Raw genomic sequence first — 141,058 nt, forward strand, 5'->3', positions numbered from 1 at the left:
CCTAGCCTGCAAGCCATCTCCCCCGCAAAAGCCTCCCTTTCACTCCCTTCCCCCTCCTACAACCCCTCCGCCCTCTTCCGCCAGGGCCGCCGCCTCCCCCTCCTCTCCCACAACAGCCCCTCCCCCTTCCTCCACCACCATCTCCTCCCCCACCTCACCCCCCTTGCAGTTCAAGCCTGAGCCTTTCAGCCCCCCTCCAACTAATTTCCAGGAGCCTCCTCTGTCTTTGCCCCCATCACCTGTTTCTCCCCCACAGACTGAGCCTGAACCCTTCAGTCCTCCTCAGACTCGGTCCTGAGGGCCTCCCAAAATTATCGCCCCCCCCTCCGGGAAGTAGCAGGATCCGAAAGCATCGTGCGCATTCATGTCCCTTTCTCCTTAAGAGATTTAGCCCAACTTGAGAAACGCCTAAGTTCCTTTTCCACTGATCCCACAGCATATATCAGAGAGTTTCAATAGACCCTCCAGTCATACAGCCTCACACATCATGACATTTTCATGCTCCTGGCCAATACCCTCCCTCCTGAAGAGCATAGACGAGTTTGGGACTTCACCCAAATGCACGCCACCGAAACCCACAGGACTGACCCCACCTACCCCCCTGGCCCCACCGCTGTCCCCGAACAAGACCCACACTGGGTTTATAACACCGCCGTGGGTCTCCGCTCTCGAGATATTTTTGCCTCCTGCTTAATAGCAGGTCTGAAAAAGGCAGCTCGTAAAGTAGTCAATTTTCAAAAGCTCCAAGACATAATTCAAAGGAGGGAGGAGACACCCTCTGAGTTCTTAGACAGACTCACTCAAGCCCTATTACAGTATACCAGCCTAGACCCAGAAACGCCTGACGGGAGACATGTCCTTATGACATACTTCCTGGCTCAAAGCTACCCCACAGACTGAGATCCTAACAGTGGCCTTTAAAATCTTCCATAACCGGGAGGAGGAGTAAGAATGCCGTAAACAAAAGGCTGATCAGGCCAATTTCCAAATGTTGGCCCAGCTGATAAAACCACAACCTGGGTGCCCCTCTACAAACAAGACCCCCCAGGAGCTTTCTCCACAACCTTGCCAACATTTGTTGTTGTTTGTTTTTTGGATGGTGGTGATCCTTACTGGTGTGAGGTAATATCTCATTGTGGTTTTAATTTGCATGTCTCTGACGACTAGCGATGTGGAGCATCTTTTCATGTGTTTGATGGCCATCTGAATTTCTTCTTTGGAGAACTGTCTATTCAGCTCCTCTGCCCATTTTTTAATTGGCTTATTTGCTTTTTGTTTGTTGAGGTGCAGGAGCTCTTTATATATTTTGGATGTCAGGATGCTTTTTTGTTCTGCTGATGGTGTCCTTTGCTGTACAGAAGCTTTTCAGCTTGATATAGTCCCACTTGTTCATTTTTGCTTTTGTTTCCCTTGCCCAGGGAGACATGTTCATGAAGAGGTCGTGCATGTTTATTCCCAAGGGATTTTTGACTATGTTTTTTTCTAAAAGTTTTATGGTTTTATGACTTATATTCAGGTCTTTGATCCATTTCGAATTTACTTTTGTGTATGGGTTTAGACAGTGATCCAGTTTCATTCTCTTACATGTAGCTGTTCAGTTTTGCCAACACCAGCTGTTGAAGAGGCTGTCATTTCCCCATTGTATGTCCATGGCTCTTTTATCATATATTAATTGACCATATATGTTTGGGTTAATATCTGGACTCTCTATCCTGTTCCACTGGTCTGTAGGTCTGTTCTTGTGCCAGTACCAAATTGTCTGTGTGCTTTTTTTTTTTACTTTTTATTTTTTACACAATAATTACTGTGGCTTTGTAGTAGAGCTTGAAGTTGGGGAGTGAGATCTCCCCCCACTTTATTCTTCCTTCTCAGGATTGCTTTGGCTATTTAGGGTCTTTGGTGGTTCCTTGTGAATTTTAGAACTATTTGTTCCAGTTTATTGAAGAATACTGTTGGTATTTTAATATGCATTGGATTGAATCTGTAGATTGCTTTAGGCAGGATGGCCATTTTGACAATATTAATTCTTTCTTGCCAAGAGCATGAGACGAGTTTCCATTTGTTAATGTCTTCTTTAATTTCTCTTAAGAGCGTCTTGTAGTTTTCAGGGTATAGGTCTTTCACTTCCTTGGTTAGGTTTATTCCTAGGTATTTTATTCTTTTTGATGCAATTGTGAATGGAATTGTTTTCCTGATTTCTCTTTGTATTAGTTCATTGTTAGTGTATAGGAAAGCCACAGATTTCTGTGTGTTAATTTTGTATCCTGCAGCTTTGCTGAGTTCCGATATTAGTTCTAGTAGTTTTGGAGTGGAGTCTTAAGGGTTTTTTATGTACAATATCATGTCATCTGCAAATAGTGACAGTTTAACTTCTTCTTTACCAATCTGTATGCCTTGTATTTCTTTGTTTTGTCTGATTTCTGTGGCTAGGACCTCCAGTACTATGTTAAATAACAGTGGGGAGAGTGGGCATCCCTGTCTTGTTCCCCATCTTAAAGGAAATGCTTTCAGCTTCTCGCTGTTAAGTGTGATGTTGCCTGTAGGTTTGTCATGTATGGCCTTTATTATGTTGAGGTACTTGCCCTCTATACCCATTTTGTTGAGAGTTTTTATCATGAATGGATGTTGAATTTTGTCAAATGCTTTTTCAGCATCTATGGAGATGATCATGTGGTTTTTGTCCCTCTTTTTTTTATGTGGTGGATGATGTTAATGGAGTTTCGAATGTTGTACCATCCTTGTATCGCTGAGATGAATCCCACTTGCTCATGGTATAGGATCCTCTTGATGTATTTTTGAATTCATTTTGCAAATATGTTGTTGAGTATTTTTGCATCTATGTTCATCAGGGATATTGGTGTGTAATTTTCTTTCTTTTTGTGGTCTTTGCCTGTTTTTGGCATTAGAGTGATACTGTCTTCATAGAATGAGTTTGGAATTATTCCCTCCTCTTCTATTTTTTGGAAAACTTTAAGGAGAATGGGTATTATGTCTCTTCTGTATGTCTGATAAAATTCCGAGGTAAATCCATCTGGCCCAGGAATTTTGCTCTTGGGTAGTTGTTTGATTACCAATTCAATTTCATTGCTGGTAATTGGTCTGTTTAGATTTTCTGTTTCTTCCTTGGTCAGTCTTGGAAGGTTGTATTTTTCTAAGAAGTTGTCCATTTCTTATAGGTTTTCCAGCTTGTTGTCATATAGATTCTCATTCTCTAATGATTTTTTGTATTTCTGTGGAGTCCATCATGATTTTTCCTTTCTCTTTTATGATTCTGTTGATATGTGTAGATTCTCTTTTTCTCTTAATAAGTCTGGGTAGGGGCTTATCTATTTTGTTTATTTTCTCAAAGAACCAGCTCTTGGTTTCATTGAATTTTTTCTTTTGTTTTATTCTTCTCAATTTTATTTATTTATTTTCTGATCTTTATTATGTCCCACCTTCTCCCAACTTTGGGTCTCATTTGTTCTTTTTTTTCCAATATCAATAATTGTGACTTTACTCTATCCATTTGGGATTGTTCTTCCTTCTTTAAATATGCCTGGATTGCTATATATACTTTCGTCTTAGAACTGCCTTCACTGGGTCCCATAGAAGTTGGGGCTTTGTGCTGTTGTTGTCAATTTTCTCCATATATTGCTTGATCTCTATTTTAATTTGGTCATTGATCCATTGATTACTTAGGAGCATGTTGTTAAGCCTCTATGTGTTTGTGCACCTTTTTGTTTTCCTTGTATAATTTATTACTAGTTTTATACCTTTGTGGTCTGAGAAGTTGGTTGGTAGAATTTCAATCTTTTGAATTTACTGAGGCTCTTTTTGTGTCTAGTATGTGGTCTATTCTGGAAAATGTTCCATGTGCACTTGAGAAGAATATGTATCCTGCTGCTTTTTAGTGTAGAGTTCTGTAGATGTCTATTAGGTCCATCTGTTCTAGTGTGTTGTTCAGTGCCTCCGTGTCCTTACTTGTTTTTGGTCTGGTTAATCTGTCCTTTGGAGTGGTGTGTTGAAGTCTCCTAGAATGAATGCATTGCATTCTATTTTCCCCTTTAATTCTGTTAGTATTTATCTCACATATTTGTTGGTGCTCCTGTGTTGGGTGCATATATATTTAGAATGGTTATATCCTCTTGTTGGACTGAGCCCTTTATCATTATGTAATGCCCTTCTTTATCTCTTGTTACTTTCTTTGTTTTGACATCTATTTTGTCTGATACTAGTACTGCAACACTTGTTTTTTTCTCCCTACTGTTTGCATGAAATATCTTTTTCCATTCCTTGACTTTTAGTCTGTGTATGTCTTTGGGTTTGAGGTGAGTCTCTTGTAAGCAGCATATAGATGGGTCTTGCTTTTTTATCCATTCTTTTACTCTGTGTCTTTTGATTGATGCATTCAGTCAATTTGTATTTAGGGAGATTATTGAAAGATACGTACTTATTGCCATTGCAGACTTTAGATTCGTAATTACCAAAGGTGCAAGGGTAGCTTCTTTACTATCTAACTGTCTAACTTAACTCGTTTATTATGCTTTTATAAACACATTCTGATGATTATTTCTCTCCCTTCTTATTCCTCCTCTTCCATTCTTTATATGTTAGGTGTTTTATTCTGTACTCTTTTGTATTTCCTTTGATTGCTTTTGTGAGAGGTTGGTTTTATTTTTTGCCTTTAATTAGTATTTGGTTGGTCTGCTTTCTTTGATGTGATTTTATTTTCTCTGGGGACAATTATTTAGCCTTAGGAGTGCTTCGGTCTAGAGCAGTCCCTCTAAAATACCCTGTAGAGATGGTTTGTGGGAGGCAAATTACCTCAACTTTTGCTTGTCTGGAAATTGTTTAATCCCTCCTTCATATTTAAAGGATAGTTGTGCTGGATACAGTATTCTTGGTTCAAGGCCCTTCTGTTTCATTGCATTAAATATATCATGCCATTCTCTTCTGGCCTGTAAAGTTTCTGTTGAGAAGTCTGATGATAGACTGATGGGTTTTCCTTTGTAGGTGACCTTTTTTCTCTCTCTCTTGCTGCCTTTAATACTTTGTAGCTGTCCTTGATCATTGCCATTTTAATTATTATGTGTCTTGGTGTTATCCTCCTTGGGTCTCTTGTGTTGGGAGATACGTGAGCTTCCATGGTCTGAAAGATTATTTCCTCTCCCTGTTTGGGAAAGTTTTCAGCAATTATTTCTTCAAATACACTTTCTATCCCTTTTTCTCTCTCTTCTTTTTCTAGTACCGCTATAATGCGAATAGTGTTCTGTTTGGCTTGGTCACACAGTTCTCTTAATATTGTTTCATTCCTGGAGATCCTTTTATTTCTCTCTGCTTCAGCTTCTCTGTGTTCCTTTTCTCTGATTTCTAGTCCATTAACGGCCTCTTGCCTCATCCAATCTGCTCGTAAGTCCTTCCAGAGATTGTTTTATTTCTGTATTCTCCCTCCTAACTTGATCCTTTAGCTCTTGTATATTTCTCTGCAGATCCATCAACATGGTTATGACCTTTATTTTGAATTATTTTTCAGGAAGATTGGTTAAATCTATCTCCCCCAGCTCCCTCTTGGGGGTTGTCTGAGTAATTCTGGACTGGATCAAAATCTTCTGCCTTTTCATGGCTATAGAGGTAGTCATAGGCAGTTGGCACATGTGTCAGCTGGGGGAACAAAGTCCCGCACACGGCAAACAGCTTCCGGTTTTATTTCCTGAGCCACCATGGGCGGGGCAGCCCGGAGCCCTGCCGGGTGTGGCAGGTTCGCCCGGTGTGCTCTCCTGTGAGATCAGCGCCCCTTGGTACCCTGTCCCAGCTTCCTCTGTCTGTGTGTGCTTGTGGGGCCTCTGAGTCTGACCTGGGCAGCTGCCAAGGAGGCTCTGGGCAGCTGCTGTAGGCATAGCCACTCCCAGGCTGCTTTGCCAGGGCCGCGCAGGAGGGGGAGTCAACAGTAGGCTGTTTATCACCATGAGGGACTTTAGAGCTGCGCTGCCGCCTAGGGGTTTAGGGCGCCCAAAGTTCTCCGGGATTCCCAGCCTGCTGAGCTGCATGTGCCAGGATGGTTCTGTCCAGCTCTGAGGCTCCTGTTCCCTTAAGACTTTCAAAAATCACTCGCTTTTCTTTTGTCCCAGGGGTGCCGACTGTGGGGACCCACTCGCAGGTTTTACTGTTCCGTTTCCCTAATATCCAGCACACCATGCACTGTGTGTCTGCACTCCCAGTGTTGATGACTAGGGCTGGGTATTTAGCAGTCCTGGGCTCCCACTCCCTCTCTACTCTGACTCCTCCCTTCCCGCCCGTGGGCTGGGGTCAGGGGAGCACTCCGGTCCCACCAGGCCGTGGCTTGTATCTTACCCCCTTTTGTGAGGTGCTGAGTTCTCGCAGATGTAGATGTAGCCTGACTATTATACTGTATTTTCTGGTCTCTCTTTTAGGAATAGTTGTATTTGTTGTATTTTCGAAAATATATATGGTTTTGGGAGGAGATTTCCACTGCCCTACTCACGCCACCATCTTGGCTCCTCCCTCACAACTGTTACTTTTAAAAAGTAAAACATATTAAGATGCTTGGAGAATTTTTCTTAAAGTATAGAAATAAATACAAGTACTTCATTCATTCATTCATTCAACAAAGATTTCTGAGTGCCTCCTACCAAAGATCTGTCAGCTTGTGAGAGAGACAGACAAGTTAGGCAATGTCTGTACATCAAGTCACTGCTACAGTAAAGAGCACACAGGTTACTGAAGGGGAGCAAATGAGACCACCCCAAAATATTCTTCTTCGGCATATTTAGGCTGATTATTTTCAAGAAACAGTAGACACAGGAAAAGCTCTGAAAACAAGTAGAAGTTGCCCTTTTGTAAGAGGTATTTATGTTTATAAGGAAATATCTCCATTTTTAATGGTGTCTCTCCCTCTCTGTTCCAGGTAGAGGAGGATTACTACATCTTCAGAAACTCATCAGTGGAGAAGGGAACTGACTTAACTCTGCACAACAACCTGAGCTTTGCCTGGTAACCTCTCATAACAGGCTCTCCTCACCCCCAGAATCTTTTGGCTTTAGCTGGAGACGGTATTTAAGGTAGTGTCTTGAGCCATTTTGGAGAGTTACTCTGTTTTCCTGGGTATCTTCCATGCATATAGGAGGTGCATGTTGTTGTACTCCTGTTTGTTTTTCTTGTATTAATCTGTCTTTTATTATGGGGGGAGGAGTGGTGTCTCAGCCAGAAGCCTTGGAAGGAAAATTATTTATTTCTCCCCTATAGTATTATGGGAAATCAGTGGAGGAACATGAGAGTTCAAAATAAAGATTGCCAGAGGAGATGACCCTTGAGTTGAGTCTTGAGAAACTTAGGCAAATGGGGTGTGGAAAGGCAGGCATTCCAGATGGAGGAAATGTATTTAAAGATACAATTGTGGGAGAAATTATATATTCTGGACACTGCAAATCATTCCAAATGGGCACAGGCCTGGAGAGGTAGAAAAGGTTAGATTATGAAGGATCTTACAACCAGCTGAGATGTTTAACTTTGCCCTGAAGGCAATAGGGAGTCACTAAAGCGCGGTAAGCAGGGTCCTGGGAGATTAAACAGAGTTAGGTTTGTGTTTTAGAAAGGTTAGAGAGACTGGCAGTAAGTGTTTAAAGTTGTTCTATAAAAACTTTTTTTTTTTCCAGTCATAGCAAGGGGCCTGATTGTAGGAAGTCTACTTCTGAAGGGGTGGATGGAAATATGTGCATGAGACAATGCACATTCCTTCCCATGTCCCCAGTACTGTGTGGGGCCGTTCTGGGGACTGAAAGGAATGGCTTCACAGTGGGCTGTAATCACCTTTCTTCCGTGTGTAAAGAGAGTCCCACCTGAAGAAGGAGCTCATACATAGTGTCAGTCCCCAAGTTTTGTGATTGGACTGGGACTATGTTATATCCCTCTGACCAGAGGTAAAAATGAAACAGGAGTAAATACAAGTGAGGCTTTAACTTTGACTGTGATTGGGACAAGCTTGATGGCTCCCATATGAAACACAAAAATATGACCGTTTCATCTGAAGAAAGACAGGGAGCCAAGAGGCAAGGCAACAAGGCAGATTGGCTGTAGATTTATACCTGCCCTTTGGAGATGGAAGTTTGTTCCTGAAGAACGGAAACTGTGGAACCATAGCTGAACAAATGAATGGAGCCATGTGTGTTGCTTTTATTCCCATAATAATTTCATTTTTATTTTCCTTTAAACTATAGAAAGTTCATTTTGAAAATCCTAGATTGGTTTGGTTGTAATAAAGGAAGTCAAGGAAACTTTTGCAGGGAGGGGGTATTATTTGAACCAAGTTAAAGGAGACTGAATTACCTGGGGAACCAAGAGAAACTGGAAAGAATCTGAGGTGAACTTCAAGGGGACAAATTTTGAGTTGGGCTTACTTGGCCACTTGTGTCTCTCAGTCTGGAGAGTCTCCTTCCAGGAGTATGTATGATCTGCTCATACCTTTTAAAGCTCTATATTTTAATAGATTTTCTTTCACATCGAAACATGGATAGCAGCAGTATTGTTAAAAGAAACCCTGAATCCTCTAAAAGACATTCCATTCCTGGGATCCAGATTTTGGACACAGATACAGTATATAATGATATTCAAGCCTTTAAACCTCCCCACCCACACAAACTGGTAATCATAGCAGAAGACGAAAAGTCAGAGCAGAAAAGAAAAACATTTCTTTATTAAGAACATCTACACATTAGAATTAAGTTCTGTTTGCTGTCTATCAGGATTCACTTTAACCAGACTAAAACATTAATTGTTAACCTCACCATCATGATTATGATTAATGAAAATTATTTGAGCACTGACAAAGGAATATTAGCACAATCTATGAAGTTATCAGTAATCAAATTTCAGGTTCAGTTATTCCACTTATGATCACTGTGATATTGCTTCATCTCAGGGAAAAATATTAAGTCTTAGACAGCATTTCTAGATCCATCATCACTCTCTGATTCCGTGGATCCATTTATGGGCCAAGTTGTAAGATCTCAGCATTAATTCATAGCTGTGAAAGCCTCTTCAAATCCTGTTGCTTGGTATATGGCGAAATAAGAGATTAAAACAACAACTTCAAATTCTAATTTTGAATAGGGTAAAATTGGGCTGTACTTCAGACCTTATTAATTTGTCTAAGTCTCTTGACTTTGTTATAAGATAAATTGCATGGAAGCCTTTTGGCATTACAAAAAGGAATACTGTCTTTCCTATGTGAAGTCATTCATTCATTCAAAAATATTTGTTGAGTATCAACTTTGTGACAGGCACAGTAAGTAATAGACACTGGTGGTATAACTGAACTGAGCAGACAAGTTTCTCCTTTTGTGGAGTTTACATTTCTAGTGGGAGCAGAGAGACAGATATATGTCAGGTGGTGCCAAGTGCTGAGAAATGAGATGGAAGGGGGTGCAGTTTGCATAAGATAGAAAAAAAACGGCATGAAGATAAAAGGGGACAATCATGTGAATAGCTAAGAGCCTTCCAGGCAGAGGGACACGCAAAGGTTTCACTACGAGTTTTTGGCTTGTTGGCAGAAAGGGAATCAACCTGAGAAGCAAAGTAGGTGCTAAGGCAGCAGCATCAGGGTGTCAGATCAGGAGGGATGTTTTATTGGGTTTGCTTTTATTGGGGTGGTGGAGCAAGGAAGTGGAAAATACAGAGTAGTAAATCAATGAGAACAGATTTCAGGACAGAACAATACATTTAACATGGAAAAAAAAGGAGAGGGTGTATGGGATTGCCAATTTCCTAAATTAGAATTCATTTCTTTACTGAAATTGTGATCTGATTTGATTGCAGTGCTTTATAGTCTTTCTCACTCTAAACTCAAAAGACTGAATTAAAACTCCAAAATTGAACAGCAAATGATGGAGGGGGACTGAGAAGAAAGTCAGTTGCTGTTAATATGCACAAATGTTAACACCAGAAAAGCAAACGAGAGCTGAAAAATACCAAATTCCAAAGACTCAGGCTATGTGTTTACACAACTGTCTTTTGTATTTAAAGATAATGCTATAGTGTAGATGTGATAGATTCCGAGGGGTTGGGAAGAGCCTCTTCCACTGGCTCTGATAAAAATGTATCCAGTGCTTTGTGGATGGAGCCCTCAATGGTAGATTTTGTGATGTATCTCCTTCCTGATTGTAACAGTTTTTGATCTGCCCATCTGCTTCCCTTGGCACTAGCAGTCTATGTCAATGCTTCACTGTTTCACATTATGTTGCTTTTTCTTAACCACTTCCCCAAGTGGGAGTATACAAAATATATCCCTAAGTAGATCTTCAAGCCACCCCAGGCTGCTGCCATAATTCGGCTGTTAATTCAGTTAGTGATTTGATCCATCAGTCTCCTGGACCACCTGCTTGCACTGGATTTTCATTGTGAAGACATAGTGAAGATCTAGCAAAAGCATTGCAAGGGAAATGACCATATTCAACCCACACGGACAGTATACAGCTAGCTCAGAGTAGCAAACACAGAATCTGCAAATAACCTAAGAAGACCAAAAGCAGGTGGACATTTCATTTACACATCACTCTGAGACAAACTAAGGAAACCCCTTTCCTCCATATCCACCATGAGCTCCATGGGGACAGGGACCATAGCTGTTTTTCTCAAACTGATTATGAGTTAACATATGTTAAACGCTTAGATTTGTTTGGCGTGTAGGCGCTGAATAAATTGTTATTCTCAGCACCTAACATATAGTTGGAGTTGGCTACAAGAATGAAAAAGGCACCTACTTCTGTTGAAGTCCTATTATCCCACCATTGGAAAACAATGATATGGTCACAGAGTTGAGGATCATAATTACTATGGCACAAACCCGCCTCGGGACACAATAATTACCAAACTTTTGAACGGGAAAGGGTCGCAGGGGATGGAGAAGAGAGGCAACTCTTGGTGAGTTCCCCCAAAGCTCTAGGACAATATTGTCCTGTTCTCCAAGGAATCAAAAACCACAGGCCTTCTCTCCGATCGACTTCCATCCCTGGTGAGGGGCCTCTTCCTAAACTTCCACCCGTAGGAATTCCCTTGTCCCAGCTTCAAGGGGCGGGGAACAACCGCAATCCTTGTCGGCCGCCGCGCCCCGCCCTCTCCCCGAGCCCCGCCCATCCTGCCCCGCCCAGAGCTCCCCTCTCCTCAGCCCTCGCCCTCCACTCTCCTCTGCCTCCCCATCTCCCAGGCCCCGCCGTCGGCGCGCGCCGCGCTGCGTGGAGGAGAAACCGCCAACCCCGCGGCCGAGGGGGTTTCTCGCGGACGCGCAGCCCGCGAGGAGGGGGCGGGGCCTGGCTGGAGTGGGCGGGGCGGAGAGCTGCTCGCGCAGCGCCAGGGGTAACGGACGAGCCGGGTCCAACCGCCACCCGTCCGCCTGTCCGGCACTCCGTCAGGAGCGGCACCCCGTCAGGAGCGGCACCCCATCAGGAGCAACCCGCCGAGTTCGTCTCCGTCGCCCGCGCCCGGCTCGGCGCCGCCTGACTGAGGGGGAAGTGGTCCGCCCCGGGCCGGCCGGCTGCGGGGGTGAGGCTGCCGGGAAGGGGCTGGGGGCGCCGGCGGGGCCGAGCATCTCTCTCCGCGGCCCGCTGCCCCCCGCCCCCCGCCTCCTCCCCTCCCCGCGCCTGGCCGTCCCGCCCCGCTGAGACCCCTGGCCGCCGCCGGAGCCCAACGCGGTAAGTACGACTTCCTCCCCGGCGTCGGGGAGGGAGCCGCGGCGGCCGGCGGCGCAGCGAGGCCCGCTCCTGGCTCCCGGCCCCCCGCGCCACCCACCGCCGGGCCGCGGCGACCGGTCCCGCGGGGAAGGCGCCTCCGCACGTCCCTCCCGGAGGCTTGGTTCCGCCGGGACCTCCCCGACCGCTCCAGGGCTGGAACCCGACCCGGCCTCCCCGCCCTGCAGCCGCGAGCCCGGGAGCGGCGTCCGGGCCGCCCTCGAGTTGGGCAAAGTTGTGGACGCGGGGTGGACCACTGTCCAGAACCATTGCTTCTTCCCGGTGCTGTTATACTGATAAAACACAGTGGAAACCATTTCGGATTTTTTTTTTCATTATTGCTGGCAGGCTGTCATAATCTAAGTTTTCATTCTAAGTAATTGCCTCTTCCTCCGAGTGTGGAAGATCAGAAAGGGACTTTTTATCAACAAAAACTGGCGAGCCTGGTTGAAATTTTGATTTGGCTATTTCACTGCGTGCTCTGGGATCGAAAGCTCACGAAGAAAGTTTGCTGTATCAAAGAGTAAAGCTTCCTGCCATCTTTATTATCGTTCCATTTTGATTTTTTAAAAATATTTTTGAATAGCTGATGCATTCACCAAATTCAGAAGATACAGAAGGGGTACAAAGTCTCTCTCCCCACCCACTCCTGTACTCCCAGCCAACCAACATAACCAGTTTCTCATGCATACTTTCAGAGATTATGTATACACACATGCCCTTGCTTCTCTCTTTAAAAGAAAGTGAAACTCTTGTATATGAAGTAAAAGTGCCTAGCAGTTACTGGTACCCAATAAATGGTAATATTACTCTTCCGTTTAGAAAACAGTTTGGTAAATCTTTTTGGTTAGTAGACAACTGAAAAAAATTGACTTTTTTCCTGGTTTTAAGCATTTGCAGATTTGACTATATTGTAAATTTGTGTGGTCCATTGGCATGTTGTAACTATGTGAATACTTTTACACAAAGGTGAATACACTGATTTTTGGGTAATTGGGCAGGTTTGGAGAATAAAATTTTAAAAAGATAGGATTTAACGTACACACTATATAGTTCCAAAAATGATTTGAAACAACTTAGTGTCCATATAGTACGATAGGGTAAAACAAAACAATGAGAAAATTCAGACAGCGCAGGAAAAAGAATACAAAATCAAGAGAAAAGATAAATCCAAGTACATACTGTAAGATCCTGCACCTGGAGATGAGTCCCAGTTTTGACTCTGGGCTTCCCTAGCAGCCAGGAAAAAAGAGGGAGGGAGAGAGGAACAAAGTTAAGTTTCAGTGTGTTTCTAATTCTGAGGTAGAAAAGAACCAGTTCTGCTTAAGCAGGGCATTTTGTTGTAATGAGGCCTGAGAGGAACATTTTCTCACAGTCCTTAATAAAAGATTGTGTAATGCATTCGGCAGCATCTTTGAAATATCCCAACAGAAAATGATGAATTTGGAGAACAGTGTTCTTCAATATAGGGCAATAATAAAACAACTATGAAGGCTTAATTTGATGCACTCATAACATTTAAATACTTAGAACAGTATTTCTCAAACTGTGTTATAAGGAATGAGAAATCAGTGATTTAGTTCTTGAAATAAGATTCTAAGCTCGAAAAAGTTTGATAGCTGGGTTAGACAAATTCCAGTGGTTTTTTTTTTTTTTTTTACTCAATTTCTTGGCTGATGTTCAAGTTTACTCTTTTAAAGGGGGATATATTTTGTGACCCTTTCCAAGTTTGTTTGAGTATGGAACATAAACTGAGAACCACTGAACCTTAGAAATGAATGGATTGCCTATCCTTCAGGCAATTCTTCATGAGTATTTCTTACAAATAAGGTTTGATAAAGAGTTTGAGGAGAGCCAATTTGGCAAGAACCAAAGTGAAGAAAAAAGTCAAATTGTACTATAAAACTGTAGGTATCAGAGGAAAAAGTCTTTCCCCCTGAATTCTTTCATAGTTCTTCATTGTTCTGCAGGTACCTGTTGGACCACATGCTCTCTAGGACATTTTCCTGTTCGATGCTTCCAAGTACTCTATCTTGAGTTAGACTAAGGTGGAATTCCTTAAAGAATGACTTTAATTATTGTGTGTAAATATGTGAATAGCATGTTCTTTTTATCAGGCACGCTATTGATAATATTGTTACTATCAAATTTTAGAATTCTGTAGCTGTAGGAGACCGTAAAAAGTGTGCTTCATAGGGGAAAGAGCAAGGGATTTGAAGCTAGCAAGTCTGGGATTGTGCCACAAATGTGCCAGTTTGTTTCCAGCAAATTTATGAACCTCCCTGAATCTGTTTCTTTATTTGTTAAGATTTAAATGGTGACAGCACACAGTTCATTCAATAGATGTTGAGGATCTAGTAGGTACTGGGTATTAGAAAAACAGCTTTAAGGCATGAATGAAATAATTATCAAGAATCCTTACTGTCAGGTTTTTTTTTTTTTCTATTCCTGAGTGCAGATAGCAAGAGTTTGGAGGGCAAGGAGTATTATTTTATCCAAATGTGTTTGTTTTCAGAGTTTCAGATATCAAGTAGTAAGAGTTGAGAGAATGAGGGTTTGGTCCAAAAATGTATCTAGCTCCTTTCAGTTCCTATGTTTGTGTTTTGAGAGTTTGGATAACTAGAACACCTCCATAAGAAAGTATTCTACATATGATGCAGTGCTATACAAAATGTAACCATTTTGAAGACAAATTGAGGGCCAGAGGTATTGTTTCCACTCCATTTATAAGAGAGGAGTCTGCTGAGTATATTAGGTAGGATATATTGTGCTGTGGTAACAAAAGACCCTAATGTTCTCATGGTTTAAAACAAAAACAACAAAGGTTTGGTTGGTTCTAGTCACACTATGTGTCCAGTTAGGGTCAGCAGGAGAGCTGTTCCAGGAAGTTATTTGGAGCCCCACGTTGTCGGAGGGAACGCTTCCACAATTGTTAGGAAAGGGAAGAGGATGTGATGAATTGCATACTGGCTCTTAAAGGTTTCCACCTTTCTCTACTTCATTGGCCAAAACAAGTTATATGACTACACCCAATTTCCAGGAAGTAGGGCAATGCAATTCTATCTTGTGCCCAGAAGGAGGAGAACTGGAATAAGCTTTGGACAGTCTTAATGTCTGTGCTAAGCAAGCTTTATAATCCCATAATGTAACACAAAATATGAATAAGTCAAATTCAAATTATGTTTTTCAGTGTTCTATTTAGAAAATAGAAAACTGCATTTCTTTGTGTATGTATGTGTGTTTAATCAGAATTATGCTAATGAATGATAAACATCTTTTATTAATTGGAAATGAAATGCTTTTGAAAACTCTACAATTAGATATACTTTTTTGACCAAGTGGATTTCATTATTTTTGAATTATATGTCCATTCAATAAACATTTGTTAAGTATGATGCATATAAGGTTCTGTGTTAAATCCTGTGAGAATAAAAAGATGCATTGAAAGTTTACAACCCCAACAGAAAATAGCTATAATTGAGTTCTCTTTCTTTCCCTTTCTCTAAACAACATTAGCAGGCTCTTCAGTATGGTAAAACCTGATTATGAACCTGCAGATAGGTTTAATAACTAACCAATAAACATGGTTTTGCCAAAATCCTAAATAAGTAAGTAGATAGGTAGATAAATAAATAAGCAAATAAAACCTGATTGAGTATGTATACACTGTTTTATACTTTGCCCCTAATCACCTTTTCGATCTTAGGGATTTTTTTTGTGACAAATTACTTTAAACTAGTTTAAGCAAAAAGAGTGTTTTGTTTGAAAGGAGTAAAGCTTTATATCACAGAGACCGAGGGCAAGAAGTGCCCCTGAGTCTAGAAGCAACTGGCATCAGTAACAGAAAGTTAGGAGTTGGGGCTGCTATCCCTTTCCAGGTCTATGTGTATGATTTCTTGCCTCTCTTTCTCTCTGCATATATACTTCATTCTTTTTCCCTTTTTTCTCACATACACTGGTTTACTCTATTTCCCTGTTAAATGTTTTAATGTAAGGGTTGTCACACTTGAAACTAACTAGAGCCCTTTGCAGCTCCTGAAGAACTAAATATTTTCTAAGTGCCACATCTTAAATTTAGAATCAATAAGAGTTCAAAAATAATAAGAGTTGGCCTTAAAGCATAACAAGTTAGGGTAATTGGCAACTTTGTAATAGAGAAGGAAGCAGTTTTCTAATAGTTTGGTATTAAAGAAATCTGGGATGCCAGTTGAAATTCTACTCAGTTAACATCAACTTGCAAATTCTACTGGGACAATCTAGATTAAGATGATCAGGATAAGAAGGTAGAATCAGAGCTTGCTAGTAGCAACAATATCCCCTCCCCAAACACTGGTAAATGCCATCTCCATTGTAACCATGTCATCCATTCCTTCACCTTCTCCCAAGGTGCTAATAATACCTGAATTGTCTCTTACAAATCACTTTCTTTTGGTGCGGATACAGGGTTCCCTGGCTTCTCCCCACAGCTAATAATGCAAGAAAAAAGGAGCTTTGCTCCTTCTTATGTCTATTTTATATATATATAAATCTCCTTTAATATACTGTCTTGCTTTGCTCTTTTCTACCAGCCAAATTGGTCTAGACAGTCTGTCTGGACATTTGACACTTTAACATGCTATTGCCATATCTCTGCACCCACTTAACCTAATTTTATTCTCAATAAATTTGCATACTGTTTCTGTAAGCTATATATACTTATCTCCTCTTAGCAAAGTTCCCTTGAATTCTTTAACCATGCAGTTTCTCCTTTCTTTCTGGTTGAAAAATACCCATAGCTTCACCTCAGCAGATGGCTGAGAGAAGGAATTATAGGGAGGTATAGTACATGTTACATGGGAAAGGGGGTCCCCAGCAAAAGAACAACAGAGGAAGGTCAGTAAAAGCTGTATATTTGGATTGTCAGGGATGTATGTTAGGTTAAAAGAGCAAACAAAAGGGGGAAGAGGCTTAGGTACCATCTTGGGTACAGATTGTAGACCATCTGTAATGGCATTCTAAGACATTCTTATACTCTCATTGCTGTGCAAATGAACGGGCCTTCTTAGGTTCAACTAAACATTAAGACTCAGGAAACTACCGTAGGCTTGTTTAATCAGAAGAATATCAGAGGAATCACAGCCCACCAGCAGGGCAACATCAAATGTTCTCCTCAGTGCTTGTGATCCCTCCCAGCAGTTCATGTAAGCAGTTCACATAGCCATCTGGGAGACAGCATTCCAAGGGAAAGCTCAGGTGAAGGAGATCAACCTCACACCAGGTAGATGCAGGAGCTGCCTCGGCTTAAAAAATCTTATATCCCACAGGAGAGAGTAGCTCTTAACACAACTCCACACGCTTAGCTTCCAGGACCCTCCAAGGGCTATGCCAATTACAAGAGTCATCACCTTAGCGAAGTCAAAGCTATGGCTTCCTAATGAGGAATTTATAGTTCATTTATAGTTCTTCTGAGATGCAAATTTGCTAATAATCATTCTTACTATAAGTAACGTTGCCTAGTAACAGTCAACATACATACTTCTATCAGATTGCCAAGGGAACAGAACTAAGAGACTTAACTGAAGGTGAAATGAAGAGAAAAAAAGTTTGTTCACACTTGTATTATCCAGTGTCTTCCAAAGTCCTTTTCATTTGGGAAGTATTCGATAATATTTTGTTTCCTTTGATGTAGTGTTTTAACTCTTTAAAAAAATTGTGAAATAGGAAGACTGTTGAGAGGAAGGCAAGGCTAAATTCTATTCTAAAGACCTTGGTTTTTTTTTTATATTGCAGGTGATCAAAAGCAAAAGTTTGAAGTAAGAGTGATAGGGTCAAGAATTGCACTGTGGAAGGTACTTTGGCTGTACTGTGGAGAGTGGATTACAGGAGATTTAAGCTTGAGGTAGTTGACTCATTTCTACTTAGTATTTGCCTTTCTTTGGGGAGATATTTCTCTGAAAAGCAGAAAGAATATCCAATTCTGTGCTCTGTATGAGTTTAGAATTGATGGACAAATTCAGCATCCTTTGGAAGGGCCTGAACCAGTTTGTCTTTCTAAATTTGTCACCCCTCCCTTCCCCTTGGAGACTGGGAGTTGGGGAGGACTGCTCTGAGCTACCTCCTAAGAACATAGATTAACACTAAGAAATAGTTCTAGCCTCCCCTGGTCTCCACGGATCACCATTTGATTCACTAGCATTCCTCATTTTGCTTTTTGCTGAAGTTAAATTGTAGAACAGTCTTTTGGTGGTTTTTGTTTATTTATTTTTTTAGGTCTAGTTGTAGGGCAAGCGAGAGAGTTTCTTTAATGGTTAACATTTAATGGTTTAACATTTGTAATGATTAACTATTTCTAATTATGAGCAGCTGAGAAGCAGAATGCTTCACAGTTTTCTCCTCTCTATTGCTTACATTATTCTTTCCCTACTCAACTTTGACTCTTCTGATATAAATATATAATCTATCAAATCTGATTGGTCCTGCAGCAGAAATCAAATTCATCTGTGATTGGCTTGTTATTTGTACAGAGCATCCAGGCAATTTTGCTTGATTATATTTGTGTCTAGATGTACTGATTACTTATTTCGCCTCCATCACCATAAAGCTACATAGAAGACAAACAGTTGCCATTGTCCTTTCTGTAACCTTCATAGAGTTTCCAATCTAGGAGAAAAGGCAGACATTAAATAATTTCAGTGAGATTATTGAGTTATCTGAGCAGGTTGGGATGCTGTATGACCACAGAGCAAGGAGACATAATTTAGCTTAAAGGTTAAAATTTTTTTTTCACCTTGATCTTATATATCACAGTGCTTTTAGGGTACCCAAAGAAATAAAATCCCTATATTAGATGGCTTTTACCATGAAACTGCACTTCAGTTTTCAGTGTATATCAGAGTTCTTGACTGCTGAGTTGTTGATCATGTAGCTTACAAAGCTAAATCTCTTAGCCTGTTACAGCTGAATTTAAAATCAACATTTAAAAATTACATTTACTAATTAAATAATAAATATGTCCCAATTATTTTTAACAAAGTGAACGATTTAACTTTGTGATAGATACGTAATTTTGAATTTCAGAGTGTTATTCTAAGCTTTTGTATTTATTACAAAAGAAATTTTGATGCCATGTGTTTGTGGCAACTAGTGGAAAGAATGCAAAGATAATCAGTGCTGACAGCCCCGGATTCGTCTATCCACATGTTAAATTTCTGGCTTCTTTAATGGATTGATTTTTTTTTATTAAGGTATCATTGATATATACTCTTATGAAGCTTTCACATGAAAAACAATATGATTACTACATTCACCCATATTATCAAGTACCCCCCATACCCCATTGGAGTCACTGTCCATCAGTGTAGTGAGATGACACAGATTCACTACTTGTCTAATTTGTGCTACACTGTCTTCCCCATGATCCCCCTGACACCACATGTACCAATCATAATATCCCTCAATCCCCTTCTCCCACCTGCCCTCCCCCATTCCTTCCCTTTGGTAACTGCTAGTGCCTTCTTGGAGTTTGTGAGTCTGCTGCCATTTGTTCCTTCAGTTTTGCTTCATTGTTATACTCCACAAATGAGGAAAATCATTTGGTATTTGTCTTTCTCTACCTGACTTATTTCATTGAGCATAATACCCTCTAGCTCCATCCATATTGCAAATGGTAGGATTTGTTTCTTTCTTATGGCTGAATAATATTCCATTGTGTATATGTACCACGTCTTCTTTATCCATTCATCTACTGATGGACACTTAGGTTGCTTTCATATCTTGGCTATTGTAAATAGTGCTACAATAAACATAGGGGTGCATATGTCTTTTTGAATCTGAGAACTTCTTTTCTTTGGGTAAATACCTAGGAGTGGAAATCCTGGGTCAAATGGTATTTCTATTTTTAGTTTTTTGAGGAACTTCCATATTGCTTTCCACAGTGGTTGAACTAGTTTACATTCCCACCATCAGTGTAGGAGGGTTCCCCTTTTCCCTCATCCTTGCTAGCATTTGTTGTTCCTAGTCTTTTCTATGTTGGCCATCCTAAGTGGTGTGAGGTGATATCTCATTGTGGTTTTAATTTGCATTTCCCTGATAATTAGCAATGTGGAGCATCTCTTCATGTGCCTATTGGCTATCTGAATTTTTTCTTTGGAGAATTGTCTGTTCATATCCTCTGCCCATTTTTAATTTGGGTTATTTGCTTTTTGAGTGTTGAGGCATGTGAATCCTTTATATATTTTGGATGTTAACCCCTTGTCAGATATGTCATTTACAAATATATTCTCCCATACTGTAGGGTGCGTTTTTGTTCTGATGATGGTGTCCTTTGCTGTACAGAAGCTTTTTAGCTTGATGTAGTCCCATATGTTCATTTTTGCTTTTGTTTCCCTTGCCTGAGGAGATACATTCAGGAAAAAGTTGCTCATGTTTATATTCAAGAGATTTTTGCCTATGTTTTCTTCTAACAGTTTTATATTTTCATGACTTACATTCACTTGTTTGATCCATTTGAATTTGCTTTTGTTTATGGGGTTAGACAATAATCCAGATTCATTCTCTTGCATGTAGCTGTCTAGTTTGCCAACACCAGTTGTTGAAGAGACTGTCATTTCCCCATTGTATGTCCATGGCTCCTTTATCATATACTGAACATATATTCTGGGGTTTATGCCTGGGTTCTCTAGTTTGTTCCATTGGTCTATGGGTCTGTTCTTGTGCCAATACCAAATTGTCTTGATTTCTGTGGCTTTGTAGTAGAGCTTGAAGTCGGGGAGCATAATCCCCCCCTGCTTTATTCTTCCTTCTCAGGATTGCTTTGGCTATTCAGGGTCTTTTGTGGTTCCATGTGAATTTTAGAACTATTTGCTCTCGTTTGTTAGAAGAATGCTGTTGGTATTTTGATAGGGATTGCATTGAATCTGTAGATGGCTTCAGGCAGGATGGCCATTTTAACAATATTAATTCTTCCTATCCATGAGCATGGAATTTTATTTCCATTTATTGCATTTATTGGTATTTTCTTTAATTTCTCTCATGAGTGTCTTGTAGTTTTCAGGGTATAGGTCTTTCACATTCTTGGTTAGGTTCATTCCTAGATATTTTATTATTTTTGATGCAATTGTGAATGGAATTGTTTTCCTGATTTCTCTTTCTGTTAGTTCATCGTTAGTGTATAGGAATGCAACAGATTTGTGTGTATTAATTTTGTATCCTGAAACTTTGTTGAATTCAGATATTAGATCTAGTAGTTTTGTAGTGGATTCTTTAGGGTTTTTTATGTACAATGTCTTGTCATTTGCAAACAGTGGCAGTTTTAACTTATTCTTTACCAATCTTGAAGCTTGTGTTTTCTGATTGCCATGGCGAGGACCTCCAAAACTATGTTGAATAAAAGTGGAGAGAGTGGGCATCCGTGTCTTGTTCCCAATCTTAAAGGAAAAGCTTTCAGCTTCTTGCTGTTAAGTATGATGTTGATTGTGGGTTTGTCTTTATTTATAATAAAGGCTTGTCCCTTTATTATGTTGGAGTACTTGCCCTCTATACCCATTTTGTGGAGAGTTTTTGTCATGAATGGATGTTGAATTTTGTCGACTACTTTTTCAGCATCTATGCAGATGATCATCCTGGAATTAATCCTTCTTGATCATGACGGATGATCTTCTTGATGTGTTCTTCGGTTTGCTAATACTTTGTTGAGTATTTTTGCATCTGTATTCATCAGGGATATTGGTCTGTAATTTTCTTTTTTTGTGGTCTCTTTGCCTTGTTTTGGTATTAGAGTGATGATTCCTCATAGAATGAGTTTGGAAGTATTCCCTCCTCTTCTACTTTTTGGAAAACTTTAAGGAGGATGGTTATTACATCTTCACTAAATGTTTGATAAAATTCAGTGGTGGAGCCATCTGGTCCAAAGGTTTTGTTCTTAGGTAGTTTTTTGATTACCAGTTCAATTTCATTGCTAGAAATTGGTCTGTTCAGATTTTCTGTTTCTTCCTGGGTCAGCATTAGACAGTTGTATTTTTCTAGAAAGTTGTCCATTTCTTCTAGGTTATCCAGTTTGTTAGCATATAATTTTTCATAGTTTTATCTAATAATTCTTTGTATTTTTGTGGTATCTGTAGTGATTTTTTTCTTTCTCATTTCTGATTCTGTTTATATTTGTAGACTCTCTTTCTTGATAAGTCTGGTTAGGGGATTATCTATTTTGTTTATTTTCTCAAAGAACCAGCTCCTGCTTTCATTGATTCTTTTTATTGTTTTATTCGTCTCGATTTTATTTATTTTTCTGCTTTAATCTTTATTATGCCCCTCCTTCTGACTTTGGGCCTCATGTGTTCTTCTTTTTTTAGTTTTGTTAATTGTGATTTTATACTGTTCATATGGGTTTGTTCTTCTTTCCTGAGGTAGGCCTGTATTGCGATATATTTGCTTCTTAGCACAGCCTTCGCTGCGTCCCCCAGATTTTGCAGTGTTGAATTATTGTTGTCATTTGCTTCCATATATTGCCTGATCTCTGTTTTTATTTGGTCATTGATCCATTGATTATTTAGGAGCATGTTGTTAAGCCTCCATGTGTTTGTGGGCTTTTTCATTTTCTTTGCGTAATTTGTTTCTAGTTTCATACCTTTGTGGTCTGGGAAAGTGGTTGGTACAATTTCAATCTTTTTAAATTTACTCTTTTTGTGGCCTAGTATATGATCTACTCTTGAAAATGTTCCATGTGCACTTGAGAAGAATCTGTATCCTGCTGCTTTTGGGTGGAATGTTCTGTAGATGTCTGTTAGGTCCATCTGTTCTGTGTTGTTCAGTGCCTCTGTGTCCTTATTTTCTGTCTGGTTTATCTGTCCTTTGGAGTGAGTGGTGTGTTGAAGTCTCCTAAAATGAATGCATTGCATTCTATTTTCCCCTTTAATTCTGTCAGTATTTGTTTCACATATGTAGGTGCTCCTGTGTTGGGTGCATAGATATTTATAATGGTTATATCCTCTTATTGGACTGACCCCTTTATTATTATATCATGTCCTTCTTTGTCTCTTGTTATTTTCTTTATTTTGAAGACTATTTTGTTTGATACAAGTCTGCAACTCCTGCTTTTTTTCCCTGTTAGTTGCATGAAATATCTTTTTCCATCCCTTGACTTTTAATTTAGTCTGTGTATGTCTTTGGGTTTGAAGTGAGTCTCCTGTAGGCAGCATATAGATGGGTCTTGTTTTTTTATCCATTCAGTGACTCTATGTCTTTTGATTGGTGTATTCAGACCACTTACATTTAAGGTGATTATTGATAGTTATGTATTATTGCCATTGCTGGCTTTAGATTTGTGGTTACCACAGGTTCAAGGGGAGCTTCCTTACTATCTGACAGTCTAATTTAACTCACTTAGTATGCTATTCCAAACACAATCTAAAGGTCCTCTTTTTTTTTCCTCCTTTTTCTTCCTCCTCCATTCTTTATATATTAAGTATCATATTCTGTACTCTTTGTCTATCCCTTGACTGACTTTGGGGGTAGTTGATTTTATTTTACATCTGCTTAGTAATTAATTGTTCTACTTTGTTTACTGTGGTTTTATTTCTCCTGGTGACAGCTATTTAGCCTTCCATCTATAGCAGTCCCTCTAAAATACACTGTAGAGATGGTTTGTGGGAGGTAAATTCTCTCAGCTTTTGCTTATCTGGAAATTGTTTAATCCCTCCTTCAAATCTAAATGATAATCTTGCTGGGTAGATTATTCTTGGTTCAAGGCCCTTCTGCTTCATTGCATTAAATATATCATGCCACTCCCTTCTGGCCTGAAAGGCTTCTGCTGAGAAGTCTGATGTAGCCTGATGGGCTTTCCTTTGTATGTGATCTTTTTCTCTCTCTGCCTGCTTTTAATAGTCTGTCCTTATCCTTGATCTTTGCCATTTTAATTATTATATAATGAATTGATTTTTATCTATAAGTTAGATGTCTCTTAGACCCTGCCCCTCTATTTGTTAGATACATAATTAAAGCCAAATTTGTCTAAGACTACACTAAATCCTCCTGAAACTGGCCTCCTTCCTTATTTATGTTAATGTTACCATTCTTCCTCTAGTCACCCAGGTTTGAAGATGCCATAGACTTTGATTTTTCTTGTTCATTTGCCACAGACGTTCTATGATGTCTATCTTTGTAACATCTTTACCATCCATCCCCCTTTCAAATCTTGTTGCTTCTACTCAAAGTTGAGCTATACATCTCACCTTGTAAGAGTTTTCTGGCCGGTTTCACTACTGATGGTATCTTCCCTCACAAATCCGCTCTTCATTGTGATATTAACTTTTTGAAGCATACCTATAATCTCTACTCAGGATCTTCATCCTCTCCCAAATGAAGGACATACTATGCTTAGTCCTTGGTAATTTGATAAAGGTTTCATTCAAACCCTCTTTGGCTAGATTTTAAGATCTTTTAAATCAGGGTCTTTATTCATTTGTTCTTTGATTTAAATTCATTAAATATTTGAATGTCATACGCTATATAAGTTGTTGAGAATATAGTGGTCCCTGCCCTGATGGATTTCACTATCTGTTCTTTGTCTTTGAGTTCTTTCTGCATACAGCACAAATATTTATTGAATTTACATAAATACAGGATTTTATTTACGGTTGTAATTTTTTTATGAGGCTGGAGAAGTACAGAATATTTGATAAATGTCTGGAATTAAGTTAAAATTAAAACTCAAATCTTTCCTCGCTTGTGTAAATCATTAACTGATGCTTTCTGCCTTTACACATTTTTAAGTATTAGTGGAATTGTATTTGTTTCCACATTTTTTAAACATGCCAAATTCTAATAAAAGACCTAATTTGACAAAATTTTAAAAGTATCCCAGAATTACCAAAACTTCAGAGAGTTCTATGAAATCATGTGTTATGTGTATTCTTTTTTATAGTTGAGGGAATACTTGGGGAGGTGAAGTGCTGCTGAGTTAGTAGAGTAAACTGAATTCTTGATGTGTTTTATACAATATGTTACACTCTTAAAAATGTAGGAATAAGCTACATGTAAAACAATGAAACTGGATTATTGTCTAACCCCATACACAAAAGTAAATTCAAAATTGATCAAAGACCTGAATGTAAGTCATGAAACCATAAAACTCTTAGAAAAAAACATAGGCAAAAATCTCTTGGACATAAACATGAGCAACTTCTTCATGAACATATCTCCCTGGGCAAGGAAAACAAAAGCAAAAATGAACAAGTGGGACTATATCAAGCTGAAAAGCTTCTGTACAGCAAAGAACACCACCAATAGAACAAAAAGACATCCTACAGTATGGGAGAATATATTCAGAAATGGCATATCTGATAAAAGGTTGACATCCAAAGAAAAGATGCTCCACATCGTTAATCATCAGATAAATCTAAACTAAAACCACAATGAGATATCACCTCACACCAGTAAGGATCACCACCATCCAAAAGACAAACAACAATAAATGTTGGCAAGGTTGTGGAGAAAGGAGAACCCTCCTACACTGCTGGTGGGAATGTAAATTAGTTCAACCATTGTGGAAAGCAGTATGAAGGTTCCTCAAAAAGCTGAAAATAGAAATACCATTTGACCCAGGAATTCCACTTCTAGGAATTTACCCTAAGAATACAGCAGCCCAGTTTGAAAAAGACAGATGCACCCCTATGTTTATCTCTGCACTATTTACAATAACCAAGAAATGGAAGCAACCTAAGTGTCCATCAGGAGATGAATGGATAAAGAAAAGGTGGTACACATACACAATGGAATATTATTCAGCCATAAGAAGAAAACAAATCCTACCATTTGCAAGAACATGATGGAGCTAGAGGGTATTATGCTCAGTGAAATAAGCCATGCGGAGAAAGACAAGTACCAAATGATTTCACTCATCTGTGGAGTATAAGAACGAAGAAAAAACTGAAGGAACAAAACAGCAGCAGAATCACAGAACCCAAGAATGGACTAACAGTTACCAAAGGGAAAGGGACTGGGAAGGATGGGTGGGAAGGGAGGGATAAGGTGAGAGGAAAGCAAGGGGACATTACGATTAGCATGTATAATGTGGGGGGAGGCACAGGGAGGGCTGTGCAACACAGAGAAGGCAAGTAGTGATTCTACAACATCTTACTATGCTGATGGACAGTGACTGTAATGGGGGTTGTGGGGAGTACTTGGTGAAGGGGAGAACCTGGTAAACATAATGTTCCACATGTAATTTAGATTAATGATACCAAAAAAAAATGGAGTAGATTTATTAAAATTGATTACTCATAAAACAAATACTGTTGTCTTAAAAAACTATGTGAAGAGAAGTTTGTATAATAGATTACCCATATAAACCAGTAACTGAATAGTTGTGATTTAAATTGTTGAGCGAAGCCTTAGCTTTAAAAGCCACACTATTGAAGTGAGCTCATCTAGTCTAAATGACATTTCCGTGTTGCTATTATAATACTGAATAGCGTCATTTTTTAAATTGAAGTATCGTTAATATCGTCATTTAAATTCACAAACATTTGAACAGATTAGAAATTGCATGTGGATTCTTTAATTACATTTAAAAATACATATTCATAATGGACTCATCCATTTTAAATAGTGTGTGAGCTTTTGTATCGCAAGTTTAAGTGAAACTAAGTTATAAAAATAAGAGAGGTAGAAAATATAATTGATAACCATTTTGAAGAAAATGTGGCAGTCTGAAACGATATATGTTTAGCCATTAGATTTCAAAGTAATAAAAATCTTATGCCTAAAGAATGAAATAGAAAAAAGAAATTCACAGAGTGTAACATACTGTGATTTTTTTCTCATGTTGAAAAAGTACTGGAAAGGTTTTGCCATGAGAGGTAGATATTTTCTAATGTGTTCTTTAACATTAAATTCTTTATTTTATGACTTCAAAAGGTACAGTGTAAGTTTATGCCTTTTCTTATTGCTGTTATAGTTGTTGGATTCATGCATTCATTGGAGAAATATTTGTTGAGCATTTACTGACCACCAGCTACTGTTCTAAATGTTGAGCCCAGTTATGAACCAAAGCTCACTCCAGCTTATTTTGTCATGAGGAAAAAGACAATAAATAAAGGAATGGATGTCTAATTTGCAAAGTGGTGATTTAGTGCTATGTAAATAATTAAAGGATCACGGTAGAGAATGATGAGGGATCTAATTTGTATAGAGAAGTCAGGGTAGATCATTTTGGTAATTTAAAAATATGACTTCTAATATGTATTGATGTTTTATAAATAATTACCTTAGGAAGTACTTCTCACCTGACCTAGATAAATTTTTGAGTGAAACAATTTGATATTGTTTAGCAAAAGTTGATGAGACAGAAGAAAATATTATTTAAATAAATGCTGAATTTCATGCCATGAAAGTATTAATGATTAATGTTTAAGCTTGCTACATATTTTTCCTAAAGAAAGTACTTAGCCCGAGATTTCAGTTTAAAAAGCCGGGAAATATTTCTATAAACCCTTTTCTAACATGGGGACTATAGCAAATTTATTAATAGTTTTTGAACGTTTTTTTTTTTAGAGTGAAGATTTTTCCCTTAAAGTACCCATGTTTAGACAGACTTATCCTTAGGCAATATTATTTTGGCAGATTTAACTTTGTATGTAGAGTTTTCAAATTTGGTTATCTAAATTCTCTCTGTCAGCATTTATTTCCCTTATTCAATTTGAGATTTATACTTTTTGTAGTAGTAATGATCCACTCTATTTTATTATAACTTATACTCTTTTGAAGTTTCAATTTGTTTTTTTCTTTGATTTTATTTACTAGAAGTTAAGAGAATGTACTGGGACATTTTTAAAGAGCTAGAACTTTATTCTGTCACTTTATTTTTTTAATTGTTTAGTTTATCCTCTAATCTTTGTTATTTCATGATTCCTTTCAGAGGGCTGATTTGGTTTTCAACTTAAGTAGACTGTTCAGTGCATGTCTTTTCTTTCCTTTTTAAATAATCAATGTATTTAGAAAATTATAAATCTTACAATAGAGGAAGTATCCCCCTACTGTAACTATTAAAGCCATGCACTGTACTTAGATGCCATTCCTTTCCTTTTATCAGAGTCTTCACTTCTTTTTTTGCTCCAATGTTTCTCCCTATGATCACCAATTTCACCTTCCCACTCGATCTTTCTTAGCACTCTGATGTGTTCTATATTTTCAGAAATCAACAAGTAAAAAAGGTAGAGTCAGCAGAACAAATCCATTGCCTTGATCCCTCAACTCTTCCAGCTACAATCACATTCCACAAGCTCACTATTTAGAATTTTCTGAAGTAGTTGTCTGTACACACTCTTTTATTTCTCCTCTTCCATTAACTCTTCAACTCAACACATCTGGCTTTGGTCTCTGCTCCTTTACTGAAACTGCTCCTATATGATTGGACAGATTTTTTTTATGTTGCCAACTCCAGTGGACATTTTTATTTGCACATGATACCTGACCTCTTATTTGATATAGTGACCATGCCTTTTGCCTTAAAACACCTTTATCCCTTGATTTGCCTGACACCATACCCTGTTGATTTTCCTCAACTTCATTAGTTAATCCTTCTCAGTCTCCTTTGGTGCATTCTCCACTACTGGAATTCTCTCTGTTAGAGTTCCTTGGAGCTGGGTTCATTTATCTAACTATCTGACATCTCTGCATAGATGCCTCAAAGTTACCTCTAACTTAATGTAATGAGAAATGAACACTAATTTTTAAATAGTGTAACTGAGTATGATAAAATAGATACAAAATAAATGTACTCAATACTTTTATTATAATCACAATAACCATGTGGAAATGAAAATAGCAAAAAAATATTATACTCACAACAGTAACAAAAAAAGAAAGAAAAGAACTTGATAAAAATTTAATAAGAGGACTTAAAAATTTTTTAAATCTTAATGATGAAAATGAGACCTGAACACTGAAAAATGAATGTGCTTGGATATGAATGAAGCCTTAATATCAAAATGTCTACTATCTCAAAATTAATATAGAAATTTAATGAAACTCCAATTAGAATCTCAGTAGGGTTGGCTTTTTGTTAAGGAAAGGATTGGATAATATTTTTCTAAATTATATATAGAAGAGTAAATATCCAAAATTAAGTTTAAAATATATTTTTAATAGATACATGTGGAGATAGGAACTTGCCTTAACAAATATTAAACATGCTATGAATAAACTATAATTTAAACACTGTAATACTGGTATAAAATAGACAAATAGTGGAACAGATTAGCATTTTGAAATTGATCTCTGTATATATGGGAGCTAATTCATGACAAAAATGATGCCTCAATTCAGTGGGAAAAGTGTGGTTTATGTTAAAATAATGTTGATAATAGAGGGCTCATGATAAAAATATAAAGAGCTCCTACAAATCAAGGGGATACCATTTAATAGAAAAAAATGGAGACCTAAACAAGGGATCTTCACAAAGACAATATCCAAGTGATCAATAAAAGTTACTCAGCCATACTATTAATCAGAGAAATTATTTATTATTCAGAGAAAAGTAAAACCAAATAGATAACAGTGTACACTGATCAGCATGACTGAAGTAAAAGAATGACAGTAGCAGTGTTAGCTGCATGTGGAGTACTGGAATTCTCATAGGCTGCCTGTAGGAGCAATCAAAGTTGAATGTATGCATACCTTATGATCTGGGAATGCAAATACAAGTGCACCAGGCAACATGTACAAGAATGTTCATGGCAGCATTACTTGGCAAAAATCTAAAACTAGAAACAATTCAAATGTCTGTCAGCAATAAAATGGATTTTGATAATCGTTTATTTGTATAGTAGAATACTATATAGCTATAAAAACCAACTACCTGCTGCTATAGACAACAATACAGATTAATTTCAAAAAATGGTGAAAAGAGAATACACGTATATGAAGTTCAAAAGCAGATACAATTAACTTAATGCTAAGGTTGGCAGTTACCTTTGAGAAGGGCCATGAGGACTTCTTAAATGCTGGTAATCCTTTTTGTATCCTTGGTGGGGTTCATATTGTAGTTCTTGAGGCTTGCTCTCTCCACTTGTGATTTGCACACTTTTTTATTGCATGTCAAACTTTAATTTTAAAATGTCTTTAAAAATGCAGGCACTAGTTGCTATCCATTTGGAAGATAGATTGGAAAAAATATTTGTAAAACAAGACAGGTAAGGAGTTAATATGTGTAATATTCAAGGAGCTTGAATTTATAATTATGAAATATGCAACTGTTAAAAAGACCATTATTTATATTTCCATATATATATGGTGAGAAAAGCAAAATGCCAAAAATATGTATACAATATGGTCTCTTTTATAAAAACAATACAAACTCATATATGTGTATTTGAGTTTGTATATGATTTTCTAAACATGAAGAAAGATGTGAAAGGCTGTGTGCCAAGCAGTCAACACTGATGGGAGAATGAGTGGAGGATTGACAAGATGAAGGTTTCAGTGAAAAAAGCATTTAATGAGTCCCCTGATACAAAATGTTGGATTTTTGTTTTTTGTTTTTTTGTATATACATATGTATGCATGTAATGAAACCCATGATCATGACCACGGTGGCTAAGGGCTGGTGTTGGGAAGATAGGTCTGGTGAGAGAGTAAGTGTTGAGACCAGGGTTAATAATCCTGAATTGCTGCTTGGCCTTTGCCAACCCGAGAATCTAGTATCCCTTTAAAATCAGGGAGCCTGTTCAGTGTCTCCCACCTGCATCTCCAGCCTACTCCCAACAACTGCTATATAGAAGAGGTATATATTTAGTGTATATTTCAGTATCTTGGTGAAAGGGTCTTTGGGCACTCTTGGGAGTGCATGGTTTAACATTTTAACATTCACATCTGAAAGGGTATCTCTCCGCAACCCTCCTTACCCAGGAGGACTCAGGAGCCACGGGCCCACACAAGAGACTTTATTATCTGAAGGAGAAAGTGGCTGCCCCAGATGGGGGTGGGGAGAGAGAGAGAGGGAGCAGCAGAGAGAGCAGGGGGACTGAGAGAGCAGAGAGAGAGCAGGGAGAGAGGGAGCAGCAGAGAGAGCAGGGGGACAGAGACAGAGACAGAGAGAGGGCAGCAGAGAGATAGACAGAGAGACAGAGACAGAGACAGAACGGGCAGCAGCGTGGTACCTTTTATTGTGGTGGATCCGCTCCGCCTGTTGCTTTGGGGGAGGGTCAGGATGTTTAGAGATAAGGCGGGGTAAACCCAGTCAAGCCCCAGGCAAGCCCAGGCATAATTCTCACCGGCTTATGTGCTTGGGACCATGGGGTAAATGGAGGATAAATTACTATTTTCTTACATTCCTCCCTTTTCTGTTTTATAAGTGGTAGAGGATTTGGGAAGGGGTGAAGGTCAGTCTTCAGTAACTGCTTCCTGATGATTAGGGGCGATGAAGTTCATTTTTGTATTTATGGGGGGCAGTCCTCGGATGAGCCCTTGGTCTGCAGTGGCGATGGCATTTTCCAGGTTCAATAAGGGTCATCGTCTTTGGAGAGGAGTTGGTAATCCTGTAATATAAGCTGGTTAAAGGTTTGGTTAGAAATTTTTTACATTTGGGAGGGAGAAAAGCAACCTGTAGGACAAAGGGAATCTTTGATGGTGCAATCTTTTGGACAGTCTGAAAGAGAAGAAAGGGCTGGTGTTGGGAAGATAGGTCTGGTGAGAGAATAAGTGTTGAGACCAGGGTTAATAATCCTGAAGCATGACGCATGGCGGTTGTAAGGGAGGTCTTAGGACTCTGTGCTGGCAGAAACTTCTTCAGTGATGAGTGGAATTGGAGATGAGCAGCACAAAATGCGGAGAGTAAGAGGTCCCGTCAGGGTGGAGGAGTAGGAACCTGTGGGAAATTTGGTGGGAGGGGAATAAACTGAGACAAACGGCTTAAGGTGGGAGTTGTGTATCTAGTGGGGAAGACCCTGGAGTTTAACTGCAGTTGGCGTGGAAAGGATTACTGTGTATGGTCTTTGCTATTTGGGAGTTAGGGGTGGTGTTGCTTGGTGTTTGGAATGGGCATGGTTTGGAGAAGTTTTTTCCTGTCTATGGTAACGGCTTTGTAGCCTGGGGAGAGCTGAACTCCTAGGTATGTGACTTAAGTGGTAGACACTTGAACTTTGGAGGGTGAAACTCGATAGCTGTGTTCTGAGAGAAAGTTTAAAAGGAGAATAGTATCCTGTTGAGGTTTGTAGGGAGGGACTGCACAGGAGATCATCTACGTATTGCAGAAGGGTGGAGCTCGAGAGAGTAAGGGATTTGAGGTCTTGTGCTAGAGTCTGTCTAAAAAGGTGGGGACTATCTCTAAAGTCTTGGGGAAGGACTTGTTAAATGGTCTCTGAATATTAAAAATTAACTTAACATAAGGAATTTCCTGCCTTGATTTCTCTCTGGGATACCAGTGTCTTGGTCTGGGAGCATATCAAAAGGCTGCCTGCTCAGCTCCCAAGGTGGGCTGAGGTATTGTCTATTTGCTAAAGAATCCTGCCTTTTACTATGCCATCTACATCTGGGGCTGCATGCTAAGTTAGTTGCTCAGTTTGCAAAATTACCTCCTCAGATCTGAAAGGGGAAAGACAGCACAGAGGCTTGGGCCTTTTAGTATGCTAAAGTGAATCTTACACATGATTACAAATGATTAGCATAATAAAACATGTGCTACTCTTCTTTATCTGGGGAACATTAACTGATCTCACTGAAGAATGATTCTAGAGCTTAATGTTCAACATAGTTTTAGTAGGGGGTGGTTTCCTATCATGTAGTTACATTGCTCTGACTGCAAATATCCCGCCCTGCTTTCTCCAGAGGCTCTCACCTTATTCTAAAGCCTATGGTCCCTGTCTCATTCTCCCCTCTACAGATGGAGACTCTAGCTGCTACTAGGGAAAGGGGGTGATGACCGCTCTGGCTGCTTCATGCTAAAAGGGGGCGCAGTAAAGGGTGCAGCCAGGTCTCCATCACTGGTCAGTTGAGAGGGCGTCAGAAGGTTGGTGCTTCTATTCTGGGTTTCATTTCTATTACTATTTGCAGTTTTGTGGGTTTTAGGCCAGATAGAACAAATTGTTATTAGGTTAAGTAGCAACATTTGGAGTTGGATTTTCCATTCTGGAAGGACAAACTACAAGATTAAGAATGGATGGCTGAATATGAGAACTAGAAATATGAAAAGTCTAATTGAGAATTATAGCCAGGTAGCGTAGGGAAACTAGAATTCTGGATTGAGTTTACATCTCAATGACTAGTATTAGGATTTAGTACAGATAAGACTGCATTATTGAAACAATACTTTTCTCTAAAATCACCCTCATTTTTATTAGAAGTAGCCAGATTAAGAAAATAATTAACAGTTGGCTTGATTATTTGCATAAGTGCAGCAAGAAGAGTAATTGATTACATGGGATCTTTTAAATGTGCTTTGCTGGAACTAAGGAATTTCAGATTGAACTTTTAAGGGCTTCTTGAGGCCAGAAAGCCAAGCCAGACTTGCCATCAGCTTGTGCCTGCAGTACCTGTAGATTTGGGTGAATTCCTCTCTTCTTGAGGTTCCTGCACCTGCCAGGAAATGACCTTCCTTACTCACCTGGTAAGGCTGCTGGGAACTCTGTAAGCAAGGTACCAGGCCAGTTCTCCCAAGGGGCTTTGTTGGCTTTATAAAGTCAACCTTAGTTCCTTAAAGCTGTCTGTTCATATCTGAGTTTACACACGTGTCTCTCAGGTATGACGTTCCAGTCAAAGCCTTGATAATATAACCAGTGTTTTTAATTGGTCCTCTTACAAGGAAAGCAGATTCTTATTGAACTTGTGCAAATAAACATACTGCCATGAAATATAAAAATAGTCACTGAGAGTTTTTAAATTCTGGAGGGATCAGGTAGAGAGAAAGATAAAATTTCAATTCTGCTTATAAAGGCAGTTATTTACTAAACTGTTGTCAGCTTAAGAGAAAAAGCTTGAAACACTTTATCAACAACATTTGAAACAAAAAGCCACCAAATCATCTTCCTTAGTTTACTTAATCCTATGTAACTAATAGCTGTTCTGCTGGAATCTAGTTTTTACTAGTTTAGTAGTAATAAAACAGTGAGTATAGATGCCAAAGACTTACAAATAACAGTGGTTAAAGATCTGATGAGAGCTTTACTGTAAGACAGTTGTCAAGGAAATTTGGATATTTCTGTAACATAAAACATTCATTAACAAAGTTTAGCATCATTCTCTGCGATAGTGCCCTCCAGGTAATTAAGCAGGTAAATAAGCCAAATTAGCCAAATATTTTCTCCAATGAGAAAAAATTCCTCTGACATGTTCCAGATGCCCTCTGGAAAATATCAGAGTTAACTAGAGATAAAAGCACCTTTTTGCATTTGATTTTGGGAAGCTGTTAAAAGTTTTAAGGCACTTGCTTAAATAGTTACTCACATTAGACAAAGCTACACTTCACTTTAAGCATTTTTCTTTGAAAGATTTAACAGATACCATCAACTTAAATGACTTTAGGTAAACTTAGGCAGCTGATAACCATAAGGACATGTCTATTTCAGTTCAACTTAAATTAGCATTAATGCTTAATATCTTCTATTAGAATTTTCTGGAAGTTTTAGAATGCCCAATTTTTACAAGCGCTTGTCTTTAAATCAATTTTTATTAATACCATCTGGAGGTAGAAAAATATTTTTCATTTACACACTTAGACACAAACATACAGATTGAGATGTAATGATACAGTGAGAGGACAGAGCTCCTGGCATGAGCCAGGAGGGGACAAGAGAGCCTGTGGTGGTGCATTGTCTAGGAGTTTTATAGGCAGTTGAGGATATTTGGGAATGTGAAAAAAGCTTAGGGGTGTGGACTTTAAGGCAAGTAGTAGGTGTTTAGGATTGCAGGGGAGACAGAGAGCTTGGTTCGGAGGTAGGAGAAAGCCTGAATATATGGGATCTCTTTCCATTTGCCTGTATGCTCACAGAAGTTGTGTAAGTCGCAGAGAATTTTAGGATCTAAAGAGCCATTTGGAGGCCATTTAGACTGATTGTCTAAGGGATATTGTGGCCAGATCTCATTACAGTAGCGAAAAGGTTTGAGGTCTGGAGTGAGATAGAGGGACTTTAGATTATTGAGTGAACACCCTAGCGGTGAATCTGCGGGAATGGAGGGGCCAGATCCCATGGTGAGAATGAGACCATTCAGAAGTCGCTGAGGCGTCTGAGCGATTGAGAAGGTCACGGAGAAGACCAGGCACAGTTAGGGGGTCGTCACCACCTCTAACTGTGGGGTCGAGGCGAAAACGCCGGGGAGGCTCGGTACCTGGTACCAGGAGTTTTCGAGTTGAGTAGATATGTAGATAAAGGGAGACCGGGCCTCAGTGGATGAGGATTCTCACCATGGGGAGGCAGAGAAGGGTCGACTATGGGGATCAACCGTGACTCTGAAAGTCGTGGTTGGGGGTGCCCCTCTCCCAGAGGAGCCCTTGGGGGTGCTGGACACTCAATGGTCACTTCCCAGGTTCCAAAGGGACATTTAAGTTGACCATGAAGGGGAGACTCACCAAATCGAAGGCCGGTGTTGGGCGAGAAGACGAGCGACTGGGGAAATGGACGGTGAGCCCATGGAGGAGGATTGGGCAGTGAGGGTTCCCAAAGCAGCTCAGGTTCCCAGAGGAAGAGCAAAGTCAATGGGAGAGCCTCATCCGAGTCACGGTACCAATGAAAGGCTTTCTCGCTGCGACCCTCCGTACCCAGGACGACTCAGGAGCCACGGGCCCACACAAGAGACTTTATTATCTGAAGGAGAAAGTGGCTGCCCCAGACGGGGGTGGGGAGAGAGAGAAAGGGAGCAGCAGAGAGAGCAGTGGGACAGAGAGAGAGAGAGAGAGCAGGGAGAGAGGGAGCAGCAGAGAGAGCAGAGGGACAGAGACAGAGAGAGGGCAGCAGATAGACAGAGACAGAGAGAGAGAGGGCAGCAGCGTGGTGCCTTTTATTGTGGTGGTTCCGCTCGGCCTGTTGCTTTGGGGGAGGGTCAGATGTTTAGAGATAAGGCGGGGTAAGCCCAGGTAAGCCCAGGCAAGCCCAGGCAAGCCCAGGCATAATTCTCACCGGCTTATGTGCTTGGGACCATGGGGTAAATGGAGGATAAATTACTATTTTCTTACAACATCTCCTTTGAGACTTTGGATTTCTTCTCTGTATTATACTGATAAATGTTTGGCACCTCATCAACCTTTAATGAAGTCCATTCTTGAGTTCAGGCTTCAGTCAGTCAGCAAAACAACAAAACAATTAAAATCATTTCTAGTTATTGGATATAGTACATTGTAACTAGACTGTCTGGTAGGTGTTCTCACATTGATAGATTACATTCACTTTAAAATTGTATTTATTAAAATGTATTTTCATGTGTATTATTGGCTTAATCATCCTTTTCTCTGTTAGAAGAAAGATCTGTTTGTCACCCATCTTTCTATCTCTTGTGGTGCCTTGTGAATGTAAATGCTTGACAAATACTTATTTGAATGAAGACAATGATGGCAGACCGTGAACTACTGCTGTGACATTTCTTCATGTGAGTTTCTGTACCATGCATTGTAAGATGTTGACCATCCCTGCCCCTGCCCACTCAATGCCTGTAGCACTCTGGTCATTCCAACTGTTAAAAATCCATCCCCTACCCCAACTTCTAGAAGCAGAGGGTTGGTGCTACCCTTGCTGAGAACCACAGGCTGGAGTCATTGGAGAAGCCTTTCTTAGGGTAGTGCCTGTGTTAAACCTTGAAGGATGAGTAGGATTTTAAAACCAGAGAAACTGGAAACAAACAGCATATAAATGAGGGAGCAGTGTAATATAGACTGATGAAGCAGTGTGTCTATGTTGGAAATAGAAATGAAGTTGAGAGTAGAGTGCAGTTAGAAGAGTATTGCTGGGAATGAGTCTAACAGGTGAGCAGAAAAGGAAGAGTGTCATTTCACTGTCTAATGCATTCTGCCTACCACTGCCAAATTAATTTTCTGAAACATTGCCCTGTTCCACAGTCCACTTAATCTTGCCTGCTAGTCTTTAAACATTTGCTTTGTGCTGAAGGCATTTTATCTCACTGTATTCATCTAACTTCATCTCTTACTACTCCCTTAAAATTAATTAGGTTTTCTGGCTGGCTGATTAAACTAGTATTTTCCCTTCTTTCTTTGTCAGTAATATGCTCACTTCATGCTGTTATTAACATCTTTTTCCTATATAAAATCTATCCTCATTCTGCATATACAACTTCTTACTATTTTTAGAAGACTTTTCCCTAATGAAACTGGCCCATACCACTCCACACCATCGTGGCATCTCCTTTCTCTTTCTTAAAGTATTTATGATTTGTCCTAGAGTAGTTATCACAAAATTGTATATGGCTTTTTATGCCTCTTATTCTTATTTCTCTGAAATATTTTTATTCTGCTAAAGAGCTGTGTGAGGTTAAGATAACTGCCTCACAATATGTCTCTAGGCCTCCAAAGCAGCCTTTTATTTATTTATTTTTTTGGTCATTTGATAATAGCCACTGCCTTTTGAGTGAAATTATTTGATACAGCATCAGATATTGAGCACCCTGGAAATTCAAATTCTTTATTTGTAGATCGTAAAATGTCAGTATTGTAGCATTATAATGTTTCTTATGTTTAAATTCTCAAATATTTTTTATTTTAATAACTTGATTTAATTCTTCATAAGAGTAGGATTCAAGATGTATGTATCTGTGTCCCCCACAATACCTAGTAGAGAGTGTCTTGCTCTTAATAAATACTCAGTATTTTAAAACTTGATTGCATTCGATTGACTTTTATTTGTTTTATCAATTTGCCTTAACTGTAACCATGCTCAGACCATTGTTTTGTTTTGCTAACAACAGAAGACACCATTAGGGTACTGGTACACCCAAGAAATAACCCTATCCCAGACACTGGTAGCTTTCTTGAGCCATGATTCCCTTTTTCTAAGTAATGCCATAGAAATGTGGACATTAGACTAAAAAGGTCTAATCCTAATTATAGAGCAATACTGCCTTCAAGTTATTTATTTGAAAAAAGAGTAAGTACTATCATATTTTGATCCTTGTAGTTTTCAAACTTTTTCTTTTTCTTTATTCTCATTATTCTTTGCTCAAATGAAATGTTATCCAGGATCTTACTATATTAATTAAAAATATTCCCTTCCTGAGGGGAGAAGATAGAAGTGGAAAGCCACACCTTTGTATTCCTCCTCTTCTCTCATCCCCCATCCCAGATAACAGCTTGAAAATCACTATAGAGTCATCTAATTAGAAAATGTGTTTTAAAAAGCTATTGTTTTGTGATATCTCATTTAAAACTTAGTATAAATATAGAAACATTTTAGTTTTACAGTGGTTTTTAAGTACAAAGGAAAATGCCCTGGAATAAACATCTTGTTTCAGCAATAAAAGAGTTAATATGCTAAGCAGCAGAGACTGAGATACTGCAACGGGATAGTGCTTTCTGTCTCCGTCATTTGTGGTTTAAGAATAGAGGGTGGTGTTCTGCATTTGAAAGAACATTAATGAATGCTGTCAGTGCTTGTGAGAGCTAATGGTCAGTCTGGAAAAGGAGAGAGAGAGAAAGTGGTCTGGCTGTTTCAGGATAGGTGGATGAGAGTTTGCTCTGATTGAACGGAATGTTCCACTGTGTTTCATCTTTATTCATTATCCTTTGTTCTTTATAATCTGAAATAATGGTATAAAAGTAAATGTAGATATATATATGTGAATGTGATTATTTTCCTTTCAATCTGTTTATTGTGTACAGCAGGGCATATACTTCTCTTGTCTTGGTTGGATGCACAAATCTGTGTGCAGTGCTTTTTGCCCGTTGCCTAGACGATCGCTTGGTTTCTCTGAGGATGTCTGGTTCTCGTAAAGAGTTTGATGTGAAGCAGATATTGAAAATCAGATGGAGGTGGTTTAGCCATCAAGCATAATCTCCTAATTCTACAGTTGACAGCCAGCAGGGAGAATTTTGGAATCGAGGACAGACTGGAGCAAACGGTGGGAGAAAGTTTGTAGATCCATGTAGCCTGCAATTGCCTTTGGCTTCAATTGGTTACCGAAGGTCCAGCCAACTGGATTTTCAGAATTCACCTTCTTGGCCAATGGCATCCACCTCTGAAGTCCCTGCATTTGAGTTTACAGCAGAAGACTGTGGCGGTGCACAGTGGCCGGATAGACCAGAAGTGGATGATGACACTAGTGAAGAAGAAAATGAATCTGATTCCAGTTCATGCAGGTTGATTATTTTCTTACTGTTAGAAATCGGGTGTGGGGGTATAGTCTCTATAATGTTTAAAATAATTTAGTATCGTTAATTAAAATCTATGAATATATCTATACTTCCATATACATATCACTATATGACATATATGTATATATATATAGTATTTCTGCTAGGATTTTTTTAATGTTCTAACATTAATTTTAATTCTGTAACATTTTAAAGACAACAAGTAGCAGTCATTTTGAAATATCTTGTGTTTCATGTATAGATCTGGCTCTGCCTTGAAGGTAATATATAGTAGCAATTTTATGCATCATTGCTTGCAGTTTGCTTCATTCATTTACTTTCTATAGTCATAGCAAAACAGTAGAACATTTTTGTAGTGTCAATTTTTATGTCATTTCAGTTTGCAACAGATTATATAGTGATTTCTTAATTTTAAATGAAAATGAAAGGTTTTACAAGGAGGTGCACATTGCAGTTGTCAATAATATTTTACACCACTGTAGTTGTCAATAATATTGTTCTTCTGATTATTGCTTTGTCCTGTATTTGTTGCAGCTCTCCAGACTAATACAGAGACTACTGTTAACATGTCTGTTTGTAAGATGACAGCTACTAATTGCTATTAACCTTCACTTCACTGAAAATTGTTCTATTTAGGGAAATGAAGGACAATCCTTCAGGAGAGTATAGGGGGCTAAATGTGGTCAGCTGGTGAAAAGGGGGCAAGAAGAGGGGAAAGGAGTTTTGAGAAGAGAACATAAAGAAAAAGTATAATGACTTTGTCCATCTTCATTCTTGGAACCTGGCTTTTTCTTTGAAATGATTTTCTTACGAATCAGTTATAACTAGTATAGCATTTTATGTAACAAGTTAGAGTATGAAAGTCATCTTTCTGGTTTATCTTCACTTGAAAATATTTCTAAATATTTAAAGACATCATTTGTCTAGTTTGATAAGTGGAGCCTTTTTCTTTTAAAACTTCTTTGTAGGTTTTGACAACCAACTTTGTATGTTGGTTATTATCAATATAGCGTCATAAGAGGTTGAGACAAAATGAGTTCATAAATTCAAGTATCTCTTGGGGATATTTATAACCTTCTCCTCTTCTAACCTTTAGAACATGGAATTCTAAACTGTGGTGTTGGAATAATAACAAATATAAACCAGTCATCTATAATCGCTTGTGTAATGGAGAGAGGGGAATATTTTTACATAGGTAATTAGTATATTTAACTTAAGTTAAAAAAAATAGTTTATGACTGGTGTTAATCTTAAGTGGCAAGAGCCACTAATAATTTTAATATGGAGATTAACAGAGTTAATGTGGTTTCATTGCCTTGTATTTTCTCTGGAGACTTGTTGCCATAAAGAAAGTAATGTATGTAGTAAAAGGTTGCAGTTTTATCTTGGGAAACCGGAGTAACCATCTTTCCACTTGAAAATACAATGTATCAAGAATATTTTAATGAAATTAGAAAAACCAAAACTCATTTATTTACCAGCATAAATTATAAAAATCTTAACACTTATCTATTTCCTGGAGAGATTATACATATGTGAGTAAAAATTTATTTACATGTGTAATCTTGGAAAGATTATATGCACATTAATCGCTGTAATTTACTCCCTTACAACAAGGGTAGTTTGCATAGCTAATGATTACTGAAAATAAGCTAATCTATTCTTTAGTTTCCATATTGAAATATCCTCTTGGCAGGATACTCACTTTGAAAGAAAAAGATTTCCTTTTTTTTTGATGAGATTGCTATGTGCATACTTCAAGAATATATAATTTATGTTTTTATTTAAAAATAAAATATTTTATAAAATCCAAAATAGATGTAGTTGTTTAAAAAATTCTTATCAAGGAGATTGAGAAAGTGAATATTAAGATGGGAGAAAACCGTTCACATCTGTAGTGACCAAACTATTTCTAAAATATTATTTCAAAAATGTGCTTAAAGAAAATGTCTCTGATTTTTAGATATATGAGGGGAAGTGTGTCAAAGTGATTTAATATTCTCGATGGTTTGAAATTTTTATCCCAACATCTTACTGCAAAAAAGGAAAAAACATTTTAGATTTTGGAATTGTCATTAATGTGTATACTTTTACTTCCCCACTTTTTTCTAGATTAAATACATCTAATTATAACATCTTCCCTCAGTCCTCCAGCTCTTCATCTTTGATCTTTGTCATAAGGATACATGTATTTGCTGCCAGCTCTTTGGTTAAATGAGCAGTCTCTCTAGGTGGTTGCCCTTCTATTGTTAACAAATCAAAACCTATCACTAGTAATGTCATAAGAAGCTACTCTGACATTCATCAAATTTTTGTATATAAAAGGAGCAATTCCTTTTTTCTGTAATATATTAAATATGTGTAATTACAATATATAATATATATAATAAAATATACAGTAAACATTTTATTTGAATATGCTATAGATTGGTATCTTAAAATATTAAACACATAATGGGGAAATACATATGATATACAGAGAATTTCTTATTTAGGTCATCAACATAAAATGTTTACATAGATCTCAAAACTTAGATTGGAATTTTGAGTTACTAGGAAAGCGGAAGACAGCTGAGTGGTTTTACATACACAGAATCATAGCACCTACAGTGGGTCTGTACAGTTTGAAGCAGGGGATAAGAGGCATAGTTGCTGATATGGTTGAACAAATGTATTCTAATGAAGAGAAGTGTCTGCTTGAGCCTTAGACGTGTGCTAATTTCTGCTGCCATACATCTAAGTTATTTTTATTTTTAATCTTGGGTCTATAACCTAGCCACTTTTTCTCCATGGGCAGATCTAAGTCATTACTTTGGTATTAAATGTTTTTTACACTATGAAGGATTTCAGACCCTAAGTAACAAGAGTTGTCACCATTTATGGTTGGCAGTAGGTTCCTAAGACCTTAATTCAAGATGAATTCTTACCAGGGCCAGCAAGGTTTACATGGTAACCCACCCCCCATAGGATAAGCAGTTTACACTTGGCTTCATTTGCCGGCTTTGTATTGTATATTTTTGACATTTTGGGGAAAATTTCATTATTTCAAACTTTGTAGAGTTAGAGTTTAATATTTTGCATGTCAGTGTTTTTTGGTCAATATGTATAAAAGATTACTGTACTTTACAAATAGTAAAAAATAACAGTAACACTGACTGGGTTCTTAATATCTGTGAGACACTGTTCTAAGCATTTTAGCTTTTCTTTTTTTCAGGATGCCCAACACTTCATCTTTATAATCATTGTGGAACTGATTGAAGTCCAGAAAAAGTAATCTTTTTTTTTATTGAACTGTGGTTGTTATGGAATCTTATATTGGCTTCAAGTATACAACACAGTGGTTCAGCAGTTACCTAATTATTAAATCCTCACCCCTCTAGTACAGTTACTATCTGTCAACATAGAAAGATGTTACAGAATCATTAGCTATATACTCCATGCTGTAGTATCATCCCTGTGACCAACTTATGTTATGATTGAGAATTTTTGTGCCTTTTTATCTCTCTCCCCCCTCCTGACCCACCCTAACCCCTTCCCCAAGGTAACTACTGGTCTTTTCTCAGTGTCTGAGTCTACTGCTGTTTTGTTCATTTAGTTTAGTTTTGTTTTAATATTCCACAAGTAAGTGAGATTATGTGGTCTTTGTTTATTTCACTTAGCATAATACCTTCTAGGCCCGTCCATGTTATCACAAATGGCAGGATTTCTTTCTTTTTTATGTCTGAATAATACTCCATTGTGTATATGTACCACATCTTACCCATTCATCTATTGATGGACAGTTTGTTTTTTCTGTATGTTGGCTATCATAAATAATGAAGCAGTAAATGTAGAAGTGCATATATCTTTTTGAATCAGGGATTTTGTTTTCTTCGGGTAAATTCCTAGATGTGCGATTACTGGGTCGTATGGTATTTCTATTTTTAGTTTTTTGAGGTACCTCCACACTGCTTTCATTAATGGCTGCACCAGTGTACTTTCCCATCAACAGTGTAAGAAGGTTCCCGTTTTTCTGCATCCTCACAACACTTGATATTTCTTGTCTTTTGGATAGTGACCATTTAACTGGTGTGAGGCTATATCTCATTGTGGTTTTGATTTGCATTTTCCTGATGATTAGTGATGTGGAGCACTTTTCATGTGCCTGTTGGCCACCTGTATTTCTTCTTTGGAGAAATGTCTGTTCAGGTCCTCCACCCATTTTTTTAATAGGGTTATTAGGTTTTTTGGTGTTGAGGTATATGAGTTCTTTAAGCATTTTAGTATATTAATTCATTTAGTCTTTGCAACAAATTTCTGAGTTAGATTACTATCATCATTCTAATTTTATAGATGAGGCTAATGAGGCACAGAAAGGCTAAGTAACTTGCTCAAGGTAAGTAAAACTGCATTTAAGAAACCTTATATTTGTACAATAATCTTTAATTTACAGGAAAATTGTGATGATAGCAAAGTGAGTTTCTATATATCCCAGACCCAGTTTCCCCTATTTTAATATCTTACATTAGTGTGATACATCTCTTACTATTAATGAACCAACATGATACATTATTATTAACTAAAGTCCATTCTTTATTTAGATTTCCTTGATTCCTCCCTAACGTCCTTTTTCTGTAGTAGGGTCCTATCCAGGATACTATGTTACATTTAGTCATCATGTCTCCTTAGGCTCCCCTGGGCTGTGACAGTGACTTTCCTTGGTTTTAATGAACTTGGCAGTTTGGGAAGTACTGGTCAGGTGTTTTGCAGAGTGCCTTATTCAGTTAGGATTTGTCTGATTTTTTTCTTGTGATTAGACTAGAGTTAAAAGTTTAGGGGAGGAAAACCATAAAGGTCAAGTGACATTTTCACTACATCATATCCAGGATACATACTTACCAACCTAACCTACCACTGTTGATATTGACCTTGATACCTGTGGTATAATCTCTTGAGATGGCCACAGTCATCTGACCCACCTTATTGGGTACTTGCTACTCTGTTTCAGTGGCAGATACCCTTGAACTCTTCTCATCCTTGGGCATTAGTTGCTGTATAGTTTGGTTCATCTGAAAAGGCACATAGGTCCTCCTTGCCCAACATGGGGTTATCTTCATAATGCCACCTTTTCTTACTGTTTTCCCACTCAACATATATGCCTAATCATATCATGGATTCCCTTGACATAGCTATGGAGCCTCTCCCCAAAAAAAACACTCTGAGTGCATATGCAGGTGCATGCGTGTGTGTGTGTGTGTGTGTGTGTGTGTGTGTTAATAATTCCTGTACAGCTCAAGGAATTCATGAACCCCCTAAAACCTATCTGTATCTGTTATAAATCAGCATTCTTAGTTTTAAACAACTGAAATTTACTGGCTGATTTAAGCAGGATAGGAATTGATTGGAATCATATTAGTTCCCAGAATTGCTGGGAAAGCTGAACAGTCAGCTTAGGAAAAAGGATAGGCACAAGTGGCCTTTCTAATTGTAAGTTTTTAAGACAGAAGAACCTGTCTTTATACCATTTATTGCTTGTATTTTATTTTTATCCATTTGGAATTGGATAGTGAGGTTTTATGTTTTTAGAATTAGATATATTAGGCATGAAAACAATGGTGTACACACACTGCACATACATGCTCACATGCACATAGCCATACAATTTGGTCATTTAACTTTAGGGAGTATATTAGTAAAGGATAGGCCAAGGTGATATAACAAAAGATTCAGAAATACAATGGCTTAAATAATGTAGAATTTTATTTATCACCAAAAAGGTGGACAAGTGGCCCAGGGCAGATAGGTAGCTCTGCTTCACAAGTTTACTCAGAGACTCATATTTCTCCCATATTGTTCCTCCATCCTGTAGGGTCTTATCCTTTCTATATGGCCAAAGTTTACTCAATTCCCACTGCATTCTAACCTCTGTGTAAAGGACCAAAGAAAGAGAAGGGAGGACATTAAACAAATAATGCAAGTTGCATATATCAGTTTTGCTTACATTCCATTGTTGAAAACATAGTTACATGGCTACAACTAATAGCAAGGGAGGCTAAGAAATGTATTCTCTAACCTGAATAGCCATATGTCCAGCTAAAATTCATTCTGTGGTAGAAGTGAATAATGGTTTTCTCAATCAACAGAGTGCAAGGGGTGAAGACAGCTGAATAGAATTCTTCAGAATTTTTTGGATCTAATTTTTTAATTAGTTTTTCCATATTACATAATATTTTTTATCATAGAGGCATTGGAAAACAGATATAAGCAAAAAAGGAAAAATAAAAATCACTAATTACCCTGCCACCCCAAAATAACAATAGTTAACATTTTGGGAAAGTGTCCTTCCAATATATTTTCTATATATATGTAGTAAAACATTTTTAAATAAAATCTGAATCTAATTGTACATACTATTTTGTAACCTGCTATTTTTGCTCTAATAAAATTGTTAGGACTCTTTTAGTTACAAAAGACAGAAGCCCAATTCAAACTGACTTAAACAAAATCTATGATTTTTGCTTCACATAAATAAATTGAAAGTTCAAGGATAGAGCTTAGCTTTAGCATGGCTAAATCTAGATACTCAAATAATACCAGAAATATGTTTTTCTCCCTCTCCAGACTCTGTTTTCCATTGTGTTGGCATTGTCTCAGGCAGGCTGTCAGTGTTATAGCAAAAAAGCTACTAGCAACTCCAACTTTACTTTTTATCAAATTAGCAGCCTCAAAGGAAAGAGAATGATTTGCATGACTGCCAGCAAACATCCTGAAATTGGATCCTGTTTGGATCGTGTGTCTACCCAAGCCGATCATTATTGTCAGAAGACAGGATACTCTTATTGGCCAGGCCTCACTCCCTTATTCACCTCTGCCCAGGGTGAAGATCAAACTCTGCGTAAGTCACGTGAACTGAGGTGAAGAATGTGTGGTTTCCCAAAAGGAGATGGGTCTGTTAATGTAAGAAGGAATCCTGCATAGGCAAAAACAACTAATGTAGAATAAAACAGCTTTACATGTCTTTAAGTGTTCTCCTACTGCTTTATTTTTATTCAGGTACAGATATTAAAATGCACAACTCATAGTATACAGCTCAGTGAATTTTGATACACTTGTGTGTGTATACTCTCCTATATCTTTTAAAAAATTGGTTTCAAGTATATAACACAGTGGTTCAACAGGTACCCACATTATTAAATCCTTACCCCCTCTAGTGCAATTATTGTCAACATAAAAAGATATTACAGAATCATTTTCTGTATTCTCCATGCTGTAGTACTATCCCTGTGACAAACTTATGTTATGATTGAGATTTTTGTGTCCCTTTATCCCACTCACCCTCCCCACCCACCCACCCCAACCTCTCCCTTATGATAACCACCAGTTCCCTCTATGCCCATTTTGTTGAGAGTTTTTATCATGAATGGATGTTGAATTTTGCCAAATCCTTTTTTAGCATCTATTGATCATACGGTTTTTACCCTTTTGTTAATGTGGTGTATCACACTGATTGATTTATAGATATTGTACCATCCTTGCATCCTTGAAATAAATCTCACTTGGTTGTAATTGATGATCCTTTTGATGTAGTCCTATATCTTTTTAAATGGCTGCATCATTATTCCATGCACAGATATACCTTTTGTCTGTTTAACCAGTATTCTATTTTTTATAGAATTTAGATTGTTTCCAGTAGTTTTCTGTTTGAAACAACCTATCATAAGCCCTCCATGTAGTGAGATCTCTGTACGTGCAGATGATTTTTTCCTTTGGATGAAGTCCTGAGATTGGCATATTTTTAGGGTTTTTGGTTTTCATCTTCCAACTCATTTCAGGAACACTACTATATGTTAATTCTCAGCAACGTTGTGTGAGAGTGCTTGCTCTTCCCCTTCACACTGATTATTATTTAAGAAAATTGGATTCTTACAAACAACAGTTGACTCTCTTCAGCATAGATATTCTGTCCATAGTACCAGGAAAAAAAGACCTTGAATTCCACAATCAAGAAATTGTTGTCTTAAGAAGGGATGAGGTGAAGCTATTCTTTTTCCTTTTCCTCTTATCATTTCTCTTTACACAACTGCCTTGTCCTCTCCTTAAAGGATGCATGCCAGTTCCTTTGCCTCCTTACCCATTTAACTCTAAGACATATTTCAGATCTCACCTGCCACTTACTACTTTTCCAAACATTAGTCCATATTGGTCTTTCCCTTCCCTATATTCCAATAGCAATTACATTCCTATTGGGGATATATAAGATGATCCGCTGGAGAAAATCATTTAAATACATATGTATATTAGAACTATTTATATTTTATATTATCCTTTAAATCTCTTTTCTGTATTTTATAAATAATTGTGCAATGGTACCTGTATATCTTTTATAAGTAAACATCTATATATTTGGGCACATGCTTGAAAGTATACTGAAAGGTTATGCATAAAAAGAATTTAGAAACTGCTAGCCTATGTTCAGCAATTTACATCCTTATTTTACATTTGTTCTTTTGAATATTTGTAAAGGATGCCAAAAGATTCATAATACAGTAATTTGCACTCTTGCAATAGCATGAATTCTGAATGCCAGAAGCTATGAAGCAGGTGGCTTGGCGTAAATCACTTATACTGGGGAGTGAGCCAAAAGACCCTTTAGAGTTTCGGTGTAGTGTTGTTTTCTACTCAGAATCATATAATTCTTCCAAAGTGATTTTTGAAACTTTTGAAAAATACTCCATTAAGAGAATAGGATTAAAGACGGCTGCGTGAGAGGATAGACAGAGGCTTCCTCCTAGAACTGGATACAATTAGAAAATATAGTTGGCACAACTAATCCTGAGAGAGCAACAGGAAAGAGGACGGCGCCAGACTGCATACACCTGGAGAAAAGAGCAGACCTCACTGAACGGGGTAACATTCCAGAGCTGTGGCTCCGCAGGACCCGAGCCCCTCCCCCACCCCAACTCACCTGCGGGAGGAAGAGAAACTGAGCAGGGAGGGAGTGGAAGGCCTGGGACTGCTGAATACCTAGCTCCGGAGATCTGCACTGGGAGCACAAACATACATTTCATGGTGCTTTCATCATACTCTTCTGATTACGGGGTTGGAAAGCTGGGACAGGTGGAGTTTCTGGGGAGACTGGGATTCCGGCCACTTGGGGAAAGCAGGGATCCATATCTGGCTGCTCTGGGACAAAAGCTTATAACTGTGTGCTTGGCCCACTGGTCCAGGCAGTGGAGACAGGCACAGCAGCTGGGAATCAGGGAACAGCTCTTTCCTCCCCCCAGGCACCAATACCACTCCCCTGCAACCCCCGACATTGCTTTAGGGGCTGAGCAGCTCTAGAATAGAGCTTCTGGACACTAGAGGGTGCCATAAAATATGAAACGCCAAAGAAACCTGGTCCGGAATAAAATTATTAATACAACTCTCGAGAAAGATTTAAATGATATGGACCTCGTGACTCTTCCTGAAAGGGAGTTCAAAATAAAAATCATCAACATGCTAATGGAGGTACAGAAAGACATCCAAGAACTCAGGAATGAATGCAGGTCGGAGATCCAATCATTGAAGAGCACAATGGAGGGTATTAAAAGTAGGTTGGATATGGTGGAGGAGAAGATAAATGAAATAGAAACTAGAGAAGAGGAATACAAAGAAGCTGAGGCACAGAGAAAAAAGGATCTCTAAGAGTGAAAGAATATTGAGAGAACTGTGTGACCAATCAAAATGGAACAATATTCGCATTATAGGGATACCAGAAGAAGAAGAAGAGAGAGAAAGGGATAGAAAGTGTCTTTGAGGAGGCAGTTGCTGAAAACTTCCCCAATCCGGGGAAGGAGATAGTCTCTCAGGCCATGGAGATCCACAGATCTCTCAACACAAGGGACCCAAGGAAGACAACACCAAGACACATAGTAATTAAAATGGAAAAGATCAAGGATAAGGACAGACTGTTAAAAGCAGCCAGAGACAGAAATAAGATCACATACAAAGGAAAGCCCATCAGACTTCTCAGCAAAAACCTTACAGGCCAGAAGGGAGTGGCATGATGTATTTAATGCCATGAAGCAGAAGGGCCTGGAGCCAAGATTACTTTATCTGGCAAGATTATCATATAAATTTGAAGGAGGGATTAAACAATTTCCAGATAAGCAAAAGCTGAGAGAATTTACCTCCCACAGACCATCTCTACAGTCTATTTTGGAGGGACTGCTATAGATGGAAGTGTTCCTAAGGTTGAATAGCTGTCACCAGAGGTAATAAAACCACAGTAAAGTAAGTAGAACAGCTAATTACGAAGCAAATGCAAAATTAAATTAACTATCCCCAAAGACAATCAAGGGATAGACAAAGAATACAGAATATGATACCAAATATATAAAGAATGGAGGAGGATGTAAGAACTTGTTCACCATGTAAGAACTTGTTCATTATGCTTCAGAAGATTGGAAACTGTTGAGAATTAGGATTGGGGTTGATTAATGATTGTGCATTGAGTCCCCTATACAGAATTTTATTGTTGTTAACAACCATTTGATCAATAAATATGAGAGATGCCCTCTCAAAAAAAAGGAATGGAGGAGGAAGAAAAGGAGGACAAATGGAAAAGAACCTTTAGATTGTGTTTGTAACAGCATACTAAGTGAGTTAAGTTAGACTCTTAGATAGCAAGGAAATTAACCTTGAACCTTTGATAACCATGAATCTAAAGCCTGCAATGGCAATAAGTACATACCTATCGATAATCACCCTAAATGTAAATGGACTGAATGCACCAATCAAAAGACATAGAGTCACTGAATGGATAAAAAAACAAGACCCATCTATATGCTGCTTACAAGAGACTCACCTCAAACCCAAAGACATGCACAGACTAAAAGTCAAGGGATGGAAAAAGATATTTCATGCAAACAACAGGGAGAAAAAACCAGGTGTTGCAGTACTAGTATTAGACAAAATAGACTTCAAAACAATGAAAGTAACAAGAGATAAAGAGGGACACTACATAATGATAAAGGGGTCAGTCCAACAAGAGGACATAACCATTATAAAGATATATGCACCCAACACAGGAGCACCAGCATATGCAAAACAAATACTAACAGAACTAAAGGAGGAAATAGAATGCAATGCATTCATTTTAGGAGACTTCAACACACCATTCACTCCAAAGGACAGATCCACCAGACAGAAAATAAGTAAGGACACAAAGGCACTGAACAACACACTAGAACAGATGGACCTAATAGACATCTATAGAACTCTACATCCAAACGCAACAGGATACACATTCTTCTCAAGTGCACATGGAACATTCTCCAGAATAGACCACATACTAGGCCACAAAAAGAGTCTTAGTAAATTCCAAAAGATTGAAATCCTACCAACCAACTTTTCAGACCACAAAGGTATAAAACTAGAAATAAATTGTACAAAGAAAGCAAAAAGGCTCACAAACACATGGAGGCTTAACAACACATTCCTAAATAGTCAATGGATCAACAACCAAATTAAAATGGAGATCCAGCAATATATGGAAATAAATAACAACAACACAAAGCCCCAACTTCTGTGGGACGCAGCAAAAGCACTCTTAAGAGGAAAGTGTATAGCAATCCAGCATATTTAAAGAAGGAAGAACAAACCCAAATGAATAGTCTAATGTCACAATTATCAAAATTGGAAAAAGAAGAACAAATGAGGCCTAAAGTCAGCAGAAGGAGGGATATAATAAAGATCAGAGAAGAAATAAACAAAATTGAGAAGAATAAAACTAGAAAAATCAATGAGACCAAGAGCTGGATCTTTGAGAAAATAAACAAAATAGATAAGCCTCTAGCCAGACTTACTAAGGGAAAAAGAGAATCGACATCAACAGAATCAGAAATGAGAAAGGAAACATCACGATGGACCTAACAGAAATACAAACAATTATTAGAGACTACTATGAAAACCTATATGCTAACAAGTTGGAAAACATAGAAGAAATGGACAACTTCCTAGAAAAATACAACCTTCCAAGACTGACCAAGGAAGAAACACAAAATCTAAACAAACCAATTACCAGCAAAGAAATTGAAGCAGTAATCAAAAAACTACCCAAGAACAAAACCCCTGGGCCAGATGGCCAACAGACACATGAAAAGATGCTCCACATTGCTAGTCATCAGAGAAATGCAAATTAAAACCACAATGAGATATCATCTCACACCAGTAAGGATCGCCACTATCCAAAAGACCAACAACAATAAATGTTGGCGAGATTGTAGAAAAAGGGGAGTCTAGTAAACATAATGTTCTTCATGTAATTGTAGATTAATGATAAAATGAATTTTTAAAATATATAAATAAAAAAGCAAAAATGCACAAAAATAATACTCCATTAAGAAAGCCTAATGCAAATTTGGGTGATGGAAGTGAAGAAATATAAGTGGTTTATAATAAAAGGTAATGTTGAACATCATACATATTTTGTGTGTGCATGTACAAGTGCACATATGTAAAATCTGAGGAATTGCAAGGGTTAGACAGTATTGCTATTTTCTCCAGTTTATGAAACTTTATTCACTAAAGTCTCTCCAGTAAAGAATCATTTCTTTCTTTGCATCCACACAGTGTCTAACAACTGGTATAATCCTGTGCATATCAGAAGTTACTCTGTAAATAGTTGATAATTTGATTCTGTTTGATATTTGCTTCTTTTCTTCTGTGTTTAGCCATTTTTCTGGCTTACAAATTCATTGCCTACTGCAGAGGGACAATAAGCTAAATATTAAATGTTTTCATGTAGCTCAGAAATATTCAGCAATGTATAGTTCATTACAGTGAACATCTGTTACAAAAGATTTGAATGATTTCATGGAGTTTCTGAAATGTGATTTACCATCTTAGTAACATATAAATAAAACTAAGCAAAGATGATGTATGTATTATGTAAAAGATCAAATAGAAATCTCAGAGAAATATATTTTAAATGCTCATAAATGGCCTGTAGCCTGATGTTTGTATTGTGGCTCAGGATGTCTACTAAAGGCCATTTTAATTAGGAAGTCTGAAATTTAGTTATAAAAATTGGTAATGCTGTGGATCATCATTTAAAAAGACAGCCAACCAACAAATAGTATATATAAAGGCAAAAGACTGAGATTATAGGAGTCCCTTTGGCCACTGGAAAGATAAGTTCTGCTAACAATAGTTTACCGTAATTGTGTACTTATTCTGTGCTAGGGCTATGCAGTCCTTATTTCATTTCATAATCCTCCAATGGGGGATCCTCTAAAAGAACTACATATTACTTATTCCTGTTTTGCTGTTGAAAAAGGGGAGGCTTACAGAGTTAAATAACTTGTGCAGAGTGATACATACTGATGGAGTTTAATGCAATAGAACTTTCTGCATTGATGGAAATGTTCTTTATCTGCATCATCCAATTTGGCAGCCACTAGCCTCCTGGGGCTGTTGAGCATTTGAACTAAAGAACTGAATTTTTTATTTCATTTAATTTTAATTTAAAATAGCCCCATGGGACTGGTGGCTACTTTTTTGGATAGCACAGTTCTAGAACCTAAAATGCTCTTAATCACTATACCATAACTCTCCAATTCAACTCTCCAGACCAAAACACATAATACGAAAGGAAAGAGTAAGCAAGTATTAGTATTGTAAATCACACAGAACTAGAGTATTAAAAGCAGTTTTATTTGTCAGGGATAGAGATGCAATCTGTGTCCCATAGAAACCTAAAAAACTCTTATCATCTTATTCCTGGCTAAGGGGTGATCACATAGCAGATTTTGCTTATGATCTGTAATTCTATTGTCTTTTTTCTGTTAAGTTATCCCCATTCATAGTGTACCATCATTCTACCTTACATCTTTGCTCTCAGATGTAAGCAAGAATTTCCATTCCTATTTAAGTGGCTTGGCCTACGTTCCAGTTGCTTCCTGATCTGGCTTTTTAACCAGCTGCTTGTGTGTCCGTGGTTGATTGCTTTGGCCATTTTGGGCTTCAGATGTTTTCACCTGCAAAATAAGGGAGTTGAATTAAATGATTACATAGGTTCCTTCTAGGTATAAAACTCATGTATGTAATTCTAATGTCTATGGTCCTATGGGTGCATGGATATGCAGAGAAATTTTTTTTGTAAATTCTTGGCATTGTTAAAATTATATATACAAAGTCCCAAATTTTTAAAAAACAAAACAAAACAAGAAATGCTAGAAAGTTTTGCAGCTATTCAAGCCTTTTGAGTAGCTCTGTGCCTTTCTTTTTCATGCTCCTTTTGTGAATGGAAGGCTTCACTTTTCCATTGAATACAAATCAGAAGCCTGCCTTTCTTTTGACCCTTCATTTAGAACAGGGGAAGTGATTTCTGTACCCAGAAATATCAGTGACTTAATTGTCACATTGAAATAATATGTGCCTTTAATATGTGATAGTAGTGGAAGTCTTGAAAATAAAAAGCAAAGTTTAAAATGTTCTTTTAGAAGCATAAGTTACTGTTTGTTAATGTGTATGTGTATAAATGATTTTGGTGTTTTACCTTTATGCTCATTTTAAAAATAACAAATACTCCATTAAGTTCTACTTCTTAATTTAAAATATTTTAGTCAAAGAAATTCTGTTTACATAAGTTTGAAGTAAAGAATCTATTGTATAAATCAATGTTTTGAACCTGTAAGTTCATTACATGCCGTTTTATGTAGTGTATCCATCTCTTCCCTGCAGTGCACACCACTGGTCTTCAGCCTGTGAAACATTTTAGAATCACCTGTCAGGCTTTTAAAAAATGTGAATGTTCAGGTCTCATCTCAGACCTGGTGAATTAATCTTAGGGAATAAGGCCCTGAACACACATACTGAAATGCTCCTCAGGTTGTCCTGATTCATGTCAGAGGTTGAAGAACCAAATACCTTTAAAATTCTTGACAAGGAAAGAGATCTGTTTATTAACTGGGCTAATACCAACATCTAAGCTAGCCTGTAATAACTTGACAATAATAGTATTATCAAGTTCTGTTATTCTTTTAAAATCTAACATTGATTAGCATGTGTGTTTGAATGATGGCAGTTCATCACTCAGAAAACATTCAGTTAATTTGTTGTCTAGTAATTACTGAGAATTTAATATAAAATACAAGAAATGTGATATAAAATATAGTAGCCTAAGAAAGAAGTACTTGATTTATTCACTTCATCTTGTTCTTGAAAGTATTTATGGCTTATGAAAATCAGTTACTCTGGTTTTCTTTCACCCTTAGATCACTAAAACTCTTTTAAACATTTGTCAGTTTTTTGACAATATAAAACTTTATTTTACTGAAAAGTGTTTTAAATCTTCAAACTGCTGTTCATCAAAGCCACCATTATTTATTTTGCTTGTGTTTTCTCCTAGATTTTAAAATAATTTCTAATTTTCATTTATTTATATAAGTAACATAATTACACATTACTCAATACATTTTTAAATTAATTGTCTGAAATGTAAAGTTGAGTGTATAATACTGGATTTCCAAGTCATTACACCAATACTATTCATAGTGTATGACACATCTCTTCTAGATAATATATATTTTGCTTCTCTTATAATTATTGACAATTATCCTCCATTTCTTTAGAGCCCATATTTGTATGACATTGGAATTGCATTGGGCTGGGAGGACTTAGGTAGAGAAATATATTAGTCAAGGCACTACTACTTTCTGAAACTGGTAAATCTCAATCCAGTGTGAGAGTTCCTGTGGATACAGTCTGTATGCGTGTTCTTTCTTGAGAGACCTTCCATGTGTGTATTTTACCTCTTCTTTCATCCAAGTCCTCAGTCTTCTCCATTCAGGTAATGTTAAGAGAAAGCATGGGAAGGGTGCACCCCCTCTTAGCCACTTTAGCCCAAAGGTAACAGTTTATTTCCATCTTAAAGACCACACTTGTTTGTGAGAAAGGCCTGAAGATGTAGTCTAGCTATATGTCCAGGAGAAAAGAAAAAAGGGTTTTGGTGAACACATAGCCCAACAGCCTTCTCTGTCATGAATGAACTCTAAGACTCCTGGCAAGGCACTTCATCTCCTTGGCTTCAGTTCCCTTTACTTGAAAAGTAAAAGTTCCCAATGACTTTTTCTTTTTTGATAAGGTTGTTAAATATTTATATTAAGAAAATTCTCTTAAGCTACAGTGAGGCTTGATTCCACAAAGCATTTATCGGAACATAATATTCTTAAAAGTTTCTGTTGAGAAATGAAACTTAGTTTTGGCACAGTCAGTGGTTTTGTAGTTAATTGCATATCCAAAGGATGTTTCCTTGATTCAAGTGATCATGGAGAAGAGATCTTGGGGCACAAGGGTGAAGTAGACTAGGACTTTACTCTCAGTCCTAACCTTTTCACTTTTTCACCATTTCCAACAGAAAATGATGTGAAAACATAGAACTCATACTTTTCAAATTATAATTTGGAAATTTCAAATAATGTTTAGATACCTGGATTAGTCTATCAAATTCCTTACCTGTAATAAAAATTTAGATTATCTGGGCTTTTGAAGACTGGCTAGAGAAGCAAAGAATTATAACACTTTTTATGACAACATATTTTGTAAACAGTTGTCTTATAAAGAACTGTGTAACATAACCCTTTTTTTTTTTCAGAATTTATATCACCAATATAGTTTAACTGCCTTCCTGCCTTCAGAAAATGATCTCTTATACCCTTAAATATAATGTTAGGAGATACAACTATCAATGTGAATGTAGTTTGGCTTTTTTTCCAGTGGAGAGGTGTTGACCAGCAAAAAAGACCTCAAAAACAGGCACCACAAAGAATATGGCTATTAACATCAGATGTCACACTCACTTACAGTGTTTACAAAACACATGTATGATTTGAACTGTCGTTGACTTTTAAAGACAAAAATGATTGTACATTAATATTGACTGGTAACATTGATGACTTCTATTATATTGGAAGGCTTTAAAAATACTTGATAGAAAAGATATTTTTAATGTGATAGTGATATTTCAAAATGCATGTTCTCTTTCTTTTCAGGACTTCCAATAGTAGTCAGACATTATCATCCTGCCATACTATGGAGCCATGTTCATCAGATGAATTTTTCCAAGCCCTTAATCATGCTGAGCAAACATTTAAAAAGATGGAAAATTATTTGAGACATAAACAGTTATGCGATGTGATTCTAGTTGCTGGTGACCGCAGAATTCCAGCTCATAGGTAATTGTTTTCTAAACTTCTGTGTGTTTGAAGTATATATTTATATATTATATATACTACTTATATATGATATATAAGTATATATATATATATATATATATATATTTAGTTATATATATTGAGCTAACTCATTCCAACTATTAGGAAGGAATGTTTTTAGGAAGGGATATCTTTCATGGAATTTCTACAAAGAAAACAGTGCGTATGAAATTATTATGCATTATATGACCCCAGAGGATCACCTGCCCTCTGTAAAAGTACAAACACAAAACACACTAGCCTCAGATCAGTCAATATTGTTTGATAATAGATTTCAGCTACTAAGAACAGCTTTCACCCTATCTAATTCTGCCTATTAAATAACTTTAAGTAAACTCAATGGAGATTAGAGTTATATTTAGAAGCAAGAAAGTTGGAATGAAGTGACAAAAAATATTAAAAGTTTTAAAACAGCAGCATACATCCCGACTTCTATTTGCTGACCTCCAAAGAAGATGAAAAGCAGTGGTGCTTGGGAGCAAAAAAAAGCCTTTGAAACAAATGAAGCACTGTTTCTAGAAGTAAGAAAAGAAAAAGAACTGTTAAATAAAGACCAATATGTTATATATCTTTTGATAATTCCATATTCAGTTTTCAGTGTTAATCACCATTATGATCCCAAAGGAATTTTTTTATGCTTTTTAAAACTAATTAACAGTCTGTCCCAAAGGTTTTTTTGAAACCCTCCAAAGTGGAAGTAAATCACTACGAAGAATGGGCTTGATCTTATTATTGTTTTCAATAATAAGCTTACATTTATTGAGATGCTGTTATGACTGACAAAAAGTCCATATTATGTGCATGGGTTTATTAGAAAAGTAGAAAAGATATTTCACCCTGAATTTCATAGAGGCATCTTATGATTCTGTACTTCCAAAGTAGAACTCATTACACCTTACCTTCCACATGTGTGAGCTGTCATGATCCCACTTAGATTTCCAGTACAAGACACTCCTAACTGGGCTCCCTGCCTTCACTTCTTTCTTCTACATTCTGTTTTCTACAGAGCTACCTATGATCCTTTAAAATAGAACTCAGGGTGGGTCGCGCTCCTCTGATCAAACTTTTCAATGACTACTCATGTCACTGAGTGTGAAAGCCCACGTCCTCATGGGCCTTCGTGATCCACCTGCCATTAACCTCTTTCACATTATATCCTACATTCTCTTTGCTCACTCTACTTGAGACATACAGCAGATTCTCCCTCCCCCACATTGTTTCTGGCATGTGCCCAGCATGCTGCTTCTGCCTTTAAAGTTTTGCATTGGATGCTCCTTCTGCATAAATGCTATTTGTACATACGTGTATGATTAATTCCTGCACTTCTTCAAGTCTTTGCACAGTTGTCACCTTCCAATAAGACCACCTATTTAAACCCACCACTCATTCCCCATTTCCCTTACCCACTTTTTGCCCTACAGGACTCATCACTTTTTAACATACTGTAGAATTTACTTCTGCTGTTTATTGTTTGTCTCCCTTCCTCTAGAATGTAAGACTCTGTGAGAGAAGGGATCTTTTGTCTATTTTTTATGCCATAGAGCTCAAGTATTTCAAACAGTGCCCAGTACTTACTAAGTGTGCATTAGTATTTGTTCAGTGAATAAAGGAATGAATAGGCAGCTCCCAGAAGAAGAAATTTGAAAGGCCAATAAACATTTGAAAAGGTCTTCAATCTCACATTCAGGGTAATGAAAATTAAAGCAATGATTAGATTTAACACCTTGCAGATGGCTGAAAATTTTAGCATCTGATAATATTGTGGGAAAATGTTAACTCTCATACAATGCTGGTGGGGGTCTAAATTGGCACAGTATTCTGGAGAGCAGTTTGGCAAACCTTATGACTCGGCAGTGAACCCCTGGGTAAGGAGGCGAGTGGAAGTAGAGAGGAACACAGAGAGCTTCCAGTATTATCTTTTTCTGTTTCTTCAAAGTAATGAGTACAGTAAATCTGTATTTGAGTATTGACATGGAAGTATCTTCAGGACATACCAAGTGAAGAGTGCATGTTTCAAAATACATACTTATAACCTATTTTTGTTTATATATGGCTATCAAAAATCTGGACAGAGACACAGCTGTTATGTAATATGTCATTAAAACAAAATACTATAATTTGATAATCTGATAAAAATATTCTAATCCTATATAACAATATAAACATTCTAATATTCTACAATAATTTTAAACGTCATAAAAGTTAAAAGTAACCTGCTAAAACCATTCTCAAATGTCTCCCATATATGCTCTTCTACAATTCATTTTTTTTTTAAACCTTAGGTTTTTTTCAAGTGATCAACAGAAAATAACCTTTACATTTTTTTTCTTTTTTACATAGTTTAATGCTGTGGGCTTGCAGCTTTTTTCTGGGTGTTGTAAAGTGATACTTGAGTAGGGATTAGTTAAATCATTTACCTTAGCAGAAAATTTTCAGTAATGGTAATTTATTATTCAAAGGAAGGAACTAGAGCACAAAGCAATTTGTCAAAATGTATTTCCCAGTGCCATGCACTTTCTATGGGTAACAAAATTAAAAAACAGAGAGCGAAGCAGCAGCAGCATTTTTTAATGAACATCAACATTAATGTGGTCATTGACTTTTTTTTCCTTCTAACGTGTTCTCAGGTTGGTGCTCTCCTCTGTCTCAGATTATTTTGCTGCCATGTTTACTAATGATGTCAGGGAAGCAAGACAAGAAGAAATAAAAATGGAAGGTGTAGAACCAAATTCATTATGGTCCTTGATTCAGTATGCATATACAGGTAATAAATCTGAAAACGTAAATTAATCATCTCTCAGATTTATGTTATATTATTAGATTTCAGATTTCTACTTTTAGTAAAGCCTGCCACAACTTAACAGTTAATTCTGCTATTGTAATCAGCATTCCTGGTGATACCTGTACAGGTTAAAATCTCTTGTTAGAACCTTTAAAATAGTTATCATAATTAAGCTTTTGAGTGGTATTTTTAAATGTTAGTATAATAATTACATGAATTATGTAATGTTCTTAAATTATGCATTTAAAATTTGAGGCATATATTATAGATATGTTACTAATTAAAGCATCATTTAAATATTCTGAAAACAAGCCACTAGTTTTTTATTTTAGCAGAAATCACAAAGAGCTGGTAATTTTTTTCATACTACTCTCTTTCTCTGTTTGGAATGTCTTAAACCATCAGGTCTGCAATGAGCTCTTGCTTAGAATTGTTACTTTTAGAACCAATTATTTTGTAAGCTAAGGTTATTATAGTTCCATAGTTAATGGAATTTTTTTTTCATCAAGGCCGCCTTGAATTAAAAGAAGATAATATTGAGTGCCTGCTCTCTACAGCTTGCCTTCTTCAGCTTTCACAGGTTGTAGAAGCATGCTGTAAGTTCCTAATGAAACAGCTTCACCCTTCCAACTGTCTTGGAATCCGTTCTTTTGCTGATGCCCAAGGTTGTACAGATTTGCATAAAGTGGCTCACAATTATACCATGGTATGTATTGTTTGAAAAACAGGAGGGCATATGCTCTCTGCCTTATTCCTTTCTATGTATTGCTGCTTTCCTGTGACTCTTCCCATGTCTTCAGGTTTAGGTTCACTGTCTAGCACGTCATGTCTTCATTGAATTATAAATACCAAGTAATATTTCTCCTGGATATGTGAGTCAAGCCTTAAGTTATTACAGTCGCTAAGAGGCAAAGCAGTAACCTAGGACTGTTCCACTCAAGATTTCCTGATCTGCTGCCTTTTTTTTTTTATCATTAATATACAATCACATTAGCAACATTCTGGTTACTAGATTTCCCGCATTCTCAAGTCCCCACTACATACCCCATTACAGTCACTGTTCATCAGCATAGTAAGATGCTGTAGAGTCATTACTTGTCTTCTCTGTGCTATACTGCCTACCCCTTGCATCCCCCCCCGCACACACGTTATGTGTGCTAATCGTAATAACCCTTATTCCCCTTATCCCTCCCCAGTCCCTTTCCCTTTGGCAACTGTTAGTCCATTCTTGGATTCTGTGAGTCTGCTGCTGTTTTGTTCCTTCAGTTTTTGCTTTCTTCTTATGCTGCACAGATGAGTGAAATCATTTGGTACTTGTCTTTCTCTGCCTGGCATATTTCACTGAGCATAATACCCACTAGCTCCATCCATGTTGTTGCAAATGGTAGGATTTGTTTTCTTCTTATGGCTGAATAATATTCCATTGTGTATATGTATCACACCTTCTTTATCCATTCATCTACTGATGGATACTTAGGTTGCTTCCATTTCTTGGCTATTGTAAATAGTGCTGCAATAAACACAGGGGTGCATATGTCTTTTTCAAACTGGGATCCTGCATTCTTAGGGTAATTTCCTAGGAGTGGAATTCCTGGTTCAAATGGTATTTCTATTTTGAGTTTTTTGAGGAACCTCCATACTGCTTTCCACAATGGTTGAACTAGTTTACATTCCCACTAGCTTTGTTCCTAGTGCTTTCTATGTCTTTTCTATGTTGGCCATCCTAACTGGTGTGAGGTGATATCTCATTGTGGTTTTAATTTTCATTTCCCTGATAATTAGCAATGTGGAGAATCTTGTCATGTGCCTGTTGGCCATCTGAATTTCTTCTTTGGATAAGTATCTGTTCAAATCCTCCACCCATTTTTTTAATAGGGTATTTGCTTTTTTGGGTGTTAAGCCATCTGAGTTCTTTATATATTTTGGATGTTAACCCCTTGTCAGACATGTCATTTACAAATATATACTCTCATACTGTAGGATGTTTTTTTGTTCTACTGATGGTGTCCTTTGCTGAAAGAAGCTTTTTAGCATGATGTAGTCACATTTGTTCATTTTTTATTTTGTTTCCCTTGCCCGAGGATATGCGTTCAGGGAAAAGTTGCTCGTGTTTATATTCAAGAGATTTCTGCCTATGTTTTCTTCTATGAGTTTTATGGTTTCATGACTTACATTAAGGTCTTTCATACATTTTTAGTTTACTTTTGTGTATGGGGTTAGACAATGATACAGTTTCATTCTCTTGTATGTAGCTGTCCAGTTTTGCCAACACCAGTTGTTGAAGAGGCTGTCATTTCCCCATTGTATATCCATGGCTCCTTTATCGTATATTAATTGAGCATATATGCTTGGGTTTATATCTGGGATCTCTAGTCTGTTCCATTGGTCTATGGGTCTCTTCTTGTGCCAATACCAAATTGTCTTGATTTCTGTGGCTTTGTAGTAGAGCTTTAAGTCGGGGAGTATAATCCCCCCTGCTTTATTCTTCCTTCTCAAGATTGCTTTGACTGTTCAGGTCTTTTGTGGTTCCATATGAATTTTAGAACTATTTGTTCTAGTTTGTTGAAGAATGCTGTTGGTATTTTGACAGGGATTGCATTGAATCTGTAGATTGCTTTAGGCAGGATGGCCATTTTGACAATATTAATTCTTCCTATCCATGAGCATGGGATGTATTTCCATTTATTGGTGTTGTCTTTAATTTCTCTCATAAGTTTCTGGTAGTTTTCAGAGGACAGGTCTTTCACTTCCTTGGTTAGGTTTATTCCTAGGTATTTTATTCTTTTTGATGCAATTGTGAATGGAATTGTTTTCCTGATTTCTCTTTCTGCTAGTTCATCATTAGTGATAGGAATGCAACAGATTTCTGTGTATTAATTTTGCATCCTGAAACTTTGCTGAATTCAGATATTAGATCTAGTAGTTTTGGAGTGGATTCTTTAGGGTACTTTATGTACAATATCATGTCATCCGCAAACAGGGACAATTTAACTTCTTCCTTGCCTATCTTGATGCCTTTTCTTTCTTTGTGTTGCCTGATTGTGTTCCCAATCTTAAAGGAAGAGCTTTCAGCTTCTCACTGTTAAGTATAATGTTGGCTGAGGGTTTGTCATATATGGACTTCATTATGTAGAGGTATTTGCCCTCTATACCCATTTTGTTGGGAGTTTTTATCATGAATGGATGTTGAATTTTGTCGAATGCTTTTTCAGCATCTATGCAGATGATCTTGTGTTTTTCTGTCCTTTTTGTTGATGTGGTGGATGATGATGATGGATTTTCACATGTTGTACCATCCTTGCATCCCTGGAATAAATCCTGCTTGATCATTATGGATGATCTATTTGATGTATTTTTGAATTCAGTTTGCTACTATTTTGTTGAGTATTTTTGTATCTATGTTCACCAGGTATATTGGTCTGTAATTTTCTTTTTTTGTGGTGTCTTTGCATGGTTTTGGTATTAGAGTGATGCTGGCCTTGTAGAATGAGTATGGGAGTATTCCCTCCTCTTCTACTTTTGGACAACTTTAAGGAGGATGGTTACTAGGTTTTTACTAAATGTTTGATAAAATTCAGCAGTGAAACCATCTGGTTAGTGGTTTTTTTCTTAGGTAGTTTTTTGATTGCCAATTCAATTTCCTTGCTGGTAATTGGTCTATTCACAGATCTGCTACTTTTTAAAGCAGGATTTATTTCCCCAAATATTTTACTTTGGTAGCAAGTGGATAAATTTCAGAATTGCGCACATACTCTTGGTTGTAGTGTATTGGTTCAGTATTAGTACAGAAATTAAGAAAGTTGAAAGGGGGCATTTTATTAAAAATAAATTATTTATTACGTATTAAAAATACATGATTATATGGAGGAAGTGTTTTAGCTATGTAAAAAGATGTTCTTATTAATCATAGTAAATTATCTACACAAAGTAAATCACAGAGGGTTCTGACTCAGAAGTCTGGAGGATAATGTATATAGATTGATCTAGGATAGCAGGAAAATAATGGCATGTTGAGGGCGTGTTATTAGACCAGCCCCTACAGTCTTAATAGTTAAAGGGACTTGGGGAAGGGAGGGTATGTCGATTTTTAAGGAGTGATCATCCTGTCACTCTATGGAAGTTAGATCTTTACATCTGGGTGAAGATTGAAGACTATTGTTTTAAGTACTTCAATTAGGCAACACAGCTTCTCAGAGAAGAAGGAATGTGATAATGCACATACATGTATACCAGTTGTCCATATTACTAATTTTATCAACATTTCGATGTTTTTTGTCTTCTCTCTCTTCCATTCCCATTAAATGAGTTAATAGATGTTTAGTACTTAAAATAGCAATTGGCATATATTATACCCAGTCAGTAAATGATGATCATCATTATTGTCACCATCACTATAAAGATTTACTCTCCTCAACATGGTAAGAATTTATGAGAGTGAACAAAAGTACACGTACAGAAGTACAACCTTTACTATTTGTTTTCCTCCCTGTGTGATCATATATCCAAAATGTTTCTTGTCTGTGATGGTCACAGTGTTTCAAGTAAAAAATAGAGGTAGTGCAACAGGGCAGTTGTACAGACCTAGCATGGTATTAAATTAACATCTTTCAAGTCAAGTCCTTTGGAAAACTTGCCCCATCAGTCTTATCTTTTCTTGTAGATTCATTTTTTTTTTTTTTTTTTTTTTTTTGGTATCATTAATCTATAATTACATGAGGAACATTATGTTTACTAGACTCCCCCCTTCACCAAGTCCCCCCAACAAACCCCATTATAGTCATGTCCATCAGTGTAGTAAGATGCTGTACAGTCACTACTTGTCTTCTCTGGGTTGCACATCCCTCCCCATCCCCCCCACCACATTATATATGCTAATCATAATACTCCCTTACTTTTCCCCCCCTTATCCCTCCCTTCCCACCCATCCTCCCCAGTCCCTTTCCCTTTGGTAACTGTTAGTCCATTCTTGGGTTCTGTGAGTCTGCTGCTGTTCTGTTCCTTCAGTTTTTGCTTTCTTCTTATGCTTCACAGATGAGTGAAATAATTTGGTACTTGTTTTTCTTCGCCTGGCATATTTCACTGAGCATAATACTCTCTAGCTCCATCCATGTTGTTGCAAATGGTAGGATTTGTTTTCTTCTTATGGCTGAATAATATTCCATTGTGTATATGTACCACTTCTTTATCCATTCATCTACTGATGGACACTTAGGTTGCTTCCATTTCTTGGCTATTGTAAATAGTGCCATGATAAACATAGGGGTGCATCTATCTTTTTCAAACTGGGCTGCTGCATTCTTAGGGTAAATTCCTAGAAGTGGAATTCCTGGTTCAAATGGTATTTCTATTTTGAGCTTTCTGAGGAACCTCCATATTGCTTTCCACAGTAGTTGAACTAGCTTACATTCCCACCAGCAGTGTAGGAGGGTTTCCCTTTCTCCACATCCTCTCCAGCATTTGTTGTTCTTAGTCTTTCGATGCTGGCCATCCTTACTGGTGTGAGGTGATATCCCATTGTGGTTTTAATTTGCATTTCCCTGATGACTAGCGATAGATTCATTTTTTTAACCTTACATCTCAGGTTCAAATATTTTTTTAGAAAGCTGAATCTTTTTATTCATGTTCAATTCATAATTTAAGTAGTATCTCCTTCCTAAGAAGGAGTTTTATTCACATGAAAACATTTGTATGCATTTAGGTCACTCCTGTTGTTTACAGTATAGGCACAATTGTTGCTTTAAGGCTTAGACATAAATTTAAATTAGCTCAGTGTTTTCAAATCTATTTTCATAGCCAATTAGTTGTAGTAGTCTTTTTTTTTTTCTCAAGGTCATTATTTGACATTATTCAGTTTCAACAGAGACCTGAAATTGACAAGTCGTTTAGAGACAGGTTGTTCTATTTGAATTGTAGCTATAGGAACTCAATAGAAATATACAAAAGAATTTAATCTTCAATTTAAATAAATCCCTTCATAATTCCATTTATTTAAAAACTATTCCAAAGGGAGAAAGGGCATAGTGCTAGCAAGTGTTTAATAGCATGATAACTATAAAATGAAATAGATTTAAAATAGGAAGTAAGCATAATGCCACACAGTAAATTCAATTGTCAAAATTAGTAATGGTACATGTTCTTGGGATGTTCACGCATCCTGTACAATACAAATAAGAAAGAATGAGGAGTTCCTTCTTATAATCCTGAAATCTGAAAACTTGTTCTCATTCTGCTGCCATTGAACATGACCTAGAACAAGTCATTTAATAACTACAAATATTTCTAAGACTGGTTAGATTATTACAAATATTTAATGCCTCTATAGATTTATGAAGTAAATATAAGCGTTCAGTTGTAAATTTTTAAATTTTATTTCTGGATCAAGAAAAGCTATAAAAACATTGAACTCTGCTAAAATACCTGCTACAAAACCAAATTAATACTTCTGAAAAGCATGTTGTGTTGAACCTTGAGTTCAGTAGCCTTTCCAAACATTATTGAAAAACTTGATTTTCACTTAATAGGCATTATACTAGAATGGAATAGGCATTGTTCTAAAATAGATACATTTAGCCAATCAAATGAATATTTATATGATAGTCCTTTTCTCATTTAATGAAATACAATCAATACCATTCACAAGAGTAGCAATAATTTTATCAGTGTATAAATGTTGACTGTATACACTATCTTTAAGCAGTTAGAAATGTATGTTGTTTTAAATCTCATCTAACATTGTATAATAAATATCTTTCCATGTATCTGTGATCTTTGTCTTTGAAAATTTTAATGCCTGCTTAATAGTCCATTGAGTTACACCCCCACTAGTTGGACATTTAGGCTAGTTCCCATTTTTTACTAATATAAATAATAGTACAGAGAACATCATTAGAGAAGTATCAACTTCTTTTTCTCCTTGTGAATTATTTATTAAGATTAAACTACTAGGGGGATAAATGGGTTGAAAACTTCATTACTTTTATAGCTCTTGCTATGTGTTACGAAATCATTTTATTATGTCAGTATACAGTTAAGTCAAACAGTTTGCTTGAGGCTATTCCAGCACTGAGGTTTCACTAGAATATATTTCTGAAAATGATAATCAGTCATTTAAAGTAGGTTCATTTGGGCATCTTTAACAAATCATGATGAATTGAAGCAATTGAATTTAGTTAATTATTCATGTATGGTTTTCCTCTTAAGAATTTCTAGGAAAGAAATGTCAACCCAAGACACATTTTACATCTGTACCTAACTTGGGTTACTGCAGGCTATATGGGAAATATAATTCTCATTTTAATAAAGAAGATAGTTATTGATAGTCCTTATCTCTAGCTCTACCTTAAACAGCCTTAGCTATTTTACTAAAACATGTTTCAGTGCTGAAGCAGCCATTGAATAGTAGGAGTATAAGAAAAAAGTCATGGAACAATATGTCTAGCATTTGCATCTGTATTGTAACTATGTAAACATTACGACCTGTTATCTTGCACGCTTACCTTCTCTTCAGATTATTTAACAAAATAGCCTAGTAAAAGTCATTATCTCACACCTAAGGGCATTTCCCTCTCCCATTTCAAATTTTAAGGGGCCTGATTCCAATAAGCAGCCAAGACTGGGTCATTTTCAGTGTTAGGTCCTGGAGTCCCAACACTCGATGAGTACTTTTGTTTTGGCTCTTTTTCTGTGAGATTAGAACTTTGTACCTAAATCAGATTAGAAGTTTTCAAAACAGACCTAAAATCCTGAGTGGTCTTATAAATGGTATTGAGACACTTCAAAAGGCCAATTTGGTTCTAGGATAACCCTAAAGACATCTTCCTGGGCAGGGTCTCTGAAGACTTCTGTCGTCCAGAGTGGTCTTGGGAAATGTAGCCAGCCTGGAGGCCATTTCTGGGTAAGAGAAATATTTCATGGCTCACCCAGTTATTTGTCAAAGAACCAGCTCTTGGTTTCATTGATTTTTGCTATTGTTTTATTCTTCTCAATTTTATTTATTTCTTCTCTGATCTTTATTATGTCCCTCCTTCTGCTGACCTTAGGCCTCATCTGTTCTTCTTTTTCCAATTTCGATAATTGTGACATTAGACCGTTCATTTGGGCTTGTTCTTCCTTTTTTAAATATGCTTGGATTGCTATATACTTTCCTCTTAAGACTGCTTTTGCTGTGTCCCACAGAAGTTGGGGCTTAAGTGTTGTTGTTGTCATTTGTTTCCATATATTGCTGGATCTCCATTTTGATTTGGTCATTGATCCATTGATTATTTAGGAGCGTGTTTTTTAGCCTCCATGTGTTTGTGAGCCTTTTTGCTTTCTTTGAACAATTTATTTCTAGTTTTATACCTTTGTGGTCTGAAAAGTTGGTTGGTAGGATTTCAGTCTTTTGGAATTTACTGAGGCTCTTTTTGTGTCCTAGTATGTGGTCTATTCTGGAGAATGTTCCATGTGCACTTGAGAAGAATGTGTATCCTGTTGCTTTTGGATGTAGAGTTCTGTAGATGTCTATTAGGTCCATCTGTTCTAGTGTGTTGTTCAGTGCCTCTGTGTCCTTACTTATTTTCTGTCTGGTGGATCTGTCCTTTGGAGTGAGTGGTGTGTTGAAGTCTCCTAGAATGAATGCATTACATTCTATTTCCTCCTTTAGTTCTGTTAATATTTGTTTCAGGTATGTTGGTGCTCCTGTATTGGGTGCATATATATTTATAATGGTTATATCCTCTTGATGGACTGAGCCCTTTATCATTATGTAATGTCCTTCTTTGTCTTTTGTTACTTTCTTTATTTTGAAGTCTGTTTTGTCTGATACCAGAATTGCCACACCTGCTTTCTTCTCTCTGTTGTTTGCTTGAAATATCTTTTTCCATCCCTTGACTTTAAGTCTGTGCGTGTCTTTGGGTTTGAGGTGAGTCTCTTGTAAGCAGCATATGGATGGATCTTGCTTTTTTATCCATTCTATTACTCTGTGTCTTTTGATTGGTGCATTCAGTCCATTTACATTTAGGGTGATTATTGAAAGGTATGAATTTATTGCCATTGCAGGCTTAAAGTTTGTGGTTACCAAAGGTTTAGGGTTAGCTTCTTTACTATCTTACTGTCTAACTTAACTCGCTTGTTGAGCTATTATACACACGGTCTGATGATTCTTTATTTCTCTCCCTTCTTATTCCTCCTCCTCCCTTCTTCATATGTTGGGTGTTTTGTTCTGTGCTCTTTCTAGGAGTGCTCCCATCTAGAGCAGTCCCTGTAGGATGCCCTGTAGAGGTGGTTTGTGGGAGGTCTGGGAATTGTTTAATCCCTCCTTCATATTTAAATGATATTCGTGCTGGATACAGTAGTCTTGGTTCGAGGCCCTTCTGTTTCATTGCATTAAGTATATCATGCCATTCTCTTCTGGCCTGTAGGGTTTCTGTTGAGAAGTCTGATGATAGCCTGATGGGTTTTCCTTTGTAGGTAACCTTTTTTTTTTCTCTCTGGCTGCCTTTAATACTTTGTCCTTGTCTTTGATCTTTGCCATTTTAATTATTATGTGTCTTGGTGTTGCCCTCCTTGGATCCCTTGTCATGGGAGTTCTGTGTACCTCTGTGGTCTGAGAGGCCATTTCTTCCCCTAGTTTGGGGAAGTTTTCAGCAATTATTTCTTCAAAGACATTTTCTATCCCCTTTTCTCTCTCTACTTCTTCTGGTATACCTATAATTCGTATATTGTTCCTTTTCGTTTGGTCACTCAGCTCTCTTAAAATTCTTTCATTCCTGGAGATCCTTTTATCTCTCTCTGCATCAGCTTCTCTGCGTTCCTGTTCTCTGTTTTCTAGTCCATTAATGGTCTCTTGCATCTCGTCCATTCTGTTTTGAAGTCCTTCCAGAGCTTGTTTTATTTCTGGATTCTCCTTCCTTAGTTCTTGCATATTTCTCTGCAAGTCCATCAGCATGGTTATGACTTTTGTTTTGAATTCTTTTTCAGGAAGACTGGCTAAATCTATCTCCCCAGATTCCTTCTCAGGGGAAGATGTAGCAGATGCCGAAGCTGTCTGGGTTAGTCTTGTCTGGATCATATTTTTTTGCCTTTTCATGTTGACAGGTGCTATTGACTGTCAGCTGGGAGGGCCAAAATTTTCACTTGCTACTGGCCTTTCTTTACTGGGACAACTGCGACCCCTAGTGGCTTGTGTTGGGTAATTGCGTGTAGGCTGGGTCTTTGTGTCTTGCCTGGCCGGAAGGGAGGAATTTCCCTTTCTGTGGGCGGAGTTTGTCTCAGGCTGCTTCTCTGCTTTCGCAGCGCCCAGAAGGGTGATGGACCAGTGGGGAGGGGGGAGCTGTTTGGCTGTTTACCTCCGTGAGGGGTCTCAGAGCTGTTGCCCAGGGGGTTAGTGCGCCCGGTTTTCCCTGTAATTTCCAGCTGCTGTACTGTGACCTGGGTTGTTTCCATCAAGCTGTTAAGTCCCTGTCGCTTTAAGACTTTCAAAAAGCCCCCGCTTTTCTTTGTCACAGGGGCATCAGCTTCGGCACCCGCTCAGAGGTCTTGCTGCCCTGTTCCCCCAGTATCCAGGGCCCTCCGCCCACGCACTGTGTCTGTGCTCTGGTGGGGGTGGCTGGGGCTGGGTGTTCAGCAGTCCTGGGCTCCGTCTCCCTCCCGCTCTGCCTATTCTCCCGCGGGGAGCTGGGGGGAGGGGCGCTCGGGTCCTGCCGGGCCGGGGCTTGTATCTTACCCCTTTCACCAGTCGCTGGGTTCTCGCTGGTGTAGCTGCAGTCTGGCCACTGTCCTGCGTCTTCTGGTCTCTCTTTTAGGGCTAGTTGTGTTTGTTGTATTTTCAAAAGTATATATGTTTTTGGGAGGAGATTCCCACTGTCCTACTCACGCTGCCATGTTGGCTCCGCCCCTATCCTCACCCAGTTTTTTGGCTCTACCATTAGCCAAATTCTCCAGCAACCACAAATCTTAATTGTATTGAAGTATCATGCATCTCAGTGTCTAACTCATTTTTCTACCTTCCTTTGAAAGGCTTGCCAAACCTGTTCTCTAACTTGAGCAAAACAGTAACTAAAAGTCCCAGGTCCATTAAAAATATATATAATAAATTAGGCAACACTTTAATTCTGTGTATATGGAAATTGAAAGTTTAACAACATAATTTAGTTGAAATGCTATTTTCTACTGTTTCTTTCCTAGCAAGCAGTAATACATTGTAATAAAAACTCTAATGTATAAACTGTTTTAGGAACTAATTCAAATATTTTCAGTTTCTTTTAAATGAATTGTGATGGACAGAAGGTGTAGTATTGTTTATAGGCTATATTTTTCCTTTAGGAACATTTCATGGAAGTAATTCGAAACCAGGAATTTGTATTATTACCAGCCAGTGAAATTGCAAAGCTCTTGGCCAGTGATGATATGAATATTCCTCATGAGGAAACCATACTGAATGCACTTCTTACTTGGGTCCGTCATGATTTGGAACAGAGACGGAAAGATCTCAGTAAACTTTTGGCTTATATCAGACTACCTCTTCTTGCACCACAGGTAAAATGTCTTTAATTATTTAAAATCAATGTCATAATTTCAATAACATTTGAGTATTCGCTTTGTGCTAACATTAGATATACTTGTCTATAGAGTTTTTTCTTTGATTATTCGATCCAATAAGGTTATTTTACATATATTCCTGTGTAAGTGAAAAGATAGTGGACTGAAAATACTCTGCTTGCTTTCAACCCAGCAGTCCTGATCACTTTAATAGTGTCAATTAAGTAACACTGTTGCTTTGGGCTTAATAATTTTATTTGACTCAACTATAAACCATCCTAGCAACTGAAGAAGTAATAAAGCTGCTAATAAAAGAACACTGGACTCTAGAAACCAGAATTAGGTTAATTCATTTGCCACACATTTATTAAGTATCAAGTAAATGCTGAATTCTGGTGATATATATAAATTAAGGAGACCTGATGATAGTTCCAGCTCTGACATCTTCAAACTGACCTGGCAACCCACACACATTAGTTTCTTCATCTATCAAGTGGAGATAATGTGCTTTCTGACTACCTCACAGGATTATTATGAGGATCAGAAAAGTGCTCTGTGAAATGTGCTATAAATAATGTATGATTATCATTATTTTAGAATTGAGAGATATCTAGTTGGTGTATTCAAGACAATCAGTCAACATATTTACATGTATAGTTTCCCCTTTTTTACACTTCTCATCAAATATACAAAAAAATTTCCTCTGCATACTCTGCTGCTTCTTTTGAGGCCTTGAATAGAGAAAGAGGCCTTGAAGGTAATGAGCTTCAAAGAATGAGCTGTTGCTGCTCAAGGTCAGACTTTCTGTTATTGTTTAAGGTACCATACGTGTTATCTTATTTGTGTTTATGTTGAAGATTATGTATTATTTCTAGCTCCTGTGAACAAAAGTCACTGTGTACTCTCTACCATACAGAGACAAAAATCAAGTATTAATGCTTTTTAAGAAAGACCCCCCCCCCACTTCAGAGGTAGAATGTATGGATTCATAGAAGTGAAAGTGCATGAATTGATGATAATTCAGGAAAAACAACATCATAACATGTTTCTCTTAAAATCAGATTTAAAGAAGAGAGTTATATTTTTACTGGTACCTAGCAGAATTTTTTTTTCTTATCCTTTTCTAAATGAAAGAACCTAAAATCTGAAAAATCATAATAGACTTAAAAAAAAATTTGTGCATTTAAGTAACCTGACAACTCACTTCAGTCCTGCAGCTTTAAATATTTATGATACTATATTTATATGACTCCCAGAGACCTTTAAAATTTCTGTTATCCAGGATACTGCTGGTAGTCATAGCTATAAGATCTTAAAATTGAAGGTACTTTGGCGATCTTTTAGTCTAACATAGTTGTACAAATGAAATAACAGACCAAAACAGTGAAACCATATCTTCAAAATCACAAAGTGAGGGCACAGATTTCTGTCCTTTCTGCGTTGTAGTTTTATGTAGCTTTGTTTCCTGGCTAACATCATGGAGCTAATAAGAGACAAAAGCAGGACTTGAACACTGAATTGTTCTGCCTCTTGCTTACTATATGTAAAATTGCTGGGTATTTGGGAGGGATATCAGGTAGAAAAGAAATAGATTAAAAAATAAATCAGTGAATACAATATACTGAAATGAAAGCAATGATAGACATGTAAACAGGGCATCATAAAAATAATTGGAGTAGCTCACCCAGAATCGTGGTGGAAGAGCTTTCTGAAGTGTTGCTCAATCTGTATCATAAGTTAGCTACCCAAAGAAAGGGCTTGATATCCCCGGAGAGATAGGTGACTGACCTAGTTACAGAGTTGTGAGGGAAAAATATATCATGTTTTGGAATTTGAAGGTAGCTTGCATTGCTAGTATGCAGGGAATGTTGAGCGATGAGGCTAGCAAGGGAGAGACCAGACCATGAAGAATCTCTGGTCATGCCAAGGAGTTTGGATTTTATCCTAAAGCAGTGAGGAAAAGTCACAAGTGACTCTATAGCATTTTACTATGGTGATGGGCAGTGACTCCAATGGGGTGGGGGTGGGGTCGGCGACTTGATGATATGGGTGAGTGTTGTAATCATAGTGTTGCTCATGTGAAACCATCATAAGATTGTATATCAATGATAACTTCATTAAAAAAAAAAAAGTAAAGGACAAGTTTCCAGAATTAAGTTATCAGTGACAGAGATTTTTAAGTAGACACTAAAATCATTAAAAAAATGTTGATTTTTTTTTCTGAATGTTTTATTTTAAAAGGTAAGAAAGTGGGTTGTGTGTGTGTGAAATGGGTGAAGGTGGTCAAAAGGTACAAACTTCCAGTTACAAAATAAATAAGTCCTTGTGATGTAATGTGCAGCATGATGACTATAGTTAATAATGCTATATCGTATATATATATTTGAAAGTTGCTAAGAGATTAGGTCCTAAAAGTTCTCATCACAAGAAAAACATTTGTAATTGTGTGGTGATGGCTGTTAGACTTTGTGGTGATCATCTCGCAATATATACATAAATCATTAATGTATACCTGAAACTAACATGTCAATTATGTATCAATAAAAAATAGAACCAAAAAATTTTAAGATAGGAAAAAGCAACTTAAATTGCTTAATGCCTGTCAAATAATAAATAACTAACATTACAAAAAATGCCATTAGGTCCAGTTACCTAGAGTATTTACTTTTGTGAAATAGTTCTTTTCTTAATGAGGTTTTACTCGGCTCTGTTAATATGAAATATTCTATTTAGCCTAGTTAGAAGGCTTTTAACTTACATATAGTTATTTTATTGTAGAGTCTTTCACAGTAGATTCTTAAAATTGTGAAGGAAGTAGTATATATAATTGTAATTCTCTATCAAGTGGTCATTTTAATGTGGGTTTTTTTAAGTGATTAATCCAGAAGATAAGTGTTTGTGGTCATTTTATTTTACCTTCAAAAGCATTCTGAACTTTTCTATTTGATCAAATTTTAAATAATGTTGCTAGAAATACTAAAATATATAAAAATTATTTTAAAAATTTTGACAGCTAAATTCTTGATGTTCCCAGTGATTGGCCTATATTATAAGTATCATGATCTTCACTATTCTGTTCTGAATTCTCAATATTGCCTTGTCCTAAAGGTCAGAAATGTGAAATGAGTCAATATTTACCTTTAGAATTCTTTTAATTTACAAGGTTTTGATTCCAGAACCTTTGTTAAAGCTTATAGAGTTCATAAATCATTCACATTCCTTTTTTTTTTAAAGGTATTATTGATATACACTCTTACGAAGGTTTCACATAAAAAAACAATGTGGTTACTACATTTACTCAAATTACCAAGTCCCCACCCATACCCCATTGCAGTCACTGTCCATCAGTGTAGTAAGATGCCACAGAGTCACTACTTGCCTTCTCTGTGCTACGCTGTCTTCCCCGTGACCCCTCACACCATATTCCCATTCCATTTTTATATTGTATTTGGGGGAACAGTTTTAGAGGAATAGTCATGGTGAACAAGTATGTAAGTGAAGATAAAATTTAGAAATTGTTCTGTCTTCTAAATGCTTTCATTTTAATAATTTGCCATTCTTTTATGGCAGAGAAGGCACATAGTATTCACCTAAAGTGCATAATATGTGAGAGTCTGTGTTTTTTTAGTTTTCTGTCAGTGCCTTGTGAAGAATGATTTTCCATATGATACTTGGTACCTTCCATTTGATAATCTGATACCTTGATTAATGGCTTCATATTTTCTTCTATTACTTTAATATCTCTCCTTAAACATAAATAATCACATTTATTCATGAATTATAGACTGTCAGCATCTTAAGAAATATATTTTAATTCAAATTGCAATAACTAATTAAGTCTCCCAAGACTTTCTACAGTTTTTTCACATTTCTTTTTATTTAGAAAGGACTAAAGTAATTATATATAAAATAAATAATAGAAACCTTAAGATTAATTTAAATAAGCCAACTCAATGTATATTCAGTAATGGTTTCTGTAGCAAGTATAACTATATCTGCATACAATATGGAATAATTAATAACAGAACTTAACTCTGTCATGAGACTTACTGTTTCAGTTTGGCTTTTTTGCTGTTAACATGCTGTTTTCAGTTCCCAAATGCCACAAAGTTTTTGATAGTGACTTGTGTTACAGACTCATCTTTCTCTTCCATTATCAAAATATGAATATATTCTCAATATTATTATTCATTAAGGATATGCAAAGTAAAACCATATTTTCCACCCATTCAAATGGCTAAAGTAAAAGAAGATAGTAACATTTTTGGTGAGAATGTGAAGAAACAGGAACCTTCATATATTGATGAGGGGACTATAAAATGTTGCAGCCATTTGGAAAACAATTTGACAGTTTATTTGAAAGTTAACATATATTTACCATATGACCCAGCAAATCTATTCTTAGGTATCTACCCAAGAGAAATGAAAACATATATCTACATAAAGATTTGCACATAAATGTTCTTAGCAGCTTTATTCATAATAGCCAGAAACTGGAAACAACCTAAGTGCCCATCAACTGGTAAATAGATAGATGAAATATGACCCATACAAAGGAATATTATCCAACAATAAAAATATATGAAGTACTGATAAATGGTACACATGGATGAATCTCAAAAACATGCTAAATTTAAAAAAGCAAGACACAGGAGACCACAAATTGCATGATTCTGTTTATATGAAATATTTTTTAAAAGGCAAATGTATAGGGACAGATTAGTGCTTGGGACTAGATGAGAACAGAAATTAACAGTAAATAGGCATGTGGGGTCTGATTGAGGTGATGAAAGTGTCCCCAAACTGTTTTATGGTAATGTTTGCGCAACTTGGTAATTTACTAAAAACTATTGAATTGTATATGTGAAATTGTGAATTATTTGATATGTAAATATAACTTACATTATTAAATACAATTCTGTAATATATCAAAAAGATAATAAGCTATATCCAGGAAGTCTTTTTTCAGGAATCTGAGAATGATTGCATATCTGGAAATATGTCAAGGTAATTATGATGTCAATAACTTAAAGAAGAAAAAGCCATATGATCCTATCAGTAGATGTATAAATAGATTTGGAAAAACTTAGGAACCATTCTTTATTTTAAAACTCTGAAGTAAAATAGGGAGGGAAGAAAATATCCTAAATATAATAAAGGTGGATTACTAAATTCCACAGCAGCTATTATCCTAAGTAGTGAAATGCTAAAACTGTATCAGTTCAAACCAGAAAGAAGGATAGTCTATGGAACCCTAGTTTTCAACATTGCTTTGAAGGTTTTAGCAACTGCAATAATAAAATAAAAATGAAATAATTGGCATACATATTAGAAGATTTCAACTATCTCTATTTGGTGATGATTACGATAGTATGGCTAATAGCTAGTGTTTTATAAGGGAATGTGGTAAAGTAGCAAGTTACAATGCAAGTATACAATAAACAGTGGATTTTTCTCTCCTCCAGCAAATCATAATGCAAAATGCAAAATTAAAAATCCATTCCCAATTGCGATAAAAATAATAAAATAGGTAGGACTATATTTAATAAAATAAAGGCATAAGACGTATATGAGAAAAACTATACAACAAATGGAAAGTTCTTGAACAGAAATATTAAATATCATAAAAATCTAAGTTCTCCAAAAATTAATAAATTGCAGTTTCTGTTAGAATTCCAACAGGATCCATGTGTGATGAAGGGGAATTAGGTAAATTTATCTTAAGTGTATATGGAAATAAGACTGAAAATTAGCCAAGAAAACTATGAAAATGAACAGTGAGGGTAGATTTATATCAGATAACCAGAATATGCTATACAGACACTGTAATAAAATGTGGCATTAAAATGGTAACACACAATGGATCAATGGAATAAAGAATCAAAAATAGATATCTATCCTGAGATGTATTTGTGAGAATTTAATATGTGGCCTTATTAATTCAGTTTGAAGGTTCAATTCAATTGGAACTGGAGGGGACTATTTAATAAATGGTGCTGATACAGTACTTGCTATCCATCTGAAGAAAATTAAAATATTCTTCAACTCATAGTCTATTTAAAAATAAATGGATTAATAGCCTAATGAAAGAAAGAAAGCAATAGAGTAGGGAGGGGTTGGAGAATCAAGCACATAAGGAAAATAAATGCATTTTTAAATACAAAGTGTAACCATATTTATGCATTTGTATAAAACTACATCAGTACAAAAATAGGATTTGGTGAAGCACAAGGGAGTCTTAGAATAATGATCTTTCAGAGCTCTTTTCCCCTTAAGAAATTGGTAAGTTTTATTTTTGCTTTTGTTGTCTGAGCATTGTTTACAGAGGTCAGGTAGATGCAGTTTAGTCAACTAATAATTATTCTTCAGTTAAAATTATTTCTAATTTAAAAAGTAAAATTCTAGAAAAATCTGGAAAACCATAATAAAACAGTAAAAAAAGGTTGTTTACAAACATCAGTTTCCCCACCACCTATAGATAAGCATTAAGATTTTAGAGTACACCACTTACTCCTCAGTGTTTATTTTTCGGTGAAATTTTAAATGTAAATTTTGTATGTGTTGCATATTTTAGTTAAAAACAGATGTCCAAACTTGGATTTATTTTTAATGAGATAATTTCCATTTGTGAACATATGGTTTATTCTTGGTCATTCAATATACATACTCACTATTATTTTCTAGTTTCTGGCAGACATGGAAAATAATGCACTTTTTCGGGATGATATAGAATGTCAGAAACTTATTATGGAAGCAATGAAGTATCATTTATTACCAGAAAGACGACCCATGTTACAAAGTCCTCGGACAAAACCTAGGAAGTCAACTGTTGGTACGTTGTTTGCAGTTGGAGGAATGGATTCAACAAAAGGTATTAAATAATCTTTTACTTGAGGGAACAGAAAAAAAAAAGAATTTTAATTAGTAATAGATGTGGCCGAAGAGCTCTGTGGAGAAATGGCTGGTTCTGGGACTGGGGTAAGAAAAGTACAAGATAAGCCTAGAAGAACATCTTGTAGTGCCAGAAAGTAAGGAAATGCTCAAAAATGATGGAGACAGGTCAAGGGACACAGCAGGGAGTTTGAAGGGGCTTCCACTGTCCACATCTGGGATAATTTCAGCATGAAAATAAATAGTGATAGAAAGAGAGTACAACCTATTAATAAGTATTCATGAGTCCACACTGATAAAAATGAAGGGGAAGGGAAAGTTCTTTACAGTAGAATATGAACTACTAAATATAAAAGGAAAGATGGGGTTAGAAAAATTTACCATTTGGCAACCATCATAATAATAACTACTTCAGTCAAGAAACATCAATACATGCTGCAACTAGCAGGTAAAAGTTTGGGAGAACAGGATATTTAGCCTCACAGTATCTCCCAACCACTTCCTTAGGGGTAAAACAGTATCTTAACAGTGGAGAAACCTGGCGCACAGCACCTTAACCAAATAATCAAAGGTCATACTGCCAATAACCAGCAGCGTGTGCCTCTTGAATGATTCATTGAGAACTCAGCTGCACATCTGTTTTCTTGCCAAAAACGTATAACCTGAATTTAATCATGAGAAAGAAAGAAAAAAAAAGAATCCAAGTCAAGAGGCATTCTGTAAAATAACCTATCCTATAGTATTGCAAAATGTCAATATCATGAAATACAAAAGACATTTAGGAATTATTCCAAATTGCAGAAGACTAAAGAGACATGAAAGCTATTCCAATGCATCATCTTGGATTTTCTTTGGCTATAAAAGACATAATTGGAACAAATGGTAAAACCCCAACAAAGCCTTTAGATTAGATAACAGCAGTACATAAATGTTAATTTCCAGATTTTAATGACTGTATTGTGGTTTTGAAAGAGAATTTCTTGTTTTGAGGAAGGTACACTGAAGTATTTTGGGTCCAGGGGCATCATTTCTGCAGCTTAATTTTAAACAGTTCAGAAAAAAATTCATACATATGTATACACAAATAGAAAGCAAATGTACTAAAACATAAACATCTGGAAATCTGGGTGGAGATATCTGCAAGTTCTTTGTACCATTCTTGCAAGTCATTACTAATAGTAACAGTATAGTAACAAACACCATCCATAGTGCCCTCAGTGTCATGCTAGGAGCTTTCTGTGTTTTACCTCCCGTATACATTAATCTCTCCTTCCTCTGAGTTCCTAGTACTAATAGTCTCCAACCCCCGGCAGTCCCTCTGGCTTTGGCTACCTCTCTGATCTTAGCTCATTCTAATTCTCACCTCACTTTTTGTTCCAACCCTGCTGGCCTCCTTCTTCACATAATGAGCCAAATATTATCCCATACCAGAGATACTACATTACCTGCTCCCTCTCTCTGGAATGTTCTATGCCCTGATGTTGGAATGGCTAGCAGAAATTATTCACTCAGATCTCCTCTCCGATGTCAGTTGACCAAAGATTTCCACGGACATTCAATCATCACTTGCACATCACTTTCTAACCTTTTGCCTTCCACTTTCTCTCTCCTTCCTCTGCTTTATGTTTCTTCATAGCACCTGATCCATTTGTGTATGGTCTGTCTACCTCTTCCCCCCAAGTTAGCTCAAGAAAGCAAGGAGTTTGTTTTCTTCATTGATATATTCCCAGACCCTAGAACAGTGCCTTGCTCATAGATGGCATCAGTAAATATTTGTCAAATGAATGAAGGTTATCCTTTGCCATCTCTTTAATTATTTGTATGACTAAATCCCTTGATGCACTAATCACATCCAAACATTTCATTTCTATGTGACATCTTTAAAGAATATAAAAATATGAGCTCTAATTGAAAGTGTTTTATTGTTATTTAACTTTTAGGTTCCTGATAACAAAGATACAGATGTCAATGTAGCTGTAGATATTATCCCATATAGCATTGTGCTATGTATTTATAGATAACTCAAGTTCTAAGTATAGGCTTGATGACTGAACAGTATGCAAATATGTAAAGATAACTGGTTAAAGTTATAAATATTTGGAAATTTAAAAATCAACACTTCTTTTCCTCTCTTTTTCAAGGCTTTAACTGCTAACTCTGTATTAATTATATTCTTTATTCTCCTATTTTCAGCTTGTATAAAATATCCACATGATGTTCGACTTTAACCTCAATTTCATGTGTGCAAGTCTTCTCTGACCATGTCTCCCAGACTTGAGAACTTGGAATTGTAATTCATTGTTCTTCAGTGGACATCAACTCTGACTCATTTATGCAAATAAGGAATTTTTTGGAAGGCTATTGAAAAATGGGCAGGAACTACATCCACTGCCTTTGCTTTATAAAACCTGCTTTAGTTTTAAATCGTAGGTGCAAGGACCCCTTTTACTAGCTTTAGGTCAATCCTGGATCTTAAATTTCTAAGGACAAGGAGAATGAATCTGTCTTTTCAGCTTTATGGGAGATAGGTTCCTGACTCTCATCAAGGCTTTTACATACAGTGAGAAATTACCCAAGCATGAAAGTGGAACTCAGACACTAAGACCCAAAGTAACCAGTACATGTCTTTCTATCTTTTTCTGTCTGTCTGTCCCTGTCTTTTAAACATTCTATTCTAACAGTCACTGAGTCTTCATTCTAAATCCATTGTTATCTTCCTAATTTCAGTTATGGAGTTATCAGTTTACATATTGCAATCACGTTCATTTAGTGGGAATAGCATTCATTATGTTCTTATGTGCCAGGCATTACACTAAACACTTAACCTATATTGTTTCATTTCATCTTCATAACAATTCTACGAACTGAATGTTACTATTGTCCTCTTTTATAAATAAGAATACTGAGATATAGAAATTTCCCAGGATCAAACACCTGGATGGTGGAATCAGTTCATTCAAACGGGCATTTTGACTCTGCTGGGAATAACCTCTGCTTCATTAACTCTTCTGCTAATATGCTATTACTTTGCTCAAAAACTCCAACAATCTTTATTTCTTATCACATAAGATGTAAATTCCTCTTTTTTTGAAGTTTTGAAGACTCTGTAATCTGGCCCTTACTATATGACCAACTTTATTTCTGAGTCTTTCTTAATAATCTCTCTGACTTATCTTATTCCCAACATCTTTATCATATGGCCTTGCCTTATTCCCAATGTCTTTATAATGAAAATTCACATTAATTGGATGGTAGTCTGATCATATACCTGGCTAGTATAGAGCCCAACTAACAAGCTAAATACCACTGGTGATTCTAAATACTACTAAGAAAATGTTGAGTATATTTCTGCTTTTTCAAAAAGTATGAATTAGGGATGTTCTCAGCTTCTAATAGAATTTTGCAATTGTTAGGATTTGTTACTTTTGGATATTTGTTTTATTTTAAGATATGTTTCAGACTTCAAGATTTTATGTCTTAAGAATTATATCTGATGTTAGCAAAAGAACTTTTAGCTACTAATTCATAAAACTATGATACTGCTTATTGAACTAGATCTAGAAGAAATAACATGAAAAAAATAACCCTTAAATTCATTAGGGAGGAGTGATAATAAGCATTGCACTTTATTTAATGGAAGGAAGAAGTTTTAAAATCAAATTTAGGATAATGAATCAAGTATACTAGTACATAAATAATCTGAGTGTATGAATAAAATCTCATAGCTAAGAATTATAAAGAAAGATTATTCAAGTTCAAAAAATTTTTTGAATAGCTGCTATTGTATGAGGTACTCTACTTGGTGCTGTGAAGAATATAAAGGTGGAAAAAGATTTGGGATCGATCCCAATTACAAATTTTGTAGGGTAAATTTAAAAAATGAAAGCTATAATATATTAAAACATAATATATATATATAAAGCAAAACTTCTACATTTAGGAGATTATCAGTAGCATTAGGCTCTGATGACCTAATCATAATAAATACTTTAGGATAAATATTTGTCCTGATTGTAAATCTATAAGGAAAACACTGATTCCATGTTGTGTTAGAAGCTTAGAAGAGAGAAGTAAAGTAGATTTTAACTGAACTCTTCATAACTGAAGGTTGGCTTGTTTTAGAGGATGGGCTTTTAATTTTTTTTTTACTTACCTCCATTTCTCTTACCTCATAAAGAGAACAAAAGAGTTCCTGGAGCCTTCTAATTCTTTTTTTTTTCTGGTATTTTTAAAAATTATTATTAAGGTATCTTATGAAGGTTTCACATGAAAAGCAATGTGGTTACTACATTCACCCTTATTATCGAGTCCCCCCCATACTCCACTGCAGTCACAGTCAGTCAGTGTAACAAGATGCCACAGTCACTGCTTGTCTTCTCTGTGCTACACTGTCTTCCCCATGATCCCCCCACACCATGTGTACTAATCATAATACCCCTCAATCCCCTTCTCCCTCCCCCCCTCCCTTCCTTTTGGTAACTGCTAGCCCCTTCTTGGAGTTTGTGAGTCTGCTGCTGTTTTGTTCCTTCAGTTTTGCTTCACCATTATACTCCACAAATGAGGAAAATCATTTGGTATTTGTCTTTCTCTGCCTGACTTATTTCACTGAACATAATACACTCTAGCTCCATCCATGTTGTTGCAAATGGTAGATTCTGTTTCTTTCTTATGGCTAAATAGTATTCCATTGTGTATATGTACCACACCTTCTTTGTCCATTCATCTACTGATGGACACTTAGGTTGCTTCCATATCTTGGCTATTGTAAATAGTGTTACAGTAAACATAGGGGTGCATATGTCTTTTTGAATCTGAGAACTTGTTTTCTTTGGGTAAATTCCTAGGACTGGAATTCCCAGGTCAAATGGTATTTCTATTTTAAGTTTTTTTGAGGAACCTCCATATTGCTTTCCACAATGGTTGAACTAGTTTACATCCCCACCAGCAATGTAGGAGGGTTCCCCTTTCTCCACATCCTCGCCAGCATTTGTTGTTGTTTGTCTTTTGGATGTTGGCCATCCTAACTGGTGTGAGGTGATATCTCATTGCATTTCCCTGATAATTAGCGATGTGGATTATCTTTTCATGTGCCTATTGGCCATCTAAATTTCTTCTTTGGAGAATTGTCTGTTCATATCCTCCACCCATTTTTTAATAGGGTTATTTGCTTTTTGGGTGTTGAGGTGTGGGAGTTCTTTATAAATTTTGGATGTTTAACCCCTTGTCAGATACGTCATTCACAAATATATTCTCCCATACTGTATGATGCTTGGAGCCTTCCAATTCTTAAAAAAATGTAAACACTGTTAGGGAGTTTACTCCCTAAAATTTCACACTCTCACAGTCCCCAAAGTATATGATCTGCGCTAAACACTCTTGCCCTTCCTGGTGACAGGATTTGTATCCCTCCTGCCTCCTGTGAAGGCCAGCCCCTCACCTGTGCTCTGATACTACCCTCTCCTGCCTGCTCAGGAACCTCACACTATTAGTTAACATTCTTTCATCTCCTGTATTTTCATCTTCTTTCCTCACAACTAAATCTGTCCCTTAGCATTTAAGCAAACTACAGTTTTCCAATCAAAAAAAAAAAAAAAACCTCCCTCAGCCCACCTAGTAATTCCTCTCTCTTCCCTTTTATAGCCAAACTCTCACAAGAATCATCTATGCTCACGATCTCCACTTCTCACCTCCCAATCATGTCTCAACCACTCAAACAACAGGATTCTCCCTCAAGTCATCAGTGACCTCCCTGTAGCTAAATCTAGTAATACTTCTTAGTCTTCATCTTCCTTGGTCCTCTCAGTAGCCTTTGATACTGCTAGTAGTCCTACCTGCTATAAATTTTTTCTTTAGATTCCATGACACTACTTTTCCTCCCAGTTCTAGCTCTTACTTCTCAGCCTCTTTGACAAATAATCCTTGACTTTTTAATACTGGGGCCTGGTGTATGTCCTGGAGACTAGTAGGAGATGATGTCAGGAATATAAGCAGGGAACAGGTCATACAGGAGCTTAGTGCAATATAATAACAGAATTATTGTTACTGATAATAAAATTATACTTTTGTATGTAAAAATTCCTAAAATACTCAATCGTGGTGAAATTTTTATGTACATAACTGCTATATATTACTATGAAGGAGCAACAAGCATTGAAAAGTATGATCTTCGTACAAACATGTGGACTCCTGTCGCAAATATGAATGGGAGGAGGCTACAGTTCGGTGTCGCAGTGTTAGATGACAAACTGTATGTAGTTGGTGGAAGAGATGGACTGAAGACCCTGAATACCGTAGAATGCTACAACCCTAAAACAAAAACTTGGAGTGTGATGCCTCCTATGTCCACACATAGGCACGGCCTTGGTGAGTATAACTGCAAATCTGTTCATAATACTGTATCTTAGGCTTCCACAGCACTTTCACGTTCTGTATCAAGAGAAGACCACCAATATGGCAGCTTCAAAATCAGCAAAAATCAGTCACTAAACACTCCTTCACATTAACCTTGTTAACTGAGAAGGAGAAGCAGAGAAACAACATATACATAAATGCGGCAGCAATTGCACAAGTGCAAACATAGATACTTAAGGACTTTAGTAAAGTATAATGGACCAAAAAGCCATCTTTTAAAATATGTGCTCTGTTTTGGTAATTAGCATTGTCTAACCTAATCAAAATGCTTATTTAAAAACCTTTAGCATTATTGTTTTTCATCTATATCCCCTGGTTTTTTAAGCAGAAACGAGTAAAAACCCAGGGAAGTTTTGATGTGGCACAGGGAATGTACAGATAGAGACTTTTCATTCTTTCATTCAGTAGTTCACCAAGCAGACATTGAACAGCATGTACTCTGTGTCATGCTCTTTACTCTAACAAAAATGTAGAAAACACTGTCTTTCTCCTCAAGGAACTGATGTCTTATTCTGAAGTGACAGAAGATCTAGGGATCTCATATCAGATGACCTCTCTTTTCTCATAGAAGAAAGAATAGGTGAAATAGAACTGTTGGATGAGAGTGAAAGAAATAGAAATAAAATCAAACGGGGCTTGAAATGTATCTGTATCATCCAGCTTTTGCTCATAACAAACCACTCCAAAACTAGAGGCTTAAAACAACAACCATTTATTTAGCTTATGGATCTGCGGTCAGCTGGTCCAATCTGATCTGGGCTGCCTTGTATGATTTCTGTCAGGTTTTTTCATATATCTGTGGTGGTCTGGCAAGTCAGCGAGGTGATCTACGTGGCCTCATTCACATGGGTAGTGGTAGGCAGGTTGTTGTTGGTCTAGGCAGAGGCAGCTGGGCCACATGCCTCTAATCAATCACAAGCTAGCCCAGGCTTCTTTATATGGTGACAGTCACAGGGTTTCAGAGGCAGGAAGAGAAGGCAAGCCAAGAGACACAAACTCTCTTCAAGCTTCTGCTTGCATGAGGTTTGCTAATGTCCCATAGGCCAAGACAAGTCACATGGGCAAACACAGATTCAAAGAGTAGAGAAGATGACTCCTACTCTTGATGGGAAGAGTTGCAGAGTCACATTGAAAATAGGCATGCATTCAAGTATAGGAGGAAATTGTGACCATATTGCCAATTTTTATCACATTTTGGAAAAGGTTTAAAATAGTTGCAGTATGAAATTTGAGAGTTCATAAAAGATTAATTAAAAGGTGGATGAGGAGGAGGAGCCAAGATGGCGTGAGTAGAGCAGCAGAAATCTCCCAAAAACATATATATTTTTGAAAATACAACAAATACAACTAATCCTAAAAGAGAGACCAGAAGATACAGGACAATAGCCACACTACATCTACACCTGCGAGAACCCTATGCCTCACAAAGGGGGTAAGATACAAGCCATGGCTCAGCGGGACCCAAGTGCCCCTTCACCCCAGCTCCCGGCGGAAGGAGAAGAGTTGGAGCGGGAAGGGAGAGGGTTGCCCAGGACTGCTAAATAGCCAGCCCTAGTCATCCGCACCGGAGCGCAGACACAGTGCATGGGGTACTGGATACTAGGAAAACGGGACAGTAAAATCTGTGAGTGGTTCCCGCAGCCGGCGCCCCTGGGACAAAGAACAGAGAGTGCTTTTTGAAAGTCTTAAAGGGACAGGGACCCCACAGCTGGACAGAGGCATCCCGGCACAATCAGCTCAGCACTGGGAACACAGGGAACTCCAGGCGACCTAACCCCCTGGGTGGCAGCACAGCCCTGAGGCCCCTCATAGCAATAAACAGCCTTCTGCCCGTTCCTGCTCCGGTGCAGCCCAGCCATAGTGGAGCAGCCTGAGAGTGGCCACGCCCACAGCAAACGTGCGCAGAGCTTCCTTCACAGTGGCCGGGCAAGAATCAGAGACCCCGGCTGCACGCAGCTGCCCAGCACAAGCCACTAGAGGTCGCCGTTCTCCCAGGAGAGAAGGCCACAAACTAGCAAGAAGGGACGTTCTCCCAGCTGACACGTGCCAACTACCCACGACTATCTCGTCATCGTAGAAGAATTTGATACAGACCAGATTAACCCAGAAAGTCTCCCCTGAAAAGGAATCTGGGGAGATACACCTAACCAATCTTCCTGAAAAAGAATTTAAAATTAAGGTCATAACCATGCTGATGGACTTGCAGAGAACTATGCAAGAGCTAAGGAGGGAGAATACAGAAATAAAACAATCTCTGGAAGGATTTAAAAGCAGAATGGATGAGATGCAAGAGGCCATTGATGGAATAGAAACCAGAGAACAGGAACACATAGAAGCTGATGCAGAGAGAGAGAAAAGTATCTCCAAGAATGAAACAATATTAAAAGAACTGTGTGACCAATCCAAAAGGAACAATATCTGCATTATAGGGGTACCAGAAGAAGAAGAGAGAGAAAAAGGGATAGAAAGTGTATTTGAAAAAATAATTGCTGAAAACTTCCCCAAACTGGGGGAGGAAATAGTAGCTCAGACCACAGAAGTACACAGAACTCCCAACAGAAGGGATCCAAAGAGGACAACAACACCAAGACACAATAATTAAAATGGCAAAGATCAAAGACAAGGACAGAATTTTAAAGGCAGCTAGAGAGAGGAAAAAGGTTACCTACAAAGGAAAACCCATCAGGCTATCATCAGAGTTCTCAAAAGAAATCTTATAGGCCAGAAGAGAATGGCATGATATATTTAATGCAATGAAACAGAAGGGCCTTGAACCAAGAATACTATATCCAGTGCAATTATCATTTAAATATGAAGGAGGGATTAAACAATTCCCAGACGAGCAAAAGTTGAGGTAATTTGCCTCTGACAAACCACCTCTACAGGGTAAGTTAGAGAGACTGCTCTAGCTGGGAGCACTCCTAAGGCTAAATAGATGTCACCAGAGAAAATAAAATAACAGCAAAGAAAGCAGACCAACCAAATACTAACTAAAGGCAAAAAATAAAACCAACTACCAACAAAAGCAGTCAAAGGAAACACAAAAGAACACAGAATAAAACACCCAACATATAAAGAATGGAGGAGGAGGAATAAGAAGGGAGAGAAATAAAGAATCATCAGACAGTGTTTATAATAGCTCAACAAGCAAGTTAAGTTAGACAGGAAGATACTAAAGAAGCTAACCTTGGACTTTTGGTAACCATGAATCTAAAGCCTGCAATGGCAATAAGTACATATCTTTCAATAATCACCCTAAATGTAAATGGACTGAATGCACCAATCAAAAGACAAAGAGTAATAGAATGGATAAAAAAGCAAGACCTATCTATATGCTGCTTACAAGAGACTCACCTCAAACCCAAAGGCATGCACAGACTAAAAGTTAAGGGATGGAAAAATATTTCATCAAACAACAAGGAGAAAAAAGCAGGTGTTGCAATACTAGTATCACACAAAATAAACTTCAAAACAAAGTAACAAGAGATAAAGAGGGACACTACATAATGATAAAGGGCTCAGTCCAACAAGAGGATATAGCCATTATAAATATATGTGCACCTAACACAGGATCACCAGCATATGTGAAACCAATACTAACAGAATTAAAGGAGGAAACAGAATGCAACGCACTCATTTTAGGAGACTTAAACACACCACTCACTCCAAAGGATAGATCCACCAGACAGAAAAAAAGTAAGGACACAGAGGTACTGAACAACACACTAGAACAGAAGGACCTAATAGACCTCTATAGAACTCTACATCCAAAGCAACAGGATACACATTCTTCTCAAGTGCACATGGAACATTCTCCAGAATAGACCACATACTGGGACATAAAAAGAGCCTCAGTAAATTTAAAAAGATTGAAATTCTACCAACCAACTGCTCTGACCACAAAGGTATAAAACTAGAAATAAGTTGTACAAAGAAAGTAAAAAAGGCATACAAACACAAGGAGGCTTAACAACATGCTTCTAAATAATCAATGGATCAATGACCAAATCAAAATATAGGTCAAGCAATATATGGAAACAAATGACAACAACAACACAGAGCCCCAACTTCTGTGGAACACAGTGAAAGCAGTCTTAAGAGGAAAGTATATAGCAAGTCAGGCATATTTAAAGAAGGAAGAAGAATCCCAAATGAATAGTCTAACGTCACAATTATCAAAATTGGGAAAAGAAGAAATGAGGCCTAAAGTCAGCAGAAGGAGGGACATAATAAAGATCAGAGAAGAAATTAATAAAATTGAGAAGACTAACACAATAGAAAAAATCAATGAAACCAAGAGCTGGTTTTTTGAGAAAATAAACAAAATACATAAGCCTCTAGCGAGACTTATTAAGAGAAAAAGAGAATCAACACATCAACAGATTCAGAAACAATAAAGGAAAAATCACGATGGACCCCACAGAAATACAAAGAATTATTAGAGAATACTATGAAAACCTATATGCTGACAAGCTGGAAAACTTAGAAGAAATGGACAACTTCCTAGAAAAATACAACCTTCCAAGACTGACCGAGGAAGAAACAGAAAATCTAAACAAACCAATTACCAGTAAAGAAATTGAATCAGTAATCCAAAAACTACACAAGAACAAAACCCCTGGGCCAGATGGACTTACTTCAGAATTTTATCAGACATACAGAGAAGATATAATACCCATTTTCCTTAAAGTTTTCCAAAAAACAGAAGAGGAGGGAATACTCCCAAACTCATTCTATGAAGCCAACATCACCCTAATACCAAAACCAGGCAAAGAACCCACCAAAAAAGAAAATTACAGACCAATATCCCTGATGAACGTAGATGCAAAAATACTCAACAAAATATTAGCAAACGAAATTCAGAAATACATCAAAAGGATCATACAACATGACAAAGTGGGATTCATCCCAGGGATGCAAGGATGGTACAGCATTCAAAAATCCATCAACATCATCCACCACATAAATAAAAAGAATGACAAAATCACATGTTCATCTCCATAGGTGCTGAAAAAGTATTTGACAAAATTCAACATCCATGCATGATAAAAAACTCTCAACAAAATGGGAATAGAGGGCAAATACCTCAACATAATAAAGGCCATATATGATAAACCCACAGCCAACATCATACTGAACAGCGAGAAGCTGAAAGCTTTTCCTCTGAGATCAGGAACAAGACAGGGATGCCCACTCTCCCCACTGTTATTTAACATAGTACTGGAGGTCCTAGTCACGGCAATTAGACAAAATAAAAAAATACAAGGCATACAGATTGGTAAAGAAGTTAAACTGTCACTATTTGCAGATGACATGATATTGTACATAAAAAACCCTTAAGACTCCACTCCAAAACTACTAGAACTAATATTGGAACTCAGCAAAGCTGCAGAATACAAAATTAACACACAGAAATCTATGGCTTTCCTATACACTAACAATGAACTAATAGAGAAATCAGGAAAACAAGTCCATTCACAATAGAATCAAAAAGAATAAAATACCTAGGAATAAACCTAACCAAGGAAGTGAAAGACCTATACCCTGAAAACTATAAGACACTCTTAAGAGAAATTAAAGAGAACACTAACAAACGGAAACTCATCCCATGCTCTTGGCTAGGAAGAATTAGTATCGTCAAAATGGCCATCCTGCCCAAAGCAATACACAGATTTGATGCAATCCCTATCAAATTACCAACAACATTCTTCAGCGAACTGGAACAAATAGTTCAAAAATTCATATGGAAACACCAAAGACCCTGAATAGCCAAAGCAATCCTGAGAAGGAAGAATAATAGTTGGGGGGATCTTGCTCCCCAACTTCAAGCTCTACTACAAAGCCACAGTAATCAAGACAGTTTGGTACTGGCACAAGAACAGAGCCACAGACCAGTGGAATAGAATAGAGAGACTCCAGAGATTAACCCAAACATATATGGTCAATTAATATATGATAAAGGAGCCATGAAAATACAATGGGGAAATGATAGTCTCTTCAACAGATGGTGCTGGCAAAACTGGACAGCTACATGTAAGAGAATGAAACTGGATCACTGTCTAACCCCAAACACAAAAGTAAATTCAAAATGGATCAAAGACCTGAATGTAAGTCATGAAAGCATAGAACTCTTAGAAAAAAACATAGGCAAAAATCTCTTGGACATAAGCATGAGCAACTTCTTCATGAACATATCTCCCCGGGCAAGGGAAACAAAAGCAAAAATGAACAAGTGGGACTATATCAAGCTGAAAAGTTTCTGTACAGCAAAGGACCCCATCAATAGAACAAAAAGGTACCCTACAGTATGGGAGAATGTATTAATAAATGACAGATTCGATAAAGGGTTGACATCCGAAATATGTAAAGAGCTCACGCACCTCAACAAACAAAAGCAAATAATCCAATTAAAAAATGGGCAGAGGAGCTGAACAGTTCTCCAAATAAGAAATTCAGATGGTCAACAGACACATGAAAAGATGCTGCACATCACTAGTCATCAGAGAAATGCAAATTAAAACCACAGTGAGATATCATCTCACACCAGTAAGGATAGCCACCATCCAAAAGACCAACAACAACAAATGTTGGTGAGGCTGTGGAGAAAGGGGAACCCTCCTCCACTGCTGGTGGGAATGTAAATTAGATCAACCATTGTGGAAAGCAGTATGAAGGTTCCTCAAAAAGCTCAAAATAGAAATACCATTTGACCCAGGTATTCCACTTCTAGGAATTTACCCTAAGAATGCAGCAGGCTAGTTTGAAAAAGACAGGTACACCCCTATGTTTATCGCAGCACTATTTACAATAGCCAAGAAATGGAAGCAACCTAAGTGTCCATCAATAGATGAATGGATAAAGAAGATGTGGTACATATACACAATGAAATATTCAGCCATAAGAAGAAAACAAATCCTACCATTTGCAACAATATGGATGGAGCTAGAGGGTATTAAGCTCAGTGAAAAAAGCCAGGCGGAGAAAGACAAGTACCAAATGATTTCACTCATAAGTGGAGTATAAGCACAAAGGAAAAACTGAAGGAACAAAACAGCAGCAGACTCACAGAACCCAAGAATGGACTAACAGTTACCAAAGGGAAAGGGACTGGGGAGAATGGGTTGGAAGGGATGGATAAGGGTGGGAAAAAACAAAGGGGGCATTATGATTAGCATGTATAATGAGGGGGTTGCATTGAGAGGGCTGTACAACACAGAGAAGTAGTGATTCTACAGCATCTTACTATGCTGATGGACAGTGACTGTAATGGGGATTGTGAGGGGGACTTGGTGAAGGGGGGAGCCTCGTAGACATAATGTTCTGCATGTAATTTTAGATTAATGATAACAAGAACAACAAAAAAAGTTGGATGAGTAGCAGTGAAGGCAGAGTTGAGGTTAGATGGCATAGCTTAGTGTACTATACTCAGTTTATTAATACTGAGCAGCAGAGCAGAAGCTGCCCCCTAAAACCATAGCCAGTAACGAAAATTTCCTAGGTATAAAGATTAGTATGGTAGTGGGTACAGCAATAGATCAGCAGGGAGACAAGGGATTCTGCTAGTTGTAATTAGGTGTCAATGAAAGGTGACCTTAAGTTTCAAGTTTGGTAAGGAAGTAAAACCAGAGGATTAGGAAAGGCTAAGATACTGAGAGCAGCTTAAAATTAACTATATGAATTTTAACACAGAAAACTATAAAACGTTGAGTTTTATAAAGTTACCTATTGCATAGGCACAGAATGAGACAATATACCTAAAAAGCAGCATGAATGAGACTTACAAATTTGGGTTGACCGTAAAATCCAGGATCAATAGTATGACTCAACTGCATCCTTTTTCTCCGCCATGGGGAAAAGAAACTTAATTCTAACTTAAGGTAAATTCTTACATAGTACATAGAATGAGAATGCCCATGATCCACCTTTGTTTCATGCAAATCAAATTGTGCATAGAATACCATCATTTGTTCTAAATACCACTGACTTTACTAAAACTTTATTGAAGACCTTGATGAACTGCAACAAGTTCAAAGGAGAATTATTATATCGTTCGATGTATCTTGCTTAAATTTTTTTTTCAAACTTTTGTGTCATTCAAAACAGGATTGTTCTTACTAATTTACCTTATGATAAGTAAATTTTATAAAGTTGAGTTTATAAAACTTTTACCTAAGAAACATTCCTTTTATCTCTATATTGGAGAATTATATAAAAATTTCATTTGAAAAAGTGGTTCTTCTGCTAAAATTTCTTTGGAAAGCTTTTGTTTAAGGGATTAGAGTAGATGAACCCATTAATTTTTCTTCTAGCCTTTTAATTACATATATGTATATATATGTACACACATACACCAACACAATCACATTATATATATATATATATATATATATATATATATACACACACACACACACAATTGGGTATAATATGTAATTGGAGCTATAGATACATGTGTGTGTGTGTGTGTGTGCAGTATCCAATAGCCAATATTGGTACAGCACAAATGAGTGCAGTGATAATGTTGGTTTGAGTCATATATGCATTGTGAATATTTATATCTTATCTGGCCATAATTTCACAAATTAAAATATATTTTCTTCATAAAATTTGTATTTTGGCTCTCAAGTGATATGTATTTATATCCACCTATGATCCTGTCATACCTCTTCATAAAACCCTCAACTGGCTCTCCATCTCATTTAGAATAAAATACAAAGTCCTTACAATAGCTCCGACAGCCTTGCATGATCTGACTCCTGTGTGATCCCCTTCACTCACCCTGGCCTCCTCAATATAACATAGACCTACTAACCAAGCTTCAGGGCATTTACACATATTGTTCACTTTACCTCACCTTCCTTTCCCACAGATATGCCTATGTCTGGTTTCCTAACTTTACTCACATTTTTTTTTCAAATGTCACTTTATACAAGAGGCCTCCCCTGATCCTCTCTACCCTTTTACTCAGTTCCATTTCCCTCATTAGCAATTATCAATACCTGAAATATTATTCTGTGTCTGTTTCCCTACTAAAATACTAGGTTCATGAGGGCAAAGCCCTTATCTGTTACGTTCTGTGTTCTACTTAGTAGAAACGCAATAGTTATTTTTTAAATAAATGAACAAATGAATATGGCTTGGTTTTCTGATAATAAATCACACCAATAGATATGATATCAAATCACCTACAGTAAAATCTCATGAATTTGAATTAATAGAAGGAAATTAATAGTTAAATAAAAACGCTCTTATAAATATGTCTTAAATCTGAATTATTGAAAAATTTTGTAAATACAGCAATGTGTGCATTTTATATTGTTTTTAATAGCATTCCACTGTTGGACCTCAAAATACTGCTTTTAAAACTTGTAAGATGAGAGCTACAGTGTTATTTCTCCCCCTTACTGAACCATCTGCCTACCAAGAAGAGCTGTGAGGAAGCCAGAAATCTATATCATAAATGTTTGCTTAGTTAAATTTGTATGTAAGGCTCATTGTACCACTCAAAGAATCTATAGATTTAATGCAATCCCTATCAAAATTGCAATGGCATTTTTGAAAGAAATAGAACAAATAATCATGAAATTTGTATGGGACCACAAAAAAATCCCTACTAACCAAAGCAACCTTGAGAAAAAGAACAAAGCTGGAGGTATCACACTTCCTGATTTCAAACTGTATGGCAAAGGTACAGTAATGAAAACAGTATGGTATTGGCATAAAAATAGACACATAGGTTGGTGGAACAGAATAAAGAGTTCAGAAATAAACCCATGCTTATATGGTCAAGTAATTTATGTGACACAGTAGCCAAGAGTATACAACAGGGAAAGGATAGTCTCTTCAATAAATGGTGTTGAGAAAATTGGACAGGTACATGCAAAAGAATGCAACTGGATCACTATCTTATCCCTTATACAAAAATTAACTAAAAATGGATTAAAGAGTTGAACATAAGACCTGAAACCATAAAAATCCTAGAAGAAAACATATGTGGTAAGCTGTATACTTATATTTCAATTAAAATGTTATTTTTGAGACTTAGCAAATCTTAAGTCTTTACTTCTGTCCTGTCTCCTTGTAGGTGTGGCTGTATTGGAAGGTCCCATGTATGCAGTAGGAGGGCATGATGGCTGGAGCTATCTGAATACAGTGGAAAGATGGGACCCTCAGGCTCGCCAGTGGAATTTTGTTGCCACTATGTCCACTCCCAGGAGCACAGTAGGTGTGGCAGTACTAAGTGGAAAGTAAGAAAATATTTAAAGTTCCACTTAAAACACAATAAACTAAATTTATTAAACTATCATGTCCAAGTTAAAAATACACAATAGTATTTTGAGTGATATATACAAACTTTTTAAAATAGTCTCCTTGTATGATCATTCTAAATATAAATAGCTCAACAATAAGTTGGGTTTTCATTCTAATGTGCAGATATTATAAATTTCTACTTATCTTTTGAATAAAGAAATTTTATTTAAATATTCAATATAATAAAATCTGGTGGTTTATATAAACTTTAAAAGTATATCACTATATACTTTTCAAGTAGTGACTATAGCATCTTACTATGCTGATGGACAGTGACTGCAATGGGGTATGTGGGGGGGACTTAATAATATGGGTGAATGTAGTAACCACAATGTTGCTCATGTGAAACCTTCATAGATTGTATAACAATGATACCTTAATAAACATATGTATATATCATCTCTTAAAAGTAGTATAATCTCCCTCAGTGTTTCCCTAAATAATTCCTTCCATCTCTTCCACAGACTTTACCTTTACTTGTTTCTTATCTTGGTAAACTGCTGAAAATTGGTATGAATTTAGAAAGAGGTGCTCTCTTGTCTGCTCTAAATAGAATACACAGATTTGGATAGAGCCATCGCCAATAGCTCTTGGTAACTTACCTTCTTCAGACCCTTCTGCCATAACATGAAGGCCTGTATGGTTATTAAATAAAAGTTTTGTTGCATACCTTTATTCAGAATTCTTTGTCATTTCCAGAAAGAGCTTCCTCTTTAATCAAGCTTAAAGTATAGAGACTTAAAATTATTTGTAGAATTATGTTATTGATTATTAAGTGAGAAAATATTGGTGTTATTTTTATATTTTATAACCTGAGGTCTTGTTTCTTCAGGACCGTCTTAGTAACTTCCTACTTTTTGTTATTTTTTTAGCACCATTACAAGTGACAAGATAAATAGAAACCCACTTTCTTCATACCTTTCCCCTTACTTGTTTTAGCTAAAGAAACAACTTCCAAATTCATTACTACATATCTTTCCTAATTTTTTGATGGAGGAGTCAGCCACCAAAGAATCTAGTAAATGAGAAAAAAGAAAGAAACTGACAGTATCTTTACAGTTTTGACCCTCTGGTTTAAATTTCTGGGATTTGTTCACTGGACTGATTCTCTTTCAGTGGCATATTTCTTATCCCTTATTTCTGGCTAGAAATATTTATTTCTAATAGAAGGCAAAAGAATAACTACCTTCTTTAAAACCTGATTTCCAGACCTGCAGTAGCCTTGACATCTAGGCATAGAAATTTTTTACTTCTTACCTTTTCTTGCTCTCTTACAAGAAATAAGTATTTCCATCTTTACTCATGTATATTTCCATAAAATACAATTTATTGAATATAATTCTGTGACAACCTAAGAATCACATTAGAAGCTAAGAATCTCTTATCTACTAAATGTTAAGACATTTGATTTTGCATATACAGTCTATCTACATTGCAGTTGTAACTGGTCTTTTGGGATATCTCCCAAACTGGTCACCTGCCCCAAATCTTAACTCTCTCCCTCTCATCCATCTTAGAGACTTACCTAATGTTCCACCTAAAATACAATAGGACCGTGTCACTTTCCTCTTAAAACATTTCAGTAGCTTATCTGACCAAGCCTCCTTTGTGATCTTGCCTCTGTCTACCTCTCTGGACTCTTCTCTCTCTTCTACTCATGCATATTACACTCAAACAGAACTAACCTATTTGTGAAAAATACATGTTATTTCACACTCCTATCATCTTTTACCCCATATAATCTCTTAGAATGTTGTCTCCCCCATTTTCCTACCTGGCAAGCTCAGCATTCTTGAAACTTGCTCAAAAATCTCCTTTGGAAAACCTTCCCCAATCCTCACTACTACTATCTCTTCTTTCCATCTATGTTTGTTGTCCATTACATCCTCAACATTTTTATTGTGCATAATTTGTGTACAACTGTATTGCAGCATGTACCACTCTATTATTGTAGGCATTTACTGGTCCATCTCCTATAGTAGATCATTGTCTTGAGGGATGTAGTCCATCTTTTTGTCCTTTATACCTAATGTGGTACCTGGCACCTAACCTGAAGTGTGCAGCCTTATTGAAGAACTTCTTGATACTGCTTAGATGCAGTAGTGCTTTATTACGCCCAGAAGAGGATGTGTTAATCCATCAACCAGCATTTTTCTGAGTTTGCTTTAAAACAAAGTAGCAATAGTTTAAAATAATTTGTTAGTTCCCATTTCTTTTTATATCATTAATGTACAATTACTTGAACAACATTATGGTTACTAGACTCCCCCCATTATCAAGTCCCCCCTCACATACCCCATTACAGTCACTGTCCATCAGTGTAGTAAGATGCTATAGAATCATTACTTGTCTTCTCTGTATATACTGCCTTTCCCACGTCCCCCCCCTACATTATGTGTGCTAATCGTAATGCCCCATTTTCCACCTTATCCCTCCCTTCCCACCCACCCACCCTCCCCAGTCCCTTTCCCTTTGGTAGCTGTTAGTCCATTCTTGGGTTCTGTGATTCTGCTGCTATTTTGTTCCTTCAGTTTTTTCTTTGTTCTTATACTCCACAGATGAATGAAATCACTTGATATTGTCTTTCTCTGCCTGGCTTACTTCACTGAGCATAATACCCTCTAGTTCCATCCATGTTGTTGCAAATGGTAGGATTTGTTTTCTTCTTCTGGCTGAATAATATTCCATTGCGTATATATACCACATCTTTATCCATTCATCTACTGATGGACACTTAGGTTGCTTCCATTCCTTGGCTATTGTAAATAGTGCTGCAATAAACTAGTTTCCATTTTTAAGTAATGTACAGAATCTGGAAAAAAATGGAAATTATGTTGTTTAAAAAAAGTATGCAATTGATTGAAAAAATTAATCATGCATCTTCTCTCTACCACTCCTTTGTGATTTAAAACATCATTTATCTGTGCCTTGGTTTTTTTAATCAATAAAATGAAAAGCCCAGACTAACTTCTCTTTTCATTATTTTAACTTATTTTACAATGCTTCCTGAAGCAAAATGTAGTTGTTTCTGTAGGGAAGAACTGTTTCAATGTTTCATGAATTATATTCTGTATCTTAAAAATTTCCAAGTGTTAAAATTTTTCTTTTGTTCAAATTTGACAGAAGTTTTATTTAGACTTCTACCTGCTCGGGCTACTTTTAGGCAATTGCCTGGCAAATATTTTTGGCTGTAGAATCTCTTTTTTAAATGAAATCTTATGAAAATCTGAATACTTAAGGCAAATGGAGCTGCATGTTTTTATTATAAATTTATTTTAAATGTATTAAAAGTTATAGTTCATAATATATACATACTATAAAAATTGATATAGTGGAATAAATTTGTTTTGAAGAACAAACACCCAGATTATTTCTATGTTTTATTTTGGTTCAGTATAAAGAAAATCCATGATTAACAGATTAGAAGCTGAAAATGGAAACAATTATTTTAACTTACTAAAACAATTTTATCAGAATATTAGAAAACTCTTCAGTTAAATTGCTGATGTAATTTGAAACTGATTGACTTTTTCTTTTTTTTTTTTTTTAATAATTATTTTTTATTGAAGGGTAGTTGACGCACAGTATTACATTACATTAGTTTCAAGTGTACAACACAGTGGTAGAACATTTATATACATAATTCTAGGTTCCAGCTATCACCCTACCAAGCTGTTACAATATCTTGACTATATTCCTTATGCTATACATTACATCCCGGTTACTTATTTATTTTACCATTGGAAGTCTGTCCTTTTTTTTTTTTTTTTTTTTTTTTGTGAGGGCATCTCTCATATTTATTGATCAAATGGTTGTTAACGACAATAAAATTCTGTATAGGGGAGTCAATGCTCAATGCACAATCATTAATCCACCCCAAGCCTAATTTTCGTCAGTCTCCAATCTTCTGAGGCATAACAAACAAGTTCTTACATGTAGAACAAATTCTTACATAATGAATAAGTTACATAGTGAACAGTACAAGGGCAGTCATCACAGAAACTTTCGGTTTTGCGCATGCATTATGAACTCTAAACAGTCAGTTCAAATATGAATACTCATTTGGTTTTTATACTTGATTTATATGTGGATACCACATTTCTCTCTTTATTATTATTATTTTTAATAAAATGCTGAAGTGGTAGGTAGATACAAGATAAAGGTAGAAAACATAGTTTAGTGTTGTAAGAGAGCAAATGTAGATGATCAGGTGTGTGCCTGTAGACTATGTGTTAATCCAAGCTAGACCAGGGCAATAAAACATCCACGTATGCAGAAGATTTCTCTCAGAACAGGGGGGGTGAGGTTCTAAGCCTCACCTCTGTTGATCCCCAGTTTCTCACCTGATGGCCCCCCTGCGACTGTGCCTGTCTTAGGTTGTTCCTCCCTTGAGGAATCTTACCCGTCTCTGGCTAACCAGTCATCTTCCGGGGCCATACAGGGAAATGTGAAGTTGGTAAGTGAGAGGGAAGCCTTATTGTTTGAAAAGGTTAGCTTTTTACTTCTTTGCATATTTATGCCCTGTGGCTTCTATGCCCAGCATTTGTCTTGAGGTATCTTTACCACTTGGAGGAGTTATGATACTCGGTAAATTTGATATGAGGCACGAATTCAATTTAAGGGTTGTAATTAGGAAGGAAGAAGAAAAGCTATAGAAGTAGCAGGCGGAAGAAAACATGGGAAGATTGATTATTTCTTTGACATATCTTCTTGTAGAGTAAATTCAGTAGAGTAAAAAAATGTAGGTTTTAAGCTACTACTTAAATTGCACACACACATTAACATAATAGGAGTATAGTTACATAACCAAAGCATATCTGTAATTACCAGCCATCTCCAGTGAAACCAAGAAAACCAGTTAGGCACCTTAGGCATTTGTGAAAACTTATCTATGATATGGTGGATATTGTCCAACTGAACTTGAACAGTCTGAGAGAAATCAGACAAATTAAAACAACCCATTCCTGGGGACTGTTCACATGCCATATGTTCTTTTAACAGTAAATAGTCTGTAGTTGTAAGACTTTGGAGCGCTACAATTTGCACTTCTCCAAATTCTTGGTTGAGTTCCAACAGTATAGATCCAATCAAATTTGTTGTTTTACTGTATGCACAGGCCAGCTTAGATATCTCCTTCCTCATTCCCATGGCAAGTCCAGGAACTGGTGGGATGAGTGGATCTACAGCTGTAGCAGTGCGTGGATCTTTGTTGGGGTTTTTTGATGATCATCTTCTGGCATGAGTCTTCCAGAGAGTGCAGATGTTGGAAGTTCTTTTTCATATCGTATCTTAGTTCATTTTCGGGGTAGCCCAATTAGGCTTTGATCCTCTGTATAAACACAAACAGACCCTTTGCCTACACTTTTATATGCCCTTTATACCCTTGTGTAGAACTTGTTGGAGGTTACCACACAGGAACTGCCCTTTTTTTTTTTGCTTTGTTTTTGTTATCACTAATCTACACTTACATGATGAATATTATGTTTACTAGGCTCTCCCCTATACCAGGTCTCCCCTATAAACCCCTTTACAGTCACTGTCCATCAGCATAGCAAAATGTTGTAGAATCACTACTTGCCTTCTCTGTGTTGTACAGCCCTCCCTTTTCTCCTGCCCCCTCATGCATGTTAATCTTAATACCCCACTACTTCTCCCCCCCTTATCCCTCCCTACCCACCCATCCTCCCCAGTCCCTTTCCCTTTGGTACCTGTTAGTCCATTCTTGAGTTCTGTGATTTTGCTGCTGTTTTGTTCCTTCAGTTTTTCCTTTGTTCTTATATTCCACAGGTAAGTGAAATCATTTGGTATTTCTCTTTCTCCGCTTGGCTTGTTTCACTGAGCATAATACCCTCCAGCTCCATCCATGTTGCTGCAAATGATTGGATTTGCCCTTTTCTTATGGCTGAGTAGTATTCCATTGTGTATATGTACCACATCTTCTTTATCCATTCATCTATCGATGGACATTTAGGTTGCTTCCAATTCTTGGCTATTGTAAATAGTGCTGCAATAAACATAGGGGTGCATCTGTCTTTCTCAAACTTGATTGCTGCGTTCTTAGGGTAAATTCCTAGGAGTGGAATTCCTGGGTCAAATGGTAAGTCTGTTTTGAGCATTTTGATGTACCTCCATACTGCTTTCCACAATGGTTGAACTAACTTACATTCCCACCAGCAGTGTAGGAGGGTTCCCCTTTCTCCACAGCCTCGCCAACATTTGTTGTTGTTTGTCTTTTGGATGGCAGCCATCCTTACTGGTGTGAGGTGATACCTCATTGTAGTTTTAATTTGCATTTCTCTGATAATTAGCGATGTGGAGCATCTTTTCATGTGTCTGTTGGCCATCTGTATTTCTTTTTTGGAGAACTGTCTGTTCAGTTCCTCTGCCCATTTTTTAATTGGGTTATTTGTTTTTTGTTTGTTGAGGCGTGTGAGCTCCTTATATATTCTGGACGTCAAGCCTTTATCGGATGTGTCATTTTCAAATATATTCTCCCATACTGTAGGGATCCTTCTTGTTCTATTGATGGTGTCTTTTGCTGTACAGAAGCTTTTCAGCTTAATAGAGTCCCACTTACTCATTTTTGCTGTTGTTTTCCTTGCCCGGGGAGATATGTTCAAGAAGAGGTCACTCATGTTTATGTCTAAGAGGTTTTTGCCTATGTTTTCTTCCAAGAGTTTAATGGTTTCATGACTTACATTCAGGTCTTTGATCCATTTTGAGTTTACTTTTGTATATGGGGTTAGACAATGGTCCAGTTTCATTCTCCTACATGTAGCTGTCCAGTTTTGCCAGCAGCATCTGTTGAAGAGACTGTCATTTCGCCATTGTATGTCCATGGCTCCTTTATCAAATATTAATTGACCATATATGTCTGGGTTAATGTCTGGATTCTCTAGTCTGTTCCATTGGTCTGTGGCTCTGCTCTTGTGCCAGTACCAAATTGTCTTGATTACTATGGCTTTATAGTAGAGCTTGAAGTTGGGGAGTGAGATCCCCCCTACTTTATTCTTCTTTCTCAGGATTGCTTTGGCTATTCAGGGTCTTTGGTGTTTCCATATGAATTTTTGAATTATTTGTTCCAGTTCATTGAAGAATGTTGCTGGTAGTCTCATAGGGATTGCGTCAAATCTGTATATTGCTTTGGGCAGGATGGCCATTTTGACGATATTAATTCTTCCTAGCCACGAGCATGGGATGAGTTTCCATCTGTTAGTGTCCCCTTTAATTTCTCTTAAGAGTGACTTGTAGTTTTCAGAATATAAGTCTTTCACTTCTTTGGTTAGGTTTATTCCTAGGTATTTTATTTTTTTGGATGCAATTGTGAATGGAGTTGTTTTCCTGATTTCTCTTTCTGTTGGTTCATTGTTAGTGTATAGGAAAGCCACAGATTTCTGTGTGTTGATTTTGTATCCTGCAACTTTGCTGTATTCTGATATCAGTTCTAGTAGTTTTGGGGTGGAGTATTTAGGGTTTTTTATGTACAGTATCATGTCACCTGCAAATAGTGACAGTTTAACTTCTTCTTTACCAATCTGGATTCCTTGTATTTCTTTGTTTTGTCTGATTGCCGTGGCTAGGACCTCCAGTACTATGTTAAATAACAGTGGAGAGAGTGGGCATCCCTGTCTAGTTCCCGATCTCAGGGGAAATGCTTTCAGCTTCTCGCTGTTCAATATAATGTTGGCTGTGGGTTTATCATAGATGGCCTTTATTATGTTGAGGTACTTGCCCTCTATTCCCATTTTGCTGAGAGTTTTTATCATGAATGGCTGTTGAACTTTGTCAAATGCTTTTTCAGCATCTATGGAGATGATCATGTGGTTTTTGTCTTTCTTTTTGTTGATGTGGTGGATGATGTTTATGGACTTTCGAATGTTGTACCATCCTTGCATCCCTGGGATGAATCCCACTTGGTCATGGTGTATGATCCTTTTGATGTATTTTTGAATTCGGTTTGCTAGTATTTTGTTGAGTATTTTTGCATCTACGTTCATCAGGGATATTGGTCTGTAGTTTTCTTTTTTGGTGGGGTCTTTGCCTGGTTTTGGTATTAGGGTGATGTTAGCTTCATAGAATGAGTTTGGGAGTATCCCCTCCTCCTCTATTTTTTGGAAAACTTTAAGGAGAATGGGTATTATGTCTTCCCTGTATGTCTGATAAAATTCCGAGGTAAATCCATCTGGCCCGGGGGTTTTGTTCTTTCGTAGTTTTTTGATTACCGCTTCAATTTCGTTGCTGATAATTGGTCTGTTTAGATTTTCTGTTTCTTCGTGGGTCAATCTTGGAAGGTTGTATTTTTCTAGGAAGTTGTCCATTTCTCCTAGGTTTCCCAGCTTGTTAGCATATAGGTTTTCATAGTATTCTCCAATAATTCTTTGCATTTCCGTGGGGTCCGTCGTGATTTTTCCTTTCTCGTTTCTGTTACTGTTGATTTGTGTTGACTCTCTTTTCTTCTTAATAAGTCTGGCTAGAGGCTTATCTATTTTGTTTATTTTCTCGAAGAACCAGCTCTTTGTTTCATTGATTTTTGCTATTGTTTTATTCTTCTCAATTTTATTTATTTCTTCTGTGATCTTTATTATGTCCCTCCTTCTGCTGACCTTAGACCTCATCTCTTCTTATTTTTCCAATTTCGATAATTGTGACATTAGACCATTCATTTGGGATTGTTCTTCCTTTTTTAAATATGCTTGGATTGCTATATACTTTCCTCTTAAGACTGCTTTTGCTGTGTCCCACAGAAGTTGGGGCTTAGTGTTGTTGTTGTCATTTGTTTCCATATATTGCTGGATCTCCATTTTGATTTGGTCATTGATCCATTGATTATTTAGGAGCGTGTTGTTAAGCCTCCATGTGTTTGTGAGCCTCTTTGCTTTCTTTGTACAGTTTATTTCTAGTTTTATGCCTTTGTGGTCTGAAAAGTTGGTTGGTAGGATTTCAATCTTTTGGAATTTTCTGAGGCTCTTTTTGTGGCCTAGTATGTGGTCTATTCTGGAGAATGTTCCATGTGCACTTGAGAAGAATGTATATCCCGCTGCTTTTGGATGTAGAGTTCTATAGATGTCTATTAGGTCCATCTGCTCTACTGTGTTGTTCAGTGCTTCCATGTCCTTACTTATTTTCTGCCCAGTGGATCTATCCTTTGGGGTGAGTGGTGTGTTGAAGTCTCCTAGAATGAATGCACTGCAGTCTATATCCCCCTTTAGTTCTGTTAGTATTTGTTTCACATATGCTGGTGCTCCTGTGTTGGGTGCATATATATTTAGAATGGTTATATCCTCTTGTTTGACTGAGCCCTTTATCATTATGTAGTGTCCTTCTTTATCTCTTCTTATTTTCTTTGTTTTGAAGTCTATTTTGTCTGATATTAGTACTGCAACCCCTGCTTTCTTCTCACTGTTGTTTGCTTGAAATATGTTTTTCCATCCCTTGACTTTTAGTCTGTACATGTCTTTGGGTTTGAGGTGAGTTTCTTGTAAGTAGCATATAGATGGGTCTTGCTTTTTTATCCATTCTGTTACTCTGTGTCTTTTGATTGGTGCATTCAACCCATTAACATTTAGGGTGACTATTGAAAGATATGTACTTATTGCCATTGCAGGCTTTAAATTCGTGGTTACCAAAGGTTCAAGGTTAGCCTCTTTAGTATCTTACTGCCTAACTTAGCTCACTTATTGAGCTTTTATATACACTGTCTGGAGATTCTTTTCTTCTCTCCCTTCTTGTTCCTCTTCCTCGATTCTTCATATGTTGTGTGTTTTGTGCTGTGCTCTTTCTAGGAGTGCTCCCATCTAGAGCAGTCCCTGTAAGATGTTCTGTAGAGGTGGTTTGTGGAAAGCAAATTCCCTCAGCTTTTGTTTGTCTGGGAATTGTTTAATCCCACCGTCATATTTGAATGATAGTCGTGCTGGATACAGTATCCTTGGTTCAAGGCCCTTCTGTTTCATTGTATTAAATATATCATGCCATTCCCTTCTGGCCTGTAGGGTTTCTGTTGAGAAATCTGACGTTAGCCTGATGGGTTTCCCTTTATAGGTGACCTTTTTCTCTCTAGCTGCCTTTAACACTCTTTCCTTGTCCTTGATCTTTGCCATTTTAATTATTATGTGTCTTGGTGTTGCCCTTCTTGGATCCTTTCTGTTGGGGGTTCTGTGTATTTCCGTGGTCTGTTCGATTACTTCCTCCCCCAGTGTGGGGAAGTTTTCAGCAATTATTTCTTCTAAGATACTTTCCATCTCTTTTCCTCTCTCTTCTTCTGGGACCCCTATAATACGGATATTGTTCCTTTTGGATTGGTCACACAGTTCTCTTAATATTGTTTCATTCCTGGAGATCCTTTTGTCTCTCTCTATGTCAGCTTCTATGCGTTCCTGTTCTCTGATTTCAATTCCATCAATGGCCTCTTGCATTCTATCCATTCTGCTTATAAACCCTTCCAGAGTTTGTTTCATTTCTGCGATCTCCTTTCTGGCATCTGTGATCTCCTTCCGGACTTCATCCCATTTCTCTTGCGTATTTCTCTGCATCTGTGTCGGCATGTTTATGATTCTTATTTTGAATTCTTTTTCAGGGAGACTGGTTAGGTCTGACTTCTTCTCTGGTGTTGTCTCTGTGATCTTTGTCTGCCTGTAGCTTTGCCTTTTCATGGTGATAGGAATAGTCTACAGAACTGGGACGAGTGACGGCTGGAAGGACTTCCTTTCTTGTTGGTTTGTGGGCCTCCTCTCCTGGGAGAACAGCGGCCTCTAGTGGCTTGTGCTGCGCAGCTGCGCGCAGACAGGACTTCTGCTTCCTGCCCGGCTGCTATGGAGTTAATCTCCGCTGTTGCTGTGGGCGTGGCCTAACTCGGGCAGCTACTCCAAAATGGTGGAGTCGCGTTGGAGCAGGAGCTGCTGGGAGGCTATTTATCTCCGTAAGGGGCCTCCCTGCTCCCTGCAGCCCAGGGGTTAGGGTGCCCAGAGATCCCGGATTCCCTACCTCTGGATTAAGTGACCCGCCCTGCCCCTTTAAGACTTCCAAAAAGCACCCGCCAAAACAAAACAAGGCCCACCAAAAAAAAAAAAGAAAAAAAATTTTTTTTAATTGAAAAAAAAAAAAAAGGTGGTCGTTCGTTTTTCTTTATTCTCCGGTGCCAGCCTCAGGCCTCTGCTCACCGGTCTTTCTGCCCTGTTTCCCTAGTATTTGGGTCCCTATCCCTTTAAGACTTCCAAAAAGTGCTCGCCAAAACAAAACAGCAAAAAAGCAAAAAAAAAAAGTGGTCACGCGCTTTTCTTATGTCCTCTGTCACCCAGCCTCCAGTGCCTGCTCACTGTTCTTGCTGCCCTGTTTTCCTAGTATCGAGCGCCCTGCACTCTGGCCCGGATGGCTGGGGCTGGGTGTTTGGCAGTCCTGGGCTCCGTCTCCCTCCCGCTCTGCCTATTCTTCTCCCACCGGGAGTTGGGGGGATGGGCGCTCAGCTCCCGCCGGGCCGGGGCTTGTATCTTACCCCCTTTGCGAGTTGCTGGGTTCTCTCAGGTGCGGATGTGGTCTGGATATTGTCCTGTGTCCTCTGGTCTTTATTCTAGGAAGGGTTGTCTTTGTTATATTTTCATAGATATATGTTGTTTTGGGAGGAGATTTCCGCTGCTCTGCTCACGCCGCCATCTTCCACCCCTCCCCTGGTTGACTTTTTCTAAGTTGAATCTCAAACAGTGTCTACCAACTACTTGCATTCTTGATTATAATTTTAAAAGTCAGGCAAGACCTAAATCTTAATTTTAAAATATATAGTACAATACTATCACAATTTGGTATAATATTTCTCTTTTTATTGTAATAGACACTGTCATGGGGAAGAGAGGTGACTGCTGAATCTAGTGTGGCATTTTTGAAAATTATTAAAATTTGAATATCAAATGCACCATTTTTGGGATTCCTTCAAGAACTCCCCCAAATCCTATTCTTAGAACACAGTTTGAAAACTGTTGCTTGAGATAAAGATTCTTCAGAAGGTGTTACCAGTACATCGTGGCTCTTAATATTAGCTTAGTATAAATATTGTTTGTACACTTGAGATGTCCTAAAAATGCCATTTTTTAAAAGAATATAAATAGAAACAATTCATTTTTTCCCTTAAATACATACATGATGCTTACCATGTGTGAGGCACTGTTCAAGTACTTTAAATTTGATCATCAGTATAATCAAGTGTGAGGTGGGGCTTATGGATTTTATGATAATGAAATTCCAGCAAGTAGCAGTTAAAAACTTGGCCATAAATGGAAACAGCATTCAAATCCAGAGAGTCTGGCTCTCCAGAGTTCATGTCCTTAATTCCTATACTACACCACTTTTCACAGTTAAGACCCTTAAGTTCACTGTGAAGAGGATAGGGTACCTTGAAGCCTATTGTGTGTGTTTGTGTTTGTGTGTGTGTGTGCACATGCTTTTTTAATATTGATAATCTCCAATTGTTGATGCTTTCTAATATCCTGTAATTCACATTCAGGTAATTATTCTACCAAGTATTAGTTAAAGATGATAACAGCTTAAAATTAAGAACCATAACACAAAAAAGTAGTCTTTAACTAACAAAAAATTTTAACAGATTAAAGTTTCAAATAAATTTCAATTTTCATACTATTATTGTAGTTTAACTTTAGAACAAAGTACTATCACAACCATATGTTGCAATTTAAGGTACAGTCATCTTCTCATTAAGAACCAGTCCGAGTGGCATACAGCATTTTAAATTATGAATTAAAATTAAGAAATCTGTCTTTAAAATATGTATATCTACCAAACACAAATACTGAGAGTTTTAATGAGCAGAAATTTGGGATAGTTCAAATAGTATTTATTGAGAATAAAAAACTACTTAAATATTAACAACTAAGGCATCCATAAATTCAAAATGTGTCACCTCACACCAGTTAGAATGGCCACTATCCAAAAGACAAGAAACAATAAGTGTGTTGGCAAGGATGTGGGGAAAAGGGAACCCGCATTACTATTGGTAGGAATGTAAATCACTGCAGCTCCTAAAGAAAGCAGTGTGGAGATGCCTCTAAAACCTAAAAATAGAAATACCATATGACTCAGTAATTCTACTTTTAGGAATTTACCTGAAGAAAACAAAATCCATGATTTGAAAAAATATATGCACACCTGTGTTTATCACCACATTATTTACAATGGCCAAGGTATGTCAGCAACCAAAGTGTCCCATCAGTAGATGAATGGATAAAGAAGATGTGCTACATATACACAATGGAATACTATTCAGCAATAAAAAAAGAAATCCTGCCATTTGCAAAAACATGGATGGACCTAGAGGGTATTGTGCTACGTGAAAAAAGCCAGGTGGAGAAAGACAAATACCATATGATATCATTTATGGAATATGAAAATATAACAAAACAAAATGGCAGTAGACTCATAGACACTGAGAAGTGACTGGTGGTTTACATGGGGGACGAGTTAGAGTGGGTGGGGTGGCAGGTGAGGGGGATAAAGGGGCATAAAAATTCTCAGTCATGCTGTAAGTTGGTCACAGGGATGTTAATACAGCATGGAGAATATAGCCAGTGGTTCTGTTACATCTTCCTATGTTGATGGATAGTAACTGCTAGTGGAGATGAGGATTTAATAATATGGGTAACTGTTGAACCACTGTGTTGTATACTTGAAACCAATGTAAAATTGAATACCAATGGTATTTCAATTTTGAAAAATTCAAAATGTGAACCCTTTTGTACTATAAACTACTCTTTAAAAAAAAAAAAGAAAGAAAAATATCAATTAAGAGTTTCCCAAGTGAATAGTCAGTGCAAGATTCTGTGTTCTGTAACAAAGGTTCAAATATTTAAAATGCTTTATATATATTTTAAGTTCAGAGTAAAAAAACTTTTAAATTAGTGCAGTACATTGATAATGAATTAAAATGGATCTACTAGACAACATATAGGAGATTAACATGCCATATTTATTTTAAATAATTACAGTATCCTTTTCTGCAGCAATTTAATGATCACTAGTTATATATAATATTAATTTATATACCATTGTTTCGAGCTATCCCTTTATTCTCCTATTTACTATTACAAATACATCCCAAATGTCTTATGGCATTTGATTGAATTTAAGGTGCCATCAATTATGAGACACTGTCAGTGTCTCATAATTGATGGCACCTTAAATGGCTTATCTTTCTTAATGGCACATAAATTGAATCACTGTTACTAGTAATTAATACTTCATGCTGAATCACTGTGCATCAAAATAAATAATCTGTGACCCATAACTATTCTGTTTGCATGCTACCTCTATTACTATTTTAAAGCAACTAAACGTAAACTATAGTATTTGAAAAATGAATGTTTTCCATCAGTGTTTCAACAAATGGACTCCAAGAGGACATTTGTACAGGGAATGAAATGAGATTATAAAGTCTGAAACCAACACCGACCCCACTACCAGCCTTGACCCAAAGCAGGAAGTGACTGCATCATTCAATAAATTCTCTAAACTAAATTTCCTAGCTGGCTGTCATGGCAACATCAATTATTCACAGTGTAGAGACGTCATGTCATGGGAGTTTTGAGAAAAGCTGCTAATTACAAACAGACGTTTTTATTTAAATGTTCAAGGTTACTCCTTGAATACTGTGAGTTGATACAGTTTTAAAATGGGTCAATGGACAGTGTCTCATAATTGATGGCACCTTAAATGGCTTATCTTTCTTAATGGCACATAAATTGACAGTGTCTCATAATTGTTGGCACCTTAAATTCAATCAAACACTGTAATACCAGATACCACTCTGTGCATACATAAAAAAAGAAAACATCATATTACTGCCTACTTAAAGTTGTACAACTGCTCATTAATATAACTTTGTGTCCTGGTTCTGCTTCTGATCCCATGCAAGGCTTTTAATCCCCATGAGCCTTTTTCTTCACCTGTGAAATAGGAATGTGAATGGTTTCCTGTAAAATCATTGTGGTGATTAAATTAATACAGGTTAGACGCCTAGCCTGTGGTAGGTGTTCAGAGAAAGTTAATTTCTTTCCTTCATAACCAAGTCTTGCCTTAGCTATTCAGGAAGTAAGTCATGGTATATTTATACAGCATGTTTTATCTATTCTAAGACACATTTTAACATCTTTAAAATTGTGATACATTATAATCAATGGTGACTTGTCAAACAGATGGCAGCTGTGAAATAGTTGTCATTTCTTTCATGTGAGTTTTTCTTTTTTATGTATGCACAGAGTGGTATCTGATATTACATATATATGACATATACATGTGCCATATAATTGGTAGCATATCTTTCTTAGTGGCACATAAATTGACAGTGTCTCATAATTGATGGCACCTTAAATTCAATCAAACACCATGAGAATAACCTCTTTGTCTTAATCATAATAATAGCATTATTTCATATTGATCATTCTATTTTTTCTTTTTTACAGACTTTATGCAGTTGGCGGTCGTGATGGAAGTTCTTGCCTCAAATCGGTAGAGTGTTTTGATCCTCATACTAACAAATGGACACTCTGTGCACAAATGTCAAAAAGGAGAGGGGGAGTAGGAGTAACTACCTGGAATGGATTGCTGTACGCTATCGGAGGACATGACGTTCCTGCATCCAACTTGACTTCCAGACTCTCAGACTGTGTGGAGAGGTAAGTTCCTGTGAAGAAAAACTAGGAATAAATATATATGCATGTGTGTGTATATATATATATATATATATATGTGTGTGTGTGTGTGTATATATATATTATACATAAACCTCTGACATTTCCAGATAAACTGACTCTTTACTGAGCATCCACCACATGAAAGGTGGTTCCTTGGGAGCTTGGTAAACATTGGGTTATCTGCTCTAGCTATCTCTTGGTCTCCTAACAGCTACTCAGATTTTTCTCTCATCATATTAGTGTCTTCTTAAACTCTACCTTATAATTGATTATATAATTTATTCATTGAATCATATGACAGACTTTCACTGTGTGCCTATTTTGTGCTGGACTCTGTACTTAGTAAAAAAAGAAAAGGAGCTTGATGAATTTCAAAGAGAATAAATTGGGAGTGGAGACTACATAAGAAATGAAAAGGAAGGGACATTTCTAACACACTTTGATATATGTTATATGAAATAATATGAAATAACAACTAATAAGGCTTAAAAGGTTAAACAAGTCATTCAAACTGGCCCCATGAAACTCAAGTATGGGGCCAGGTGTATATGAGTGTATGTGCTGTGTATATGCCACATTTCTTTATCCAATGTCATTTTCTTTATCCACTGTCAGTGGATACTTGGCTTGTTTCCATGGCTTGGCTATTATAAGTAATGTTGTAGTTATCATGGAGGTGCATTTTCATTTTGAAATAGTGCTTTCATTTTCTTTGCATTAAGGAGCCTCCATAGTGTTTTCCACAGTGGATGCACCAGTTTACATTCTCACTAATGGTGCACAAGGGTTACCTTTTCTCCACATCCCAATCAATACTTGTTACTTCTCGTCTTTTTGGTAATAACCATTCTGACAGGTGTGAGGTGATAGCTTATTGTGGTTTTGATTTGCATTTCCCTGATCATTAGTGATGTTAAGCTTCTCTTTATGCAACTTTTGGCCATCTGTCTATATTCTTTGGAAAAATGTCAATCCTCTGCCCATTTTTTAATAAGATTGTTTTTTGTAACTGAGTTGTATGATTATTTATATATTATAGGTATTAACCTCTTATCAGATATATGATTGGCAAATATTTTCTCCCATAAGTTGCCTTTTCATTTTATTGATGGTTTCTTTTGCAATGCAGAAGCTTTTTAGTTTCCTATAATCCCGATTGTCTATTTTTACTTTTGTTTCCTTTGGATTTGGTGTCAAATCCATCCCCAAAAAATCATCACCAAGGCAATGTCAAGGTATTCTTGACATTGTATCTAGAAGTTTTGTGTATCAGGTACCATATACGGTATGTAATCATGTAGGTCTTTAATCCATAAACAAATCTTATGTAAAATACTTTGAGGACAATGTCAGGTTCATTTTTGAAATTTTCTTTCAGATATGATCCCAAAACAGATATGTGGACTGCAGTGGCATCTATGAGCATCAGCAGAGATGCAGTGGGAGTCTGTTTACTTGGTGATAAATTATATGCTGTTGGAGGGTATGATGGACAGACTTATCTTAACACAGTGGAGGCTTATGATCCCCAGAAAAATGAGTGGACCCAGGTATGACATTTCATTTTTCATTATTACACTGCTTTTAGTGAAAGCAATTCTTTTGGTAAAACAAATCCTCTCGCTCTTGGCCATTATCAAACGATATAACATAAACATGGTAAAGTCATCTCTTGATTAACTATAAGAAAACAAGAGGGGAATGTTTAATTTTATAACATAATTAAAACCCCAAATTACCTTTAAGTGTAAATTAATACTCAGAGAAATTATTATTCGTTGATCTGCTACCATTTGCTTCCTGGATATTGATGAGATGTCCTAGCATTGAAAGAGCTGATAGGACCACTGGAGTGCTTAAAGCAGAGGGAGGAGAGATGTGGAAAGTAAGAAACAAATATAATAGAAAAATTTGAACTACTTACCCATACATGAGCAATAATGCTTAAATCCTAAAGCCACTGATACTTGGGAGCAGCTCAAATGTCTCATCCCAACTTAATAAAGATGGCAATCCTCAATTACATTAATAAGTAAGAAACTTGACTTGGCAAGCTTATTAACAGAAGGAATTCCAGCTGTATCTGTTTCTGAGCAGGCCTAGCACTTCTAAGAATGATCTGTTGAGATCCTTTTTTCCATCATCACCAAGAACAGAATTAGGAATTCTGTGTCCCAGTTTAGTATCTGGTACATAAAATACATTGAAATGTTTAACTGAGCCAAGGTTTTCCTACATACAAGGAGCAATGGTAAGTACTGTCAAGAAAATTAATGACAGCCCCTGCTGAGAGAGAACTTAGCTACATAGGTGGGTAAGATCTGCCAGTATAAGAGAAGGACCCTCACTGTGGAGCAGTGGGTACAAAGTGTCCCATGGTCTAGGCATTGAATGGTACAGGAAATCAAGGAGAAAAAATAAAATGGTGTTGAAAGGGCATCCTTGCGAAAGAAGTGGGACTTAAGCTAAGCCTTAATGAATTGATCCTATTCAAAAAGGTAGAGATGAAGGGGAAATTGTGTGAGAAAGAATAAAGGAAATATCACTAAAGCAGAAATATGCAAGTGCCTGGTTATGAGGAACCATGCTTGAGAAGAGCAATTCTTACTGGAGATGAAGATGGGTCAGAATGAAGGTTGCTGAAGGTCAAGTTTAAAGAGTTTGGTTATGAGAAGCCAGCGGAGACTTTTAACCAAGGGAGTGAGTGACACAGTAATAGAGAGTTCATGTGGCAGCAGCTGGGGACAGAATAAGTTGGGTTAGGGGCAGAGGAGTGAAGGCTGGATAAAAGGAAAATATTTAGAAGGTTGCTTCAATTGTAAGGCTTGGGGTGTTAAATATATAGATGGATTTGAGAGATTGCCAAGTCCTCTCTATTTTTTATTCATTTACTGGGTTGAATTGATAGGTACAGCTTCTGGGGAAAACAGCAAAGGAATGATCAAAGTGTCTTCGAAGGTAATAGAGCATTTAAATAAAGAAGAGAGGGTTTCAAGAGCATAAGGAAGAATGAAGATAATTTGTCCTTCATGAAATTCTAAGGACCTTCGAGAATGTGATAGAAGCAGAAAACCACACAGTGTGAAAAGTAAAGAGAAGAATAAAAGTAAATGTGGAAGCTAGAGAGGCATACAATTTTAAAATAATGATGCTAATGGAAAGTTGACATTTATTAAGCACATTTAATGTACCAGATTTGGTTCTAAGCAGTTTATGTTAAAAGAATTTATTTAATCCTTCCTGCAAGGTAAGTACTAAACAACCCTGCAGCATAAGTACTAATATTTCCCCACTATATCGGATGAGGAATCTGAAACAGAGAGAGGTTATATAGCTGACACAAAGTCACATAGTAAATAAATGGTGGAGTTAGAATTTGAGCCAAACATCTTTTTCACAAAAGAGATGAAAAAAAAATAGAGATCCCACATGATAGCAAGAGCAACATTGAAGGGTATTTTCCTGAAAGAAGGGCAGGAAACAGAATTGAGAGCAAAGACTGGTCCTCCTCAACTGGAGGGAAGATCATATCTATCCTCCAGGGCTGAAGGAAAAGATGAGAATATGAGCATAGAAATGTTGCCCAGCAGCTGTGTCCAGCCAGGGAGTCCTCTCTCTACACACTAGGTGAAATTTCAACCTGGATACGGGAGGGTTCTTGACTCTCAATGAGAAAGACTTCTCAAACAGGTCGGACAGGTAAGAAAGGAATTCATTAAAGTGAGATAGCAGGGACTGACAGCTGCTTTACAGGTAGCAGAGAGCAAGGAAGAACAGAGGGAGGAAAGGGAAGCTCATTGAACTCCTGCTCAGCACTGGGCAGATCTCTTGCTGACTCCTAAAGCCAGGGTTACATAGCCTCCAGTGTCTGCTTGAATCTGCACAGTGTAGGAACTAAGTCCTACCACCCCAGGATTTGGGGGAGCTGCAGAGCACTGGATGGGGTGAGTTTATGTTATGAGAACTTCCCGAAGGCAAAGAAAGGAGATTTTCAGGCAGGCCACTAATGAGCATCATTGTATAGCAACAGTCCTGCCCAGGTCACCCAGTTAATGCAAACTTGCAAGCCCAAATCAGAACTCTTAGTTTAGTAGCCTCTCCCTACTTACCTGGAGTAGAACAGAGACAGAATGAAGACTTGTGCTTAAGTCTGAAAAACAGAATGAAATAGCAAAGTGACAGATGCCACTGGAAGGAGCACAAAGACAAAACATAATAAGTTGAGCAGTGAGAAGGCTTTATTTAAAAAGTATACTCAAAGAAAAGGGAGTACAGGCAGCCTCAGAGAAGAGGCACCCTTAAGCACTTAGGATTCTGTCTTTTAAGGCTTTCAAGAATGGGGCGAAGTGGCACAGGGGGATGTTGTAGGCTTGACATGTGGTGTCATGGTGTCTCTCTACAGTGACACACTTTATGTCACCGTCCACAGTCAGTCCTCTAGATAATTTTGTAAGGTAAACTTAACACAAGGAATTTTTTTATCCTGTTCTTCTCAAGGTATTGGGTACCCTCAAGCAGTGGGGACAATCAGTTAGGACTGCTTGCCCTGCCTTAAGATACTTTGTTGGCTGATTACCAAAGAATATGTTAGGAATCTTACCTCCTAACTCCCTGGTTTTTAAAATGGAATCTTAATCTTAGGATGGAGTCCCTCCTGTTCTTACTATACTGTTTATATCAACATTTTTAATCAAAGGTAGGAAAAATTAATCATGATGCTTGTCCCTTGTCTCTGCTCTACCTCAGAAAGGTACAGGGAGTTTTTAATTGAAGAATAGAAAAGGGACTTCGTGTGTGAACTTGATCTTGTTCTTAAGTAAATGAAATCACTTGTTAGAGAGAATGGGGATAATTTGAGGGCTTGAGACTATAGGATTTCATTACAAATTATGTGATTACCTACCATCTCCCACCATGGCAAATGTAGTTGTGAATGATAAGCAAAGAACCCAAAAAGAGAGAAAAGAATCTCTTTTTTTTTAGATGTTTTTGATTTAAGTTCTTAGGCCAGTTATAAAGAAATCTATTGACTACTATTCAAGAATCACTGTTACTAGTAATTAATACTTCATGCTGAATCACTGTGCATCAAAATTAATAATCTGTGACCCATAACTATTCTGTTTGCATGCTACCTCTATTACTATTTTAAAGCAACTAAACGTAAACTATAGTATTTGAAAAATGAATGTTTTCCATCAGTGTTTCAACAAATGGACTCCAAGAGGACATTTGTACAGGGAATGAAATGAGATTATAAAGTCTGAAACCAACACCGACCCCACTACCAGCCTTGACCCAAAGCAGGAAGTGACTGCATCATTCAATAAATTCTCTAAACTAAATTTCCTAGCTGGCTGTCATGGCAACATCAATTATTCACAGTGTAGAGACGTCATGTCATGGGAGTTTTGAGAAAAGCTGCTAATTACAAACAGACGTTTTTATTTAAATGTTCAAGGTTACTCCTTGAATACTGTGAGTTGATACAGTTTTAAAATGGGTTATTTGTTTGTTCAAAGAACTATAACAGTAATCAAAGCAGCTGACTCAGATGGAGAACAGCTGAGCCTTCTCTTACAACTAAAGTCTGGTACGTTCTTAAAATCCTCTCATGGTGAGGGTAAATCAAACTTAGGAGTCATTGGGATATCACATAATTGACCAAAAGACTATCATATACCCCCACATACATAAGGCAAAGCAAACTTTCTTAGTACTTGGTATTGTCACCCCTCCCCCAAATGCTAATGTTTCAGTACTGTCAAGTGCATAGATTCTTACTGTGTTCACAGGAGTCCTTAAAAAACTGTCCTTGTCCACACTGTTACTTCCGCTATGAATTACCCACTGTCTTGAGTACTTCAAAAAAAAAAAGACAAGTGAAAGATTTAAGAATTGCTCCTTACCCAAAAATTAAGATTATATTCCTTCCCTCGCAACTAGCTCACTGTCATGGGTCTACTCACCAGGTTTGTTTACAATTCTAGAGGGTTGTATGAGTATTATTTGTCATTGATTTACCTTGCTAAAAAGTAGTAGAATGGGTTTAGACTTTTCAGCGATGCACAGAGAAGGCAGTTAATAAACGGGAGGTAACTGGTACCCCTGGAATAAGCAGATCCCAGGTGTGCAGTGGATTTTGTGTACTCTCCCTGAGACAGCACATCTGTTACAGGGACAATACTTGACATTTTCTCCATATTGGTCACAGAGTTACATGTTATGTTCAGCATTTCCTCATATCTGTATTATGAATCATTATGGCCAAAATAAAGTGTTTCATGTAGAATAATTCCTGAGCTATGTTTTAAAAGTCACCTTTAAAGAGAAGTTAATACTACATAACTGTGATATACCAAAACAATCTAGCCTGTGAAAACTTTGACATCAGGAAATGGGGTCATGGGGAAGGGATCAGGACAGCCATAGGGCTGAGGCAGCAGTTCTTCGACAACAGACTATAATTATTTCACCAATTGGTGTAGGATTATTAATATTTTTACCTACAAACTCAATACATATGTCTTTTTATTTCTTTTTAGGTTGCTCCACTGTGCCTAGGAAGAGCTGGGGCTTGTGTTGTGACTGTAAAATTATAATGTAGTGCTTTGTTTTCTAAATGAAAATATCTACCTTTATGAATTTAGTACGGTCATTCTACTAGCAATGAGTACATTTTTAGTAAATTTGCAGTGCCACATTCCTGGGCACAAAGTGCCTGGTCTCAAAGTGAAGATGTTAAAGGAAAAAAGAATGGATGAACCAGGACTAAATACGACATTTCTTAGAAAATCAAAACTACAGCTGGTGAATCGTGAATATGTTCCTGACATAAAATACAAGAACAAATACACTGCTTCTAACCATAACTCAGTGTTAACTGGGAATTTCATTTAGTAATAGTCACTTTTACTCAGATTTTCCAGATTTCTTTTATTACAATGCAAACATACCAGATAAAAATTTTAGTATTTTGCTTTGTAACTTTATCATACATGAGTTGCAGTAATTTTTATTCATTTGTTTGTTTAATCATAATGATATACTAAAGACTATGCTATTTAGTTTTTTCAGAAATAGCTGCATTATATGTGCTTTGGTTGCCAATTTTATTTCTAAAATTGGCTTAGTCTTAATGACTAAAGAAAAACATTAAAGAGTTAAAACAATGACTGAAAAAATGGTATGATCTTTGGGGTCTACTTAAATATTTATCTATTAGATGTAGATTCACTAAGAACTACATGTTATGATAGTCTCAAATTGGAAATGAAACATGGTTTAAGATATGCAAATTTATGTAGAGAAAATAAATGTTATATACCCTATAATATTCTTTCATCTAACTAGTATTTAATTATATGGGTTTGTTTTCTTTTGTATTATAAAAGATGTTTTGATTTTGTCTTGATATGGACAAAACTGTTCGGGTATTCTTATGTTCTCAAGTCTATGTATACCTCCCTTGCCTTGTTTTCTTAAGTTTTGGCAGTTAGTAACCCTTTGTGCTTCTTTGTGATCAAACATTTTGGGGGAATCGTGTTTGAAAAATAAGTTTAAACTGTTTATTACCCAAGGTTTTGTACATTTGTAAACTCTTAATTACATATGTGAATGTTAATAGACTCAGTGAATTGCTTATTTGCAAAAATGCACTGAGCAGTAACATTTTATGGTAAATCCTTTAAGGTATAAGTCATTAACTTACAGCTTAATATAAAGTGAGTGTAAACTAAATTACAATCTTTTAAAATACAGTGTTGTGGTTAGTGTGTTTTTCCATTTCATATCAAGGTAGACTTGATAGTTGTTTTTTAAAAATTAAAACAAACTCTTTTTTTTTTTTTTTTTGACCTGATTTTGAATGTTCATGAAATGTTTCTACCTTGGAACCCAAGAAATGGAGTATTTCTGTTCATAGAACAAATCCTCTGGTCATTTTACTGGTGTGGCTGCTAGGAAAATAATACTGATAGTAACAAACACAATAATATTTCATACGTTACGGGTATGAATTCGATTACATTTGACCCTTGAATAACACTGGGGTTGGGGAACCAACTCATACAGTTGAAAATCTGCATGTAACTTTTGACTCCCCAAAAACTCAGCTAATAGCCTGCTGCTGGTCAGAGCCTTACCGATAACATAAGCAATCAATTAACACATATTTTGTGTATTATATGTACTACATATGGTATTCTTACAATAAAGTAAACTAGAGAGAAGAAAATGTTTTTTTAAATTGTTGCAAATCTCCAAAGTTTTTCCATTATATTTGTTGAAAAAATTGCATGTATAAGTAGACCCTCCCAGTTCAAACCCTGTTTGTTCAAGAGTCAACTGTATTTTTCTGACAAGGGGGGATCAGCTGTAGAGTATATATAGTTAGAGGAAGGGAGAGAAAAGAGGAAGACATATAACAAATAAAACAAAAATTTCAAAAGCAGTAATGTATCCATAGATCATCACCTTCTAGTGAAAGCTTAGAACTGTGACTTGAAAGGAAGTACTTAAACTTGCGATCATTCCTCCAAACACTCATCATCCACTCTCTGGTTCCCTGTGGCCCACAGTGGAGACCAGATACATGATAAAATCAAGAAACTGATTCTTCTGAGGACCTTCTTTTCCTTATGGGATTCCCTAGAATAACAGTCCCTTTGATTTTATACCCTCATAGAGGGCCTCTCTAGTGCAGTTTTGTAGACAATAGGACCTGCTTTCCTGGATACTACTAGTAAAGACAACCATTTCTTTTCCAGTGACAGAACACTCACCAAAACATTCATTCCTCTCCTTTTCTGGGGTCCTATAAATCTAGAGGAAAATATGGCTCTACCTTATATCCATCAAACAACATCACTGCCTTGACTTTTACTATTAGCCTGTCAGTTGAATTTTAGGATCAACTTTTCCATTTAGGCTGTACTGGATTGCAAGGGACCCAAAGAGCCAAAATAATTTTATGAAAGAAGAAGAAAGTTGAAAGACATTTCCTAATTTCAGAATGTATTACAAAGCTACAGTAATCAAAAAGTGTGGTACTGGTGTATGGATAGACATATAGACCCAATAGCATAAAATGGAAAGTCCAGAAATAAAATATGGATAATACACTATGGTCAATTGATTTTCAGCAAGGGTGCCAAGACTATTCAATGGAGAAACAGTCTCTTCAACAAATGGTGCTGGAATAATTAGATATTCATGCAAGAAAGAAGTTAGACCCTTACTTTACAACATATGTAAATATTAATTCGAAATAAATCAAAGACGAAAACATAAAAGCTAAAACCGTAAAACTCTGAGAAGAAAACATAGGGATAAATGTTCACATCCTTGGATTGGCAATGGCTTTTTAGATATGACACCAAAAATGCAAGAACAAAAGGTAAATTAGAATTCATCAAAATTAAGTTTCTGTGCATCAAAGGACACTATCAAAGTGAAAAGACAATTTGCAGGATGAGAGAAGATACTTGCAAATCATATCTATGAGTCTACCCAGAATATGTAAGGAACTCCTACATTCAACAACAAAAAGACAACCCAATTTATAAATGATCAAAGAACTTGAATAGACATTTCTCCAGTAAAAGATACATAAATAGCCACAAGCCCATAAATAGATGCTCAATATCATTAATAATTAGGGAAATGCAAATCAAAACCACAATAAAATTAGAGTGACTTAATTCTTTTTTTATCGAAGTATCATTGATATACAATCTTTTTTTTCAATTAAGGTATCATTGATAAACAATCTTTAGAAGGTTTCACATGAGCAACTTTGTGGTTTCAACATTCACCCATATTATCCAGTCCCCCACCCCCACCCCATTGCAATCACTGTCCATCAGCATAGTAAGATGCTGTAGAGTCATTACTTGTCTTGATGCTATACTGCCTTCCCTATTACCTACATATGTTGTGAGTGCTAATTATAATGCCCCTTAATCCCCTTGTCCCTCCCTCACCATCCTGCCACCCCAATTCATTCCCTTAGGTACCCACTAGTCCCTTCTTGGAGTCTGTAAGTCTGCTGCTGTTTAGTTCCTTCAGTTTTGCTTTGTTGTGATACTCCACAGATGAGTGAAATCATTTGGTACTTATCTTTCTGCACCTGGCTTATTTCACTGAGCGTAATACCCTCTAGCTCCATTCATGTTGTTGCAAATGGGAGGATTTGTTTTCTTCTTATGGCTGAATAATATTCCATTGTGTACGTGTACCACCTCTTCTTTATCCATTCATCTACTGATGGACACTTAGGTTGCTTCCGTATCTTGGCTATTGTAAATAGTGCAGTGATAAACCTAGGGGTGCATATGTCTTTTTGAATCTGAGAACTTGTATTCTTTGGGGTAAATTCCTAGGAGTGGAATTCCCAGGTCAAATGGTATTTCTGTTGTTAGTTTTTTGACAAACTTCCATATTGCTTTCCACAATCGTGAAACTAATTTACATTTCCACGAACAGTGTAGGAGGGTTCCCCTTCCTCCACATCCTTGACATCTTGTTGTTCCTTGTCTTTTGGATGTTGCCCATCCTAACTGGTGTGTGGTGATACCTCATTGTGGTTTTAATTTGCATCTCCCTGATGATTAGTGATGTGGAGCATCTATTCATGTGCCTGTTGGCCTTCTGAATTTCTTCTTTGAAGAATTGTCTGTTCAGATCCCCCCCCCATGTTTTTTGGGTGTTGAGGCATGTGAGCTCTTTATATATTTTGGATGTCAACCCCTTATCAGATAAGTCGTTTACAAACACATTCTCACATACTATAGGATGCCTTTTTGTTCTACTGATGGTGTCCTTTGCTGTACAAAAGCTTTTTAGTTCGAAGTAGTCCCATTTGTTCATTTTTGCTTGTTTCCCTTACCCAAGGAGATGTGTTTGGTAAAAACTTGCTCGTGTTTATATTCAACATATTTATGTTTTCTTCAATGAGTTCTACGGTTTTGTAACTTACAATCAGGTCTTTGATCCGTTTCAAGTTTACTTTTGTGTGTGGAGTTAGACAATGATCCAGTTTCATTCTCTTGCATGTAGCTGTCCAGTTCTGCCAACACCAGTTGAAGAGGCCTTCATTTCAACACTGTATATCCATGGATCTTTTATTGTATATTAATTGGCCATATATGTGTGGGTTTATATCTGGGCTCTCTCTTCTGTTCCATGATCTGTGGGTCTCTTCTGTGCCAGTACCAAATTGTTTTGATTACTATGGCTGGGTAGTAGAACTTTTAAGTTAAGGAGAATAATCTCCCAGCTTTGTTCTTCCTCAGGATTGCTTTGGCTATTTGGGTCTTTTATGGTTCCATGTGAATTTTACAACTATTCTAGTTTGTTGAAGAACGTTATTGGTGTTTTAATAGGGATTGCATTGAATCTGTAGATTGCTTTAGGCAAGATGGCAATATTAATATAAATGGATATATTTCCATTTATTAGTGTCCTCTTTAATTTCTTTCATGAGTGTCCTGTAGTTTTCAGGGTATAGTCTTTCACCTCCTTGGTTAGGTTTATTCCTAGGTATTTTATTCTTTTTGATGCAATTGTGAATGGAATTGTTTTCCTGATTTCTCCTTCTGCTAGTTTATCGTTAAGAGTATAGGAACGCAGTAATCAAGACAATTTGTTACTGGCACAAGAACAGACCCATAGACCAGTGGAACAGTATAGAGAGTCCAGATATAAATTCAAGCATATATGGTCAATTAATATACAATAAAGGAGCCATGGATATGCAATGGGGAAATGACAGCCTCTTCAGCAGCTGGTGTTGGCAAAACTGGACAGCTACATGTAAGAGAATGAAACTGGATTACTGTCTAACCCTGTACACAAAAGTAAACTCAAAATGGATCAAAGACCTGAATGTAAGTCATGAAACCATAAAACTCTTAGAAAAATAGGCAAAAATCTCTTGGACATAAACATGAGCAACTTCTTTACGAACATATCTCCCCGGGCAAGGGAAACAAAAACAAAAATGAAGTGAGACTGTATCAAACTAAAAAGCTTCTGTTCAGCAAAGGATAATACCATCAGTAGAACAAAAAGACATCCTACAGTATGGGAGAATATATTCATAAATGACTTGTCTGATAAGGGGTTGACATCCAAATTATATAAAGAGCTCCTGCACCTCAGCAAACAAAAAAGCAAATAAGCCAATTAAAAAATGGGCAGAGGAGCTGAACAGACACTTCTCCAAAGAAGAAATTCAGGTGGTCAACAGACACATGAAAAGATGCTCCACATTGCTAATCATCAGAGAAATGCAAATTAAAACTACAATGAGATATCACCTCACACCAGTTAGGATGGCCAACATCCAAAAGACAACAACAAATGTTGGCAAGGTTGTGGAGAAAGGGGAACTCTCCTACACTGCTGGTGGGAATGTGAATTAGTTCAATCATTGTGGAAAGCAGTATGGAGGTTCCTCAAAAAACTAAAAATAGAAATACCATTTAACCTAGGAATTCCACTCCTAGGAATTTACCCTAAGAATGCAGCAGCCCAGTTTGAAAAAGACATATGCACTCTATGTTTATTGCAGCACTATTTATAATGCCAAGAAATGGAAGCAACCTAAGTGTCCATCAGTAGATGAATGGATAAAGAAGATGTGGTACATATACACAATGGAATATTATTCAGCCATAAGGAGAAAACACCTACCATTTGCAACAACATGGATGGAGCTAGAGGGTATTATGCTCAGTGGAATAAGCCAGACAGAGAAAGACAAGTATCAAATGATTTCACTCATCTGTGGAATATAAGAACAAAGAAAAAACTGAAGGAACAAAACAGCAGCAGACTCACAGAACCCAAGAATGGACTAACAGTTACCAAGGGGAAAGGGACTGGGGAGGGTGGGTGGGAAGGGAGGGATAAGGGGATAAGCACACGTACTGGGGGGGACATGGGAAAGGCATATACAGAGAACACAGGTAATGATTCTATAGCATCTTACTACACTGATGGACAGTTACTGTAATGGGGTATGTGGTGAGGGGGCTTGCTAATGGGAGTCTAGTAACCATAATGTTCAAGTAATACATTAGTTATATCAAAATTAAGAAAAGTATAGGAATGCAACGTATTTCAGTGTATTAATTTTGTCATTGATACACAATCTTATTTTGGTTTCAAGTATACAACACAGTGGTTCAACAGTTCCACAGATTATTAAATCCTCACTCTTACTAGTGTGGTTATATATGCCAATACAGGAAGATGTTACAGAATCATTATATTCTCCATGTTGTACTACATGTTATTGGTGTTTTAATAGGGATTGAAAATTTTTGTGCCCTTTTATCATCCTAACCCTCCCCACTCCCCCACCTCCAACTACCAGTGGCAACCACATGGTAACCACTAGTAGAATGACTATAATTTTAAAAACAGAAGTGTTGAAGAAGATGTGGAGAAGTTGGAACTTTTGTTCATTACTGATGGGAGTATAAAATAGTGCAGCCACTGTGGAAAACAGTTTGGTGTTTCCTTAATAAGTTAAACATATAATAACCATGTGATCCAGCAGTTTCACCCCTGAGTATATAGCAACAAGAACAAAAACTTGCACACAAATATTCATAATAACATTATTCATAGCAGATAAAAGGTGGAAACAAACCAAATGTCCATCAGCTGATAAATGGATAAAAAATTGTGGGATATAATATAATGGAATATTTTTCAGCCATGAAAGAAATGAAGAACTGAAAAATTCTACAGCATGGATGAACGTTGAAAATACTATGCAAAGTACAAGAAGTCAGATACAAAAAGGTCACTCTTATATGACTCCATTTATATGAAATAAACAAAATTGGAAAATTCATAGAGATAGGGTCTGGGAGGAAGAGGGAGTGGGGAATGACTGCTTAATGAGTAAGGAGTGTCCTTATAGGGTGATAAAAATGTTCTGAAACTGATTAGTCGTGATGGTTATACAACATGGTAAAGGTACTGAATGTCACTTATGGCAAATTTTATGTATTTTTACAACAGTAAAAAGCTTTAGTAGGTACATTACAAATTGTTATTTAAATGTCATAACAGTAAGCATTCTATATATATGACTAGGATTAAAACTCTGCATTTAATGGAGAATATAGTTAATGATCCTGTAACATCTTACTACATTGAGAGATAGTAACCACCCTAAAGGGGGTAAGTATATAATATGAGTAAATGTTGAACTGCTATGTTGTGTATTTGAAACCAGCATAAGATTTTATATCAGCAATACTTAATTTTTTTTAATCTGCATTTATATTCATCCTAAAGAGAATTTTTTAAATGTAACTTGGAAGTAACAAAATCAGACAGAAAGGCTCTTTCTATCTCAATTCTGATCTAAGAAGATAGTGAGAAACAGTGCCAAATGTAAGGGAGGAGTTTGGCAGCTCCTCCTCAAAGCCTGGTATACAACAGATCTTCCATAAATGTTCGTTAAAAGTCAAAATAGATGTCTTTTCATAAACTCCGTGTGTTTGAAGTTGTTGATAGTATCTTAATTCTTATTGAGAAACAAATGTTCAGTAAAATGGTACATCATTTTACTGTGACTGCGTTAATTTTCCATGTAATATTTTCGTTCTATTTCATCTTTCAATCAGAGTAGTAAAAAAATCAAATGTCATGAAAAATTAAAACCTACTTTCATCAGCATTTTTATCCATCTAGATCTCAGATACCTTCTATAGATTTATAAGAATGCACTAACTCCCTCATCAGAGAGACTGTTCTTACTCCTAAGGTCTAAGGAAGTATGATGTTAATTTTGTATCTTCAACTGGACCTGAGCAACACTGGCATCTTTTGAATCCCTTGAAGAAATGAAGTATTGATTGATGTGAGTATTGTTATCAAGACTAGCCTTTACTGTCACCCTGTTTTGCACCAGCCCTGGATAATTTCCTTTGAGCTAAGGAGGGCTAATGAGTGAAGCCAGGGAAACTTGGGAACCATATTCAGTGCCCTAGGACTTTACCAAGGCTGAAATTGGTTCTATCTGATAACATTTCTTTGTGGATAATAAACACATATTTAATTGAGGTAGTTTTAAATAGTTTTAATAGTTTTATATTATTGAATATTACTTGTATAATATGTTTGTGCCTAAAAAATAACTAATATAAGTTGGGAAGGCAAACAATCACTCAGTGACCATTTGGTTATGCTGTAACCAATGGCATGCTCAAGGTATTAAAAATATAACTATACTATGTTTCAAAACTAGTCAGATTATTTATATTTTTCTGAGTGAATTCAGAAAAAGTCTGATGTCACTTTTTAAGATAGTAAAAACATTCTCCTTGATATTAAGTAGAATTAACTAAATTTTTAAAATAGTTTTCTTAAAAATTAAGCATCTTGAGGTGGAGCCAACATGGCGGCGTGAGTAGGACAGTGGGAATCTCCTCCCAAAAACATATATACTTTTGAAAATACAACAAACACAACTAGCCCTAAAAGAGAGACCAGAAGACGCAGGACAGTGGCCAGACTGCAGCTACACCAGCGAGAACCCAGCGACTGGTGAAAGGGGTAAGATACAAGCCCCGGCCCGGCGGGACCCGAGCGCCCCTCCCCCCAGCTCCCGGCGGGAGAAGAGCAGGCAGAGCAGGAGGGAGACGGAGCCCAGGACTGCCGAACACCCAGCCCCAGCCATCCGGGCCAGAGCGCAGACACAGTACATGCCCAGGGGGCCCTGGATACTGGGGGAACAGGGAGTAAGACCTCTGAGCGGGTGCTGAAGCTGATGCCCCTGTGACAAAGAAAAGCGGGGGCTTTTTGAAAGTCTTAAAGGGACAGGGACTTAAAAGCTTGACGGAAACAACCCAGGTCACAGTACAGCAGCTGGAAATTACAGGGAAAACCGGGTGCACTAACCCCCTGGGCAACAGCTCTGAGACCCCTCACGGAGGCAAACAGTCAAGCAGCCCCCCCATCCATCACCCCACCGGGCGCTGCGAAAGCAGAGAAGCAGCCTGAGACAAATTCCGCCCACAGAAAGGGAAATTTCTCCCTTCTGGCCAGGCAAGACACAAAGACCCACTCTACACGCAATTACCCAACAGAAGCCACTAGAGGTCGCAGTTGTCCCAGTAAAGAAAGGCCAGTAGCAAGTGAAAATTTTGGCCCTCCCAGCTGACAGTCAATAGCACCTGTCAACATGAAAAGGCAAAAAAATATGATCCAGACAAGACTAACCCAGACAGCTTCAGCATCTGCTACATCTTCCCCTGAGAAGGAATCTGGGGAGATAGATTTAGCCAGTCTACCTGAAAAAGAATTCAAAACAAAAGTCATAACCATGCTGATGGACTTGCAGAGAAATATGCAAGAACTAAGGAAGGAGAATTCAGAAATAAAACAAGCTCTGGAAGGACTTCAAAACAGAATGGACGAGATGCAAGAGACCATTAATGGACTAGAAAACAGAGAACAGGAACGCAGAGAAGCTGATACAGAGAGAGATAAAAGGATCTCCAGGAATGAAAGAATTTTAAGAGAGCTGAGTGATCAATCTAAAAGGAATAATATAATAATCATAGGTATTCCAGAAGAAGTAGAGAGAGAAAAGGGGATAGAAAATGTCTTTGAAGAAATAATTGCTGAAAATTTCCCCAAACTAGGGGAAGAAATGGCCTCTCAGACCACAGAGGTACACAGAACTCCCATGACAAGGGATCCAAGGAGGGCAACACCAAGACACATAATAATTAAAATGGCAAAGATCAAAGACAAGGACAAAGTATTACAAGCAGCCAGAGAGAAAAAAAAGGTTACCTACAAAGGAAAACCCATCAGGCTATCATCAGACTTCTCAACAGAAACCCTACAGGCCAGAAGAGAATGGCATGATATACTTAATGCAATGAAACAGAAGGGCCTCGAACCAACACTACTGTATCCAGCACGAATATCATTTAAATATGAAGGAGGGATTAAACAATTCCCAGACAAGCAAAAGTTGAGGGAATTTGCCCCCCACAAACCACCTCTACAGGGCATCCTACAGGGACTGCTCTAGATGGGAGCACTCCTAAAAAGAGCACACAACAAAACACCCAACATATGAAGAAGGGAGGAGGAGGAATAAGAAGGGAGAGAAATAAAGAATCATCAGATTGTGTTTATAATAGCTCAACAAGCGAGTTAAGTTAGACAGTAAGACAGTAAAGAAGCTAACCCTAAACCTTTGGTAACCACAAACTTAAAGCCTGCAATGGCAATAAAGTCATACCTTTCAATAATCACCCTAAATGTAAATGGACTGAATGCACCAATCAAAAGACACAGAGTAATAGAATGGATAAAAAAGCAAGGTCCATCCATATGCTGCTTACAAGAGACTCACCTCAAACCCAAAGACGCGCACAGACTTAAAGTCAAGGGATGGAAAAAGATATTTCAAGCAAACAACAGAGAGAAGAAAGCAGGTGTTGCAATTCTGGTATCAGACAAAACAGACTTCAAAATAAAGAAAGTAACAAAAGACAAAGAAGGACATTACATAATGATAAAGGGCTCAGTCCATCAAGAGGATATAACCATTATAAATATATATGCACCCAACACAGGAGCACCAACATACCTGAAACAAATATTAACAGAACTAAAGGAGGAAATAGAATGTAATGCATTCATTCTAGGAGACTTCAACACACCACTCACTCCAAAGGACAGATCCACCAGACAGAAAATAAGTAAGGACACAGAGGCACTTAACAACACACTAGAACAGATGGACCTAATAGACATCTACAGAACTCTACATCCAAAAGCAACAGGATACACGTTCTTCTCAAGTGCACATGGAACATTCTCCAGAATAGACCACATACTAGGACACAAAAAGAGCCTCAGTAAATTCCAAAAGATTGAAATCCTACAAACCAACTTTTCAGACCACAAAGGCATTAAACTAGAAATAAACTGTTCAAAGAAAGCAAAAAGGCTCACAAACACATGGAGGCTAAACAACACGCTCCTAAATAATCAATGGATCAATGACCAAATCAAAATGGAGATCCAGCAATATATGGAAACAAATGACAACAACAACACTAAGCCCCAACTTCTGTGGGACGCAGCAAAAGCAGTCTTAAGAGGAAAGTATATAGCACTCCAAGCATATTTAAAAAAGGAAGAGCAATCCCAAATGAACGGTCTAATGTCACAACTATCAAAATTGGAAAAAGAAGAACAAATGAGGCCTAAGGTCAGCAGAAGGAGGAACATAATAAAGATCAGAGAAGAAATAAATAAAATTGAGAAGAATAAAACAATAGCAAAAATCAATGAAACCAAGAGCTGGTTCTTCGAGAAAATAAACAAAATAGATAAGCCTCTAGCCAGACTTATTAAGAAGAAAAGAGAGTCAACACAAATCAACAGTAACAGAAACGAGAAAGGAAAAATCACAACAGATCCCGCAGAAATACAAAGAATTATTAGAGACTACTATGAAAACCTATATGCTAACAAGCTGGGAAACCTAGGAGAAATGGACAGCTTCCTAGAAAAATACAACCTTCCAAGACTGACCCAAAAAGAAACAGAAAATCTAAACAGACCAATTACCAGCAACGAAATTGAAGCGGTAATCAAAAAACTACCAAAGAACAAAACCCCCGGGCCAGATGGATTTACCTCGGAATTTTATCAGACATACAGGGAAGACATAATACCCATTCTCCTTAAAGTTTTCCAAGAAATAGAAGAGGAGGGGATACTCCCAAACTCATTCTATGAAGCTAACATCACCCTAATACCAAAACCAAGCAAAGACCCCACCAAAAAAGAAAACTACAGACCAATATCCCTGATGAACGTAGACGCAAAAATACTCAACAAAATTTTAGCAAACCGAATTCAAAAATACATCAAAACCATCGTACACCATGACCAAGTGGGATTCATCCCAGGGATGCAAGGATGGCACAACATTCGAAAGTCCATCAATATTATCCACCACATCAACAAAAAGAAAGACAAAAACCACATGATCATCTCCATAGATGCTGAAAAAGCATTTGACAAAGTTCAACATCCATTCATGATAAAAACTCTCAGCAAAATGGGAATAGAGGGCAAGTACCTCAACATAATAAAGGCCATCTATGAAAAACCCACAGCCAGCATTATATTGAATAGCGAGAAGCTGAAAGCATTTCCGCTGAGATCGGGAACTAGACAGGGATGCCCACTCTCCCCACTGTTATTTAACATTGTACTAGAGGTCCTAGCCACGGCAATCAGACAAAACAAAAAAATACAAGGAATCCAGATTGGCAAAGAAGAAGTCAAACTGTCACTATTTGCAGATGACATGATACTGTACATAAAAAACCCTAAAGACTCCACCCCAGAACTACTAGAACTGATATCGGAATACAGCAAAATTACAGGATACAAAATCAACACACAGAAATCTGTGGCTTTCCTATATACCAACAATGAACCAACAGAAAGAGAAATCAGGAAAACAACTCCATTCACAATTGCATCAAAAAAAATAAAATACCTAGGAATAAACCTAACCAAAGAAGTGAAAGACTTATATTCTGAAAACTACAAGTCACTCTTAAAAGAAATTAAAGGGGACACTAACAGATGGAAACGCATCCCATGCTCATGGCTAGGAAGAATTAATATCGTCAAAATGGCCATCCTGCCCAAAGCAATATACAGATTTGATGCAATCCCTATGAAACTACCAGCAACATTCTTCAATGAACTGGAACAAATAATTCAAAAATTCATATGGAACCACCAAAGACCCCGAATAGCCAAAGCAATCCTGAGAAAGAAGAATAAAGTAGGGGGGATCTCACTCCCCAACTTCAAGCTCTATTATAAAGCCATAGTAATCAAGACAATTTGGTACTGGCACAAGAACAGAGCCACAGACCAATGGAACAGACTAGACAATCCAGACATTAACTCAGACATATATGGTCAATTAATATTTGATAAAGGAGCTATGGACTTACAATGGCGAAATGACAGTCTCTTCAACAGATGGTGCTGGCAAAACTGGACAGCTACATGTAGGAGAATGAAACTGGACCATCGTCTAACCCCATATACAAAAGTAAACTCAAAATGGATCAAAGACCTGAATGTAAGTCATGAAACCATTAAACTCTTGGAAGAAAACATAGGCACAAACCTCTTAGACATAAACATGAGTGACCTCTTCTTGAACATATCTCCCCGGGCAAGGAAAACAACAGCAAAAATCAACAAGTGGGACTATATTAAGCTGAAAAGCTTCTGTACAGCAAAAGACACCATCAATAGAACAAAAAGGAACCCTACAGTATGGGAGAATATCTTTGAAAATGACACATCCGATAAAGGCTTGACGTCCAGAATATATAAAGAGCTCACACGCCTCAACAAACAAAAAACAAATAACCCAATTAAAAAATGGGCAGAGGAACTGAACAGACGGTTCTCCAAAAAAGAAATACAGATGGCCAACAGACACATGAAAAGATGCTCCACATCGCTAATTATTAGAGAAATGCAAATTAAAACTACAATGAGGTATCACCTCACACCAGTAAGGATGGCTGCCATCCAAAAGACAAACAACAACAAATGTTGGCGAGGCTGTGGAGAAAGGGGAACCCTCCTACACTGCTGGTGGGAATGTAAACTTGTTCAACCATTGTGGAAAGCAGTATGGAGGTACATCAAAATGCTCAAAACAGACATACCATTTGACCCAGGAATTGCACTCCTAGGAATTTACCCTAAGAATGCAGCAATCAAGTATGAGAAAGACCAATGTACCCCTATGTTTATCGCAGCACTATTTACAATAGCCAAGAATTGGAAGCAACCTAAATGTCCATCGATAGATGAATGGCTAAAGAAGATGTGGTACATATACACAATGGAATACTACTCAGCCATAAGAAAAGGGCAAATCCAACCATTTGCAGCAACATGGATGGAGCTGGAGGGTATTTTGCTCAGTGAAACAAGCCAAGCAGAGAAAGAGAAATACCAAATGATTTCACTCATCTGTGGAATATAAGAACAAAGGAAAAACTGAAGGAACAAAACAGCAGCAGAATCACAGAACTCAAGAATGGACTAACAGGTACCAAAGGGAAAGGGACTGGGGAGGATGGGTGGGTAGGGAGGGATAAGGGGGGGAGAAGTAGGGGGGTATTAAGATTAGCATCCATAGCGGGGTGGGAGAAAGGGGAGGGCTGTACAACACAGAGAAGACAAGTAGTGATTCTACAACAGGTTGCTACGCTGATGGACAGTGACTGTAAAGGAGTATATAGGGGGGACCTGGTATAGGGGAGAGCCTAGTAAACAAAGTATTCGTCATGTAAGTGTAGATTAATGATTAAAAAAAAAAATGCAGTTCCTATATGGTGACCTCTAATGAGTTCTACACAATGATATAAAGGACATATAAAAGTGTAGGCAAAGGGTCTGTTTGTGTTTATACAGAGGATCAAAGCCTAATTTGGCTACCCCGAAAATGAACTAAGATACGATATGAAAAAGAACTTCCAACATCAGCACTCTCGGGAAGACTCATGACAGAAGATGATCAGAAAAAAAAAAAAAAAAAAAAAAAAAACTTCAACAAAGATCCACGCACTGTCACAGGTGTAGATGCACTCATCCCACCAGTTCCTGGACTTGCCATGGGAAAGATGAAGGAGATATCTAAGCTGGCCTGTGCATGCAGTAAAACAAAAATTGGACTGGATCTATACTGTTGGAACTCAACCAAGAATTAGGAGAAGTGCAAATTGTAGCGCTCCAAAATCTTACAACCACAGACTATTTATCGTTAAAAGAACATATGGGATATGAACAGTCCCCAGGAATGGGGTGTTCTAGTTTATCTGAATTCTCTCAGACTGTTTAAGTTCAGTCGGACAATATCCACCATATCATAGATAAGTTTTCACAAATGCCTAAGGTGCCTAACTGGTTTTCTTGGTTTCACTGGAGATGGCTGGTAATTACAGGTACGCTTTGGTTAGGTAACTATATTCCTATTATGTTAATGTGTGTGCACAATTTAATTAGTCGTTTAAAACCTATCCATGCTGAAGTTACTCTACAAGAAGATATGTCAAAGAAATAATCAATCTTCCCAGGTTTTCTTCTGCCTGCTACTTCTGTAGCTTTTCTTCTTCCTACCTAATCACAACCTTTAAATAGAACTAGTGCCACATGTTGAATTTACCGAGTATCATAATTCTTCCAAGTGGTAAAGACACCTCAAGACAAATGCTGGGCATAGAAGCCACAGGGCATAAATATGCAAAGAAGTAAAAAGCTAACCTTTTCAAACGATAAGGCTTCTCTCTCACTTACCAACTTAACATTTCCCTGTATGGCCCCGGAAGATGACTGGTTAGCCAGAGACGGGTAAGATTCCTCAAGGGAGGAACAACCTAAGACAGGCACAGTCGCAGGGGGCCATCTGGTGAGAAAATGGGGAGCAGCAGAGGTGAGGCTTAGAACCTCCCCCCTCATGTTCTGAGAGAAATCTTCTGCATACATGGATGTTTATTGCCCTCGTCTAGCACGGATTAACACATAGTCTACAGGCACACACCTGATCATCTACATTTGCTCTCTTACAACACTAAACTCTGTTTTCTACCTTTATCTCGTATCTACCTACCACTTCAGCATTTTATTAAAAATAATAATAATAGAGAAATGTGGTATCCACATATAAATCAGGTTTAAAAATCAAATGAATATTCATATTTGAACTGACTGTTTATAGTTCATAATGCATTAACAAAACCGAAAGCTTCTGTGATGACTGCCCTTGCACTGTTCACCATGTAACTTATTCACTATGTAAGAATTTGTACTCCATGTAAGAATTTGTTCGTTATGCATCAGAAGATTGGAGACTGACGAAAATTGGGCTTGGGGTGGAGTAATGATTGTGCATTGAGTATTGACCCCCCTATACAGAGATTTGTTGTGGTTAACAACTATTTGATCAATAAATATGAGAGATGCCCTCACAATATATATATATATATATATATATATATATATAAACACACTTCCAATTGTAAAATAAATAAGTAACCGGGATGTAATGTATAACATAAGGAATATAGTCAAAATATTGTAACAACTTGGTATGGTGATACCTGGTACCTAGAAATATCATGTATATAAATGTTGAGTCGCTGTGTTGTACACCTGAAACTAATGTAATGCAATGCTGTTGTCAACTACCCTTCAATAAAAAAAAATAAATAAATAAAAATAAAAATAAAAATAAATAAAAAAAAAATTAAGCATCTTTGTAAATCTGAAATATATGATAAACTGAGCAGTTCAGAAGAAGCACAGATTGAGTGAATTTGGGGAAGGAAAGAGCTCCTTGCTTAGTGGTAGGTGGAGTAATGAGGTTAGGGAGAAGCTGTCATTCAAAGAGCTGTCTCTGTCAGTGACAAGAATAGCTATGCTGCGTGAGAACTCTAGAGAAAAAAAAAATGCTAGGTAATACATTTGGAAAAAGCTGACCTACTTCTCTGGCTTATTCCTTATCAGAAACTCAGTAGCAAAGCTGCACAGAAGGACTGGGAGAGGAGGGGGTGGTGAGTTCATCCTACTGAGAATTCATTTATGTCAGAAACTTTCTGTTTCATAAGGCATTGAGCACAAGAGTAGGGAGACTAAAATACTCTATGATCATAGATCATAACATGAAGAAGGGGGAAGAATGTTAGTTCCTTAAGGGGCCTATACTAGGGTATATTTTGTGTCCCCTGCAACACTTAGCGTTTATCCATTACTCCTTCACATAATAGGCTCTTGCTAATTATTGGTTGAATATGAAATAGACTTGGTCTTTGAGGTAAATCACCTCAGAGGCATTGAACTGCGGTTTACAGTGTCAGATTCCGAAACCCAGAATCAAAAGAATTCATGAGCTGTCCTTGCTCACATATTACAAGGGGGTTATGAGAGGTGGAAAGCATGAGCATGGAAATGGGAAAGCCAGACTATGTTCAGGAAGTAAGGAGCAGCCAGGGCTGAGTGCAGCATCAGATACATAAGAGGAATGGAGGAAAATGTTGGCTAATTTATTATTTTATTCAAATTAAGGGGGACAGTTATCCCTTCAATCTGTACATGACTCCAAAATAATATGGAGATGCTCCAGATGGTCGTAATAACTGCCAGGGATGCAATCTGCAGGCAGGCTTCCATGTACTCTACCTGCTCTTCCCTTCTGACCTTATTTAAATAGCCACATGGACCACTTACAGCTAAAATATGGTAGCTAAATAGTCTATTTTCTCTTCTCCCAGCAATATTAAAACAGATTTTCAAATGTCATGGACATTTTACTCAATAATTAATTAGAAGGTAGAGAAATTTTATAATAAATTCTCTGTTTTGTAAATTCTTCACAATATAAGAAACAAACATTATAAAGATTGTACTAGATGATTGCTCGGGTCCCTTTCAGCTCCTGTATTCAGTAAAGTAGATTGAATACCATCTATCTCTTGATGTTCATAGCCACCAGATGGGGCATTTGGGAATACCCAGCCAGCCAGAACCCAGAATGCTGCAGGAGTTATCACCCCATTGTTTGCACTACCTAGTCCAGTGATGCTCAGCCACAGCATCACTGTAGGATTACTTGAAAAATATACCTGAACGCCTATACTCTGCCCCAGATATGACATCTCAGGCTGACAGTCCTAGCCAAAACCCAGGTGATTCTAATGTGCGAGCCGCAATTGAGAATCATTATCAAAGACAATCTCCTTAATATAATCATGTTATATAATGTTTTTCAGAAAGTTATAATTTTCAGAAATTATATAAATTATAATACATAAGCTATATAATACATATTAAAACAATATAATATATAATTTTCAGAAATTATAATGCATTTCAGAAAGAATTAGAAACCTACAGCATATCAACTGATAGTTTACTTAAGAGAATCAAAATCTCAGCACATCTGCAATTGCATAACGGTGACGTTACTTGACCATAATAAAATCATGATTTAATGGATATTAAACATTTTAATTGTCATTTTAAAAGTACTCTCTTATTGATAATAAAAATTATTCAGGTCAATTTGTCTTATCCAGTAGAAATTTTAGATTATGGGCTACTTGATCACATCATAGTATGGAAAATTATGCTGATTAATTATTTGGGCTGTTTACTGATACTATGTTGTTAATGCGACTTAGCACCTTGTCGTTTTTTCCATGAATTACACTGAGTTTTAAGATTTGAACTAAAGATATTTTTGTATCTAGTACATACATAACATAGAAAAACCTGCGACTAAAGAATCTCAGGAAGCCAGACAGGACTATTGAAGTACTGTTGGAATGAAGTATATGTTTAAAGTTAAGATTTTACCTGTGGTGAGACAAAGTTCCACAAAGGAGTCCTTTTTGAAGGGCAAAGATAGAGAAAAGTGGCCTACTCAAGATTACGGCTCTGTACTCTGGGTCAAAAGTCTAAAAGCAGAAAAACTGTTGATCTGATATCAACAAACCACAAGCCTACAGGACAAGTATGTCTGTTGTTTGTTTTTGTAAATAAGCTTTATTGGAACACAGACATACCCATTTGTTTACACACTGTCTACAGCTGCTTTTCTGCTAGAACAACAAAGTTGAGAAGTTGTGACAGAAACTATCTTTTTCTTGACATTTACAGAGAAGGTTTGCCAACCTGTCATAGAGGATCATTCTTCCATTACCTAGGATAGAAGGCCTCTGAGAGGATGAAATGAGGAAAATAACTCTGTAGCAAAGAAAATGTTAACCAAGGTGGAGCTTCCAACAGCAAGAGAGTAATGGAAAGAAGATAGAGGTAGAAAGATTGAAGAATGAGGCCTTGAACACTGTATGTCAGGCCTCCCCACTGAGTTTCTAAGGAAGTCTTCTCTGGGCCTGAAGACAGAAACTCCCTTAGCTGTGAGGCATATAAATGAAATTGGGTTAAAAGCTCATGTTTTGCTAATTTTCCTCAGACTTGGTCATTTGTTTACTGAAATATAAAAAGGTAAGAGTTAACTTGATTATGTGACAGATACTATGCTAAGCACTTTATATATATATATATATATATATATATATATATATATCAGAAAATATATATATACAATTTAATTTTTATGATAGCCCTAGAAAAAGATGTGGTTATTCCCCCTAATGGGGTAGAAACTGGCTATTAAATGGCATAGCCAAATTTAAAAACCAGCCAGATCTGTATGACCTTAGAACCTTTTAAAAAAATCTATGTACAGTTGACACAATCAGCTGTCTTGATTGCATTGGATGATACATATTTGATGCCAAGGTCAGATAATGTGATAGTGCCCTCATAACATCTGTGCTACATTTTAAGTTTTCACTTTCAGTGAGTAGGAACAAACTGTGTACTTCTACCTATTACATGCCTGAGCGCATGCACACAGACACGCACAAACAGGCCCTTAATCGGTGCTGTTCTGTGGCAAGAGGATAAAGGAAGGGCATTTTAGTCATGATGGCATATTTAATATCTTCAGTACACAGAAGAACTTTTGCTGTCAGTAGAGTGAAGAGAAGGGATGCTGAGTAAAGCAGTAATAATGGAAATGAGAGGATGAGCCATTAGTAGAAAATGAGAAACCCATTATTAAAGTTTAATTTAAGAGAGAGAAATGCTTCAAAATTCTAAGGATGTGAGGAAGATGATTCTGTAGTTGTGATGGATCAGTGAGGGTCCAATCAGGAGACAGAAACCACACAGTAATTTGACAGGAAAGATTTGGTATAAAGAATTATGTGCTATAACAGGACTGGACTCACAAGGGATTGGCTGGTTATCAAGGTCTGGAATTTGCAAGCTAGTAAATTAGCCTATTGTTTTTGGATGCTGAGAGAAAATACTAAACTCCTGGGTCAGAGACAAAGAGCTTTGTTACTCAAAGGACAAAAAGTAGTATGACTGTCATATTTGGGTCAATTCCCCTTCCCCCCATGTTCCATAGGAGCAACATGGAAGATCCCAGATGAGGGGATCCCAGATCCACTGCTTTTATAGTAAATGGAAGGCAATCCTGCTCTTTGTGTTCAAGGTTTCTCACTGGCACACAGCCCTGAGAAGTAACCAGGTAAACAGTGTAGTAAGCATGGACACTCAGGGACTGTAGCAGATTGCCCCTCCTTTTTCTCTTGCAATGTCTCTAGCACTTAACATTATGCCATGTGGAAAAGGAGAGAAAGGCCCATCTCTATTTTCACAGAGCAGGTAATGAAGATTGGATTTGAAGATGAGAAGCCATAGCTTGAAAACTGGCATTAGATTAACAAGTGTGTTACCTAAAATAAGAAAAATGAGAGTCCATTCTATGCATCCCCAAATAATATACTAAGACTCAAAGACCACACATTAAACTGATTATGAACAAGTAAACATTTTCAGGAATTACTTAAGTTAATATTTGTTAAATACCTAAAAGGCACAGTTAAAGAATGAAATAATTTTATTAACTAACTGCCTCATAAGTCTTTATAATATTTTTTTTCTACATTTTTTTGTTGCCTATTATTGACATCCCTTCATGTGGAAAGAATCCTCTAATATTCTCTGTAGAGAATTGTTGATCTCTAGCATGGTTGATCATAATTTTTTTATTATTCATAGTTCAGAAATGCTTCTTTCAGCTCAACTACTCATTGGTAATGTACATTTCTAGGATCAGGGAAAACTCACATCAAGTTTCTTTTATACATGAACTATTTCTCCTCTACTTTCCCATACTTCTGTGCTTTCCCTACTTTGTGAACATATTTCTATCATGCTATAACCACTAGCCCAGCACCTTCATGTCATAATCTAAGCAGTAGAGCTTGCAATAACTTGGTTATACATGGTAATGGGCAACTGGAAATTGACCACTGATTTTGACAATGAACAGTTTATATGAAGTGGAATTAGTTGTGTCTTGTTAAATATTTAACAACAGAATCTGTGTGAAAAAAAAATCTTATTTGTAACACCTGCTGACTTCTATGATGTAAATGCTCCCACCAGGTAACACTTTGAAGCTGCCAACATGACATCACTAAATACGAAGTTTCCCAGTTGTGCACAGTCAGCTCTCATGAGCCATGCTATTGAGCTCCAGCACACCATTGAGAAGGACTAAGGGCTAGAATACACTGGACCAAGTAGATAATGGAGAAATGAATAATTGGAGCACTTTTCCCCAGAGAAAATGAGTAATCCAAGAGAGGTGTAATGGGGCTGTAATTTCATTGGTTCACATCCCAGAAAGAATAACTATATCTTGTTTCTTTTTAAAGCATCTGAAAAACACTTTGATTTTTTTCCTGTTAAGTTGTGAGTATTGGGTGTTGTCATCAACAAAGCAAAAAGAATTTGCTGAAAATTGTTTATTTTATCCTTCAAAATATACAGTAGTGTTCTACTAGTCACAGAACTTATGATAGAAACATACCAGGTTTGATCATTTTCCTTGCATTTCCAGAGAGCGCTAGCAGTTCAGTGCCATCTCTCAGATCCAATCCAACTGAACCAGTTGCATCAGAAACTCCTTGAAGTGATGCTACTGCCCCATCCTCCAGGACACAAGAAAGCTTAAAGATGTGTGACTAATGCAATTAAACAAGGTGCAAAAGACCTAAGGGCGATTCACAAAAAGGAAAGCCAAAATATCCAGTAAGTATATGCAAAGATGCTCGTCATCATTAGCCATTAGGTAAATGCAAGTCAAAACTATGGCATAGCATTCACTATACACACATTAGAATATGTAAATTCAAAAGACTGTCAATACCAAATGCTGGTGAGGATAGAGCAATTAAAACTCTTATACATTGCTAGTGGGTGTCTAAATTAGTAAAACCACTTTGTAAAATATTTTCTCAGTACCTACTAATGCTAAATACATATATACTGTATGTTCTTGCAATTCCACTCCAGAAAATATACCAAACAGAAATGAGTGCTAATGTCTATCTAATGACATGAACAGGAATGTTCATAGCAGCTTAATGTATAAGAGCACAGAACTAGAAATGATCCCAGTCAACAGAAAATGAATAAAGTGGTATATTGATACAAAGAACTACTACTCACCAATAAACAAGAACCAACTTCTAATTCACACAACATGGTGACTCTCAGATATAATATTCAGTGAAGAAAATAAGACAAAAAAAATTACATACTGTATGCTTCCTCATGTTTCTACTCATGTAAAATTTAAAAAGGCAACACTATAGTAGTAGAGGTCAGAATAGTTATTAACTTTGAAGGAATAATGACTATAAGTGGGCAAGAGGGTATCTTTTGAGGTGATGGGATGTTTGACATCTTGATCTGGTAGTAGTTAGATAGGTGTATAAATATGTAAAAACATACACTTAAAATGTGTGCACTGAATTTAAGCTATATCTTAATTTTTAAAAATAGGTGTGTAGCGTCTAATTTACTTCTTCCATGATCTGATTCCCTTGCCCAGCTCCAATTAAACTTCAGATTTAGCAGTTCAACAGAAACATGGAGGTAAATCTCATGTTCCTAACTAGAGATCAATTGACAGAGAAAAAGGGATGTTCTCCTTTTCTGCACAAGCTAAAAGTAACAAAAATTATTCTAGCAATTGTAGACTGTATCATATCAGCCTTTGGACCTTTTTCTTTGGAGAAAAAAAAAAGCTCACTAAATAATGGAAGAAAAAAGGAAAGATGGCAAAGAAAAAAATGTTTTTTTTACAGGAGATATCATGGAGGTAAACAGAAAAGGGGAAATAAAGAATAGGGGAAAATATCAACCTTTCATAGCTCTTGAAAGTAAAAACAATAGCCCATGAAAAACATACATTGTTCATCAGTAATATCAGACTGAAGTACCATCTGATTTTGATGCTGAGCCAATTTAAAACCAGATAAGAGCACCTACTGCAGAACGAAATCTACTCAAATAAAAAAATAGGTAGTATTTAAATCATTTAAATTTTATTTTTAAAAAAACATCTTCCTTTCCTAACAAAGCAATCTAAAGCCATCATGTGGAGCATGGCAAGGCTGGCATCTGCAGTGGTGTTGAGGGAAGCTATGGTGGCCCCATGAAGGGTACTGGAGTCCAGGTGGGTGAGGAGGGCATCCTACACAGGAGAGGGGTGGCCTGGGGTAGGGTGTCAGACCCCAAGCGGCAGGGTAAAGAGGGTAACCACACAGGAGGCAGCCCGGCATGAACTGTCAGAACCTGAGCAGGGTGAGGGAGATATCTACACCAGTAGGTGGTCAGGCATTGGGAAATGAGAGCCAGAGCAAGGTGAGGAAGCTGTCCAAGAGAGGGACAGCCTGGGAAGGGGCGTAAGAGCCCAGCAGGGAGGCATGGGCATCTTGGGCAGAGAGGGAGTGTGGACAGGGATAGGAGAGTGTCTGCATACAAGGGTGTGATGTCGTGATTTATAATAAATGTATATTTTTCATTTTCCTCCCAGTTTAAAACCCTTGGAATTTCCTAAGTGATAAGAGCAATAAATGTGTCTTTTGTTGTGTTAGTGAGGTTACTTTTGGGAAGTACCTCAGAATGGGGGATGGTTGCCAGGAGAACCACCGTGTGATTAGAGGATTGGAACCTTCAGTCTCACCCCTGACTTTGGGGAGGGGAGAGAGGCTGGAAGTTGAATTCAGTCACCAATGGCCAATGATTTAATCAATCATGCCTATGTAACAAAACCCCATAAAAAAACAAAAGGACGGGGTTCAGAGAGCTTCAGGATTGGTGAACATGTGGACACTTGGGGAGAGCCGTGTGCTCAGAGAGGGCATGGAAGCTCTGCAGCCTTTCTCCGTATTTGTTAAATTGGGATTGGACACTGTGAACTCAAGGTTTTCAAGATAGACAGACAGACAAATATGCTCTAGCTCTGTCCACAGATAAATTGCAAATAGTGATGATCATTCACGGTGCCCATATCTTGGCTTCTGAATACCATTTTCTTCTAAAAGGTGTGAAAGATTCTTGGTCCCAGACTTGGACAAGGGAAACTACGAAACAAACCTGGAGCATTACTGTGTCAGTAAACAAGTTGCGCTTGAAGAATGTTGGGGACATAGTGAAAGGACACAATGCTAGCTTGGAGCTAATTGCAG

General features: G+C 37.2%; 1 protein-coding gene across 2 annotated transcripts; it reads left to right on the forward strand.

Annotated features, from left to right (window-relative positions):
• The first annotated feature begins 11,194 nt into the window (after positions 1-11,194).
• KLHL5 (kelch like family member 5) lies at positions 11,195-118,287 on the forward strand. 2 transcript variants are annotated; one of them, XM_036908486.2, is made up of 14 exons: positions 11,195-11,388; positions 11,423-11,684; positions 38,506-38,982; positions 40,094-40,192; positions 56,013-56,195; positions 58,862-58,998; positions 59,526-59,722; positions 70,318-70,530; positions 77,218-77,404; positions 83,563-83,787; positions 93,920-94,082; positions 109,605-109,817; positions 111,214-111,385; positions 116,381-118,287. In XM_036908486.2, exons 3-14 carry the CDS (start codon positions 38,849-38,851, stop codon positions 116,435-116,437), a joined length of 1,980 nt encoding a protein of 659 aa, XP_036764381.2. In that variant the 5' UTR covers positions 11,195-11,388; positions 11,423-11,684; positions 38,506-38,848; the 3' UTR covers positions 116,438-118,287. The 2 variants fall into 2 exon arrangements, with proteins under 2 accessions (XP_036764381.2, XP_036764384.1); XM_036908489.2 differs by lacking the exons at positions 38,506-38,982; positions 40,094-40,192.
• The last annotated feature ends 22,771 nt before the right edge of the window (positions 118,288-141,058 follow it).

This window comes from Manis pentadactyla, chromosome 5 (genome assembly GCF_030020395.1).
Source record: "Manis pentadactyla isolate mManPen7 chromosome 5, mManPen7.hap1, whole genome shotgun sequence".
In the NCBI taxonomy this organism is placed as follows: domain Eukaryota; kingdom Metazoa; phylum Chordata; class Mammalia; order Pholidota; family Manidae; genus Manis; species Manis pentadactyla.

Bases quoted from the DNA above. Each gene is read 5' to 3' on its own strand.
- KLHL5 (XM_036908486.2), top strand. From the start codon at position 38,849: ATGGCATCCACCTCTGAAGTCCCTGCATTTGAGTTTACAGCAGAAGAC. The intron at 40,193-56,012 runs GTAATTAGTATA...CTTTCTTTTCAG, and splicing joins AGGGGAATATTTTTACATAG to GACTTCCAATAGTAGTCAGA. The intron at 58,999-59,525 runs GTAATAAATCTG...TTTTTCATCAAG, and splicing joins GATTCAGTATGCATATACAG to GCCGCCTTGAATTAAAAGAA.